Raw genomic sequence first — 144,179 nt, 5'->3', positions numbered from 1 at the left:
TATTATTCCCCACAAACTTTGCTTTTGTGACTAGGACAGTGATATTTTGAAATTTACCTATTTTGCAGAACATTCCAGATAGATTCAGTGCTGAGTAAACTTGGAGTAACTTTCTAGAACTTTCCAGTAATATAAATAGTAGTATAAATACAGGGACTTTAAGCCCACCAGTTCAGTTTAGTTCCAGCTGCCTAAGTGGATACATATCTGTATTTTTCTGAGATGGCATCAAGAGGCTGCAATGGTGGCATTCCTGATGGGTCTCCAAGGTGGTTTTACCAAGTTTCCCTGCTATCTTTGCCTTTGGGACAGCAGGGACACCAAGGCGCACTACCACAGGCAGGACTGGCCACAGCGGACCGAGTTTTCTGTGGGATGGAACAACGTCAAGTGGGAGCCACTGGTGGACCCCCGGAAGGTGCTGATTCCACCACCGCACATCAAATTGGGCCTTATGAAACAATTTGTCAGAGCTCTAGATAAGGAGTCGGCAGCCTTCAAGTACCTTCAAGACTTCTTCCTTAAGCTGTCTGAGGCAAAGGTCAAAGCCGGTGTCTTCGTCGGACCACAGATGAAGAAGATCCTGGAGTGCAATGAATTCCCCAAGAAGCTCACTAGTAAGGAGAAAGCGGTTTGGAACAGCTTTGTCACAGTGGTTCTGGGCTTCCTGGGCAATCACAAGGCCGAAAACTATGTGGAGCTGGTTGAGACTCTGGTGAAGAACTACGGCACAATGGGCTGTAGGATGTCCCTCAAAGTCCATATCCTTGATGCTCATCTTGATAAATTCAAGGAGAACATGGGAGCGTACTCGGAGGAGCAAGGCGAGCGCTTCCACCAGGATATACTGGACTTTGAACGCCGCTACAAGGGCAGTATAACGAGAACATGATGGGAGACTACATTTAGGGGCTGATTCGTGAAAGTGATTTACAGTATAATCGTAAATCTCGAAAAACTACTCACTTCTAAATCTTTTGTAGTCATTTTTGTATTACTTTAGTATAAATACATGTTAATTTGGATTCATATGTTGTTTTTTTCTGACTTTATGTGAATGAAAAGACTGTTTTCTCATTGGAAATAGGTAAATTTCAAAATATCACTGTCCTGATCACAAAAGCAAAGTTTGTGGGGAATAATAGCCATTCTCTATACTTTTGAGGCATAAGCAATTAGGAAATAACACTTACTACCCAGGAACAAAAATTGTGTTACATAGTGTAATGTTATATAGAGGGATATTTGCATTTGCTATGTAATGATGGTTAATAAATTAATTAATTGCTGCAATGGCTGCAGTTCTGTATACCAGTTACTGACTATGGAACTTGACTATATGGGTAATACTTACTCATTTTAACAATATGTGTTTAAGTAGAAAGACCTCTCTTAAACTGATAGTAGTAACATTGTTCTGTTGCTTATGGATGGGTCTGGGTAGATGGAAAGAGAAGCTGAAACAGCAAGTAAGTTCAGAACTGGGTGACCCGTGTTTTGGGATTCCCAGTGAGGGGCCTCTGGATCTTGAAGCACCCTTTTCTGTGACCACCGTTCTGTTTCCTGGTAAAAGCTCTGCGCAGTGTTGATCAACAGCCTGTAGGAGCAGGACTTACTCACTACAAGACTAAGGAGGTTAATATAGACAGGGACTTAAAGCAGTGACTGTTGTCACCCATCCTATGTGTCTGCAGTAATCACCCCAAGTACCTGTGTGTTTTAATGAGCCATGTTTCGCTAAGTAGAGATGGAACTACAAAGCATATGTTCTTATGTTATATGGTAACAACTTAGTATTTTCATTGTCATGTATGGGCAAAATGTAATAGCACCCTTCCCTTCAGCAGTTATCTGTCACCTATATAATGTGATTTCTTGATTTTCAGATTAGACAAGATAAAGGCAGTATGTTTATGAAGCTGGCACTGTTGTACTGACATATTTTCAGGATAACATGCACACATGCTTATATGTTGGTGATACTGACCTCGGTCATCATTTGGCTGCTATATGAAGGTATTGAGTAGCAAAGCTTCTAGGGCATAGAGTCATAACACTTTGAATTATCTTAATATTTTTTACATATGATCACAAGGTCTTAGTCCCATTACAGGTAGTGTAATGTACAGTTTCACTGCTTTTTAAGTTAATTAAAAATATATATTAAAAATAAAAGAAAAACAATAATAGAACTTATTGTAGAAATCGATTTAATGTTTACAGAAAATGCAACAGAAACAAACTTCTGAAAACCGTAAAATTAAGTGTTTGAAATCGCAGCTGTCGCAAGCACATTTCTTAAAATGTATTATTTATTTATTAATTCTCGGACTCTGTAGTTAATGAGAAACAACAACATGGGAAAGTATGTATACTAAGAATCTTAGAAAATAAATGTAAGGACTGGTTGGTTCCATGAATATTTTTAGAAATAATTTTAAAAGGTGTCTTTTTTTTTTTTTTATAAAATGCAAAGTAAAAAATAGAAAACATGAACAAATAGAAAACAAAACACAGCTCATGGCTTACCTTTTCAGTATTCAAAGTAATACTACCAATTAATACTGCTGCTTATCGTCTTTTAATTTAGAAATTGCTTCACATTTTTCTCTTCTGTCTCACTTGGTATTATGGTATTGTAACAGCGGGTGCCACAGCTGCCGGGCAGGGACTTTCCTGGATCCCTGGGCTGGGGAGTTCCCCCACAGCTGCCGGGCAGGGACTTTCCCGGCTGCTGAAGTGTCCACTCTGGATTGGCTGAAACGGGCACTGTCTCCCTCCGGCTCCTCTGTAAAAGGGGCTGGGAGCTGGAGAAAAGGTTATTTTGGTCAGTGTTTTTTGTGTGAAATAAAGCCTATTGCCCCACACTGGGGAGGACCCCCATACTGCCCTGCCTTCAACTTGGGATTTCTATCCTCCTACTTTAAATGAAAATGAAAAGACTGCTGTCATAACCTCTGGCCATCTCAATGATAAAGATCTTTTTTCACAGAGCAACTCTATTCATGTTTACTTTCATGTAATGTCACTTACATTATGTTCCTGGAGCTGCTTTGTTTTTGTTCACAGAAAAATGCCTATGCGACATTGAGGGGGGTGGGGGGATATGAAGAATAAATATTGAATACATAATGCAAAATAATCAAATTAACCAATGCATGTTTAAATCTGGAACAGTTGTTCATTTAATGGTTAACTGCATGGTCTTCTGATTGTGAATTTTATGATTGCCACAGCATCATGAAAAATGCATACTGAATGTATGGACACCTGAAGTCTCCCACTGCACATAACCAGTTGAGAATGGACCTTGTTTAGATTACTGATTTGTTTGGAGTACTGAGCCAAATCTGTTTGTAATTTTGTTGTGTCAGTGCCTTAGTTTCTTGCATTTAAATGAGGATTTTTTTTACTTATCTACACACCATACTTCATACTGTTAAAGGGAAAAAAGTTTTTATTGAGAAAAATATATATTAAAAATACAAAACTGAAACATCATAATTGGATAAGTGTCCACCCCACTGAATTAATACTTGGTCTCTATCAACTTTGCACACCTAGATTTTGCAATATTTGACCATTCTTCTTTACAAAACTGTTCAAGCTCTGTCTAGTTCCTTGGGGAGCGTTGATGGACATCAATCTTCAAGTCATGCCACAAATTTTCGATTGGATTTAGGTCAGGACTCTGACTGGGCCACTCAAGGACATTTACCTTTTTGTTCCTTAGCCACTCCAGTGTAGCTTTGGCTGTGTGCTTTTGGTCGTTGTCATGCTGAAAGGTGAACTTCTGTCCCAGTTTCAGCTTTCTTGCAGAGGGCAGCAGGTTTTCCTCAAGGACCTCTGTACTTTACTCCATTCATTTTCCCTTCTATCCTGACAAGTTCCCCAGTCCCTGCCGATGAGAAACATCCCCATAACATGATTCTGCCACCACCTTGCTTCACAGTAGGGATGGTGTTCTGTGGGTGATGTGCTGCTATTGGGTTTGCGCCAAACAACGTTTTGCATTTAGGCCAAAAAGTTCCATTGTAGTTTTGTCAGGCCACAAAACTTTTTGCCACATGGCTACAGAATCTCCTGAGTGTTTTTTTGCATACTTCAAACGGGATTCAAGGTGGGCTTTCTTGAGTAATGGCTTCCTTCTTGCCACCCTACCATACAGGCCAGATTTGTGGAGTGCTTGGGATATTGTTGTCACATGCACACTTTGACCAGTCTTGGCCATAAAAGCCTGTAGCTCTGGCATAGTTGCTATTGACCTCTTGGTAGCCACTCTGATCAGTCTCCTTCTTGCTCGGTCATCCAGTTTGGAGGGATGGCTTGATCTAGGCAGGGTCTTGGTGGTACCATACACCTTCCACTTCTTAATAATCGTCTTGACCGTGCTCCAAGGCCTTTGATATTTTTTTAATACCCATCCCCTGATCTGTGCCTTTCAACAACTTTGTCCCGGAGTTCTTTTGAAAGTGCCTTGGTGCTCATGGTTTTGTTTGAGTCTTTGCTTTGAAATACACTACCCAGCAGAGGGAACCTACAGGAACTGCTAAATTTATCCTGAAATCATGTGAATCACTAAAATTTAACACAGGTGGAAGCCACTTGGTGTGTGAATTTGAAGATGATTGGTTACACCTGAGCTAATTTAGGATTGCTATTACAAGGGGGATGGACACTTATCCAACCAAGCTATTTCTGTTTTTATTTTTAATTAAATTTGCTTCAAATTTCTAGACTATTTTTTTCACTTGGAAGTTGTGGGGTAAGATGTGTAGATAAATGAAAGAAAAAATAAAATAATGCATTTTAATTCCAGGCTATAAGACAACAAAAGGTGAACATTTTGCAAGGGGGTGTGGACTTTCAATAGGCACTGTATATGTATGTTTTTTTTTTAAATTTAATTAAAATTTCTACTGCTGCTGTCGGCATGTATTTAGTTATGATAGGTCAATTTGGACTACCGGGGTCTGGTTAACAAGTCTACTCTAGCCATACTTATTTTGACAGTGGGGTTCAGAAAATAAAAATAAACTGCTGTTGGCACAGAATTAAGAGGGTGCATGTAGGAGTTTGACACTAACACCCACATCTTGCTTTGCGCTTATAAATGCTTTGTGATTATGGACCTAGGATAATTGATAGTTCCCTATCAAGTACGAAATGTAACCATTACCTCATGGGTATTTATCCTAAAGACCCTGAAACCTGAATAAGATATATTAAAGCTGCACGTCAGAGCCTGTGACGCAGTCGTGCCCGCCCACGAGGGCATAACTGGACTGTATACACAGATCTCATCTTCATTTTTCCTAAAGGGAGAGACTACGAACAAATAAGTATCAAGTTACTTATATCTGTTTATTTGCTTGAGTAATTAGACTAATTAAGGCGATTTAATTGTTACATTCTTTTAGTAATTGCTACTTATACATACTGTGCACTCAGCCGGTTGTTTCGTTAAGTCCCATCACTCCTTCCCTGGAATTGAACAACCATAAGTCTGCTGCTTGTCCTCTCTATCAGGCTGCTAGCTTTGATTTGAAGTAAAAAAAAAAAAAAAAAAAAAAAAAAGCTTTGGTTTGTTATGAATCCCTATAGATCGCTCCTATGGTAACTGTAGGTTAACTGTAGACCTGCTCCCGATCCTGCCGGTACACTGAACAATGAACAAAGTTACCTGTTCCGATTCACTGCGCAGTTGCTGGGCTCAGCACTGCTTCAGGTGTGACTGCTCGCAGGCCTGCAGTGTTTTGTTGCTACCTTGGTCCCTGCTTGCAATAGCATTGGGAGGGCTGTCAGAGCTCTGACAGTCAGCTTGCCAGAAGCGCTATAGGTGGACATCCCTATAGATTGCTTACATGGTAGCTGTAGGTCCAGACCTACTCCGTTCCTGTCTGTACAAGTACTCTACAACGAACGAGGTTACCCTTCCAATTCACTATGCAGTTGCTGGGCTAAGCTCTGCGTCTGGTCTGATTGCTTGCAGTCCTTTCCGCAGTGTTTCGTTGCAGCTTTGGTCCCTCCTTGCAGTACCATTGAGAAGGCTGTCAGGGTTCTTTCTGACAGCAGGTTTCCCCCAGCCTTAGGGCTGTGTTTGTTTGCCTGAAGCTATATAGGTGGGTACCCTGTATATTGCTTCTGTGGTAACTGTGGGTCGCTGAACTACCATGTTTGGTGACCCGGTACATGTACCGAACAGCAACTGTACATTCTTACTATACATTGCTTGCTATTTGCATAATGTCTGGGTTTTGTTCCTGTGACACATGCAAAGCCAGCCTGCTTGTCGGGTACCAAGCAGGCCTTGTTGACAGCCAAGTTAGTTTCTTTATCATACCCTTTTCTGCGTGTTTTGTGCTCATCTCTCCTGCAGCTTTACAGAGTGCTTTGCACACCAAGGAGCTGATGTTCCCATCCTGGGGATGTGGAGCCAGGTAGCACATCTCCTGCAGTTAAGCTCACCCTGTAACAGTAGAACTTATGCCATTGATCGAGAGGGCCATGCGGTCGTGCAGGTGTCCTGGTCTACAAAGCATCTGCCTTGTTGCATTACTGTACAGTGCCGTTGCTGCTTGAGCAGCCGCCCCCTTGAGGGCAGCAACAGTACTGTACACTACTGTACTGACCCGGTGCTACAGGTACCGGACCGGTACCAAACCGAGCTTGTACTGTCCGGTATAGTCCCAGTTCCAACCAGCTACCGTCAGGGGTTTTACCTTCCCCAATCTGGTACCAAGCAGGTCCTGTTGCTGTTTTTAGCAAGCTGAGGCTGCAACTGTACATTCTTACGGTACATTGCTTGCTATTTGCAAAATTCCTGGGTTTTTATGCCTGTGCCAGCAGCCTCAGGGACTGGCATAGCTAGTTGCGCCTGTGGCCAGACCGCCGCCTGGCGCAGAGGCAAGAGCCTCAGGCCAAACCACAAGGTAAGCAGCGATCCTAGGGGTTTGCCTCCACAGGCTCATGGCCCCTTCTCAGGGAGCCATCTGGAGTATTGGTGTCAGTGCAGCACAGACATCTGGGTGTTTACTACCATTCAGACCGGCTACTCACTGCATTTCAAGCATGCTCCCCCTCCCTTTCGGGATATGACTGCAGCATCAGTCACAGACATTCAGGATGCCGTTGTGGTGTTTTGGGAGGTAGCAGCTCTGCTGCAAAAACAGGCTATTCATATGGTACACCCCCTCCAGATGGAGGACGGGTTCTACTCCATGCTCAAGCGGGATGGTGGCCTCAGACCAATCACTGACTTTAGGCAGGTCAACCTGTTTCTGAGCAAAAGGAGGTTAAAAATGTTGACTATGCAACAGATGTTGCAGTGATTCAGGCCAGGCGACTGGTTCAGCACAGAGGACCTCAAAGATGCCTATTTCCATATCCCTATAAAAACCAGTGCACTTAAGCACCTACAGTTCGCCTTTCAGGGAACAGCGTACAAGCTCAGGGTCTTGCTGTTTAGCCTCTCTCTAGCTTCCTATGCCTTTTTGAAATGCATGGAAGCTATACTGGCTCTATTGAGACTCAAAGGTATCAGAATAGCCGCCTGTTTAGAACTATTTAGCTCAGCAGAGTGCTCATGGTAATGACGTTCCAGAACTTCTGGGCTTGAGTGCAGCAGCTTCTCATACCTTACCTTTGGGACACCTGTGCATGTGCCCTCTGCACTGGTTCACAGCATGGTTTTATCAGCCTGCATTGAACCGCGACTACCTTGGGCAGTGTCACCAAAAGGGAGGCCGTCATCACAAACACGTCCAGCCTGGGCTGGGGCGCTGTGTAGAATGGCACTCCACATAATGATTTGGAACTGCAGGCAGTTTAACTAGCCTTGCAGCACTTGCTGCAGAAGGTTTGAGAGAGGGTGCCTGTCTGGGCAGACAATGCAACAGTCTCCCAGTCTCCATTGCATGGCACATAAGCTTTCTCTGGACACACGAGAATCTACTCTTACTGCCCAGGGTAAAAAAAAAAAAAAAAAAGTGGCCAGCTGACCTCCTCTCAAGGAGGGTCCCAGCGCCTCAGAGTAGAGGGAAAGCCTCATTTGGGAGAGATTCTGGAGAGGAATCAACCCATTGTCCCTCTGGCTTTCCATAATAGGAGACAGGGACCTGCTGGTGGTAGATGCCTTGGCACACCAGTGTGTTATGCTTTCCCACTGCTTGCCTTGCTCTCGCTGTGTGCGGAGAGCATCGCGCACCGAGCCAAGGTGCTTCTGGTAGCCCCTTATTTTCCCAGGAGACTCTGGTTTAAACCCTGATTCAGCTGCTGAGCAGCCAGTCATGGAGACTGCCCAAGAGCTGTGCTGTGACCTGCTTAGTCAGTCACGGGGGACTTTATGGCATTCTGACCCATCAAGCCTGTAGCTCTGGGTCTTGCCCCTGAATGGCCGCATTGAGCCGTCTGGGTCTATCCAATAGCGTTTTTGACATCTTGCAAAATGCCACAGCAGCATCCACACATCCCCATTACGGGTACAAATGGAGCGTCTTACAGACGTGGTGTCTGCCTCGTGGGTTCGACCCCACAACTTGACCCGTGGCAGTAATACAGCAGTTTTGCAGGACCTGTTGCTGAGAGGAATTTTCTTCTACAGTAAAGATCTATCTGGTAGCTATTCCGGTGAGGAAGAACATTTTGAAAGTGGTTCGGTGGCTTCAGCCACCTATGAAGGACACTATTTCTCACTGGAGATTAAACATGGTGCTCAATGCACTCTTGAAGCCTCCTTTTGAGCCCATGCATTCAGCTGAGCTCAAATGTTATCACTGAAGTGACTGTTTGCTTGCTGTCAACTTCGCAAGGCGGGTGAGAAAGATGCAGGGTTTCTCCTTAGTGAGAACCTGCTTAATTTTTACAGAGGCCAGGATAAGGTTTACTCTCCGTACCGATCCTGCCTTTTGCCGTACGCTATCTCGGCATTCCATGTCAACCAGTCTTTGAATTTGGAGACTTCTTTCCACCTGGCCAACTTGCCCCCTTCAGAAAGCTCACTGCCCCTTCCTTCGAGGTGCTTTGTGGGCTTTATTCCAGGGTACACCTGTCAATGACATTTGCAATGCAGTGGTGTGGTCTACTACCCATACCTTTGCTAGGTTCTGCAGACTTAGGTCATGGAGCCACAAAAACCCTGGCTTTGGAACTAGAGTATTAAGGGCGGCTTCCGGGTCAACCCTTACAAATAGACATAGAGGTGAGTTTCTCCCTTAATTGTTAGCCCTAGTTACTTGTACTCGGGTTCCTCAGTTTAATGCACAAGGCGGCCTTGACCGAGCCTTGTGGCATTCCAGTTGGTCTGCAATATTGCCTTGTGACAGCTTTGGTTTTTCTACCCATGAGGTAATGGTTACATTTCATACTTGATAGCGAACGTTAGGTTATTATTATAACCTTGGCTCACTGAAATAGAAATGTAACCATTAACCTTCAAGGTTGCCGAGTCCATGATTGCAGCATGTTTAAAGGAAAAATGAAGATGAGATCTGTGTCTGCAGTCCAGTTATGCCCTCTTGGGCGGGCACGACTGCATCACAGGCTCCGACATGCATCTTTGATATATCTTATTCAGGTTATCGGGGTCTTTAGGATAAATACCCATGAGGTAATGGTTACATTTCTATTTCAGGGAACCAGGGTTATGATAATTAGCTAACGTTTAACTAATATTTTGTGTCTTACACTGAACAAATAAAATATTTGATTAATATTGGTAATGCAGTATGTACATCTTAGTATACAGTGTTAGATTACATCTGTGATAATAATTAACTTTAAATTATACATTTGTAAAAAGTTATTATATCTAATTTTCATATTGTAGTCGTTAGCTTAAAAGTTCCACTAAATTATTATTGTGTTTACAGGAAACTGCTCAATTCTTGAAGAGGAAGGAGATATAAGCTGCTGCTTCCACCCTGAAAGAACTGCTTCAGTATCAGAGGTATGTCTTGAATTAAAAAAAAATATATATATTAGTGCTGGGACGAAGGTGGGATTTTCATGTTCGGATATTCGCTCATAATTTAAATATTTGTTAGTTTTCAAAAAGTAATAAAAGCTAATATTGCTCTGAACGAAGGCAGAGACAGCATAGCGACAGGGGGCGTGGCCGTGGCCACTATGCATGTGCCTTTATTTTACAGCAAGACCTTAGAATATAACACGTTAAAATTGAAAAATATCCCAGGAATAAAGAATAAATTGTGCAGAACTAACTTTACCCCAGTGAATTAACTACAGAACAAGGGATGCCAAATAGCCGTTCAAGTTAAACATTGTTTTGTTTATTCCTGAAATACAGTACATAACGTTCCTTATTCCTTGCCATTGCTGTTTCCTCACAGTAAACCGTGCCCATAGACATGTTTTCATAAAGTAATAACATGAGGATTATTTTGAAGCTGAATAAGCAAACAAACTGAAATTTAACTTTAAACACTTCAAATAAAACAAACGTGGAAATGATGTTGTAAAGTGAAGGGGGAAAATTTTCATAACCATTATCAGAACCCTGGTTCCCTGAAATAGGAATATTAACCATTGCAAAACTGTTGTTCCCCCTTTAAGACACCCGAACCTGAAAATTTTATACTAAAGACACTCGTCACGTAGTACAGCACCGCCTCCGCGATCATAAAACCACTACTCACCCTGTGCACTAGATTGAAGTTTTTTTTTAATACAGTACAGACACAAAATAGATAATTGCGCGTGTACGGTGCCCTCAAAGTTGAGGGCCCTAACCCCCCCACCCGAGGCAAGAGATTCAAGTGGTGATTTATTTTTTATATATTGCAATGGGCCCTGTATTATCAGACAACAAAATCATTGAGCGCTGGTGTAAGGTTCTGGTAAAACAACCTGTCACATGACTGCACTGCCTTGTACTTCTACTAGTTTGAAAAAAAAACAGCAACCATAGCATCTAATTCAGTCTGTGCTTTATTATTTCTTCTTTGTTTATGAACTGGTTATATGTGATAAAGTAAATGGCTAGGAGTAACTTACGTTAAACAGACATCATAAATAACCAAGGAAGTAAACATCAAGACTGTTTGTCAATGGGCTACTTGAATCGTATTTGTGGTACTGTACGATTAAACCCACATTACCGTGCAATGTATTACAACTATTAATTCAAAAATATGATTGACATTCTTTGTTTGTTTTCTATATTGACATGCAGCACACCATAGGTTTTGAAATATGCAACAAAAAAACAAAAAAAAGTATTTTATATTAAATCATACACATACAGTATATTTGTTTTGTGATTTAAACTTATAGGGCTGGTTTCACAGAATGTGACTAGCATTAGTTCTAGCTATCTAAATTAACATTAAGTAGTCCAATATTACTGCTTATCAGAGTGTCTAAAACATTTAATTTTGTATTTAAGTTATTAAGTGTGTTCATGCAACCTGCTGAATAATACACTTTGAGTTTTTTGTGTGCTTTATGAATTGTTTGCATTAATCAGGTGTGTGTGTCTCTGGGTGCTTATATGTGCACAGTATTAGCATGATTTTCAAAATGGGCGAAGTAAGAACTATTTTTTTTTAAAATTATTTTTAAAGCCTTACCAATGAAACCTAATCACTTTATTTCAATATTCTAAAAGTTATAAAAGTGGATACACAATGTGATTTATCTAAATTATTTGAAAGCTAATTCTTCAGTGACCAAATCCAAGTTTTAAATAATTTTTAGATCTAGGTCTCCCTCTTGCCACTTTCCAAAAATCAATCCATAATATATTACCACATTGTTAGAAACATCAGCAGGTTTTCCATTTGTATTACGTTTTCTACTGATAAGATAAACTACAACTTACAAAGAAACATGATTTATGTTTTTTTTTTTACTTGTCTTGTAGTCAATCATGGAGCGTCACAGAAGCATCAGGTGCCTCCAAAAGAAAGAAAAAGCTTAGAGAAAGAGGAAGCTGGGAAACAGCAGAGAGAAATGTATTTTCTCTAAAGATTTACAGTGTAGTGGAAGAGTGAAGTTGAAGGGAGTGTGTGTGAAGGAGAATGCATTGAAGGCCAGTCAGCACCACACAATCTAATAGACACATTAAACAAAGATCCTGGAATGTGGCCAGCAAAAATTGATGACAAGACACGAGTAGACCTGGTTAGGCAGGGCCCACATCAAGTAGAAAACTTCAGTTTTCCAGTTGATTCCTCCCAGTACAATTGTCGTTTTACACCCGAGAACTGTTACAGAAAAATGCCTAATGGAGAAAGATTGTGTGGCACCTGGCTGTTGTATTCTATCAGAGAAGATGCTTTATTTTGTTTTTGTTGCAGGTTGTTTAGTAGCTCAGAGCATCATTTGACTTCAGCAGGGTTTAGAGCACGACAAAACATCTTTGGAGCACATGAAATGCATGCAGAAGTGGAAGGAGTTTGAAATTAGAGTTAAATACAACAAGACCATTGATCAAGAAGAGCAAGCCCAATTACAGAATAAACAACAGTACTGGTGAAAAATTTTAGAACGCCTGCTTGCTATTGTTCAATTCTTGGCACAGCGTTGCATGGCATTTCGTGGTACACACGAAAAATGTTATGAACATGATAATGGCAACTTTAGTCTTGCAGTAAATGGTGACTACGTATAACGCCTTTCTTTACAGTTTCTGGAATTGCTCCATGCCAGGCTCAGCACACGATGCAAGGGTTCTTCGTAGCTCGTCCTTTGAAAAGGCTGATAAAATCACAAAGGTAAATAGCTTAAATCTGATTGGATTAACGTCAAAACTGAAGTGTCAAAACTACCAAAGGGAGTGTTTAGCATTGATATTTCAATTTTCATGGGATTCCGATCAGCAGCCTTTTAAATAAATTGTAGATAATACATACTTTTACACATAATTATTTATTGCTAATACAAAAATGTATAAGGAATAGTTAGGTTTGGTAGCCTACTCTTGGTATTTTGACAAGATAAATCTAAAGACATCTAATGAAATTAGTATCATCCAATATTGCTTGCTTCTTTGTTTTACCTTAATAGTATACTATCTGAATTTTACCTTGTTTTAGTATCTCAGCTCAGCTCTCCTATACAATATAAATATGAGTGAGCTTCATTACAAGTTAGTATCCTGATTATTACTGATTAGCTAAGCGTTAGTACATTTCTAGGTATTGTAAAGTTTATTTAGTCAAAATGCATGATATGTTATGGGTAACAGTAGATTTACTTTCATTCAGTGCACAAGACAGATACATGGTCAAGAAGTGAACCTACAGATTCTGGGGGATCCAGCCTATCCACTCCTCAAATGGCTGATGAAGCCATATCCTTCCACACCAAGAACCACACCCCAACAGGAATCATTCCATGTGTATTTGAGTTCGGCTACAATGTATGTTGAAATAGCATTTGTAAGACAGAAAGCCAGACGGATAATTCTAATGAAAAGAAGTGACTTTCACTTCACCTTTAGTCCATACATGTTTGCAACATGCTGTGGGCTTCATCATTTCTGTGAATTAGAAAAAGAAGTGGTACCCCGTGAACTATGGTTGTGCACTAAATTGTCTTGTGTCTTAATGGCGTCGGTCAATATACCGCATATATATTATATATATATATATATATATATATATATATATATATATATATATATATGTGTATATATATATATATATATATATATATATATATATATATATATATATATATATATATATATATATATATATATATATATATATATATATATATGCTGTATATTTCATTCCATAAACAACATTGCTATTTTTACAGTAGGTATTAGTTTTTAGTGGATATGTGGTGTTCTTATGTTTAATTATATTTCTACTTTTGTCCATGTATTTAAAAACTTTACATGTACTAGTGCAAGTATTTGTAGAACCTATTCTGTCAATTATTCTTTTATGTTTACTGTGAACTAGAATATCACCTAAATTAGCTTCTCTTTTGAAAGCTACAACTGGGGCCTTAAGAAGCACTTTTTTCAATTTTTCTGAATTATGTTGAATCCACAAGTGTTTCCAAACTGTCTTAGAAATATTGGGCAAAAGTTTAGAGTACGTCATTACTAATGGGACTCTCTTGACCTTTTTATCTCTATTTTTATAATCTAGTAGATCATCTCTTTTTAGTTTATCCACTTTTCTGTCTCTATAATTGTCTCTATAATTCTTTCTGTTTATCCCCTTTTTTTAAGATTTGTTTTTAATACATGTCTTAGTTTTACATAGTAACTTTCTTTAGAGCATATTCTTCCTATTCTTAGCCCCTTTGGGATTGTCCTTTTAGTGTGTATTGGATGTGCAGAGGAAAAGTGTAAATACTGGTGCATGTCAGTAGATTTATAGAAGAGGTCAGTCTCAATTGAACCTTCTTCAAGTTTTACTACGGTATCTAAAAATTATATTTCTTTTCTTGTCCATCGAAGGTCCACCTTAATATTACTGTGTATTTCGTTTGCCGTTTTATGAAACTGGAAAAGAGATTCTTCTCCATGTGTCCAAACCCCAAAAATATAATCTACAAACCGAATGTATTCTAAAGGTTCTCTTTCTGATTTTCTAAGTAATTGTTCTTCCCATTTCCCCATGTATGTACTGGCAAAATACATTCCTAATTTAGATCCTATTGCTGTACCATCGTTTTGTTTGTAATTTTTATCAACAAATGTAAAATAACTGTTTTCTAAAACTACATTGATCATATTCAGCACCTCTGCTGTGGGTATTGATTTATCTAGTCTATTATCTAGTGCTTTTTGACAAGCTTCTAAAGTTTCTTTACGAGGGACACTTGCATACAAGGATTTTACATCCATGCAAAATAAAATTGTATTCTCTGGAAGGTTGTGCTTTAGTGATTCAAGTCTTTTTAAAAATGGTGTTGTATCCTTAACATAGCTTGGTAATTTCTCAACATGTGACCTAAGTTGTTTTTCTGCTATTTCAGCTATTATGTGTGTTGGATTATCAATCGTGCTGACTATCATTCGCATAGGGTGATTTTCTTTGTGCATTTTAGGGTTTCCTCTTGCTAGGCCTGTTCTTGCATTATGTGGCTGCATGTATTTTTTTAATTCTTTTGATATAATGCCGTTATTGTATAGTCTCTCTGCAATGTCCTTAACCTCTTTTACCTATTGCTTTTAACTTCTTCATATGTATCCGTATTCTGTAATTCACATTCTACAGATTTCATATAGTCACCTGTGTTCATTATCACTATTCCCGATCCTTTATCTTATAATTATATCATCATCATTTAACAACTCAGTCATAGCTTATTCTTCAATATTGGTTAAATGAAGTTTACATTTTTTCTTTAGTCCTACTATAATTTCTTGTTTAACTACTTCAATATACATGTCTAACCACTTGTCTCTTCCATCCGGAGGAGTCCACGTGCTTGTACTATTAACCTTAATCCCATGCTCATAATTACCCTCTGAATCGGAGATCTCTTCATTGAAAAAATATTCTGCTAATCTCATGCGTCTCTCCCACTCCTTTAATTCGGTGGCCAGTTTATCTTTATCAATGTATTTTTTAGTCAGTATAAACTTAAGTCCTTTACTCAATACTGCATGTTAGGATGTGGTTAAAGTTTTCCTTGATAAATTAAATACTGTGTCTTCTGTCTGATCTTTAGTATATTTGGTACCATTTCCGTTTCTGGGTCTCCTATCTTTCTGTTTTGAATTCTCTGTCCTAGTCCTGTTTAATTCTCTATTTTGCATTTTATTGTTTACTTTAAACTGGTTTATTTTTACTGTTTTAGATGTATTTTGATTGTCTTTCTTAATGATGGCACAGTTTTCAGACGTTCCTCTGGTTTCAGTGTTGTTAAATACAATAACTGAGAAATGGTTATTGTTGTATAAAATATTAATTGGATCGTTCTTATTTTTAATAGTTTCTATTGTGCCTTTGTTTTTAAAACAATCCTTATTCTTTAAGTCTGTGTATACATGTATGGGCCTATTTAGGAGGTCTGCAGCTGCCAGAACTTCTGCCTCTGTAGCCCAAGAATCTATACTGCCGTCACTTAATTTCATTTTTTCAATATGGGTCACTGAGTCGATGTACATTTCATATTGTTTTATGTTGTTTTCCATTAAGTCCTATTACATTATGTCTGATTGTTCGATGATCATTTTGTGAACCATATAAAACCACACCTAAACATCTAAAGAAACAGTTCCCATCCTTCTCTGTTTGAACTATGCTGTAACCGTCATAACTATTATACTCCCATTGCTCAAGCAATCTAATCGAAAGTGTTTCAGCAGTGTTTTCCTTATTCTCGTTTTTGTTTTGATTTTAAATTTTAATTTTTTTTGACCTATTCTATTTTGTAATCCCGGTTGATCTATTAATTTGTGTAATTTCATTAACTTTTTGTTGTTCAAATGTTCTAGTTTTTTGTTCTCAATGTTTTCTACTTTACAAAGTAACTGTCTAATTTCTAATGGAGGAACCATGCAATTTATGTCATTTATAACTAACTCTATTTCATTATTTATTTCTCTTATGCGTCTTGTCTGTCAATTGAGCTTCCTGCATTACCTTAAACGAAGTCTCTTTCAATATCTGATTTACATTTAATGTTTCTACTTCATTAGTCTTCATGTTTACGCTTAGTTTGATCTTAAAACCAGTTGGAACTATTGCATGCACTATACAATTATCTATAAAGTTTTGATGAGAGCTATACTTAGCTCTCTGTGCCGTCAGTCTCTTAAGTTTGTTATCCGCCTGTCTCACCCTCCTGGATTGGTGTGATACTCCAGTCCACCTCTCACTTCCTCCATTCATTTCCTTTGTAGGATAATATTATGTATAAAACACAATAATAAATTTTAGCTGCCCAACGTTTCGATATTTTGTACATATCTTTCTCAAGGGAGCCTGTGTTTGAATCAACATTGGAGGTATTTATATGTGTTTGATGGCATGACAACTACTTGTTATTGTTTATATTCAAATCTGTGATTTATTCTTACGTGATGTAATGGTGTTCTATATGTGACATCACTTTTACTTATATATTTAAATCTATATTAATTCTAATTAACATTATTTTATATAAACTTATATTTATATTATCATGCAATGCTGGCTCTGAGGATCAGCCTTGATATGGTCTCCCCAGCGCATCAGCATGCACAACTTTTGAATTAATTTTGTTTATTTAATTATTTTTAACTTTTATGTATTTATTGGAATTAATTAGTTCATTCTTTTCTGTTGAGTCCCGTTGGCATAATTGTGTTCAGTCTATTTATCCATTTACTTTCTTTTATTCTTCTATATGTCGCATTATCTAATTTTAGCTGTTCTAATACTACAAACTTTACATCATTTATGTCATGTCCTTGACTGGTGAAGTGCTGTACTATTGGTTCATTCATTTTTTTTTTTATTTCTAATTAATGAAAGGTGGTTCTGAATTATTTTATATAAAGTTGTTCCTGTCTCTCCAACATATTTTATTTCATCACATTTTTCACAGGCTATTCCATAAACAACATTGCTATTTTTACAGTAGGTATTAGTTTTTAGTGGATATGTGGTGTTCTTATGTTTAATTATATTTCTACTTTTGTCCATGTATTCACAGACTTTACATGTGCTAGTGTAAGTATTTGTAGAACCTATTCTGTCAATTATTCTTTTATGTTTACTGTGAACTAGAATATCACCTAAATTAGCTTCTCTTTTGAAAGCTACAACTGGGGCCTTAAGAAACACTTTTTTCTGAATCATGTAGAATATGCAAGTGTTTCCAAACTATCTTAGAAATATTGGGCAAAACATCATTACTAATGGGACTCTCTTGACCTTTTTATTTCTATTTTTATAATCTAGTTGAGCATCTCTTTTTAGTTTATCCACTTTTCTTAACTCTGTCTCTATAATTCTTTCTTTGCATCCTCTTTTTTTAAGATTTGTTTTTAATACATGTCTTTGTTTTACATAGTCACTTTCTTTAGAGCATATTCTTCGTATTCTTATTCCTAGCCCCTTTGGGATTGCCCTTTTAGTGTGTACTGGATGTGCAGAGGACATTTGTAGATACCGGTGCATGTCAGTAGGTTTATAGAAGAGGTCAGTCTCAATTGAACCTCCTTCAAGTTTTACTACGGTATCTAAAAATTCTATTTCTTTTCTTGTCCATGGAAGGTCCACCTTAATATTACAGTGTATTTCGTTTGCCATTTTATGAAAATGGAAAAGAGATTCTTCTCCATTTGGTATATATGTGTACCTAAATAAGTGTTGGCATTTAAAACATACTTTGTTGATTACAAAATGGGAAACATTTTTGCACAGGTTCAAAATTATTTGAAAGTCATCATGTGAATTATAGAACAACCTAAAATTCATTAACCCAGAGAATATGGGCATATCCTTCCCTAAGTGCAATACAGCATGTTTTATAATGTTCTGCAACAGGTTCAACTATTCACTTGTAGATGACATATTTACAGAATTGTGGGAAGGTTGCATGTTACGACTAGATGGTGATGGAGCTGTGTTAGCATTGTGTGTATGTTGATTATATTTTGAACAAAATGGTCTGGCAGCTGCTGGTATGTGTGTGTATATACAGGTGTGTTTGAGTAATTAAAAGGTCTTTGGAAAAAGGAGGCAGTATGAAGGGATTAGCTACGTTGGCCTGGGGAACACTGGGCTGTGGTATGACTCTAAAATGCTAAAAAAAAAAAACTGTCATGAGTCGCTCAGTAACATTGTTCGATGATTGTTGGAATTGTTGCAACAGACGTTCTTTTCAATCTGGCTGCTGTCTTCTCTATCTCTCCAGCAATCTTTGGTGCTCTCTGAATCAGGCACATAGAGTTGAGTTCATTTTTCCCAAATTCCGTTTTTGGTTCTTTCAGTTGTAAAGGCAGTTTAATATTATAATAGAGTTATGATAGGTTATCGTAACAGTTTTATTATTATTAATATGACATTTGGTAATTAAAATAGTTACCAAATGTATAATTAATAATAAATATTTTTTTGCACAGAATCAATTATTCATCATATTCCATCCAAAGCTCAGAAAATTTGGAAAAAAACCTCTTTAAAATGATTGTTTACGAAAATCAAATGAATGCAATACTGTGTCTGTTTTTGGCTTAACAGTACCTCTTTTTTCCCCCATTCAACTTCATCTGTAGCATCAAATATTTTATTTACAATACACTACCAGAAATAATTGCGCATAGAAAAATATGTTGACATCATAGGTACTTGCAGTACGACTGTAATAATGCTGGTTAATATCTTAGTATAACTATAACCATAGTCTTAACCCCAGATAAGTTCAGGTGAAAAACTGCATTTCATAATACTGTATGCTGTCTGTTTAGAACTATAATTCCATCGAGCCATATAAAAAAGCATATCGCTGCACAATTAACATAACGAAAAATAACAATTAAAAAAAAACATTAATAATTATTTAAATGTGTGTGATTTAAGTATAAAGCTTGTGTTTACCTTGAAAAGCCTCCGCATGGCCGCTGCTATCTGAAGAGAGTTCAGACATTTTTTCTGGAAATCCTGTTTCGATGCCTTGGTTTGGAAGGACAGCAAGTGGTCGGGAGCGGCTTAATTTGTGTATTTGCTCATAAAACGTGAAGTTAGAATGCTCAGCACCACTTGTTTTGATATTTTTCTTTGCTTTCAAAAGCTTCCATCTCATTTTCACTTGGTTAACAGTTCTGTTGTATTCACCACTCTTTTGAAGAGGTCATTGTTTTCAGAGTTTTCAGCCATCAAGGTGATTTAATAATTTAAAAAAAATGTTTCTTGTCACTCCAGTAATACGATGCTGCTTCCTTCTGACGAGACATTGTGCTAAACTGAAACACACACATCTGCTCATGCATAGGACCGATTTCTGTTTTTAGTACACATGCGCACTCCCAAAATAATATTGTAGCGTGATCACCGCGTTTACAAGGCAGTGAGATCGGATTTGAAAAGGAATTGAAATCGGTTAACCCACATCCGCAAATCTGATTCCCAAATCTGATTGCTGAGATTACATGGCACTATTTCCAAATCTAATTACTGTAATCGGATTTGAAGTGCCATGTAAACGCACTATGTCACTCTCTAGCCCACTAGCCACTGCCTGCAAGGGCGCAGGGGGAGTAGGTTCTGGAGGATCCGGTATTACTGGTGGGACTGAGCGTTCTTGTAGTAGCTAAGATAGAATTGCCTGCAGATGTGACACAACCTCCCAGATCTTATCCATCTGTCCCATTTGCCTAACGTGAGAGGCAGGCTTTTCTTCCTTCTCCATTTTGGAGGAGGGGAAGGTGAAGGGGATTTGGAAGAAGACGAGGAAGATATCTCTCCTCCCCCCTCGGCACAGAACCTCAGGGGTAGGGTCCAGCCTCACTGATCGGTGAAGCTGAATGCCGTGCAGGTGAGGAGGAACGTGCTACCCAGTTCTCTAGCGTACTCTTGGAGAATGGAGCACACAAATCACAAAAAGTGACGTCAGTCAAGGCGGTATGCACATGCTCGGAGCCCAGACAGACTGCAGGCAGTTAAGCTTTGCAAGAGACACATGGAACCCAGACATTTTAGTAATGTATTAACACTTTATGTACCAACCCTTGGTACCTACATGGGAACGGGGACAAACACTTGGTACTGACCAGTTTGTATTCAGTACTGACCCAGTTCACTGGGTACTGACACTGTGCCTCGGTACAGACAATTGGTAAGGACACGAGGCACTTGGTACCGACATGGGTCCTCGGTACTGACACTCGGAACCAACTCGATGCACTCGAATACTGAAGCAGTAACTTCAAACTCACAAGCGAGAACAGAGGTGATAAATGCAGTTACTGCTAGTGGCACGATAGCAGGGATGCCCACCTGCAAGTCAGACACTGGTTAAACCACAAGTCAGTACGAACACAAGACTAGCAGTAGCCTGCACTGAAAAAGTAACCTCGGTCCCGTAGGATCGGGGCAAAAAGTCACTAGTTACTCTTATGTAGCAAGTAGCAGGGATGACACCTGCACAAGCCACTGGCTAATTTCTTAGTCAGTACAAATACAAAACTAGAAATAGCCTGCTTGTGAACAAGTCTTTGTAATAGTGGGGCTTGGATAGCTGCACTAGTTGTTAAAGTAGGCACACCCACAGTAACTGCTTGGGTTTCAATACTTACCTTCCTGTAAGAAAGAAACACAGTGTGTGTGTGTGTATGTATGTATGTATGTACACACACACACACCAGTCAAAACTTGGAGTACACTTGCTGGAAACTAGTTTTTTTTTTTTTTTATAATTGACAATGTTTTACGTCGTATACATTTCTGTAAATACTTGAAAATGAAAACACATTTTACAGCATACAAAACAAAACAAGGAGTACAAAGCAATCTTCAAGAAAATTGAAAATTGTCTCTAAATCTTGGATTCCTCAAAATAGCCACCCTTTACCTTAATAACAGCCTCACAAACACAAGGCATTCGGTTAACAAGTTTCAGCAGGAAATCACCCGACAAGTCTTCCCAGCTCTTCTGCAGCAATTCCTAGAGATGTAGGGCACTTGTGGGTAGCTTTGCTTTGACTCTTCTGTCCAGTTAGTCCCATTCATGTTCTATGGGATTGAGGTCTGGAGACTGGGCAGGCCAGGTCATTCGATTGAGTTGTCCTTCACTTTCCTTCTTCGCCAGGTAGTTCTTGCACAAATTTGAGGTGTGTTTCGGGTCATTATCTTGCTGAAGAATGAAGGGCTACCCAACTAGCCGTAATCCTGATGGAATGGCATGCCTCTGAAGTATGCTATGATAGCCATGCTGGTTGAGCTTACCATGGACTTGGTAAAGATCACCAACTCTGTCACCAGCAAAGCAACCCCAGACCATGATACTGCCTCCTCCATGCTTGACAGTGGGAACCACACATGCAGAACTCATGCGCTCATCCTCTCTGCGTCTTACAAATACTCGGCGGTTGGACCCAAATATTTCAAATTTTGACTCATCGGTCCATAAGACCGACTTCCACTCCTCAAACGTCCAGTTTCTGTGTTTTTTGGCCCAGGCAAGTCGCTTCCTCTTATTCTGCACTCTTAACAATGGTTTCTTTGCAGCAATTCTTCCAGTTAGGCCAGCTTCACGCAATCTCCTCTAAACAGTTGATGTTGAAACATCTGTACTTCTAGTAGCATTTATCTAAGCTTGTATTTCAGGGGCAGTTAATCGCCAGTTTCGCGGACTTGTGAATCGAATGAACTTGATTCTGAGTTTCTTCAAATCGTTCGATGGTCTTGGCCACAGCAGTTACAGACACTTGCAAAGTTCTTGCAATTTGTCTTAAAGATTAACCTTCATTTCTTAAAGTAATTACAGACTTTTTCTTTGCTTAATTGAGCGTATTTTGCCATTTTCTGCTCCCTTACATTCAGGAATGACAAACTTGTGCCTATGCTACTTATATTTATAGTAATCATGGACCCTCACCTGTTAACAATAATTGGTGACAAAAGGTTAATTAGGTAACATGCTAGTTAACTCAGAGAACATCTAACAAAGACACTTTTATACTTACGCCAGTGTTTTAACACCGTGTTATACACATTTCAGACTTTTGACTGACTTGGGCTTCAGACTGAAATCCCCTTGCTCTGGGTGACCATTTCATTGAAATTGACAGGATGTACATTTTCATTTAAAAATTAAATTTTTGAAGGCAATTCACTTATGATTATCAGTTTATATAAGTACACGTATCATATAATGAAATATTAAGTGTTTATAGACAAGTTTATACAGTTAAAAGCATAGATAATCATGAAAAACCTGGTTTCAAGCAGGTGTATCCAATACGAACATGAGTTTGAAACCTTACCATGCCACAATGTACTACACACACAGTCTATATAATATATATATATATATATGGATATATATATTATATATATAGATATATATTAATAGTGATATATATATATATATATACAAATAAAAGTAAACGCTAAGTGAATTCACTTTTGTGTATCATTTATGGCAATTATTAAATAATATATTTTCAGAATATTCTAAAAAATACATTCTAGCTGAACAAGTTATCGCACACAAGGCCACGCTGTGATTAACCAACACTAGCTGGAAAACACAGAATATACAGAAAATACCCTAGAAATAATAATACAAAAATAATAATTATTGCAATTCCATAATAATCCACACTTTTTTTTAACCAATTGCGAAAATACACAGCAGGATTTACTTTATCATACTCTGATGTTAATCAGATTAAGCTGAAAAGGAAATTGGTGATACTGTCAGGGTGAGTAGTGGTTTTATGCTCACGGGGGAGGAGCAGCACTACGTCTCCCTCCTCTGTCTAGTTTCTTTGGTATAAGTTTTCAGGTTCGGGTGTCTTAAGGAGGAAACGGCCATGTTGTAATGGTTACTATTCCTTACTTGAAAGGGAACTTATCATTTTGGTTCTCGTTTATTACATATCAAAGTTGCAACAAAAAATATATAATATATAATTGAGATGAGATCCCATGAGATTCACTCCAAAAGCAGCACAACTGTGTTTGTTGTCACAGAGGCTTTCCATAGAGATCACTCTGTGTGTAGGCATAATCTGGTTTGTTAACTTTTTGGTGTCTAAAACTTTTAAATAGAGGCTCAAGAGCTGCTGTGTTGATCTATATATATATATATATATATATATATATATATATATATATATATATTATATATATATATTGTTGTATCTCGAGAAAAAGTAAAGCTCTTTTTCATTTGCCATGACACACAAATTCTGGTGAGACAGTAAATAAGTGCAAGGTATTAGTCTTTTCTAGCGAATACGAACATCTGATTTTTGTATCTGAATACATGTCAAAAAATATTTGTCCCAGCACTACTCATTATTGCACATATTATACCAATAGACACTGTCATTACATTTAAACTGCAGTACTTCACATGTATACATGTGGCAGAAGTGTAGCCAAATATCTTGAACTGAGAAATTGAAGCAAAGATACCCTGAATCCAGATTTAAGCTCTTCTATGGACAAGGTATTACAATACTTAATCAAAAATCAACAATAGAAATTTGAATACAAATTCAGACACCTGTAAATGTTTTACTGAGCATACTACGATATAGAATTGTGTAATATTCTTTTATTTTCATTAGGGGCAGGATTTCCTGAGAACTGGTTTCCAGTTTGAAAAAACAAAAGGGCTTACATTATCTATCGTTAGAATAAGTTGGCTAGCCCAAAGATTAGTAACAGTGACTCATTGCACATTCTGAGAACTGAATCAGCCTGTTTAAATCTCCATAATTATGTAGTAAACTTTATTAAATTAAGTGAAGTACACTAATCTCACTGTACCACCGCATACATATATTGTTTAAAACAGATTAATGGTATTATGTATAAAACAGTTTTCAGAAGAATGTGTGAAAATACAGAAGCTTTTTAGTTTCAAAGTAACAATAGAAATAAACTTACGACAATTTATATTATAAAAAAAATATATTCTAAACTTAAAATGTTGTCATGTCAGTTAGACAATGCAGCTCAAGTATATATCTTGTTATGATTTACCACAATATACAACATATTTTAACTATTCACTTACATATTGAAACACTATTTAATATTTTTTACAATATATAGATTAACATTATGTGCCTTATTTCTTTGAATTCTGCTTTGTTGATTTTATACTATCCTGTAAATTAATCTATTGATTAAATCATCTGAAATCACAATGTGTCTGTACCTCATTAAATGATTGCAGTAGCCGCAAATAATATTCTGAGTTTGAATCGCACGTAAAATTGGAATATTGAAAACTAAAATAATGAAGGACCCTTATGCGGCCAAGTGTAACACAATTTACTGTAAACCTGGCCTCAATTTGTGACAATTTTGAAATTAATGTAAATTAATGTATTAAATCTACTCACTCACTTATATTTCTATTTTTGTCTCAGCTATCACTGTGTTGATATGGGCAACCTTGCATGGTGAAGAATTCAGGATATCAAATAAAAAATAAAAAAAAAAAAAACAATATTATAGCATGTAAATCAGAGGTGAAAGAATCCAAGCTTAATATTTCATAATATGAAACTATTTTACAGAAATACTTTTACACAAGTCAAAGTATGCCAGATATCACAAGTTCCTTTTCAGCGTCATGAGGATAAACAGAACAATCAGTACCAATGTCTCAGAAACATTTCTGGTTGCTAAACTACAGTATAGGCACATGGCAGTAAGTTACAGAACAACCAGGCATAATCCTTTCAATAATATCAAGTCTACTAACAGGTCTAAACATCTGCATCTCTAGGAATGAAATTGTCAGGTCAAGGAGTGAGATGGTATTGGTATTTGCATCAACAAATCACTTGCTTTGAGTAGATCATTTTATTCTTTGCTTTTTTATGTTTTTATTAATTTGGTATACGCCGATTTAACCACCACACTATATAAACAGTGCCGAGAAAAAGTTTGTGAACCCCAATGATAATTATGGAAATTCCATAGTTTTACAATGATAGCCTTCTTGAATCAAAACCTTTTCTTAAATATCCAATAGGGTATATATGAACCAATTCCATGTCTTTTGAAACGAAATGATGTATGAATTAGACAAACAATGAGTAATTAAGATTCAGGGTATGTGAAAAAGTAAGTGAACCCCCCTGGTTTTATCAGCTCAATTAAGGGGATAATTAAAATCAGGTGTTTAAATAATTAGGTAGAGCTTCAGGGGTGAGTTTGGGAGGCCCCATCCTATATAAAGATCAGAAACTGAGTTTGGTCTTCACCATACAGGGGTGTGGAAACATGTCATGCCACGATCACAAGAAATCTGTGAGGACCTCAGAAAAACAGTTATTGATGCTCATCAGTCTAGAAAGGGTTACAAAACCATTTCTAAGGATTTGGGGCTCCACCAATTAATCCACTGTCAGACAGACAGTCTACAAACGGAAAAAGTTCAAGATCACAGTCACTACCCAGGAGCAGTCATCCTACCAAAATCTCTCCATGTACAAACCAGAAAATCATCAAGGAAGTGAAAAAGAACCCCAGAGTAACATCCACGGATCTGCAGGCCACTCTCACCTAATATGAGTGTTCTTGATTCAACTATCAGAAAAAGACTGAATAAGAATGGTGTTCATGTAAGGATAGCCAGGAGGAAACCACTGTTCTCTAAAAATAACATTGGTGCTCATCTGAAGTTTGCCAAACAGCACAAGGATGATCCACAAGACTTCTGGAAAAACGTTCTCTGGACAGACGAGTCAAAAGTAGAACTTTTTGGCCTCAATGAGAAAAGTTATGTTTGGTGAAAACCAAACACTGTGTTTGAACAGAAGAACCTCATTCCAGCTGTCAAGCATGGTGGTTAGAGTGTGATGGTTTGGTGCTGTTTTGCTGCCTCTGGAACTGGACGGCTTGCCATCATTGACACAACCATGAATTCTGCATTGTATCAGAAGATTCTAGAGGAGAATTTCAGGCATTCTGTCTGTGAGCTGAAGCTGAACCAAAAGTGGGTCATGCAGCAAGACAATGATCCTAAACATACAGGCAGATCTACAAAAGAATCGCTGCAGAAGAAATTCCACGTTTTATAATGGCCTAGTCATCGAAATATTGTGGCAGGACCTGAAGTGAGCTGTCCATGCAAGGAAGCCCTCAAATGTCACAGAGCTGAAGCAGTTCTGTAAGGAGGAATGGGCCAAAATTCCTCAAACCGATGTGAGAGACTGACCAACAGTTACAGGAAACGCTTAGTTGAAGTCAGTGCTGCTCAAGGGGGTGCCACCAGTTACTGAATCTAAAGGTTCACATACTTTTTCACACATGGATATTGAATGTTGAATCATATGTGTAAAAATAAATGTTGAAAAAGTATCGTGTTTTTGTGTCATTTGTTTAATCAAGTTACCTTTATCTATTATTAGGACACCTAATAATTGGAATGACTGATTGGATACCAGAGGGCTTATTGACAAAGCATTTATCACTGTGAGTTAACATGGACACATGCACTATACTTATTTCTTGCTAGTTCTGTAACATTACCATTTTGATTTTAGGTTTACAAACAAAACTTAGTATGGTGACAAATGCTTTTTGAATATGGCCACAGAAATCATAAACTGATTAAATAGACGTTTGTAAGCTTTGTCATCATCCCAAACATTGAAAGAGGGGATGAAAGAAATGTACCATCTCAAAAACAACACGAATACAATTTGACAAGAGAATCTGTTTAAAATATTCAGAGCATTTTAGATAACAGTAGATTTGTTAAAAAGATCACACTGCTTCTGTGTTTATTAAAACTTACATGAAATAATTACAGTGCAGTAGCAGCAACCTTCAATGCAAAGAGCAGTATACATTGTATTACACTTCACAAAGGTTCACAGAAGCCTAGTAAAATAAACATTTTTTATATAATTGTCAAAACAAACACACTTGGGCTCTTAATACATCTAGTATACAAGCATTACACTTAAAGCAAAGGTTCTCTGAACCAAAAACATATCTACTGACTGCACTTGTTTTACCATTGTGGAAAGTTCCTGTGTTGCAACACCCTGGAGTGACACAGCTGTCATGAAAGTATACTGCATGAAGATCGCACAAACTCTAAGCTGCCAAATTAGTAATAAAACAAAAATAAATGGTACTAGTCCATTTTTTTTTCCCCCCATGAAAAAAACAAAATTCAAAATCTATAAATCACTGACATACCTACATTCTGGACTGGTCCCAGTGTAATTCTCGACCTTTGTTGGCATGGTGGGATATACAAAAATTAAAAAAACAAAAGACATGACCTTGCTTTTTATTTCATTTTGAAAACATGCAAAGGTATCAATAAATACATCCTGTGATAATTGTTATTTAAATGTACTGATTGGTTGTTCAAACCAATTTGTAATGGAAGCTAGAAGGAATTCAAAATCATCAGTGGCAAATAGAAAATATTAACATTCTATGCACTTCCTAGACACTAGCAAGTAGCAGGGTTCTTTAAGGAAAACAGTTGGAAATATATGACTGCTTGGCAGGACATAGTAACCCGGTACATACAGTACCTATAGAAAGTACACCCCCTTACAAATTTTTCATATTTTATTGCCTTATAGCCTGGAGTTAAAATGCATTAAAATAGTTTATTTTCATTTATCTACACATCCTACCCCACAACTTCCAAGTGAAAAAAATATTCTAGAAATTTGCAGAAAATTTATTAAAAATAAAAACTGTAATAGCTTGGTTGGATAAGTGTTCAGCCCCCTTGTAATTGCAATCCTAAATTAGCTCTGGTGTAACTAATCGCCTTCAAAATCACACCCCAGACTAAGTGGCCTCCACCTGTGTTAAATTTTAGTGATTCACATGATTTCAGCAGTTCCTGTAGGTTCCATCTGCTGGGTAGTGCATTTCAAAGCAAAGACCCAACCATGAGGGGATGGGTATAAAAAAAAATCAAAAGCTGTGAATATCCCTTGGAGCACGGTCAAGACGACTATTAAGAAGTGGAAGGTGTATGGCACCACCAAGACCCTGCCTAGATCAAGCCGTCCCTCCAAACTGGATGACCGAGCAAGAAGGAGAATGATCAGAGTGGCTACCAAGAGGCCAATGGCAACTTTGCAAGAGCTACAGGCTTTTATGGCCAAGACTGGTCAAAGTGTGCATGTGACAACAACATCCCAAGCACTCCACAAATCTGGCCTGTATGGTAGGGTAGCAAGAAGGAAGCCATTACTCAAGAAAGTCCACCTCAAATCCTGTTTGAAGTATGCAAAAAAATACTCTGTAGCCATATGGCAAAAAGTTTTGTGGTCTGATGAAACTAAAATGGAACTTTTCGGCCTAAATGCAAAACGTTATGTTTGGTGCAAACCCAACACAGCGCATCACCCAAAGGACACCATCCCTACTGTAAAGCAAGGTGGTGGCAGCAACATGTTATGAGGATGTTTTTCATCGGCAGAGACTGGAACACTTGTCAGAATAGGAGGGGAAATGAATGGAGCAAAGTATAGAAGTCCTTGAGGAAAACATGCTGCCCTCTGCAAGAAAGCTGAAACTGGGACGGAAGTTCACCTTTCAGCATGACAATGACCCAAAGCACGCAGCCAAATCTATACTGGAGTGGCTAAGGAACAAAAAGGTAAATGTCCTTGATTGGCTCAGTCAGAGCCACGACCTAAATCCAATCAAAAATTTGAAGACTGCTGTCCATCAATGCTCCCCAAAAAACTTGACAGAGCTTGAACAGTTTTGTAAAGAAGAATGATCAAATATTGCCAAATCTAGGTGTGCAATGTTGGTAGAGACCTATCCCAACAGACAGCTGTAATTGCTGCCAAAGGTGCATCTACCAAGTATTAACTCAGGGGGGTGGAGACTTATCCAATTATTATCTTTCAGTTTTGCATTTATATATATATATATATATATATATATATATATATATATACACACACACACACACACACACACACACATATATACATATATATATTTTTTATTTCTCAATAAAAACTTTTTAACAGTGTGGAGTATGGTGTGTAGATAAGTGGAACAAAATCCTCATTTAAATGCACGAAACTCTGAGGCACTGACACAACAAAATGTGAAAAACGTTCAAGGGGGTGTAGACTTTCTATAGGCACTGTGTGTTTACCATAGTACCGTAGGCCGAACAGTTTTGCGAGTATAAGTTAGTAAATAAATGTTAGTTCTTTAAATGGCGACAAACTTCTGGTCCACAATTGTTGATGCTTGGAATCAGAAGGGAAACAAAAAATAACCCCTTTGACTAGACTGAAACAAGTATGTGTGGAGCAGCAGTCTTGCTCTAGGGATTCAGTAGGACTGCCGAGGTTACAGAACAAAAATGTCAAAATTAAACAAAACCTGCAGAATTGAGGGCAATGACCCAAAAATTGCCCTTAAGAATAACAGGGTAAATGTATCTTTATTAAAAACAAAACCTGTGTCCAAAAACATTACGGGGAATCCCTTGGTGATGTACTGTTGGCTCAGGACTTTTCAAGAACATCTGTGATTGCTCAACTGCATTCAAGTCAAGAGCAAGTGCCATTCCAGTAATCCGTGGAATTTAAAAATGATGTGTCCTTCACTTCAGCTGTACTCTATATGCAGAAATTAACAGCTTTACCTGGAAAAGCAAGGAAGATAGCAGTTAAGAAGCTTCTTCTAAAAAATGTGTCAGCTTAATCTAAAATTACATCCTTTTTTGTTTAAAACATAAGGCTGAAAAGTAGGGTCCTGATGATTGGTGAGACAGAAAACAAGAACCTCAAATTTACTGTGGCAGGATTCAGGCGATGTACTCGAGACAAAGTGAAAAAGTGAAATTATATCAACTGTCATTAGCTTAAGAACATTATTGCAAGTGCATTTTTTGTATTATTTCTAAAAATGTTATGGCATTGATTCTAAGTTACATCTCTGATATAATAAATAATACATCTATAAACATAATTACAAAACGTAAAGCGTAAACGTAATTCTGGACTCACCTTGGCTGTAGGCGCTTCAGTCAGTCTTATGAAGAGTTTATTTGCACCTGGTACTGGGCTGAATGAATAAATAAAATGAGTATCCTAAAAGACAAAAAAGACAACATTGTTATTTATAAACCATTACATTAAAAAAACATGTGTTGTTTGTGAAAAGCTTGCCTTGTAAGTCACAGTGTTACATACCCCCCTGCCCAGCTCTGCCTTTTGAGTGGCATTTCTTTAAAACACACAGCTGACACTATGTTCAGTATCCCAGCAAACAGACAAACCAATCTGAACTCAAACAAAAGGAGCCAACACAAACTTGTTTCTGTGCCATAAATGCATTACTCTTTACAATGAAATACTGTACATGTGAAAGCTCACAATTGCAAGAACTGCACTAGCAGTATAGCCTACTGTATAGTCTATTGCACAGTACATAGCCTACTGTATAGCATATCGCAGCTAGCCAAATAATAATGTCGTACCGAAAAGTGTAAAGGTACTATCGATTACCTTTTTTTTTTTCTTGGCTGCGTAGCCTACTGTAGCCAATACTGTACGTGCATTTTTATTTTTTTATGCATTAGTATAAACCCATTTTATTTTCAATTTCATGTTACCTATTTACAGAGTTTTGGTTGTAGTAGCCTAAAGAATGACTTCGGAAACATTTTGTGCAGAAGTAAAAGCTGCGCTGAAGGCATTTTAGACCCTTTGCCAGCCGACAAATGCAGTGGTATAGGTTACAATAACAGACAGTGTAGACAAAAAAGTTATGTGATTTAGGACAACACGTTTGTTTTTTTGATTACAAGTTGTGTTGTTGTGATTGTAAACACCACTTCTTTATGTATTAACAGTGAAGTCAAAATTGCTATTTTTGCTGTATACTCAAGCAATATGAAAATACGATTAAAAGATGAATGTGGGGCAAACGTACAGAATGTCACCTTTTATTTCTGGTGTTTTCAATACATACATGTTTTACCAACTAAGAATAACAGCACTTTTAGTGAGCATAAGTATTGGGACAATTCAACTTAAAGCAAATATAAGAAGTATAAAAGTTAGTATTTAAATCACAAATCCCTTGCATGCAATAACAGCAGCAACTCTGCGAACCATAAACTCTTGGTATCGTCCTTTGAGATGCTTTGCCAAGCCTTTACTGCAGCCATTTTCAGATGTTGCTTGTTTTGGGGAGTTTCTGACTTCAGTCTCCTCTTCAGCAAGTGGAATGCATGTTCAAATCGGATTTAAATCAGGAGATTGACTTGGCCAGTCTAAAACGTTTCACTTTTTTCACCTGATGAACACCTTGGTTGCGTTGGCAGTGTGTTTTGGGTCATTGTCCTGTTGCATTGTGAAGTGCTGTCCAATGAGTCTGGTGGCATTTCCTTGTACATTGGTAGCCAAGATGCTTCTGTACACTTCTGAAGTCATTTTGCTGCTGCCATCATTCGTCACATCATCAATAAAGATGAGTTGCCCGTTCCAGAGGCAGCCATGCATGCCCATGCCATGACACCACCTCCACCATGCTTCACAGGTGAGGTGGTATTCTTTGGATCATCTGCAGTTCCTTTTTTTATCCATACTTTTGCCTTCCCATCACTTTGATAAAGGTTAATCTTCGTCTCATCTGTCCATAAAACTCTGTTCCAGAACTGTAGTGGCTCATCTCTGTACCTTTTAGCAAATTCTAATCTTGCCTTTGCTGATCAGAGGTTTGCATCTTGCAGTGTAGCCTTTGTAATTTTGCTGCCGAAGTCTTCTGCAAACAGTAGATTGTGACACTTTCACCCCAACATTCTGCAGGTTGTTGGTGATTTCACTGACACTTGTTTGAGGGTTTTTTTTTCACAGCATTGTTCTGTCATCAACTGCTGTTGTTTTCCTTGGCCGACCTGTTCATTGCCAATTTCTGAAGACACCAGTGGTTTCTTTCTTTTTCAGGACATTCCAAACTGTTGATTTAGCTCTGTCCAACTTTTGTGCTATGGTTCTAATTGAGTTCCTCTTTTCTTTTAGCATCCAAATCGCTTGCTTTTCTTTCATAGACTGACACCAAACGCAGACTCCAAAAGCAAAAGCAAAGGATAGAACTCAGACTACACATTCACAGCTCTATGTGTGAACAATCAATGCAACAGGAAACACCTGATCAATTAGAAACACCTGTGAGCCAAATGTCCCAATATTTATGCTCACATAAACTGGGGGGATGGAACTCTGAAATTGCTGTTATTCTTAGTTGGTAAAACATGTGTGTTGAAACAGCCAGAAATGAAAGATGACATTCTGTACTTTTGTCTCATATTCATCTTTTAATCATATTTTCATATTGCTTGAGTGTACAGCAAAAACAGCAATTTTGACTTCACTGTCCCAATACTTATGGAGGGCACTGTATGTTAGCATGTTTCAATTATGTCAGTGACGCAGTTCTGTCCATTTCTTTATCCACATTGTACAGTTGCCTATGCTTCTGCATGCTTTGTATGTCTATAGGCTACATAAACAAATGTTTATTCCATGTTTTCATCAGTTTTTACAGTTGCGCTCTATGTAATATGCCTTCATATTAAGCAATTTCTGATCAAACACCCATTAATTTACATTATTTCAGCTGATTATGTGACATCTATGGATACTACAACTTAAATGGAATCGTTTGATCTTTCACTGCAATAATTATATTGTTTTTATAATTATATCGTCAAACTGACAGCTTTTGGCGGCTCTATGCCTACAACTCCAGCGGTTCTTGTGTTAAATTATACCCAATCTGTGGTGGCACGTCCAGGCTATGAATGTGATTTTACCTACAGAATACAATCATATTCAATACAAGTTTCTGGTGATACCCTTGGAATCGATGCAGCAGCATTTTCAAAATGTCCACAGGAACTGACAACGTATTAAAAAATGTAAAGTGTCTCCTAATAAACAAATATTAACACTATTACACAAAGCCTGAAGAAACTGTCTTTGCTTTTATGTTTTGTTATTTTTGTTCATTTCGCACAAATAGCTTGGTACAAGGACCAATGCAGCTTTCATCCCCCCCCACCCCCCAATTCTCAATTTGTTTAATGGCTTCATACAAAGGCCGATGCAGAATTTTTTGTCTTCTGCTTCTATATTTTCTTAGTCTGGGTTTTACGTTTCGCAATTTGAGCAGAATAATTTACTCAAATACAGAAAAGACTTGTTCTTGTAAAGACCGAAAAGACTTGGTCTTGTTCAAAATCGCACAATGGTTATTTTGTTCGGTCAATGTCAGAAACATCAGACAGAGTAAAATATGTAAGGTATAAACCACGATGGGCCGTGCGGTTCCAATGATATATACCATACCTGGGATGGTGATAAGGCTCGAGGCGTCAAGCCGTGTTTTAAGTGTGTGTGTGTCTATTTACAGTGGCTCTCAAAAGTATTCACCCCCGCCTTGGACTTTTCCACATTTTATTGTGTTACAACACAGAATCAAAATGGATTTAATTATGAATTTTTACCACTGTTCAACACAAAAAAGTCCATAATGTCAAAGTGAAAAATAAAATCTACAAATTGTTCTAAATTAATTACAAATATAAAACAGAAAATAATTGATTGCATAAGTATTCATCCCTTTCAGTCAGTATTTGGTAGAGGCACCTATGGCAGCAATTACAGCCATGAGTTTGAATAAGTCTCTACCAGCTTTGCACATCTGGACACTGCACTTTTTCCCATTCTTTGCAAAATTGCTCAAGCTCCATCAAGTTGGATGGGGACCTTTGGTGAACAGCAATTTTCAACTCTTTTCACATATTCGAAATTGGATCGAGGTCCAGGCTTTGACTGGGCCACTCCAGGACATTGACAAGCCACTCCAGTGTGGCTATGGCTATATGTTTGGGGTCAATGTCTTTGCTGCATCCATTTGGGCTGCACAGCCTGTTCTAGACAGATTCACAGTTGTGCCATATTCACTCCATTTCTTAATAATGGACTTTACTGTGCTCCGGGGGATATTCAATGCCTTGGAAATGTTCTTATATCCTACCCGATTGGTGCTTTTGTAGAACCTTATTCTGGATTTGCTTTGAATGTTCCTTCATCTTCATGATGTAGTTTTTGTTAGGAAATGTACTAACCAACTGTGGGACCTCCCAGAGACAGGTGTATTTAACCTGAAATCATGTGAAACACCTTAATTGCACACAGGTGGACCCCATTCAACTAATTATGTGACTTCTAAAGACAATTGGTTGCACCAGAGCTTATTTAGGTGTGTCATAGCAAAGGGGGCAAATACTTATGCAATCAATTATTTTCGGTTTTATATCTGTAATTAATTTAGAACAATTTGTAGATTTTATTTTTCACTTTGACATTATGAACTTTTTTTTTGTTGATCAGTAGCAAAAACTCCTAATTAAATCCATTTTGATTCCATGTTGTAACACAATAAAATGTGGAACAGTCCAAGGGGGGTGCATACTTTTGAGAGCCACTGTATATATATCATCAACATTCTGGAATTTTGTTTAAAAAACGACTTGTTTTTTTTTTTTTATCAACTTCTTAAAAGTACTGTTTTTTTTTTTTTTTTTTTTTTTTTTTTAATTCAGCCAATGAAGGACTTATAGTCCAAAACATCCTGATAATTGATTTGTAATCAATTATTCTACCTTTTTAAGTACCTAAAATATCCTTTTCTTTTTTTTGTTCATCTTATTGATCATTTTGGTAAACAGAAGTCTTCCTTTTTCTCAAACTTTACAATAATGGATTTCATACATTTTATTGACCAGCCTCATCCAGCTCTAAAGTATACAAGGAACATTGCTAAACCAATTTCTTTCTTAGACATTAGCATCACGGTTTCTAATTGTACCATCAATACTACAATTTACTACAAAGAAAGACTCTCATTCATATTTAAGATACGACTCCTCACATCCCAAAGCTTGTCACAACACCATTCCATACTCTCAATTACTAAGACTGAGACACATTTGCAGTGATGACAGCGATTTTTTGAATAAAACAAACGTGTGCATTTTTTCAAAAACTGTGGGTTTCCAGACACTATACATAGAGGATTAAATGCATGTACTATATAGCGTTAATATTGAATAGCCAGACTAGAGATAGACAATGTTGTCTCGGAGTCTAATATATTGAAGCAATAGAACCCAAAGAGGGCCTTACTGCCTGGTAAGGCCTGCTTTGTGCCGATAATGAGAAGTGGCTAACTAGCTGCCAAATCCCTCTTATGAGGGTTCTATTGCTATCAGAAAAATGATACGTTAAAAAAAAAAAAATAATAATAATTAACAAATAATTCAATCCACAATATTCAACAAGTAATGCAGAAAATTATCCGTAATATCACGGTAATTGATTTGACAAATGATAACAATTTCTGTATCGTGATATAATGGTATAACAGGTGTATCGCTGCAACCCTAATTTAAATGTCTCACAGTTCTTCAAACGACTATAAAATCACTTTTTCAAAACTGAGATACAACGGCTCTGGGATGACAAATAGGACTTAAATATTGTGATGTATAAAGAAAATTCTACCTAAGCAAAGCAAGAGGGGATTGAGTCAATATAGGAATCTGTCAGAACCTACAGTAAAATGTAAGAAATATCACTTTCTAGCATGTGGGCAGATTAATGAAATACAGTAGATGGCAGGGGTAAGAAAGCGTTCAGATTTTATTTTTTTTTTTTAAAGTAGATATGAGGATGCTAAATAAATGTACACTCACCAAAAATACAGGCAGCTGGAACTTGTCATTGAGAACTACAGCCTGTACACTGCAGGGTCCACAGAGTCGAGCGGTGATCTCATTGCCTCCAAAAAAGTTGGCATGGAAGATAAAAAGCAGATATCCTGATCCTGCAGAAAGTGGGACAAACATCTGTTACAAACTATTATTATTTGTTTATTTAGCAGACACCTTTATCCAAGTGTGTGAACTATGGATCAGCTGCAGAGTCACTTAAAACAACGTCTCGCCCGAAAGATGGAGCACAAGGAGGTTAAGTGACTTGCTCAGGGTCACACAGTGAACCAGGGACCTCCTGGTTACAAGCCCTTTTCTTTAATCACTGGACCACATAGCCTCCTTGACTGATTTGTAATTGCTGTCAATGTGCTTTTACTGGTAATTACTTTGGTACATCTAGGGAATGCTGGAACACCATTACATATACTGAGGAAGAGAGCAGTGCCTTTGTGCAATCGGCATGTTGGAGGCTGGACTAGGGCAGTGTGCTGTGGCTCGCTGTCTTGGGTGCTTACAGCCAGCAATTTTAAACCTGGTGAGACAGTATAACCAGACACACACTGTCAATGACAGGCCACGAACTGGGAGACCAAGAGTCACAATACCTGCCCAAGATCGACAGATCATTTTGATGTCAGTTGTTAATCAACACAATAAAAAAGTCACTGCAACTGCTCTAAAACAGTTTGTCACTTTTTGATCACATCTAGTGAATTTTATCCAAATATAAGTGATAAGTATGTTTTAATGCTCAGTATATACCCGCTTCTAAACAGACCAAACCACTAACAATCACTCGCACAAACAGTATTATATCATCTGCGACTGAGAAATCAACATTCAATAGGAGTTAAATACAGCAAATGAAAAGATGAAGCCACTTATTTGTAGATAATCATATTAACAAAACAGTCATTTGTAACTGGTATCACAGATGTATTCTTATAGTTTACAATATGTAACTGCATTAAACTAATTACCCATTAAAGCAGGCATCTTAAGACTAAAAACACTGTAGACGCTGTCCATGAGTGAATAAAAAAGTATGTCAAGATACAATATTTCAGATAGTGGAAGTGGACTAAGTCATTTAAAGCTAATATGCCATCTTTACATGACACAGAGTTTAATGTACAATAGATAAAAACACAAGGGGACATTTGATTATTGATTAAATAATGTATTAAAAGCCAATTTTTTAAAATGTATCAATTACAGAAAAGAGTCTGTTTCATGGTTTAAATCACAGTCCTGCTACCATCAGTAATTTTGCACAAAAAAGGGTAACTGGTTTAATTATATTTTATTTTCAAAACAAAATAGAAAAACATGTGCTCCTAGTAGAATAGTAGCTGGATTAATTATATTAATCTGAGCAAGTGGACTTTCACCGTTTAGCTGACACAGCATCTGTTTCATTTTGCTGGGTGTAGAGGGCACTATAAGGACAGCAAACGATGCAACAACAAAAATACCAAAAAAAAAAAAAACTCAGATAAATGTAAGCCTAGCCCACTTCTACAGTGGAGACTATAAAATATAAGAAAAAAGAAAAAAAAACGACAGATAGTAAAATCCAAAATATCACTCAGAACACCACGTCACCCGGTTTATTAATGCTGGACTTTAAGATTGTAGTTCAGTCATAATGGATATTTTATCTGATCAGAAAAGTAACACTGTGCAGCTGAAGGATAGCCAACATCAAATAATACATTAACATTAGGTATTCATATAAAGTGAAATTTTCAGTAGGACAGCATATTGTTGACAGCTACATTTTGTACTCTTACCTTCCGTTGTTTTGTTTGGTGGTTTGTAGTTGAATTCTAATGCAAAATCTGGTCCCTCGCAGAGTATATGGCAAGCTAATGGAAACACAGGTTCCAGCAAATCTAAACGATTCTCAAAGTAATCCTTAATTGTGTACTTTGCCACGCTGGACAGCCTAGTTAAAGGAAAGAAAGTTTAGCCGGCAGTTTTGTTTTTTTTTGTTTTGTTTTGTTTTTTTTAAATGGGAGAACAATGATCTGTAGTATAAAGACAGATTGGCTTCTTAGACTGAATGGTTGATAACCATGAAGTAAAAAGGGTAAAAAATGATCTGTATCCACTATGAAGGCGCTATATAAAAATAAAGATTATTATTATTATTATTATTATTAAGTCGCTTTAGATAAAAGCATCTGCTAGATAATAATATTAATAAAAAAGCAGCATGTATCCACCTATCTACAGAGAAAGGCTCGGCCGCAAGCCTCAAGCTCTGTTCACAGCAGGACAGAGAGAATGCCTTGCACAAGCAGCAGAATTACTGGTAAATCACAATGAACCACTATAGCTTGCTCCACCAAATGCATTCCACAACGGAGCAAATAACGAATGGTTAAAATGATCACTAAAGATATATTAACTATCAGCACTGTTAAAAGGACAAGGTTGAACAAACAGAAATAACGAACACGTTTTGTAGTTTTAACTTGACTTTTAGTTCATGGCATTCAATGATTTAACATCTACTCTGTACTACATTACTTACAAGACTTCACGTAGCAGAACGTATACCAGGACCGGGAGGCCTGTACCATATTTAACATATGCTACTTACTGTAAATACTTATTTATATTTTATAGTTGTCCAATGAAGACATAATTTATTGACGCATTATAATCTGTACGTTATTATGTTGTCTTTAATTGCTGTTTGGAAATAATTCATAAGTTCGGCTTACTGTTAATAAAAATAACTATTGAAGCATTGTCAAACAGTACCGTAATTGTTATTTTTTGTACATATTACTTCAATCCTGGTATAATGTAAGCTTTATTTTTAGCCAGTGGCACGTTGATGTAAAGTATAGTGGTTTAACTGTTTAGTAAAACTATGTGTATTTGATTATTTAAAATATATGGAAATACCCATCCCTACTTAAAGCATGTGGTAAATATCATGATTAATATAGAGCTTTGTAAATTACTGTAACAATATCTACAAGGTATTCCTGTAAAACCTACTATACTCCTATGAGTAATACCAGCTCATTTATACTGACACATCAGGCTGGCCTGTATTATTACGTTTTTTGCCTGTAGAAGAAAAGGAACTTACGTTTCCATGTGGGATGTGATCAAATCATCCAACACGACTTTGTTACTCTGCTTTGCAAAATGCAATGCGCTGTTCTGGTGTTTGGAAAGGATGTTGCAGTCGGCTCCATACTCCAACAGGAGTCTCACAATGTCAGCATTCCCTCTTTTACATGCCTGTAACGGTAGATCAGGAGGATTAAAATACAATCAAATCAGTTTGAACTATATTTTTCGAACTTCACATTCTCAACCGAGCAGGTCCAGAGTTGAACTGTCATTATCAAGCCAATAAAGCACTTTTAGGTTTAAAAACATTAGATTATTATCATAACCCTGGTTCCCTGAAATAGAAATGTAACCATTACCTCATGGGTATTAATCCTTTGATTACCGTCTAACCTGAATAGATTCCAAAGCTGCACATAGTGCCCGTGACGCAATGGATGAACTCACCTCCAGTTTTATGCTGTAAGGGTTGAGCTTGAGGCCGCCCTTAACACTCTTGTTCCAAACCCTGGGTTTTGTGGATCCACGACATTCAGTCAACAGAACCATGTAAAAGTGTGGGGCGTAGCCCACAACGCTGCATCACAAATGTCTCTGACAGTTGGGCCCTGGAATAAAGCCCACAAAGTTGCTATGCCCCTGGTAGAATGGGCAGTGAGCTTCTATGGAGGGTGCAAGTTGGCTCGTTTATATGCAGTCTGAACCCTATCTGTCTTCCATCTTGATAGCCTCTTACACAGAGCTTTCCCGTGAGACTTAACAGATAAAAACCTGCTCAGGCTGCCTCCAACTTTTGGTTTTGTCCACATAATATGCTACTGCCCACACCGGGCAAAGTGCATGGAGCTGCCGCTCCAGGAGCTGTTGAAACGTCACTACTGTGAGCCTTTGTTGGGCTGAAAAAGCTTCAGAGAAGCAGCTATTCTCTGCATTCTGTCCTCCGACAGAGTGGACAACATGGTCTAGGAATCCAGACGCACTCCTAAATAAGAGGCTGTCTGCGAAGGTGTAATCTGGCTCTTTGCATAGCTCACTGACAGACTTAACCAAAGCAGGTGGTTTGTGACAAGTTTCGTGCGAGAACCAGCGCTGGAGATTGAGCACAAATGAGCCAATCGTCCAGGTAATTGAGCACTCTGATGCCCCGGAGTCTCAATGGAGCCAGAATAGCTTCCATGCACTTTCAAAAAAGCACGGGGGGCTAAAAGAGGCCGAACGGTAAAACCCGGAACTTGTACGCTCTCCCTTGGAAAGCGAACCTGAGGTACTTCCTTGTGCCCTGATTTAATCGGGATGTGAAAGTAAGTGTCTTTTAAGTCCACTGTAGTGAAACAGTCGTCTGGCCTTATTGACTGCAACAACTGCTGCACGGTTAATATTTTAAACCTCCGTCGATTCAGATATGGGTTGGCCTGTCTGAGATCGAGGATTGGTCTGAGGCCACCATCCCATTTGGGCACCAGGAAGTACCTGGAGTAAAACCCTTCTTCCAAGTGAACAGGATGAACTGTGCAAATAGCCCACTTCTGCAGCAGGGCTGTCACCTCCTGAGAAAACACCAATGAGTCTCGCAGATCCGTGACTTACGTTGTAGTCACTCCCCGAAATGGAGGAGGACCGTGTTTGAATTGCAGAGAATAGCCGGTCTGTACAGTATTGAGCACCCAGGTGTCCGAGATGCATGGACGCCAGTACTCCACATAACTCCCTGAAAAACGGCCCTGGGTCTGTGGCAGCAAATTGCTAAGGCTGCTGCTTTGCCTGAGGCTTTTGCCTTTGTGCTTGACGGTGGAACTTATTTAAGTTTCCTCTTTGCACAGCCGGTGGGCAGTTGTGAAAACCCACTCTGACTTTAGCAGGAGCCAGAGGAGACACCTGAGAGGGAACGAGATCATCCTCAAAAACTGAGTGTTTCTGCTTGTCATCTATAGGCCGTGGAACATTCAAAACGTCCATGGCCCTCTTAAATCAGTGGGAAAAGCTCTGCTGATAATGACACATGTGCTACTGATGTTGCACCATCTGAGTCACCCTCCTCAGAGGGGAACTCTTGATCAACTGCCTCCTCAGAAGCAGCGACAGACAGCAGATCCTCTTGCTGCTATTCTGCGTGTACTACTCCCTGTGATTGTAACGGTGCAGATGGAGCAGGTGCAGCTGTGCAGACAAGCAACAGCTCCGCTAACAGGTTTCCCTGCTGGGAGACCGCCTCCCAGAGCTTATCCAGCTGCTCAAAACTTTCCGATCTATGAGGCCAGTGGCTCTTTCTCCTCCTCCTCTTAGGAGGGGAAACCAGAGAAGGGGAGGGGAAAGGAGAAAATGAGGAGGATCGTGAAGCCAGTGTCCTACGTGATGTTCTCCTACTTTCCCTAGTTGGCTTAACACAACACAGCCGAAAGACAGGAGAAAGACTGCTGTCAAGCTGTGACAGCCTTCGCAATGGCACTGCAAGCAGATACCAGAATGGCATGAAACACTGCAGGAAGGACTGCAAGCAATCAGACCAGTAGTGAATCAGAAAGATTAATTGGTGGGAACGGAAGCAGGCCTGGGACCTACAGTTACCACAGGAGCTATACAGGGATGCCCACCTATAACACTTTTTGGCTAACCACAGATCGAAACCCAAGGAAAGCCTACTGCTAGAGACGTAATAGTTTTCAAACTAACTGCTAGAGACTGTGGGAAAAGCTGCAAGCAGATTGACCCAGCACGCGTGTCTCTGTTAATGCAGGACAGCTGAGCCCAGCAGCAGCGCCTGTATTTCCGCGCTAAAAAACTGAAAATACAACAAACTATTTCTTCTCACACAAAATGAACAACCGCGGCCGAGTGCATAACACGTTAAGTAATTTGTACTAATCGCAATAAGTGATAAACACAAGCGAACAATCAGATATAACACTATACATCACTTATCTGTTAGTAGATCTCTCCCTCCTCTCTCTCTCTGATGACATTCTGTGTCAGCAGTCTCTTTTATGCCCTTGAGGGTGGGGCACGACTGTCACTGGCACAACGTGCAGCTTTGGAATATCTATTCAGGTTAGATGGTATCAAAGGATTAATACCCATGAGGTACATACATACAAGGTTACATTTCATACTTGAAAGGGAACGTTCAACATTACCCGTCATTTTTAACGAACCAATAGCAAAGAGAATTACCAGTGATTGCTGATTATAACCCCACAAACCACAGTTCCTATATAATTAATGTACAGGGATCATTTATTAAACAGAGCATTCAAATGAACATCACTATCCCTCTGTTTTCTGAGACAATCAGTATTGATTGAAATCAATGCACACATTTACAGGGCCCTCGTAATCTCAAACTACATTAAATCTGATGCATTTGTATGAAATCAGTTTATCAAATTTTTGTAAAATTCAATGCAAAAAGGTCTACATAAAAAAAGACAAAAAGACAAGACATGCATGCAAATGGAGACATTTTCGAAAGACGGGAAAGTTCATTACCTTCATTAAAGCTGTTTCTCCATTGATCTGTTGTACGTTTACATGCGCACCAGCTTCAAGAAGAATAACCACAGTAGTCAAAAAATTCTAAAAAAAAAAAAAAAAAAAAAAGACAAAAACAAATTACTAATTTACACAACTGTTAATAATGATTACTTAGTAAAACAGCTTTCCATGTAGAAACAGTACCAAGCTAGTGTAAGCAAACCTCAAGCAGGAGTTTCTTAAATTACCATTCTGATTGTTTTTTTTATTTTTTTTCTATTCCATTTTATAGAAACTGGTGCAAAAGTTTACAAAAATCTTCATGTTGTATATAAATGACAAGAAAAAAAATCATGATACCTTTTCAGCAGCATGCATGAGTGCGGTGGTTCCAGCCTTTTGTCGAGCATTAACCTTTACCCCTTTCTTTATCAGCAGTCTCAGTATATCATCCTGTCCTCCTGCAGCTGCCAGCATTGCTAAAGACATTCCACTGGAGTCCTGCAAAACATAACTATATGCTACTAACACAGAACATCAAGGTTTGCCTTTGATACAGTGCACTCCGTTTATAAGAATTACCGATATAAGAACCAGCCAATATAGTGATCAAAACCACTGTGACAAAATCATTCCTATACTAACCAATGTAAAATAATCTGCTTGTAAGAAAATGTGTTTCAATAAAGTGAACACATTCATTGAATACATACCGAGTATAGCACTGCTACTGTGTGATATGCATGTAGAGGGAGTGGGATTGCAGCGCGGTGAGGAGGAGGAGGGGGGGCATTGCAGAGCTTTGCATCTCCGCTTAATGAATGAGATTTGCATCACAACAGAAAATAAGTAAGCCACAGATGCTTAAATGCAGTGGGGTAGTCTTGACAGTACAATACTGTACTGTAATGTCATTTTAATTCAAAGGCCATTACACATAACACCACACAGCAGTTAAACTAGGCACCCTCACGAGACGATCACTTCTCAAGGCTAGAGTGCGGTGGGGAAACAACAGCTAACAAAATAAACAAACAAAATAAAACCAGGCTCTTATTTGGAGCACTAACTAAACAATATTTTGTGTGGTCCCTGCGCATACATTTGGGAAGTCATGACATCAGTGGTTAATCCATTACAATGCAGGGAAAAAGCTTTCATTCTCAGACTAACATACTGATTCTGCAGCACTTCACCACAGTAATCATTTTGGTCCACTTTTAAGAATCAACTGCTTATAAGAATCCAATCACCCGGGACAGATGTGATTCTTATAAACAGAGTGCACTTGCATAGTCCATCTCCAGCAGGGGCGGACTGGGTCCAAAAATCGGCAGTTTTCACCAGGAAGTTCAGGTCCACCTGCCCCCATTTATGTCAAAATCAACATACCGAAATAATAATGCAGTCAGAGCATGCAGCGCGCCGTCATGATGAAGTATCGGTAAAAAAATTGAGTTTTAAATTGTTAGGGTAAAACTTTTCTAAATTGTAGGCTATAGCTACTACCAGGTTTTCAAACATATTAGAGGCGATTTAGATATGGCAAAGTATAGGCTATGGCAGTTGCCATACCATGGCTTCATGACCTAGAAGTCACAAATAATATGCTATCCTATTGAAAATATCATAGATTTTTCCATCTACGAAATATTTTTCTACTCATTATTCTTCATCTCCGCACATCTCTCTGTCTGCCACCGCTTTGCGGTCAGTGAATGCAACATTGCATCAGAGCTAAATTCTTTTGCCAATTTGTCCAGTTTACGCACCATGGATTATTTCATTGATGGCTCTGCTCTATGCAATTACAATTTTCTGTTTACAGTAATCGGTGGTCTAAGATCTAATTGCATATCAGATTATTTTAAACACAAGATTGCAACATAGTTGGTAGGCTATTATTTAGTACTGGTATTTACTGTAATCAAATAATAAACATGGGTAGCTCAAAGTGGCAGCTGGTGACGTCTGTGGCAAAGGAGGAGGGAGCGCGAGTGGAGAATCAGCGCTCTAACTCAAAGTTAAAAAAGCAGACAATTTGAATAAAAAAAAAAAAAAAAAAGAAGGAGCTACTCTCCTACCTCCCTAATTACTAAGGCTTCCTCCAAATATATTAATATTTCCTAATTGGCGTAACTGCGATAATTAAAATTTCAAGTTCAAAATTCCAATTGCATCTAGCTCACTCTGTATCTCTCACTTTCTCTCACTGTTCTCAATCCTCGCTCTCTCGCACATGTGCAATACAGGGTCTGTGGTGCTGTCTCCCTGTACTAAAAAAATTACTGCGCTTAATCCAATAAGAGAATGCTTTCAAGTACGACGGTGTCTTATGCAATTTCAATGGGAAGAAACCGAGATAGGCAAAGCCACCATTAGAATTGCACCTGCTAATAATAAACTGTAAAGTATAAACATACATCTTATTTATCAATTCTAGAAACCATCACCGACCTCACACAGACTGCTGTCTCTCAACAGGCCTAATAAAAAAAAAGTAAATTCTAAACACATCGGCTCATATAGCAATTCTAGAAACCACTAGCAGCACTCAGCGCCAATACCAACCCAAAATTACAATAGGGTTTCAGAACCCCTAATTATATCTCAAAATAAAGTCAACTACTTCACCCAAATCCAAAGTAAACGAGACTGTACTACCTTACGTCGCCAGTTGACGTCGCAGCAGTGCCCTCTTCTCCTGCCCTGTCAATAACTCCATCACTGTCTAGGACCATCAGTATCTCTTTCTCTGTAGACATTAGCATGAACCCTTCCAAGTGGTCTTGGGACATAGTAGCCCAGGAATAGGAATAGGAATTTGTAGCTCAAACCAATTACATGATAGGCATCAGTCAATAAATTGTATTGGGATAGAATCAACTAGCAACACATTGCACAGTTTTAGCATGAAGTGCAAGTTTTATTCTCTAGCTCCAGCTCTTCTTCACATGGTCCACTGTTTCCATCCTCCTCAGGCATCTCATTTCTTGTTCTGACCCTGTATCCATCCAAAGCTGACATCTTCAGTCTGTCCCACTGTGTACAAGGCTTGTCAACTCAACCTGTAGAGTCTCAACAGTGGTTCTGTCGTCGAATTTACGCAAGCATTTGCTAAGCTCTTCTAATGCCGCTGTTTGAAGCCCTTTATCCCTTATTTGAGGGAAGTTTCTTGGATCAAGACATGCAAAATCTGAACAAAGTGCTCCATTTGCTTCAAAACAACGATGAATGCTTTCTGTGACAGTGTCCAGAACCACACTGTGTGACTATCTTGAACCCAGAGTCTGGATCTCAGCCTCACAGTCATCCTGCTCCTGCAGCTTCTCATTGGCCCACTCCACAAAGCTGCTCTCTTAACACCATCAAAGTCCCTTACACACTTTTTCATGCTTTCCTGGGTTCCCATAACCAACCGTTGAGCAGTTAGGATGTCCATGCCACTTGTTTGAAGGTACTTAGAGGGGTGATGTCTGCTCAAATATACACAAGAAAATTTTATCAGTGAGTATGGTCTCATTTTTGAGCAGAGCCTCTGTGTATCCTTTTGCTTTTACTCACACACTGGGCTTCATACTGGTATCTTCTTCAATCTTAGTTAATGCGAGAACCAGGTCGATGAACAACGCATGCTGTCGATTGCAAAGATCCAAATACCTTCCTCAGAGCCTGATCCTTGGCCCAACACCATGTTTACCCTATTTGAGACAGGCGTCTGTGGCGTGTGTCTTCACTCATATCATCCCAGGTATTCATGCGTTTGTATGATTCATGAATGAATACTGCAACGTCATTTAATAGAGAAAAAAGTGTTGCACTTGGTATCATTAGTATGTGTGCATAACACCAGACATGCACATGGTTGGGAGACTGCTGATAGTAATGCAAAGAACCCATGGTATTGCCCCTGCATGTTTGCAGCTCCATCAGTTGCATTACAAACACATTTACTTATATCAATGTTAACTTTTTCCAGAACCTGTTTCAGTAGCTTTACAAATGACTCTCCAGTTGATGACTCACACTCAACCACAGCTATCAGCCTCTCATGGACAGCATCTGTGACATACATGAGGACTGGTCCTTGGAGGTTATGTCTTGTGTTGTTTCTATCTGGACAGAAAACATCCCTGCTTCCCTGACTTGACTTGCAATGGTTTCCTGGATTTTGAGGCTGATAGTATCAATAACTGCATTGACAGTCTGTTTTGAGAGCAAAGTAACAAGGGATCCTCTTCCTCCACTCCCCCCAGATTCATGCAGCTTCTGGCTTTTTGTTATGCAGTCATTCACGTGTTCTTGCAGGCACACATCATATTTGCTGAGCAGAAGAATGAACTCCAAAAAGTTAACAACCTAATCAGCATCGACCTAAGTATCAAACCCAATCAAATTCATGTGAAACGACTGCTTTAAAATTGGGGATTTTGTTAGTGTCATACAATATATGCAATGTGAAATCTACGCTGTGAGTGTCCAGTAGGGGGCAATACTATAGCCACATGGCATGTCATGCTATGGTTTTACAAATAAAAATAATACCACCATCAGCTCAGCTTGCCATGACTTTGTTTCAGTTTATATCAGGGGTAACCAACTAAATGGTGAAGAGAGAGACGTGACCTGGTAAATGTTTGAGCTAATGTTTTTTTAGTAACCCAGCTAGCTAGCATAGGACGGCTAGTCGATTAGCTAGTCGATGGCTAGTCGCATAGCTATACACAGTTGATTAGATCTCAAAAAGTGACTAACGTTACAAATATTGCTGCGGCCGTTTTATAAAAGCAAAAGACACGAGAGGTCATATGCATATAGTCACAGCTGGCATTAATAGGTATGAGGCGCAACCGATAAACAAGGCGTTAATAGGTATGAGGCGCAACCGATTCTTTAATCTATTTTAATGCAACCATAAACTCTACTGCTTGTACATGCTGTGCTCGACCCTGCCACAGCAACAGCTTCTTCAGTGGGGTCCCTAGGTTGTGTCGGCTGATTAACACTGGCATCCCTCGCTCTCCCTACTACCTGAAGTCCTACGGAACATGTCTGTTATTTTTGTGCACTTTACGGTACCTGCCTCGAGAGACTGTTGCTGTTTGCCTCTAATCTTTTCTGCCCCAGCTTTTCTTTTTCTCTCCATTTTTTAAATTCACACTCATCCACTATCAATACAAGCGGTTCAAATGAAAGACGAAATCTGGCTGACCAATCCCGTTCTAAGGAAATACGGGCAAGTCCAATCAGGGAGTGGCCACTCCCCGCACCCCCCCTTAGATACTGCGATATTGGATCTACCCATGAGATGACTGGTGTGGTGATGTGTGCGTGCGAGAGAGCGAGCCTGCCAAGTTAATAACAGCAGAATTCTCAGCATGTAACAATAATTAGAATTAGAAATCAAAATGTAGAACAACGGCCCAAGCTGGTCCAAACAGACCGGCCCACCGGGGATTCTCTCGCACTTCCCGATGGCCAGTCCATGCCTGATCTCCAGTCAAAATCTGACTCACGGATAAGGTCAAGGGTGGTGAAAATGTAACTTATTAAGCAGTTGAAATAATCGTTGCTATACTAAAATAATTTTGATACAATTCTTTGGCAAATAAGTGTCAACTTAAGTATTCAAAACTAGTACCAGTACATTCAGACAACAATTGATGGGGAATCTGAATGCTTACATTTCTATATATCATCAACAGATGGCATATGAAAGAAACTTCCACTCTACATGGTTTAACCCAGATCACAAATTACTATACATAAAAAGTAGCAACCTGAATTCTTACCTATCAACAGGCAGTAACAAAATTCTATGGAAATATCGGAGAAAAAAATAAGAATACCTCTTGATCTAAATTATAATCCTCCTTGGAGTTTAGTGCAAGTTTCACAGTCAAGTAGTCTCCATTTTTCACAGAGTCTCGAAGTAGACCTTGGAATAAAAAAACAATAATACATAAGCTAAATACATTTAAAAAATGCAAACAGAGATTAATTACACAACTATGTCCTCCTGCCATTAGAAACTGCTATGTCACCATCAATATTTCACAAAGTCCACCTGTTGATAACAGGCTAGCTTTGTAGCTTGCTATTAAGGGCAATCAGTGCTTATATGGGTTTTATAAGGTTACTGTTATGTTACACCAAAATAGTTTCTTACTCACTGGTAGATACAGTTGTGGTAGAAAGAATTTCATCTTCTCCGTTAAGATGTTTCTGAAAGTCCTCCAAGGTCATCCAATCCAGCTTAAGATCAACGCCCAGGCTTAGAACTTGCTTTTTGCTATCTACAACAGATATAGCAAAAATAAATAAATAAAATTATATATATATTATATATATAAAATAACTGGCTCTTTGAGACACATACACACACGTAGTACCTATAGAAAGTCTACACCCTTGAACTTTTCACATTTTGTTGTGTCAGTGCCTGTGGCAGAGCAAAGCTCTGCCCTTTTAAATTGGCAGGGATGGGGTTAACTTCCCCTGCCTGCCTGGGTTTATTATGTTCAGGTGGCTGGGGTTGATTAGTTGATTAGGTTGATTAACGATCAATCAGCGCCCAGCCACCTGATATAAAAGGAGGCCTCAGCTTCTCATTGGGGAGGAGGGAGCTGAGGAAGCAGGTTGGTGTTTGTTTTGTGGTTTTTGAATTTTCTAAATCCAGTGAAGGCATTGCCCAGCCTGGAAACTTTATTTTTGTGAGTTTTGTTTTTGCTTTATTTGTGTTTGAGTATCTGTTATTTTGCCCTTGTGCACTTTATTTTTGTTTATTTATAATAAAATAGTTATTTTTTTGAACTGCAGTCTGTCTCTGGGCCTCTATCCACTCGCCAGCCTGCCACAGTGCCTCAGAGTTTCATGCATTTAAATGAGGATTTTTTTCCCCACTTATCTACACACAATAGTCCACACAGTTAAGGGCAAAAAAAGTTTTTATTGAGAAAAAAAATTATATATTAAAAATACAAAACTGAAAGATCATAGCTGGATAAGTCTCCACCCCCCTGAGTTAATACTTGATGGAAGCACCTTTGGCAGCAATTACAGCTGTGAGTATGTTGCGATAGGTCTCAACCAACTTTGCACACCTAGATTTGACAATATTTGACCATTCTTCTTTACAAAACTATTCAAGCTCTGTCAAGTTACTTGGGGAGCGTTGATGGACAGCAATCTTCAAGTCATGCCACACATTTTCGTTTGGATTTAGGTCGGAGCACTGACGGGGTCATACATATATATATATATATATATATATATATATATATATATATATATATATATATATATCCCCATTTTTACGCTGTAATCAGGCCACTATGCTAAAATTTTCAGTTTGCGTAACATCCAAAAAAAAAAAAAAAAAAAAAATCCTGTGAAACATTGTTAATTATTCCTTTGTGAGAAATTCGGTGAACCTCTTTTAGAGCAACGAGTCAGTCAACACGCCTTTATCAGTGTTTCATATTTTATCCTGGTTATTATTATAATGCCAGTAAAACGCTAAACTTAATGTGTGGAATACTGTACATAGGATTACTCTCACATGACATTGCTGGACTGTTCAACATATATAATATCCGATTCCCGATTGTAATTTAAGTAGCACCCCTTTTAATGTAAATGCATAATTAATCCTCTCAATTGTTTCTTTTCTAATTCTGTAGTGTTATTTGCAAGTTTTAAAAAGAGTCGTGTCTCCAGACAGAATGTCTTTATGAAACCAACAGTGTGTAGAGTAGTGACTAAATCCTTTACATAATAAAGTGATCAATTTCCTTTAAGGACTGTATCGCTAGAAAAATAGGTTTTGAGCTCATTTCTTCATCATCACAAAACATAATTCAATTAAGAAATGGCCAGGGTTTAAAATTGATAATTATAACTTCATTAAAGGCAGGTAGTGTGGAAAAAAATAAACTAAACAATAATGAAATACGCAATTAATTTTGCTTACTTACTCTCGGAAAGCTCCACCTTGATCGCAGTACCTTGGGTCTTAGTTTTTCAGCATAGAAGAATGCAGTGCTTTGCCATTGTTGCCATCTTATTTGCTTTCTTATTCTCTACGTGTTTACGACTGGCATTATGATATTTAATGGTACTGACTCGTATGTGATCACGCAAATTACAGCAAAACTTTAAGAACACTATCGCACCATCCTCATAAAGACAATCAGATTTCTTTTAGCTCTGTCTTACTGAAACATTGTTTTTTTTTTCTTCGTTGGTGCAGCCGCAATGATGAGTTTCAGCAGGGACAGAGTTAAGTCACGTGATGAATAAACCCGCAAAATAAATTAACAATGGGAATGGTATGTCTTCTTCAATTATTATACACTTAAATGCGTGTCTTCGACTAATGTGCGGATTACATTTTTACCAGTTTCAAAACGTTTGAGATGATTTCTAAAATGGTCGTTTTTTTAAAGGGAAATAAAAGAAAAACCGTCAAAGGGTGAGTATTGTGATTTTTATTTATGGTTACCGTAGTATTTACTTCTAAATAATACAGGAAGATTGTGCTTCACTGATTTTAGTATTCAATTATTCAACGAGTTAAAAACTGTAAAGTTCATGAGCAGCACTCTCTAGAGGCAGAATCTCCAGATGCCTGCTTCGCCCCCCTGTACCAGTAGATTCGCTGGTGCACGAGCAAACTCTACACTAATGTGACGTGCATTTTTACAGAGGCAAATCAGAGAATCAGCTGCATGACAGACACAAATATGCTTATATTAATGCTTTGTAAAGAATTGTCTCAAAATAACACGTTTACCTCAGTTGTGTTTGTATTATTATTATTATTATTCACGTAATAATTGCTGCACGCTGCAAGCTAGTAGTATGAGCGCCATGGTATGTCATAAAACAGGATCTGCGATGGAAATTGCTACCAGACAGCAGTCGCAAGTAGTCGCAGGTTTCTAGTGAAAATCTGCGTCGCAACCCTGAGAAAGTTTTATGAAACACAAATTGCAACCTGCGAGGGGTCTGCTACAGCGATTCCTAGCAACTTGCTTTTCGTTATAGTTGAAGGCTGTTATAGCAAGGGTGTACTGTGTGTGTGTGTATATATATATATATATATATATATATATATATATATATATATATATATATATATATATATATATATATATATATATATATACATATATATATATATATATATATATATATCATTATATATATATATATATATATATATATATATATATATATATATATAGATATATATATATATATATATATGATATATATATATATATATATATATATATATATATATATATATATATATATATATATATATATATATATATATATATAATATATATATATATATATATATATATAGATTATATATATATATTAATTATTACTGGGAGCGCCTATTGTTAATCATTAAAAAATATACCAGATATTGTTAATCACTAGAAAAAACATACCATCATTTCAATAATACAAGTACTACTGTTCAATAGATTCATGACAAGTGAGGATTTAATTTTGTTAATGTCACAATGGCTTGTCCTTGGGTATACTGTTACTCAAGAGTATTCAAGGAGGAGAAAGAGAATTCGTCTTAACCCTCGTACTGTATCTTTATCACCTCCTGAAACGCTGCTCACCCTTTCCTGTTCCCACAATACCACTCATTTCAATCACAGCGCCAGCACTGTTGCTGAAGGGAGCATGAACTGGATACACTATGATGTTCATCAGATAAATCATATTTCTCCTGGCAAACACTCCCTAGTAAAAGTTGGGAAAAGTATATCAATCTTATTTAAAACATGGGAATACAAATATCAAAACAACCAGGATTATGTTTAAAAATATAAGCTGTGATACAGATAGCATAAGAAACCTCAAATATAAAGTGTGTTAACATTGCTGGTTGTTTTATAACACTGAAGGTTACTATACCTGAAGTCTTTTCAGGCTGACAGACAGTATCCTGGGCATCAGGATCATCTTCATATGCAATGTAGAGCCGAGGTTCGCTATCTTCTCTCTTCCTCCTCCTCTCTCTCTGGGCACTTCCACTCCACTTGAACAGGGCCTCCTCGGGGGGTTCGGAGCCTGGAGACATCACAGCAGCCTTCTCGCACCTTTCTCTGACATCATCCCCCTCCTGAGGAGGACTCACAACATCAAAACACCCTTTTGTAGGCTTGGCATCTGAAAAAATAATTGTCATAGAAAGATTTCCATTAGAAACCTGTCAGGTCTGTAGACATACCTCTACAGATTCCTGTAACCGAATAAGCTCTAGCTAGGTCAAATACAGCTTTGGCCAAAAGTTTTGCATCACCCTAGAATGATCCAATTTTGCTTCACAGTCAAAAGAAACCTGCTGAATAATATTACATTAATATATTAAATTACATACAGCTTTGTAGTTTTCAATATAAGAATGTCAAAATCTAACAATTTCCGAAAAGACGTCAGATATCTTGACACGTGTTACTCAATTAGAAGTAATAAAAAAAGTGACAATTAGAAGCGGCAACAAGTAGACTTAAGCTTGATCAGCATGACTTTTACATAGATTTTATAACTTCAGAGCAAGCCACGGGGAATGCTTCACAATTTGAAATGAAAACATTCAGAATTATTGTGGCAATAAAGCAAACATCCATAATAACATTTGCTATAGATTTGGCTGAACAGGGCGTGATCATGTTATCCCCTCTGAGGACAGTGTGTGTGAATCGTGAATGCTGCAGTTTTGAAATCGATGCAAGATTATCCCAGTACTGTGCTGACCCATAAAACAATAACAGCGAGGCTGGAAAAACTTTTAAAGTCGTGCTGCCGCTGTTCATACAACACTTTCAAAGGGAGAAAAAGCTGCAATTACCACAGACTCGTGGACCCCATTCCCCAATCTTCCCATAGATGGAAGGCTTTTCACTTGAAATTGTTCTTTAAGCTTTTGGACCGAACGGCCGTTTATGTATAGTACAATTTTTATTTATACGTTGGAACTACTGCACTAAAGTAAAGGACCCCTGAGACACACTTCAAACAGGTAGGCCAGGTATCTCTTTTTACAATTTCATGTAAAAATGTGTGGATACGTGAATTTGAATACTTTACGTTATCTAGTATTACTTGACCATATACAATTAACTGCACAGAAACATTATATTAATTACTTAATATATTACTTGATTGCGTGTTAGTTTGGCATTTAAAATAGGACTTGTGGCAATGTTTGGGAGGTACACTAGTACAGTATGTAGATGAGAGTGGTGTTTGATTCGAGCACTCGGAAGTTGTAATGCTCAAGTACTCATCTCGCAACAATAGATCTCAAAAATCCCACCACTAATATGAAAGACCGGAAAACATAAATCTGAGGCAGACATTTTAACATCAGTCACAGTGCTCTTTAAAATTCCAAAATACTGTGCTATTTTATCACTGGTAATTACCTTTTCCAGAAGTGAAAGTATTTCCAACTTTTTTTTTTCCCAGTTGTAAGCACAACTCTCTTTCGCATTCCTATAATTAAATATAGGACCCAGTTTTGCCAGCCATATGTCAACTTGCTGAAGAGATTCATCATAAACGGTAAGAGTAGATAAGTGACGGGCGCAGAGGCGATGGATTACTGTATGTACTTTCCTGAACTCATGACGGAACAAGCCGCTACACACCTGTGGGCTACAAAACCCATCAGAGAATAAATGGGACATGTCTGTGGATTTATCGAGTTGTACAGCAAAATCATTGCCATAAAAGCGATCCGTCGTTTGACAGTGTCATTTCACATTGGTATTTTTAACAGTTCCTTGGCCTTCTGCTCTCCAAACATTTTCTTTACAATTTCAGTGGCACATGGCATTATCAACTCCTCAGCAATCGCATGCCATTTTTTTGCTTTACAATTTAGCAATTTTCTGCGCCACTATGTACAATGACACATAAGCTTTTTATCTGCGGTAGTTGTGGATTTCATTCAGCTTTAGTACCAAGCAGTTCCTTATCCTTTCGCTCAAAAAATGAATGTTGCTTGTTTTTATATATTTCATACATGGTAATTAAATGTCTCTGTAATTTGGAGGGTTTCAAACATTAATTGGACAATGCTTGTGCACAACTTACACACCTCACTGTTCTTCAGCCCTTACTGTTGAACTTGTTGAAGGAAGTTCTGTATCATCATTCAGTGGTTTTTGTTGTTTTGATGCTGATGGTCAAATAAAAAATGTACACGTCTGGTATTTATTATGTGTTTCCAGTGATTTTTCCTCTGCTTTGTAATCTGTCGTGCTTCCACTGAAATAGCTCTATTACACCATAACCCAAGACTGTGTTACGTAATCTGAGAATGCGTTCATTTCTGAGCATGCTTATGACATGCTGAAGCGAACAGATTTCAGCGTGTAATAAGCATGCAGGGAAAATAACACATTCTGTGGTTTATTTGTAGAGGACTCCTTAAAACGTCTGTGGCCCCCCAGGGGGCCTTGAGGAGCACCAATTGAGAACCCCTGATTTAGAGGACAGATCTCAAATCCCATTGCACTAGAGCGGCCATTTCGAAAAGAGCTTTGAAACAGACTTGAAAGTTATAAGTTTAAAAAGCTGTCAGGATGTTAATGAAAAAAAATATACAGGTACATTATTTAAACAGTTGTAGAAGCATGTAGGAACGCGTAATGCTATATTTTTTGGAACCCCGCTACTTACTCTTTAACAAGTTGTGTATCTTACAATTGATCTATTTTCATTATTACTTAGATGGATAACAAAAGACATGTTTACTTACGTTGGGTCAAAGGTAGCAGGAAGAGCTTCGCTATCTGCTTTTCTTTTTTGGTTTATAATTTTCTTCTGATTTTCTGTGTGTTACCCCGACTTTTACATTCTTACAATTGATCTATTCTTTGTGTGTCATATATTACTGGCATTGGTGGCAACATGTTGGTCATGCTACACTCGTCTTCCAATGCTAATGCCAAAAATTACAGCACCTGGTAAATGTACCCCTACTGCTTTAAATCACACACATAATACAGAGTAGTGTGCAAAACTTGGGACCACCCCGCTAAAAATTACATTTGGAAGATAGACAATATTTGATACACGGTAATATTTGTAATGTTGGATTTACTGTATAGAACTGTGGTAAAATGCCTGCTCCTGTGTGTATTTTATGTTGTGTGTTAATCTTGGTGTATAGTCATTGGTACACAGGATATAAACAGGTCTGTGTAACATGAGTGTTTAAAATGTATATTTGTATTTAGACACGAGGATTGAACAGTGTAAGTTGCAGTGCAACTTCACATGCAAGTAAAAAGTAATAATATGTGAGCACGGGGAATTGCACTTTATTAATTCACGTGCAGTTGTACCGCGACTCCAACTGAATGACTGATTAGCAATCGAGTATCGGTACAGCTGCATAAAAGCTGCATGTTTTCACCCACTCGGGGTTGTGTGTTCGGTGAATGGAGAACGGGTGTGGAGAGGAGAGAATTAAGAATGAGAAAACTAAACAAAGTAATATATATATAACCGTTGTTTTGTTTGTCTGTTAGTCCACTGTTTGTTTAAGTGTTAGTCCGTTTTGTTTGTCTGTTTATTTTGGCCTCACGTGCCGTGTGCTGTTTTTATTACAACCTTTTTATTTACTGTTCTGTTCACTCATTAAATGCTGAGTGAAACCATTTCTGGTCTGACTTCCCCCACTCTGGCCATCTTTGTGACAAGAACAAATGGGGATTAAAGCTTATGCTATTTAAAATGAATGGTATGATAAAAACAAAAAACAGTATAGAGAGCAAGTAGCTGAAGTTGCTCCTGAACAAAATAAATATAATATACTGTAGGTACAAATGTATCGTGTCTTTCGAATAATAAATCAAAAGCAATATTTATAACAATCTGTTCATTTAATGAAGACAATAGACTTAAATAATATTCACTTTCTCCATCATTTTTGTGGACCTGGCTAATGTAACAATGTTGGACACCAATGTGGAATATCCAGAGTTAAACAGATTCCCGCATCAAGCCAGTATTACGAAGACGCAACGAATAAAAAAATAATAATAATTGGATTGCCGTAAAATACTCGATTGCAGTATTAATTAAAAGTACAGACATTTTTAACACAAACTGCAGTACGGATGTATCATATTCTGATATAAACAGAGAAGTTATTTAAAATGCTGTTATTTTGGATATAAATGTAACTTAATGAGAGCTCAACAATGCACATTTTATAAAATAATTTAAATATGCATTCTGAGTAAATTAAGATTTTTATATTATATATAGTATGTGTGTGTGTATTATTATTTATGTAAGGTAAAAACCACGACCGACCGCGCGGTTCCCATGATATACGATGCCAGGGGTGATGATAAGGCCTGAAAAACAGAAGCCCTAATTATGTTATATGTTCTTGCTATAGCTGGCAGCCCAACTTCACTGATAAAACTTGTTCCAGGCTTTGGCTGGTATCAATTCCACACCCCTGAATATAATCCAAGTATTCTAGCAACGATTTGATTGATTGTCAATTACAGAAAATACTGTGTATTTCAAAGCTTCACTCCTGCTCCCATCACTAGTATTACAATATTTTAAATGGTCATATAAATGTACGGAAAGGCAGTTTGATTTAAAAGTATTTTCTGCTGGTACAGTTTTTTGTTAAAATATAAAAATGTACTACTACTTTCTACTAAGATCTGTGTTTCAAAAAGAAAAAAAAAAAAAAAAGATTTATTACAGAAAAAAGCTTAGGTAATCCAAGCCCACTACTGCAATTTGGACTACAAAAAATAAAAAGAATTGAAAATCACTGCACTTTCACTTTCATGGTACGCTAGAAATCCTGTCCAATAGTCATTTTATATATGATTTTTTGATATATATGAAGTTATTCAGCAATCTTAGCGCTTTAAAGTTGCAGCTGCCAGGAGGTTGTACAACACTTACTGTCTGGTGTTCTAGGCTCTCTTCTGCTTTTATCCACCCTCTCGGGTTCTGGTCTCTGAACAGGTACTACTTCCTTTGTGGTTTTAGTCTTCTTCTCAGGCTTGACTTGAGTCTATACAAAAAAAACAAAGCCTATTGTTCCAGCAATATGCATAATTTTAATAACGAAGGACCTGCCTCACGCTATTGGAACCTTATTGTAAAGAATTGTTGTAAATTTTGAATAACACTCTTGTTTTTAAGACAAACACCAAAGATTCACTGCTTTTTAAACAGCTTACAGGTTGTTTCCTCTGCCCGTTTAGTTACTCAGCACGACATTACCGTCTTGTGTAACGTACATACGCTTGCAAAAACATTTTCAACATATATAATTTGTTTAGCCGTCAGATCTAGTAGCATTTAATATCAATATTTTCGAGAACATAAGAGTGTGACTGATGAGCCCTGAGTCACCACACACATGCTGTTACAAGGACACTACATTGCTAAAATTAAATAAAAACATACAAATAAATTTAAAAAAATACCTTTGGTGTTGCTTTAGATTGTTCCACTTTCTCCTCCACAGTCACTAATGGTGGACAAACGCTTTGTCTCTTTGGGGCTCTATCCTTTTCTTCACAGTTCAATAAAAATTTCTCAAATAGACTTGCCGTGAATGTTTCTTCCTTTTCAGGGTCCTCATGCCTGGTTAGCAGTAAAGAGACTTTGTCTGCCGCAGGGTTATCCTCCTTGCCCTTTGATGCACTGACCTTTGGGGTAGATTCAAGCGGTTTGGTTTTTATTTTTCTCTTGACCACACTACCGCCCTCGTTTGAGTCAGAGGACAGAAAGCCTGGCTCATCGTCTGTACCGCTTTTGGAAACCTGATGCGTCTTTGCAGCTGTGTCGGCTGATTTAGTTTCCATTAGGAAACCGAGTTTCTCCTGCACGCTCTCTCTCTTGCTCTGGCTGCTTTGTGCCCGTACTCCTTTCTTTTCCTGAATGAGATTCTTTATACCTTGCAGTTTGAGTCTGTGCTCACCACCCTGCTGGGTTTTACTTTTCTTTTGTTTTGCCTTCAGCTTTGCAGGGCTCTCTCCTGAGCAAGAAAAAGTATCCCCACACTTGAGTGATGCTGTTGCTGCTTTCTCAGGAGAACCAAGCTCCAGTACATCAGTGACTGGTTCATCTGCCAACACGTCAGTCAGTTCAGTAGAAACCTCTCCTTGCTCATCCTGAGAGGACTCTGCAGAATACAGATCTGTGACCAGCTGCGACTTTGTTGCTTGGCTGGTTTCATGCTCTTTCAAGGCCCTCTGCTTTTTTTTCCCCTCATTTGGGTGCTTTTTAAGCTTTCCACTTTCTTTTGGATCATCCTTCTTCTGCCTCTTTGTGACCTTTGGTTCTTCCTCTGATTCCAACACTCTTTTTTTGGCTTTAGAATTATTCTCACTGACAGGAACAGGAGTCGAGGGCTCACTGTCTACATCCTCTGATTGGGTCCTCTCTGGATCATTTACTTTCTCAGGCTTAGACTTCTTGTTTTTCTTCTTCTTCAGGCTCTCTAGTAAAGGATCAGGCCCCTTGATTTTGTTCTTCTTTTTCTTCTTTCGTCGTTCTTCTTTTTCCTCTATTGGGCTGTCGCTGTCTGAATCGGTAAACATGTCGTTTTTTCCTGGCAGCTTCTGGAAAAAAGTTTTAATGAAAAACTAAATATATATAACAATAATAATAGTAGCAATAAAAAAAAAGAAAAAAAAGATTTGTTTGTGTGTGTGTGTGTGTGTGTGTATATATATATATATATATATTAGTGGTTTGCAGAAGTATTCACCCCCCTGCAGAGTTTTCACATTTTGTTGGCATCTGAGCATACTCCACAACGCTTTCAAATTAGACTACATGTAGAATCTACATAAACTACTCCACATTGATAAAGTTAAAAAATGCATATAGAACATAAGTAAGATTTACAGAGAAAAACAGATTGATCTCAGTTGCTTTGCTACTGCAGCCCTAAATCAGCCCAGGTGCAACTGATTTGTTTGAAAGGTCACAAAATTAGTGAAATGGTTTCAGCCTGTGTGTACTCAAGGTGGTTTAACTTGTAGATAATTTCCCTCAGGTATATAAAGACTTTCAAGCTGCAACTCACATAGTGATCCAACAAAGCAACCATGAAGACCAAGGAGCATTTGAAACAATCAGGGATAAAGTGGTAGAGAGGCACAGAGCAGGAGAAGGGGACAAGAATATTTCAAAAGGTGCTGATTATCCCTCTCTGCACAGTGAAGTCCATCATTAAGAAGTGGAACATGCATCATACCATCCAGATCCTGCCCAGATCAGGTCGCCCTCCCAAACTGAGCAGCCGGGCAAGCAGGAAACTGGTTCAGGATGTCACTCTGAAGCCAACAATGACCTTGAGAGATCTGCAAAGTTCTGTGTCCGAGATGGGAGTCACTGTTTATACATAAACAATAAACAGGTCCCTACACAAAGCTGGCCTGTGTGGACGGGTGCCAAGAAAGAAGCCATTACTCAAAAAGCCTCAAATTAAAGCACATATGGAGTTTGCAAAAAATGCATGCAGATGATACTGCAGACATGTGAAAAAGGGTTTTGTGGTCAGACGAGACAAAAATTGAGCTTTTCGGTTTAAACTCCAAGTGTTACGTCTGGCGCAAGCCCAACACTGCACATCACCCAGTCAGCACCATCCCAGCTGTCAAGCATGGTGGTGGCAGCATCATGTTATGGGGATGCTTTTCTTCAGCAGGGACTGAAGTTTGTCAGGATAGTGTTGAAAATGGACGGTGCAAAGTACAGGCGAAGTACTTGTCAGCCAGTACTCTGAAACTGGGAAGGAAATTCACATTTCAGCAGGACAATGACCCGAAGCACAAAGCCAAAGCCACACTGTGGTTGAACAAGAAGAGAATTAATGTTCTTGAGTGGCCCAGTCAAAGTCCTGACTTGAATCCAATCGAAAATTTATGACAAGATCATTTCATTTCTTTATTTTTGTTGCGGGACTGTTTGTTTTTTGTTTTTGTTTTGTTTTTCTACTTTGTTTTAGCAGTGAAGGTTTTGCCATTTTATTTACTTTTGGTTTTCTCTATACTCTGGACTTTTCTATTTTTATTTGCAGTAATAGTTATTTTAACCAATAAATGTTTGCAGTCATCCTTTTTTTTTCTATAGTGTATTTCTTGTGATCCCGCGTCCTTGATGCACTGTTGTTTCGTCCTTCCCCCTTTATCGGTAAATTGTTTATATTTAATTCAGGGAGGTAATCTCTTCGTAGTGATTAGCTATGTGCTAAGGGCAACTCATTACAGTCCATTGACGATCCCCAACAAACTTATCAAAACTGGAGCAATTTTCCTGTGAAGAATGGGCAAAAACGTCACCATACTACTGTACAAAGCTAGTAGAGACCTATCCAAAAAGACTCATAGCAGTAATTCCTGCAAAAGGTGCTTCTACAAAGTACTGACTTAAGGGGCTGAATACTTATGCAACCAGTAAATTTAATTTTGTTTGCAAGTTTCACTAGCATTTAACTTCCTCCTCATATAACAATGTTCAGTTTAACTACTACAGCTTTGAATAAAAAAAAGTTTGTTTGAAAAACTGTGCATACATTATTTGTAATTCAACAAAATGTGACATTATTGGTAGGGGGTGAATACTTCTGCAAACCACTGAGTTACAGGAAAATAATTCCATCTAGTGTTTCTGTGACGTCATAAACTACGAGACCGTTCGATTAAGTGCCTAAATGGTTGAATTGTTGAAGTCAACGGGGTAAATAGTACAACTGGAAGTGCTTGTGTGTGGCCTTTAAAAGAAACCTCTAACTGGAGCCTGGGGGACTTCCAGGAAGGGAGAGAGAGTGAGAGGAGAGTTTGGCCACGGTCCTGAGTTCCAGCTTTAGTTTTTTGCTGACCTAAATCTACATGACCTTTTATTACAAATATTCTCAGCAGAAACCATTTCAAAATGCTGACAAAATTGCAGTCACTTTCAAGACGTGTTGATTACACTATTTCCATTTAGAAAACCATGAGTTGCAGTTCTACTAATTTTAATTAAACGATAATGCATCGATGGCGCTATGGTTTGGTAGTTGACCGTGACTGGAGTTCTGCGTCCTGAGCTGAAGGCGAGGGTTTTAACGAAGACAAGGTCAACTACCACACAGTAGTACCTTTTATCGACAGGCACTTTAAGTTTTCAATGTCTATTAATACATTATTTTTAGAGCCCTGTGTTTTTCGCAAATACGAAATAACACAAAATGTAACATATAAAAACTAATAACACAAAAAATCATTATAAAACAGTGGCATTTTTATTATACCTGTAATCGTAGTTATCAAGGCTCAGCCATTACCATGGACACGGTCTGAAGGCAAACTGAAGCTCTGACTGGCACTTGCGTACATGTATCATTTGAAGCAAGTCGTTTGTGAATTCAAATTGTGATGGAAGAGAAGAGACGTTTGTTTCTAAAATGTTTGCATTAGTATGCTAATTCTTTGTTTTACTTCAAGTGGTGCAAACTTTGCACTGGAGCAAATGTTGTTTTGGTTTTGAATGATTTTGAATGAATGAATCTGTTTTGTTTAGTGTTTAAATACTGAGAAACCCAGAGTTTGTTGTATACTGCTTCAGTGCAATGGGATTGAAATACAAATACTATATATATATATATATATATATATATATATATATACACACACACACACACACACACACACACACACACACACACACACTTTGGCAGTTGATTAAAAATACAGGGGGGGCTGAATGTTACCGTTACTGCCGCTAATGAGAAATTATTTGAACTAATTTTTTTTCTGTGCGAGGTGTTTGTCAAAAAGTTTTAAAAAAATCAGATAATGTTTCATAAAATGCATGTATGTAGTAAAAACATGATGTATACTACACTATTATTGATATAAGTCCCACATCTATTTGAGTTGTTTTATTAATGTGTATCTGTAATATGTGAAAAATAAAATGAAAATTTAAAAAATAATTTCACGGGGCTCTAATTATTTTATTCCTTCTACATTGTGTCCAGTTGTATGTAATAACACTATTCAGCATATTTTTTCGCAGCTTAAGCAAATGGCATGTGTGTAATATGTCCTTTTCTCTTGGCTGCACAAGTCTGGTCCGATTTTTCACTTTCATCCGCAGTGCGAGAAATGAGAGATTGGCATGAGCACGTTTCAAAAGATGCGTGTTGAAGCTGGAAGGGGGGTTGCAAGGGGTGAGCTGAGGAAACACATAATGATTGAGCAAACAAAACTGGGGAGAAAAACCGGGGTAAAAAATTGTCGACGACTAAATAAAAAAAATCTTAAAAAACACATTTTGTTTTTGGTTTATTTTCATTTTTCGGCTAGACACCAGGACGTCTCCCAGCTTCCACAGCTACAGTTCCACACTCAGATGATTACAGTTCTTTTAACTTGTTTTATGATTATTCAGTTAAGCATCATTCAGTATGTTCACATGACAAAGCGTTTCAGAAAACTGATTTTCTTAAAATGTCACTTTTCTGTGTTTGCATGATTAATAATAGAAAATAGAGTTCAACTGTATACGTGGATTGAAGTTTTCAGAAAACGCAGGATATTTTCGCATGCAAAGTACTGTAGCCTAAGTAGGATTTGAAGACAGGAAGTTTCTGCAATACAACGGAGACCAACCCAATATAGTGCTTTATAGAAGTGTCATGTCTTAAATTCAAAGATTACTTTCCTATACCTCTATTCAGATTCCCCACAATGTGCAATCAGCCTTTCCAACAGCACATCCTGTTCTATATTACCAGTTTCTTTTTCAGACATTATTTTAAATTATCACATCATATTAAAGCTGGAAAACATTTGCTGCTTCACTATGGGCTATTAACAAATACATACAAACTTTAACAAATGTATTAATTTATCTTTAACTAGACAAATGGATGCATGCAGACTGACTGCAGAGTATTATTTTTTTCTCTGTTTTCTAAAACCACGTGCAGGAATGAAGGTCAAAGTTTGCACATGTGCGGTATGCCATCGGAATCAGTTTTCTGAAAAGTGTGTTTACATGACATACACTTTGTTAGTTGTCGGAATTTAACTGGAGCTTTCTAGGTGCTGTTTTCCGAAAACTGACTTTCGGAATATTCTGATACATTTTCTGAAAACTGTGTTTACATGACTTTTGATTTCAGAATTAGTTTTCCGAAAAATATTGGAATTCTTATGCTCATTTAAACGCACCGATTGTCAGCAAGTATGCAATTTTATAGATAATTTTTATAGATAAACATTTACAAAGAGTTTTTACAGTCTTTATGTGGGTTTTCATAGGGGAATTTTATGGGTGATGTGCTCCTTCATCACACACTGGAAATGTCAATAACTGAAGCCCTCATTGCAAAGTCTCACTTTTTTTATGAAACCAAGAAAAATGTGTTGAAGTCTGACAAGCTCTGACTGAAAGAGATGTTAACAGATTCCTAGCCACAAACACAGATCAGATGGGTTTTATTCTTCGATATATGACACTTCAGTTATACTCCTAAGGGGATTGGCTGGATTAGGCAGGCAGTGTACTGGGGAGAAAACAGTTTTGTTACAAGAAAAGTCATTGCTTACTTGATTGTCCCTCTTTGCAACCTTCGCTTTGTTTTCTGCTAGTTTCCGCTGGTATGCAAGCAGCACCTCCTTACAGCTCTCCAGGTGAGCCTCTGGTTCCCAGGTATCATCTTCCGATGTGTATCCCTTCCACCGGACTCTGTATGTGATTTCCCCCTGCAACCAAACAATAATGTTGTGTCACACATGCATTAGGATTCCTGTTCATATTGTAAGCAAGGCCACCACAGATCACCAACATTAACAGCTGCCTGTACAATTGCCAACTCATTACCAACTCTAAAGCTTGTGGTGGGAATATAAAACCAGTAGAGATCAATCTCAGCATCATTTCACAAATCAATACAGTTAGCATTAAATTCTACAAACAATTTGAAATTTAGCTTTACCATTTTTTTTTATTTAAATGTATAAAAAAGTTATGTTTAGATCCTTTTGTTAAAACAGCTTCAGACCACACCACATATTGACATACAATATTGACGTTGTTTTCTATTTTATATCCTGTATGGTCAATATAATAATTATATGAAATGTAAATAAGTTACAATGATCTATGCATACCAATTGCACTTATAGTACAACAGTGTTTGATCCTTTAAATAAAAAAAAAAAAAAAAAAAACAGATTACCCTATTCTGTATAGAATAATATTTAATATTTAACTGGTCTGGAATTGGGGAGTATCCTTATGAACTAATGAACTAATGAATCCTCTAATGAACCTTTCAGCTAATATTGGCACAAGAAGCCAATAAGCAAATCCTGTGATTTACAGTTTATCAGACCTACTTGATTTTTTATACTATATTTTAATTTATAAAGAATTAGAATTTTTTTTAAATATTAGTTTTAAAAAGACAAGTTTGAAACGGTGCAGTTATGGTCAAACACTATGTTCAAGCGCCAGCTCTTAAAGCAATCATATTCAGTTTCACCCTTAAAAAAATGTAAACAGCCCACATCCAGTGGTTTTACTGGTCTGCACCAATTGGATTCTCCGACACTATTTTTCTAGATCAGTGTTCTTCAATTGGCAGCCCACAGGCCGGATTGGGAGAGCCTTCCTTCTGGCCCTTCGAGCGTCAGCGGTCCTTCATTATAAAAGCTTAAATTGCTGATAAGCAAGATTGTAAGTTTGCCGTATCTACAGGGCATTTGTGCCCCCTAACAAGTATTTTTTTTTGGCAACCTAATACAGGAACAAATCCACGGGTTGGCTGAGCTATCGTTATGATTTCATTTCGGCATGCATCACAAATCTCCGCTCATTTAGCTTGGTGTCCGTGCCTCATTGGTTTAGCAACGAGAGAAGGCTTTAGTAGTGCGATATGAAAACTGTGGTATGGAGCAGTATTTTCCTTAGTGCGGAGATACTATCTGAATATTTTTACAAACACTGTTGCACATTAATTCAAAGGCAAAAATTCACGTATGTGTAAAATGGCAAGTGATGTGTGGGATTAACATAAAAAACAAGATCAACAAAGTGATGCTTCAGATTTGGCAAGTGAATCAGAACCAGGGATACAGATGCAGGTACTGTACATCACTCAAAAATGCTTCAAACTTTCCAGACACCGGCTAAACTTGCAAAGTAAATATTACATAGAGGGCTGATTGCAGCGTACCAGTGACTTAGTCCGCATCAAGTGGACTAAAATGCGGTCTAGCAAATCCTCCAGATCGCTACTAAGTTAGTCCTGACTGCAGCGAACTAAACAGCTAATCCTGAAAATTGGTTTAGCTTAACTGAACAAGTGGATCAAGTTATACCGATAATGAGGACTAACCCATAATAAGCCATTACAAATACAGATGGAAATGCACAATTTAAAGTGTAAAGACAAACTCGGACATTTACGTATACATTGTCAGCATTTAATTTAAAAAAAAAAAAAAAAAAAAAAGGATACTGAATATATTGAACTGACAAAAAAAGTCACAATTATGAAAAGGTATGAAAAAAGTGAATTTTTGAAAAGTTTAATTTAAATTTGACAGTTTTCACTTGCGTGCACAGCTTAAAAAAAACAAACAAAAAAAAAACACAAGTAAACCCCAGTAATGCTACTACTTTATGAAAATGTGTCATTTGTCACTGTGTTTATTGCAAAGAAACTACAATGGCAGGGATAAAGAAAAAAGCGATGTCTACTTTTGTACTGTTTCTGCCTGAAATACCCACGTGAAAGTGTATAATTTTAAGTTTGACATCCCCTGCTTTATAGTTAATTCAGTGGAGCAAAGTAAAGCCTTCACAATCTATTCTGGAATACTACAGTTGTACATATCATTTTAGGATAAATAGTATTTGGAAATCTCTTTAATTTTGCTAGATTTAGATGGGAATTGTGCAGGGAATGGGAATTAGATGGGAATTGGAACAGGAAAATGAAAGTAGTTTTTGTATTCATTTAAATTTAAATACGTTAGCAATGTACTTTAGCTTAGGTGTTGTATTAAGTTTATTAAATCTGTTTGATTCACCATTATGTTTGACTTGTTGGTTGTTTTTTTTGTTTGTTTGTTTTTTAAATCTTGCAACACCAGATTTTTGTCTCCAGTTTAATATAGAAAGGCTTCGGAAGTTGAGAGGGGCTGCTGTATGTTTTTAAATGAGAAACAGTTTGGTTATAGAAATACATGAAAAACTTAAGTGCACGTCTATAATTTCTGTATTTTTCATATGATAAACCAAGTATTTTTAGGAAAAATTAGCAATGCGGCCACCAGTAAGTGTTCAGGCACACGAAATTGGTCGAAGAAACTGAGCCAGTCAAATATCTTTTATTTTGGCTTTAAAAAAAACCTGTTTGATAAGAGCAAGAAAAGCACCTACGGCCCGCCTCTCAAAGATGGCACGGTGGATATGCACGGAAGTTTATTTTCTCTCTGTTCACTGTCATGTTAGGTATTTAATATAGAAACTTTTCATTTACACTAACACATTGGAGTAGAAAATGAATATTTAGACACAGTGCTACACTTCTAATCAGGTGCTTAAAAAGATGCAACATAAATAAAGCGATCAATAATTGACGTGCTTTCGTTAACCAATGCTTGCTGCGCAGTAATCTTCAGAAAATGTTCTAGTTTTAATAAAATGAAAATTAATAAAATGTTGTTTTTTGTTTGCAAGGTGTTGTTTGAACAGTCAGTAAGATATCTGGAACATATACTTTCTTTCTATTTTTTATTATTAAATGGTGATCAGACATGGTATCATTGTTAGTACGTTACTTCTGAGACATATGAGTTGACTGGTGCAGGTGTAATGTTGCAACGTTCTGTTACTGTATGTAAAGTGTGATTGGACAGCCAGATTTTCATGACATTTTAAAAAACCCTCCGCTGGTACGCACATCGTGAGCGTCCTGAAGGTGTGGACATTGCCTTACCTGACCCGCCAGAGAATGGAATTTGCTACCACTGTTCTAGGCAGTGTCCCAATCCACTTGGCACACATCTACAGTTACAAAAGTGCTGTATGCTCCTTACTGTCTGTATGCGGGCCAACCAAATGATTACTGTAAACTAACTGGTCAAATCGATAAACGCAGTCACTTGACTACACCTTTGTTTACGTTTTTGGCTGTTTGTCTCGTTTTAAAAACAGGTGCAAGTTATTGTGTGGTTTTAAAGGAAGTAACAGTACCGTATAGAATTTAAAATGTTTGTTTTCCTAATCAATATTCAATGTTGTTTGAATTTGTTGGGTGTTTACGTACTTGACGCAAATAAGATAATAAAAACCCTAGTCGCAATGCAGTCTCCCTCCCTCCCTTCAGTCAGTCAAAGGAAAAGTGTGCTGGACAGCCTCTGCAGGTTTACATTATACAAAAACATAGCCGGCAGTACCCCGGGCCTTCACCATTGACGCGTGTTGTATTCGGGGCACACTAAACAGCATCCATTTGAAAGCACTCCGCCTCGCCAGTACGTCTCTCTCACCTTTTCTATTTTCATGTCGATGATCTGTTCCACCTCGAACACATTCTCTGCTTCGTCCAGCTCGCTGTCCCCGGGCTCCATCTCTGCTTCAGCGAAACCCCCCGCTAGTGCAATCGACTCCGCCATCTTTGTTGATGTTTTTTTACAAGAAGTGTGCTTTCCTGTGCACGGGACCAGCTGAGCAAGCGCGGAACACAAGTCTCAGGGGCGTGCGGGCGAGTCTGTCTGTGGGAGTGGGAGTGGGAGTGGGGTTGGTCGGGTGCATAAGACAAGCTATACAAAAGTAAATATTTCATACAAGTCTATCTGCGGACACGTTTCTCTTGAAGCTGCGTGTGATGTCAAACAGAAAACAGCGAGCAGCCGGCGCTGAAGCAAGCTCTTGCGTTCTTGTACCTGAGATTGCTGCGCCGGCTGCTTGTGGCTGCTGTCTGTCTGACGTCACACGCAGCTTCTAAAGAAACGCCGTCTCCAAACCTTACAGCGTATCACAGTGAAGCGCGTTCCCTAGTAACACTTATTACATTTCAGTGATGACATTTAAGTTATGACTTTATGTCTATGACATTGTTATTTATTGATTTGATTTGATTTCTTTAAAAACGATTGCCATGACAACACACTCATTTACTTATTTATGTAGTACTTATTTTAAGGTAATAAATAAAATTGTCCTGCGATTATTTTAAAAATCATTATTATTATACACCTCTTTACATAATGTGCGTGTGTCTGCGTGTGTATGTGTGGACCAGGCTTATTCAGTTCCTATATATTACCTTTTAAATCTGTATATTTATAATTGTGATGCCCTTTGTCATAAGCTTTTTTTTTCTTCGTCATTCTGGATACTGCTTCACCCTGTTGGACCACGTGCATTGAAGCTGTTCTTTGATACTGTTCTCTCAATGCCCTAGTCGACGCGCGTCAAACCGCAAAAAATAGGATTCAATCCTATTTATTTTGCGCCGCTCCGTGCTGCCGGGGTGCTGCTCCTGCGTCGTCTGTCGAGTCGGATGTGGTGTGAAAGATACTTATCAAAACTATAGGTTCTATTCATTTTGACGCATCACGTCTGGTGGGTATCATCCTTTAGTGTGATCATTAACCCGGGTTGTGAAATCTGCTAAGTAACTCGCTGTTGGCTATTATTGTTTAATTAAAGTACCTTGCAACAACTGGGACTACATTCAAGTACTCATTAAATATTCTTATATTTTGAACAGGTGTTGTAAACTGGAATGATCTTAACGTTACAGAGTAGATGTTAAAATTTCATGCTGATTTGAACTGGGCTCTCGCCAAGATACGCACCAACTAAGACGTAGCTTTACTATAAACTAATGTGATCCATCTGCATCTCCATCCATTTGCGTTGCTTTCCATCTGATGATGTAGATATCCTTTAGTCTGGTGTTGATTGCTGAAGTGTAATGCTGGCTCCAGGGATCAGCTTATTTTGCCTCCCCAGCGCATCAGCACACACAACAGCTGCGATGCTGGCTCCGGGGATCAACCCAGTACAGTCTCCCCAGCGCATCAGCATGACAACCATCTGGATAGAGCTAAGTAGTGTATATATCTGGGGTCTTCAAGGGGGCACCTTACATCCTCGGTGTTTCGTCGACTAGCCCACAACACCTCAAGAGGGCTCGACAGTGATTATAGCATCCCAGCATTACCCCCCTCTGTCCCCCATTCAACTCAGCCCAGCTTACTTACCCATGCATCAGCGTTGCTTTCTTTCTATTGTGCTTGATATCCCCAGCCAAACTCTAAACCATCAGAATTGCTTCTGCAAATATTTTAATGATGGGGCAGAAGCTCTATAACAGGGCAAGACATGTCTTCAGAATACAATCCTTTTGTGAAACACATTGCGGGCCGGCACATATATATATATATATATATATATATATATATATATATATATATATATATATATATATATATATATATATATATATACGGCACTACTATATGCACTACTATATACGTGATGATTGTTATGTAATTTCAAGATAGGGAATTATCATGTAATTACGGCACTATGTAAGATTTGCCAAATTGATAATTTCTAATCACGTGATCATTCTTAACACATGGTACTGCAACGCTGGGTCGCATGGAAGCTTTCTCTATATTCAGAAGGACTGTGCGGTCTTTCATTTCCATGTACTAGTGACACCGTCTTAAAATTCAATTTCTGCAAGTGTGTCATACGAATGATACTTGTTTCTTGTTGTTTTGATACTCTTAGCAAATTAATGGTACAATTAATGGTATATATATATATATATATATATATATATATATATATATATATATATATATATATATATATATATATATATATATACACACACACACAACACAAACAGCATTTATTTAATTTAACAACAGGTTTATAGATTAGCATAAACATTATCCATGGACAAATGTGATCGTAAAGTTCAGTTTTTCCAAAGCTGGTAAAGGATTTACCCATGAGTAAGGGCACTACATGTGCTTATTAGAGTTACTATATCGTACTTACAGCTTATCTACTCAGACAACATGTTTGTAAAAATTCCTCATAAATGATCCCTATCATGTAATTATGTAAGGCAGCAATGCGCTTCTGTCGAATACCATTTCAGTGCAGTATATTTTTTTTACGTCTTCGCATCTGGTTCTCTTTCCACCTCTTCACTCTCGTCACCAGAGCAACATACTTTTTCTCCCCTATTCTACATCACGCACTCCTTCAAGATTGGTGCAGCCTCTTCAGCAGCCAGAGCCCGCATCAGCCATCACCTGATCAAGACCATGGGGCTCTGGTCTTCTTCCGCAGTCAACTCCTGCATCCGATTGTTGCCATCCGATATTACTGCAGCACACTAGTCTATAGCTAGTACATAGCTATATATACTTCCTTCTTTATCCTCCTGGGTTGTGGCCCTCTTACTCTTAGTGCTTGAGTCTCATAACTAACAATTATTTGTGTTCTTTCAGTTTCTCTTTTCTTCCTTACGTAAAAGCTTCGTGTGATCCGTTCTGTCCTCTGAGGGTCGAACCCATTCGCTAACTGGGACCCAGTCGTGAGGACAAGCCTATAAAGACTGTCCGAGAAGTCAGAGGACTCTGTCTTTTCAAGGGCCCGGAGGCCATTAGGGCTAGCTTCGACTCCATAGGGAAGGCTCTATCGGTTGGAGTCTGGCCCATCCTTTTCTCTCTCCCTTGTCTAGAGACCGTCTCCAATCCTAAATTGCAAAAACCACTCCCTTCCTCTTGCAGCCCTGGCTCTCGCCCCGTGAACTCTGATATACTCCAGGTATACATTAAATTTAAAGAGCGCAAAAGTGGTCAAAATAAAAAGGTGCAATACCAATGGGTAGTTGTGGCAGAAATACAATGAATCTTGGTTGTAAATCTCACTTCCCACCTGTGAGGGCACTAAACAGCATGGACAGAGTTCTTTGGACACGCTGGTCTGACGGTTCTTTTCCTGGGTCGGGAATTCGGTCAGTCTGGAAGAAGGCGAGACTCCGTTGCAAGAACATACTGACCCAGAAGGGAAACAATGTAGCAGCCGCAGATTGTAAAGGCAGCTGCATTCGTTTACCAAGGGGTCATGCATGACAGCATATAAGGGGGATGGAGAATCGTAATCTGTTCCTTCACTTTGGTTTGTAGTAAGAACCGAGAAGGACAGTAAAAGCAAATAAACTGCTGAAATCGTGAGTGTTGTGTTTTTGTTTGTTTGTAATTGTCTTGTCTTGTCTTGTATGTTACCAGACAGCTAGGGGCCAGCACGAAACCGAACAAAACTGCACCTTTGTCACAAATATAAACCTGAATCACCCACCACGAGCACTATTATTGTGGGACGGGTATATTTGTTTATTATTTGGGTCTGTTCTTGTTATATACCCTGTGCTGTTCACATTGGTGTGTACTGCCGGGGAACTATTGTTTGGTCTCCAGACCTAGAAATACAATAAAAACATTTCTAAAACTGGATTACAATGATCTTTGTCTGCTTCTTTCATGCACTGAATCACCCCTGCACCATATACAAGTATAGTATAATTCTAATTTAGTTAAAATCTATCTCTATAAAATAGGAGGCAGCTCTATTCCATATTTCAGTGAATTCTGAATCCTTATCTAAAAAAGCATAGGTTATTCTTTCCAAGTTAATAACATCTAGTACAGAATTCCTCCAAAGTGCCTCAATGGGGGGGTTCACTATCCTTCCAAGAAGTTAATATATTTTCTTTCGCTATGAGGAGTAAGTAGTAGTAAAGATTGCAGCAGAAGGGTTGTAGAGGATATGCAATTGTAAACTGATAGTAATATGTCTAAAAATTGCAGTCCAATAATCATTAAGTTTACAACAACTCCATAACATATGTAAATGAATTCCTTTTCAAGAGTCACATCTCCAGCACATGTCATCCTGTTTCAAACCGCATTTTAATAATCTGACAGGAGTATAATGAATTCTATTTGCAATGTTGTATTGAACTGATCTCAATTTGGCATTGGGTGAAGAAAACGTTCTATTCTTATTGATCCTATAGGATAACAATTCCATTTTGTGTTGAGTTAAACCGGTCTCCACTTCAATGTCCTGAAGAAACGTAGATCTAGTTTACTCTTATTCCTATCTCCCATTTGGACTTTAAGTAAACCTATCGCCCATTTGCATTATTATATGACAAATGATCTTTAATTATTTTGTAAAACTTGGATACAAAGTCTTGTGAATTCAATGGATTTAATAAAAGCACCTCTAGTATATATATATATATATATATATATACTATATTATATATATATTTATATATATATATATATCTAAATATATGGTACTACCATTTAAAAGTAAATTCCCCACTTGGGATATGGTATCTATACTTTAGCAATCTCAAATAAATCACCAACCTTATTAATTTGTGCATTACTGGTGCATTAAGTGGAAGCATGCCAACCTGTATGCACCATCGGCATAACTGATATTTCGACGGTTTCTATTCTGCCCCTTAAGGACAATGGCAATTTACTTCAGGACTGTAATTTAACTAAAATCTTATCAATTAGTGGAGTCATATTAAATTTAACAGTTTTTTGATATTTTTGGAAATTTCAACCCCCAAATACCTTGCGCAGGCCATCTAAAGGGATAGTTTTGATATTCAGTACTAAAACAATTTTTCGACAGTGTAATAGCTTCTGATTTTAATCAATTTGCTTTAAATCCTGGAACATCACTGTACTGATTTATTATATCCATAAGGCATGGAAGAGAGGAACTGGGGTTCTTGAAAGTAATTAAAATGTCACCTGCATATAACGTTACTTTACTCGTCACATCTTTACAACCAATTCCCTGGATACCTTCTGTCTGACAAATTAATTCTGCTAAAGGTTCGATTGCTATATTAAATAAAAGAGGTGAAATGGGACAGCCCTGTGTAGTTCCTCTGTGTAGATTAAATGAGCTGGAGAAACATTGCCAGCATTGCCAGGTGGAGATTAATATAGCGTCTTTATCCAATGCACAAAATTATCTCCAAAATCCATCCTTACTAAAGTATTGTACAAAAACTTCCATTCTATTCTGTCAAAAGCTTTCTATGCATCAAGAGATACAGCCATTGCATGATCATGATTGTCCCAGTTCAGTAATGTGAAGGTCATTAGTTGTCTAACATTATCTGATGAAAATCTATGTATGATAAAGCCTTTTTGGTCGTGGTGGATAATTTTACCAGTAACTTTTTGAAATCTAGTAGCTAAAATTTTTGATAGAATTTTTTTATCTGTTTGGAGGAGCGAAATAGTTGTTACATTGTGAAGGGTCTTTATCTTGTTTTAAGAAGATACTTACATAGCCGAGATGTGTGCTGTTCAACTTGCAGACTGTGCTGGCAGGTTAGTAAAGGGAACTACTGTGTACCCCTATCTTACAGCTGAAGTTGGTTTCAAGTGTTTGTAGAATTCGTTGTATCACAGATACAAAACCAATCTAATTTTCTGCTTCATTTATCATATTCTGAACATATCATCTTCTCTCTAAGTTCAGCTGGTACACCAGAGAGTAACCATTAACCTGTGCCAAGTGGATGAAAGAAATACCACATGGGTTGTGTGATATTTCTTACTAATGTATCTTTTTATGCATGTGCTGAAGTTGGAGAGAAAATGTTTAAGAGTTGCATTGAGGCTACAGAGTGTAATGACTGAAACATAAAATGATGGTACAAAGTGAAAGGTTCATTCACTGTTCCTTGAGAGTCCGAGACTGATGACTAATATGCTTATTGGCAGTAACAGTTAGGTTTGTGGCATTGCAGTGCAAGTTTGTTTTAATAAAACTTGGAATAAGTCAAGCAGAAAAAAAAATTGTCTAGTGCCTTGTGGCAAAGTGCCTGCCCCTGTGTCTATTATATGTTGTGTGTTAATGTTGGTGTATAGTCATTGGTACACGGGATATAAACGGATCTGTGTAACACAAGTGTTTAAAACGTATATTTGTATTTAGGCACGAGGATTGAACAGCAGCAAGTAAAATGTAATATGCGAGCACATGGAATTGCACTTTATTAATTCACCTGCAGTTGTACCGCGACTCCAACTGAATGATTGATTAGCAATTGAGTCTCGGTACAGCTGCATAAAAGCTACATGTTTTCACCCACTCGGAGTTGGGTGTTCGGTAAGTGGAGAACGGGATTGGAGACGGAGGTAATAAATAATAAAATAATAACGTAAAGTTAAAATATCTGCTCACCGTGTTTTGTGTATTTCCTGTTTCTGGTCTGACGTCACCCACTGCAGCCGTCTTTGTGACACATGGTTGTCAGAACCGGGATTACCAGCGCCTCCTAGACGCAGACCAGAGCAGGAACTGCAATCTGTTGTTTAAAAAAAAATTAAAAAATGTCAGAAGACGCTGTCAGGCTGAGGGGCTGGATCCAGGACAATGCTGGGCTGGAGGCCCAGTCCATGCTCATAGCCATCCGGGTCCTGGGAGGGGTATGAGAGGGAACACACCCCAAACTCCCTGGAGGAAGGTGTGGAGTTGGTCCTCTGCTACCTGGAGGCTGCTATAAACAGAACAGCAGCCCAGGTAGCAGAGTCTCCAGCACCCAGGCAGGGGACCGTGAGAGTCCAGAGCCCAGACGGGGGGACCGCGGGGATCCAAAGCCCGAGAGGGAGCTGTTCCCATCTCCACCAGCAAAGGGTGAGTGCCTGCTGGTATCACTTCCCCTACTGTCACCACCTGGAGGAGAGGAGCAGGTGCTTCCTCTGCCTCCATCACCTTCCTCTGAAAGTGAGGGAGAGCCGCACCAGTCCCCTGTAATAAGAGTAGACTACACGCCTCTCCCACCTCCGCCGCCAGGAGAGTACACGCCGCTCCCACCTCCGCCGCCAGGAGACTACATGCCTCCGCCACTTCCATCAGCAGGAGCAGAGCAGAAGGAGCTGTCTCTGCCTCATCCACCGGCAGGAGCAGAGCAGCAGGAGCTGCCTCTGCCTCCTCCACCAGCAGAGGGTGAACGCCTGCTGGGTCCCTGTCCACCAGCATAGGGTGAATGCCTGCTGGGTCCCTGTCCACCAACAGAGGGTGAATGCCTGCTGGGTCCCTGTCTACCAGCAGAGGGTAAATGCCTGCTGGGTCCAAGTCTACCAGCAGAGGGTAAGTGCCTGCTGGGTTCCTGTCCACCAGCAGATGAAGAATACCCACTGGTATCACTTCCCCCACCAGCAGAGGATGAATGCCTGCTGGTATCACTTCCCCCCACCAGCAGAGGATGAATGCCTGCTGGTATCACTTCCCCCACCATCACGAGGAGAGGAGCTGGAGCTGCCTCTGCCTCCATCACCATCAGGGGGAGAGGAGAAGGAGCTGCCTCTCCTTTCACCAGAAGACAGACCAGGACTAGATGTTGGCGGTCCTCAGCAGACCTTGCATTTTACCTTTTCTAAGGTTTGGAGAAATGATTTCTAATCATTGGTTCAGAAGAGAATTTAGGGCTGTCATGATGCATAGGTTTTCTGGTGAAATTCGCCTTAATTGAAAATTCTGACAGTATCAGAATGTGTTTGAGGTTTAGCACTGTAAGCCACCAGCTTCAACAAATCAATTCTATTTTGAAAGGAAAATACTGATATTTTAACAAAAGTCTTTATCTTTCCCTTTTCCAGGACCAGGCTGCAATCCACAAACCACACAGCTGAGGGAAAGATTGGTGGAGATGGAAACGGAAATCGAGAGATTTAGAACACAGAATGCAGCTCTAGCAAATCTATGCCAAGAAAAAGACTTGGAAAGCCTGAGGTACACAATGTAGTGCCAAATTCACAAAGCTTGTACCCTATTATTTGAATATTTAGGTTTGTTTAATGGATTACTGTTTTATATAAATGAAACATGTCTAGGCTATCAGATTTTAGTTATTCCTTTTAAAATAGTTAAAGCTTTGTGATTTAGGGTCCTATAATGGATAATTAGACGTGACTTGAAGGAAGAAATATGCTATTAGATTTTTTTAACTCTAAGCTGTTTGCTGTTTTTACATCAATACGCTGTGGTGTTAGAATAAAACAATTTATATGTCAAAGTATATTTGATGGTTTGGAGGAGATTTTATTTTTTGCATGCATTTTTTTTCTCATATCTAATAAAAAAAAACAAATATTGTCATTACAGGAAGGAGATAGCTGACTTTGAAAAGAAAAAGGCAGAAGAGTTGGTACGACTGGAAGAATACAAAAAAGAGGAAATGAGAAAACTGCAAAAGGAACGCAACATTTTTGAGAAGCATTCTACTGCAGCTCGAGCAATCCCTGACAAAAAGGAACGACAGGAAATGCGGGTAAGGTTCCTTATTTATGTTTTTAGCCATTTGCCCGTGTAAAGGTGCTCCAGCAAATAGATTATACTTACTTGCAGTGGCAGTAGTTGCTAGAAGCTCTTTTACATTGGGTTGCTTTGTAGAGATACTATTAAACCAGTAAAATAATGGAAACCCTATACATTTGTCCAGTAGGCCTGTCCTCATCATCTTCATCTTTAGTTCTTGTGGTCTTTAATTTCTGGGTCTGACTATTATTCACACCATAAAGAGTTACTTGATATTTGTACTCCGTGTGTAAGTGTACATCATGCCGATTTAGCTTTATCTTGATAACCTCTCCAATTGTGATGTCACTTACGTTGAAAGTGATTTATTTTATTTTTTTTCTGATTGTTTGGTTAACATTTTATGAACTTGCATTGATTATAGACAAGAAGTGATTGCATGTCAAAGTGACTTCAGGAATCATGACCTGCATAGACTTAAGATTCTATTCTACATCCTGTGGCTGTGGAGAAACCCACCTCCAGAATCCTAAAGAGAGCACAAACCTAGCCGATCCCCTTTATCCTTTTGTAGGTTTTGACACAGAAAGCAGCAGAGCTGCAGGAGGAGCTTAAGCAGAAGGAAACCAGGTGGTCAAATACACATAACTGTCTCAAAAAGCAGGTGGAATCTCTGACCATGGGAAACAAATTGAAACAAGATCTGAAAACATGAAGCAAGCAGAAAACACAGTAGTCAATGTCAGGAGACTGAAGCCCATTGTAAGTTTCCCTGTAACAAACAAACATAGTTATAGGGCACAATACAAATGAGATACATGATTGAATTGCAGCTGCAGTTAATATAACTTGAAATGCTGTTCTTTCAGTGTCCTCCTAACTTAGTAAAAAGCAGCAATAGCCTGTCGGTTTCCTCGTTGACAACAGAAAGCCATAAAGAAAACAGCTCTTCAGTAAAAGGTACTGTGCTGTGATCCTGTTTATATGAGGTAGAAAGCAATATGTAACTGCAATAATGTCCACTATTATCGTGAATACTTTCACTCCTCTTGTGTGCCATTCATTTTTACTTACATTTGTAATTTCTATTTAAACTCAGTAGTTTGCTCCGAATTATATAGCTTACTGTATAATATTCAGAGTTAGGCACATTACTTATTACTTGTTTAGTTTCTTCAGAAAACGGTAACATAATGTCCTTACTTATTACTTAATAAAAAAAGTACCGCATTATATTGCTCGTCAAATTACAGTAATCCGTCGTATATCTGCCCTAATTGTTTATCCTCTATGATCAGCCTCTTCAGCAACATAAGCTGAACAGTGAAGTGAACAGTGAAGATTAGATCCTACCAAAGTTTTCGTACACTGTGTTTTCTGTGTGCTCCATTCTTTACCATTGCTGGTAGTGTCACATGAGCTGTTCAGTGCTACAATATGTAAGTAAACCCTGTTCACCTATGGGGCGTATCAACTTCAACCTCCATCTCGATCTCCTGCCTGTCAATCAGCAGCGAATGCACGCACCCACACGGCAGACGGCTACTCTGCCACAAGCCTACCCTGTATCTTTCTAAACAAGGGATTTAGCTCCCTAATAAGCTGAATCTCAAAACAGTAATTGTGTGACTATAGTCATTGTCATTGTTACAACTGTGTGTAATGGTATTTAAAATATGATTAATTTATCTGACTTTTTACATATCTGCCCTTACTCAAAAAAAGAAAAGATCACTAATTTAAGTGTACAACAGAGAAAAGGATTAGAAAAGACTAATCCATTTATTTTTTGCGGAAAGTAACTGGAATGTTATTACTCCCCTGTAACAGGGAGAGATCTGTACTGACTCTGCTGGCGTGTTCACGGGCTGCAGGAAGAGGGCGGCAGTCGCCCAACAACCGCCTGTGAGTCATGGCAGTGACACGGGGAGGTGGGAAAGTGGGTGTGTGGACTTTCCCCCTCTCTGAATGGCTGAGAGGCGGGTCTTGGGTGATTGTTGGTCCTATAAAATAACGCTCTGCTGTTTCCTCAGGTCTGCCCACTTAGACGCGCTAAGAGTGCGAAAGCTTTGATTCGGGACCGGGAATCAGCCGGGAGAGAAATAAAGATTCACAGAGAGAGAGAGAGAGCGGGGAATCCTTGGGCAGACCCCGGCGTATTGTGAAAGAGCAGGCTAGATAGCCGATAGAGTAGGACGGTGATCCGGGTCGTGCGGGTAGCGGCGACCGGGATAACACTGCCGAGTGCAGCACCTTTTATTTGTAGTTTTGTTACTGTTTTGTTTTCCCTTGTTCTTTTCACCTTCTGTTTTCATTATTATTTCTTTGAGCACCTGCGAGTGCACTTGCTGTTTGTGTGCCAGCTGTGGTATTTCCGTGGTGCTGTCTATCATCGTTGATAGGCAGCCCACGGTCAACAGTGCCCTCTGCCGGAGAAAAATAAGAACCGGTCTAAAATAAAACTGGGCACCTATGTGGTGTTTCCAAGTACACCTGTCTGTCTCCTGGTCAGTGAATTACCCACACCCCTTCCACATCCCCTTAAAAACCTAACTCGTTATATTACCTGTCATTGACAAAAGAAATATTAATACAATAATGCGTTACTTACCCCAACTCTGGTAATATTGTCCATTCTAATATGCAGAATAAGTCATTACCTGTGTAAAACTCTACTCTGTTTTTATAAAACCAAAGTTTATTGCAATTACTGTATTTCTTTCAATCTAAGATTCCCTCAAATTTAAAATACAGCACAAATTTCTAACCCTCAATTTGAGGAAAAAAATAAAACATTAAATGAAGATGCATTTACAAAGATACAACCATGATTATACATATAAGAAAATGATGGAGGCAGTTTGTGGCCGACTGCTGTCACGCTGATTAGTCATGCACTGCTTCTCTTTTCCAGTTGTGATTATTCATACCTGTTTTTCTCCCTTTTTGTGAACTGTGGTGTTGCTTGATATGTTGAAAAATCAGGATTCTGATCAGCATTTCCGATCTGTCCAAGCTGTTACTGTTGGAAAATGACTCTCCACTGACCGGGATAACCGCCAACTCATTCGAATGTCACTCAGCAACCGTAGGATGACATCAAGTGACCTACAAAAAGAATGGCAAACGGCAGCTGGGGTGAAGTGCACAGTGAGGACAGTTCGAAACAGGCTCCTAGGGGCAGGGCTGAAGTCGTGCAAAGCTAGAAAAAAGCACTTCATCAATGAGAAGCAAAGAAGAGCCAGGCTGAGGTTTGCAAAAGACCATAAGGATTGGACCGTAGAGGACTGGAATAAGGTCATCTTCTCGTCCAATTTTCAGCTTTGCCCAACACCTGGTCATCTAATGGTTAGACGGAGACCTGGAGAGGCCTACAAGCCACAGTGTCTCGCACCCACTGTGAAATGTGGTGATGATCTGGGGGTGCTTCAGCAAGGCTGGAATCGGGCAGATTTGTCTTTGTGAAGGACGCATGACTCAAGCCAAGCACAAGGTTGTCCTGGAAGAAAACTTGCTTCCTTCTGCTGTGACAATGTTCCCCAACTCTGAGGATTGGTTTTTCCGGCAGGACAATGCTCCATGCCACATAGCCAGGTCAATCAAAGTGTGGATAGAGGACCACCAGATCAAGACCCTGTCATGGCCAGCCCAATAGTCACCCAAATAAAGTAAAGACACATAAAGTCACTCAACATCAATACGAAAGACTGGTGGAGAACATGCCAAGACGCATGAAAGCTGTGCTTGAAAATCAGGGTTATTCCAGCAAATATTGATTTCTGAACTCTTCCTAAGTTAAAACATTAGTATTGTGTTGTTTACAAATGAATATGAACTTATTTTCTTTGCATTATTCGAGGTCTGACAACACTGCATCTTTTTTGTTATGTTGATCAGTTGTCATTTTCTGCAAATAAATGCTCTAAATGACAATATTTTTATTTGGAATTTGGGAGAAATGTTGTCAGTAGTTTATAGAATAAAACAAAAATGTTCATTTTACCCAAACACATACCTAGAAATAATAAAACCAGAGAAACTGATAATTTTGCAGTGGTCTCTTAATTTTTTTCCAGAGCTATATATATATATATATATATATAGATATATTAATATATATATATATATATAATATATATATATATTGCTGCCATCTACCAACAACACCAAGCTTGAACAAATTCATTAAGCAAGATTTTTTAAAAGTACAAAAACATGAAAGAAAAAAAGACAAATAGGGGTCTTAACATCAGCTTGCTGCATGACTTACTACATGACAAAGTTCCAGAGAGTCACAGCAGTATCTTCTCAGAAATGTGTTGAACTTGTATGGACTAATACACTGGATGCTAACAAGAAGAATAAAAAAATATATATATAACCACATTTTACTGGTGAGAGCCTGCACTGTCACTGGAATTTGGATTTATGTATTATTATTATGAAGAAGAAGAAGAAGAAGAAGAAGAAGAAGAAGAAGAAAAATATGTAGTGGGGAAATAAGGTCGAGTGTGGTATCCTATTGTAGATTTACTACCAATAAGCTGTACTGCTGTAGAAGCTGTACCAAACACAGTGCTCGTCTTTTATTCTGCGGAACAGGTTATAAGTAGGCGTCTACCTAAACCGCGATTTCGCTACGGAGCTACGGAGAGGAAAAAAAGAAACCTTGTTAAATGAACTACTGCACAACGCAAAATATGCAAACTACGTATCTTCCCTTCTGTAGGTAGCCCTTTTTGTTAAGTCATTCGCCGTCCTGTGCATTGCACTTAAGCAAAAAAACAAGCAAACAAAAAACATCCACAAATAACATTTACAAAAAAAAAAAAATTCTCCGAAGCGGTTAACGTTCTTGTTTACTATTCAAATGACAGCAAAGTTTTGATCAGCCTTTTCTGTGACCTGTACTGTGCAGTACGGGGGTGAGACGAAGTCAGTGCTGCATTGTTTTGATTTAGGTTGGTAAAATCTAGTTTTCAGCATTGGTGGTAAAATAGTAGAAATGGACGACAAAGTATATTTCGGTGATTTATCGTGTCAAGATATTTCCCAAAGAAACTACATGCAGATGGAGGTAATTGTTTTCCATATCTTAGTGTGTCTTTGGAGAAAATACGATCAACCACTATTTAACTTCAGAATCACACATTAAACAAAAGGCTACTGCAAATGCTGCTGGACAGAACGTAAAATAAACGATTTCAGAAACCAAACTGGAAAGTCAGCCCAGACAAAAAGTATTCCTGTATGCAAGTTAAATCACTACTAAAACGATGTAGCACAGCCACCTCGCTTCAACCTGCTGCTTAATTTTTCACAGTTGGAATTTTAGACCAGAATAGTCACGTTTTCTTTGTTTTGACTCAGTACTAATAAAATAAATTATTGAATGGTACAAATAACATGACAACAAACGTGCTGCATATATTGCCTTTATTAAGGTATTCCAGATGCCCTTAGGTAAACAAGTTTTTGGGCTGTTTCTAATCGATTTCCACATCTGTATAACTTGGCAAAGCTTTGCCTTACACTTCCAACCGATTCAGTGGATGCAGAACATGCAGTCTCAATGTATGGGCAAGTCAACGGCAGGGGGATGATGCATGCTTTCCTTTAACAAATGACAGCACTCTGTTTTAGTAAGGAAGCACGTACCACTGTTTTTAGGCTGTAAAGAATGTCTACTTAGGTTTATTTAATGTTTAAACAGGTCTGCGAAATGTCAATTTTCCTAATTTTATTCCGCAACCTACCCGTAAAAAATACGTAAATTTACCGCGATTTAAGTAGACCCCCTAGTTATAAGGCGGTACGGTCATGGCTCCCATGTGCCCCATAATGCCATTACAGTAGTACTAGTGTTCTCTTTACAATGCAGAACACAAACAACACCGTCTCTTACCTATGGCTCCCGACTACAGTGTTATAAAGAGAGAGAGAGAGCACTGTATTGACTGGATCATTTTTATATCATTTAACCTAGTGCTAGAACTTTAGTTCCCTTTGTCCACTATGAGCACCAGATTTGCTGAAGCTACAGTTCTGTAGAAAAATGTGTATATATTATATATCCACAAGTGTATATGTACTTCAGATGAGATGTTAAAAATTTCAAGTGACTCTGCAACAACTGCAGTGTGATGTATAGCTCACCCTGTAGTCTCTGGGTAAGTCGCTTTGGATAAAAGCATTGGCTAAATGACTAATTAATGTTAGCAGGTATAATAGGTTTATAATAAATATATATGCAGTCAAAAATGTTTAGCAAATAATACAAGGATAGTGCACAGAACTTTCTTATGGAATATATGTATATATTTTTTATTATTATTTGTGTAACGCTATGTCTGTTTTGTTTTTTATTTTTTATTTTTCCCCATGCTTTTTAAATTTCATTTATTTTTTTTGGGGGGGGGGGGGGGGGCAAATGGGGCAGGCTGCACTTTCAGGGTTTTAACACAACCTAAGAAGTTAATGGAAACCCTTTAAGGACTAAGAAGTTAAAGTTTAACCCTTTAAGGACCAAGGGTTTTTCGGTGGGATACTCCCCCGGACCAGGATTTTGTGGCTGTCGTTATATCGTATATAAATTCACAAAGTCTCTTTTCCCATTTTTTATTTTAGCCGTGAGAAAGTTCTCGTCTCATGTTTTGTTTCTGGGTGCTTGCTGAAAATGTCTCCGCTCTTTAAAAATTAAATGCTTGTCTCTGTGGGGGAAAAAAAATAAAAAAAATAATTCAAGTAATTCGTAAACAAGTAACAATAGCAGTACAACTGAACATTGCTTCAATAAGTAGCTCATTTTATTAATATGAAGCAATGGTATAATACAGGCACAGTATGCAGAAAGCCTAATTTATGCATAATTTCCAAACGTCATTAAAGGCAACATAATATACAAGATTAAAGTGAATCAATAAATGATGTCTTCGTTAGACTATCAAATATAAATCAATGTTTACATTACCTAACATATTGTTGGGTTATTATCATAACCCTGGTTCCCTGAAATAGAAGTGTAACCATTACCAAATCGGATATGAAGGGTATGGTATATAGTAAGCAAACTTGTTAAATTTGCAGACGACACAAAAGTAGGAGGAGTGGCAAACACTGTTGCAGCAGCAAAGGTCATTCAAAATGATCTAGACAAGATTCAGAACTGGGCAGACACATGGCAAATTACATTTAATAGAGAAAAGTGTAAGGTACTGCACGCAGGAAATAAAAATGTACATTATAAAGATCATATGGGAGATATTGAAATTGGAGAAGGAATCTATGAAAAAGACCTAGGAGTTTTTGTTGAAAAACTATGTCTTCATCTAGACAATGTGGGGAAGCTATAAAAAAGGCTAACAAGATGCTTGGATACATTGTGAAAAGTGTTTAATTTAAATCAAGGGAAGTAATGTTAAAACTGTACAATGTACTAGTAAGACCTCATCTTGAATATTGTGTTCAGTTCTGGTCACCTCGCTATAAAAAAGATATTGCTGCTCTAGAAAGAGTGCAAAGAAGAGCGACCAGAATTATTCCGGGCTTAAAAGGCATGTCATATGCAGACAGGCTAAAAGAATTGAATCTGTTCAGTCTTGAACAAAGAAGACTACGTGGCGACCTAATTCAAGCATTCAAAATTCTAAAAGGTATTGACAGTGTCGACCCAAGGGACTTTTTCAGCCTGAAAAAAGAAACAAGGACCAGGGGTCACAAATGGAGTTTAGAAAAAGGGGCATTCAGAACAGAAAATAGGAGACACCTTTTTACACAGAATTGTGAGGGTCTGGAATCAACTCCCCAGTAATGTTATTGAAGCTGACACCCTGGGATCCTTCAAGAAGCTGCTTGATGAGATTTTGGGATCAATAAGCTACTAACAACCAAACGAGCAAGATGGGCCGAATGGCCTCCTCTCGTTTGTAAACTTTCTTATGTTCTTATGTTCTTATATTTTATTTTAATACGGTCAATGTTTTCGCTGTCGCTCATCGCTCTCACCAATTACGAATGTTTTTTTTTACAATGACAAAGAAAAAAGCAGGCCAGTAGTCACTAGTGAGAGCTGCTTCTGTTTTGTGTAATTAGTTTAATTTTTTAATACTCGTTTAGTATGATTAGTTTAGTAGTTAAAACACAACCGGGCAATATGATAGAAAGACAGATAAAGCAAAAGATCGTACTACTGTAATCGCTATGGAACTATAAAACATGTTGCTCGTACTACCCGCATTCCACTGAGCTCCGTGATTACAAACATCTTGTTCTCTTGCGCTGAAAATGCATGTGCCAGTTATACTAGCTCTGCAGCAAACAAAAGCATCGCCTCGCTTTACAAAAGCTGCTACTTCCTGAATGATAACTTGACAAAACACAGCCGTACAAAGGATCACGTTGCTGTGAAGCCATACCAATACAGCCGAGCCACACATCACTGCAAAGAAAAAGGGTGCCATGTTTGAGCAATGCTGACTGCCTATATCTTGCAAAGAACAGACCGAATTCAGGTAACAAACGGAGTATATGTAAAGGCTCAAACCAAGACAACCTGTTTATTACTACAGGTACTCTAACTAGTACCACCAGCCTACAGTATAAAGTCCCAGCTGTCATTTTAAACTAAACTTGGCAAGTAACAAACGAGACTACCCATTTCCAAACATGTAATCGTAACACAGTCAAAAACATTGTTCTTTATTTAACAGATAAAATAGCAAATATATTGTATGATAGGAACTCCCCAAATAATTTGCCACAAATTATTAACAAATTTCATTAAAAATAAGTTAAAGTGTTCCTGTGCACCCCTATGGTGCACAGCAAATCCTCTTGTTTAAAAAAAACAAACAAAAAAAACTGGTAAAACATTGAATGAAAACTGCATGGCAAGTTTGTTTTGTTTTGGGTTTTTTTTTTTTCCTATACCTTAACTCTGTTTTAGATTTAAATATAGCAATCTTTTATGATTTAGACATGACATAAAAAAGGTACCTGTAGCCTACATTGCTTTTACTAGTAACCAATTAATAAATACATAGGCTTGGTCATTTTCATCATTTATTCTTAACTACTTCCCTAAATGTAAACAAACATAACATTGACAGCAGGAATTTTGACCAATGAGCTGTCGCTCTGTATCACTTGGTTTATGCAGCACCTTTTTAATTCAGACATGGAATTACCCCTCCATTGTTTTTTCTTGATAATTCTGCGTTTTTGTCATTTGCTAATCTTATAAAGAGTGCGTCTCCAGGCAGAATGTATCTATTTTCTGAAATGAGTTGTGTGTACAGTATTGTAATGACTACATCTTCCTTACAGGGAGAGGAAAGCAAACCATTGTGTTCAAGGAATATATAGCTAGAAATAAAGGTGTTTTAAACGTTAAGGTGCCCCTATCAAAACCTTCAGTTGTTTTAAATGATACGCAGTATGCAATATAATTAGTGTTCCATGTTTTCAGTTTTTATCTTTAAAATAAAATAATTAATTAATTAAATAAATAAAATCTGGACATTTTTTTGAGTTTATTTTACATATATTAAAATTGGTTAAAAAAAAAAATAAAAAAAATAAAAAAAGTTTCTAAATTAAACCTTGGCAAAAATCAGGGGGGGGCGGGGGGGGGTGAGAGAATCTCAGTACACACTTTACATGTGGAATATTATGCGTAGCAGTTCTGGTTTCTAATTAATAATGTCCTTGTCATGTATGATGAAGCAGAATCATGTATGATGAAGTCGAAGCCACGTTTTCCCAAGTTAGCTGGTACTTTGCAAACATTTGGCCAACCGCTGTGCTGACAGAAATGGTATTTAAAGAAGGTATGAACATGACATTGGCACAAAACAAGCTAGGTTTACTCGCCTTGAAATCATAAAAAAAAAAGAACAATTGACAGAACTTTGTGGTGCAAGCCATTGGGAGACATGTCAAAAATAATGCTGGACATTTCCATCAATGCATTCCATAAGTTTACCAACTAAAGCATCATCATTTTCTGTCAAATATTTACGATTAAGATTGTCTTCGTTAGGCACTGTTTTAGCTGTTGGACAGACAATATTGTCACACTAAGTTACCAATACATACCTCTGCAATAAACAGTGGCCGCCCAGCAAAGCAGTGCTCTGACAAACTCATTAACAGTCATTATTAAAGCACGTTTAAAAGCATTATAAATGGATTAAACATGTACCTCAACGCAGCTGTATTTATAATTTCACACTGTGTGAATGGGTATTTAAAAAAAATAAGTTTTACTTTTCTCTGAGACAGCTCAGTAGCGACTTGTGTGTGAAAGGGGTATTGGACACGGCAGGATTTCCTGGTTTCCTGGTTTCTCTGGACTAGTCGGCTGATTGTTGAAGAAAAACATCTCATTCTCCGGGCAACTTCTCTCACAGACAGGCCGCGTTCAATCATGCCAATAGCAACCAGGTGATCTTCATTACTCAAGCGGGGCATGGGCGTGCCTTTCGCGGTTCTTGTGTTTAATTAAAATCTTCTTTTTTCAAATGGCTATTTATACAGATTCTTAATCAACTGATTTTGGCAATTTTAATTCAGCTCAAATACCAAACACTGAGCACCTGGTGGTTTTATATGAAATCCCATGACCTGAGCTCAGTATTTTGTTATCCCAAGGAACAATACTACTCAAACAATCAACAAACCTATCTGCTCACTGTTTAAAATGTAAATAGCATTATGTACATGCCCAATGAGCAATTGATGTACAACTATTACTATACTAAGACTGTTGCATTTCCATTGTGTGTGTCTATATATATATATATATATATATATATATATATATATATATATATATATAAAAAATCTCCACTGGAGTCGAGGATGAAGAAACACAGGGAAACAGTGTTTTTTTATTTTTTGTTTTTTGTATTTGGAACCTCTTGGAAGATCTTAAGCCCCTTTCACACTGGCAGTCCTACCCAGGTTCTGGCTACCCAGGTCACAGTCCCGTGTAGTATGAAACCACGTACCTGGGTTGTACCCGGGTTGACTTGGGTCGCAACAACACACCTCAGTATGTTGGGTGACATGCTTTGACCCAGGTTGAGCGAGATAAAATGCATGATGTCCATTCATAAGCTGACGAAATAACAAGCAGCCATGCCTGCGTGAAGGTTTCACTTCTGCAAGGAACGTTTCTGTTTATTCTGTAGCCATAATTTTGTTGCTTGAGATACATCATGAGCTAGATTGCAGCATGGGTGATAAAACATTTGCCATAAGTTGATCTGACTGTTCAATCCAGAGAAGCTTGGATGGAAGCGTCTGTAACAAGCTGCTTCCTGGGCATTGTTACGCGTATTGTGTACTCGCGTCTGTCACCCAGGTCAACCCTGCTTTATCAAAACCGACTCGCATGACACCGAGTCCTGACCCGGTTAGAGCATGCTTTAATTGTTCTCAGTTTCTACAAAGTTGCAGATTAAGTTTGTAACATTTTAGCATTAAGTTGAAATCTCTAACTGTTTAAGAGCTGAAAACAAGTAAAAAGACCTAAATAAGTGAATTAGTTCAATTAAGGGTGTGTTAAGTGATTGAGAGCTCAGTTGGATTGAAAACCAGAAAACACAGGTGATCCCCAGGACCGGAGTTGAAAACTACTGTTCTAATCGATTACTCAAATAACTTTTACATGCAATGTGTGTTTATTTTATTTTACCTTCAATGTGCAGTGACAATTCATTCAGAAGTTTGGGACAAGAGTGTTCAGCAGAGACTTATTTACAAGTTGTCACATCGTTTCCACCAAAGTAAACCGAATGAGCCAGATGAAGAGATTACGTCACTCCTTTATTTAGATCTCACAACTTAGATGAAACAGCAGATGCCAAAGTTGCTGTAACTAATGCAATTGACCACAATGTTGATGGTGAAAGTGGAGGTAGTAAATGCAGTATACCTGCTAAAAGAAAGTCAAAAACAGAAACAGAGCTAGCCTTTGATCTGCTGTGTCCACGTAAACAAACACCAGGTGAATCTGGCAGCTATAGGGGCTGGTTGTACTAAAGAATCTCAGCTCTGCTCTTGATCCTGAGACATGTTGCATTGTACTAAAGGATCAGCGATGATCCTCAACTCAGTTTCGGCTCAGGATCTTATCCTGTTCTGATCTTGCTTCAGAGGTGGATCAGAATCTGATCACAGCTTGGTCTATTGGAAATTCAACTACAAAGGCTTTGTAGACTTCCAGATGAGAGCGTGTGTTTTTTTGATCTGCAAAAGCCTTTTCAGGTTTATTGTGTTATAGTGTGCTGCAATACTTTCTTTTTCTTCAAATAAATAAATAAATACACTGGGTAATATACAATGTAGTAAACTGAAGCAGGATATCTCTTTTGATGCATAGTATGTTTATCACATATTGTTGCAGATTATTATTTTTCTATGAATAGGCCTATACTAATAAAATGTTTGGTACAATTTAACACACGTCCCTAAAATGAGCCAAATATGTAAGAGTCAAAATATGAAACCAATTATAAAAAAAGAGACACCATTTTTTAGCTTTGTTTTAATTTGTTTTTTTTGGCTAGCACAAAAAAAAAAAAAGAACACATGTGATAATTTTTTCATTCAGTTGAACCTAGAGATTTGTATAACACAATTACTACCAGTACATATGTTGACAAATTATACTTGTTTTTTTTAAATTGATTCTAGAGTAGCAAATAGTTCATTTAAATCTAAAAATCATTAAGAAGAGCTACAACAATTTTATGCCAAACTTACCAACAGAGGTTTGAAACCTTCCAATTTTCATTTTAAAATGTGCTGATTTATCTCACTAGAGCAAGTGTGGCATTATGTAGATTTAATGGGAGGTTTGAGAATTGTCTTTAAAATACATTTCTAGAAATGCTGAGGTTTACCTGCAATTTAAATACTTGATACATAGTTCTGCTGTTAAAATGATACTAGTACTGTATTGGTATAAGAAAAGTAGTTTCAGCTTCCATGCACTTAGTGTTGCAAAATATGAAGATGTAGTTTTAATATTAGTATATTTTGTTTTAGGCAACATGTTAATGTTTGTTATGGTAATTGTTTATTTTATGTATAGTAAAACATGGCGCTTCTCATAAACCTTATTTGGAACATAAGTATTTTTTTAAAAAGTTTATCAAATACGATGCAATAGACGCGTGAGGCATTAAATTTGTGTTTTGAATATGCAATACGTTATATATATAATATATATATATATATATATATATATATATATATATATATATATAATATATATGTGATTAATTACACTAATTTTTGGTATTATAATTGTTTAAAGTAGTATTTTGTTTTTATTGATCTCTCTTTGCACAAGGTAACACTTTATCTATCAATCTATCTATAAAAAGCACAACAGCAATTTTGCTGTACCATTTTAAATGTACTATTTCAATGTAAAATTAAAGGTTAAACTAAGTAGACAGTTAGAAACCTGTGCGATGACATTAGTAAACAACACCGCGCTACTGAGAGTTCCAAACTTAGTTTACATAAAATAGTGTTTTGGATAGAGTAACCTGGGTTTACATTGTTTAATGATTGCAACCATGCAGTACAAGTGTACCCTCCTATCTCTAGCCAGTATTGGATCAAGATTACAGGTCAGTGGAGCCTGATCTTTATCCGCAATGTAAAAGACATTCTCTTGATCTAGGTCCTGTGATCCCAGATCCAATCTCATTTTTAGATCTCTTGTGATCCCAGATCCAATCTCATTTTTAGATCTCTTAAGTATAACCAGCCCCAGAGGATCAGACGTCGCTCGGGAGATTGAATTTATTAATCTGAAATACCACTACACAAACGAAAACTCCCTTTCCAAAAGTAGCCTACTAAATGTCACATCTCAGTAATGTCAGTCCCCATCGAGTGGGTTTCAGCAAGGCTGGGCAGATTGTAAGCAAGCTGTGTTCCTTTAAAACAAAGAATTAGGATGCTGTCTTTTTTCTTAACAAAAACAAAAGTATAAAGAAATGGTCAGTAAGATACTGGACTGTTTTTTGTAACTAAGTTGTGGAAAATGACCATCTGGTACTTGAATTTACTGGTTTAATTATTCAATGGATTATTTTATGAAAAGTTATTACTGGAGTTAATCTGATGTCATTTAATTAAGTATGTTTTCATTTCATTAAGAGTATTGGTTAAAAAAAAAGAAAAAAAAAAGCACTGTCCCAACCTGTTTACCAATTTAAAATGAGCCTTTTCTTACTCCCTCTTTTTATGTACACATTAAGACGACTTTCAATGACACACGTAGACTCAAAGGGTTTGAGTTAGTTGTCAAAAAATAACGTCTTTTTTAAAAGGTTCTACCGTCCTTTCTTTCTTTAGTGAAAAGAATTTGTACTGTGACACAGAAGTTCAACAGAACAAAGGGGGGGGGGGGGGCATTGATAACATTGAGAGTGCCTGAACAGGTAAGCATTTATTTTGATGCCTTTTGTTTTTAGGCCCAGCTAAAAATACAGCCCTAGTATATAAATTGTATATTACATTGAGTTTAGAAGTTACATATGAAATAATTATATTTGTATTTTAATGCAGAGATGGGAGCAAAATTATTGAATTCAACAACGGGCAAAGAGAACTGCATACCCCAGAGTACAAGGGAAGAGAGTACCCAGATGGAACTGTGAAGACTGTATTCCAATGGCCAACAAGAAACTAAATACCTTACTGGCAGAGTAAGGAGCAAAGACAAAGATGGAAATATCATAATGGACACAAACATAGCAACATGGCCTTCTGAAGTTTGTTCAAAGCTTACATGAATTTCAAGGTGCTCGCCCGTTTCTATTAAAAATATTTAACAAAAGCAGAGGCTGATTGATGCCTTAGGTTGCAAGTGGAAATGTTAAGTCTGCATATATGTATATAGATATGTGTGTGTTTAAAAACAAAATTATATATATTAAACACTAAATTAATTCTATATTAAAATGTATTAATTTTTATTAACTTGATTTTCAGTGTACAGATGGTATTCTATCAGCCAAGACTTGGGCTGTATCCGTACATGTTGCTTCTAGTGTCTATTCTTTTTGGAAAATGAACGTCTCGGAAAAAAAAAAAAAAAAAAAGACAAATAAATTAAAACAAGAGACCAATATATGTCCCGTTCCTAACCATTAGTTGTTTCTAGAATCACATAGAGATGGCTCATCAAGGATCCTAATGTGTCTGCAAAATTGCAATGTCCCTTCTGTGTTGTGGAGACCAAAAACTGAAGTGAGCAGTGTGGTCTCACCATGGCATTTTACAGCTCTGTCATACCCCCCTGATTCATACTGCAGAACTCTATTACAAAACAAAGCATTCCACTAACCACTGCTGCCCGGATGCTGCATCCGTCTGGTGTAGTGGACCAACTATTTTACTCCCACATATTGTATTTGTACCCTACATTTCTGTTGCTGGTGTGAGAAAATGTATTGGACATATCTGCTCAGTTCTATAGACCAAACATCTTGGCAAACAAACAGCATGTTGTAATAAGCACGTTTTGTTGCACTTCCTGTTGCAGTTCAGATAATTTGTTTTATATTGTTACAGTACTTTGGTTAAAAGCAGTTATTTAAACAACCATCATAGCAGGGAGTTCAGCTAACTCAGTCCTGCAAATACTGTACAGCAGACTCACAAATCCAACCCTATTCAGACAGGTTATTTGCTTTAAAAGTACTCTGTAATCTGTACAGAACTAAGCATACTTTGTCTAGTCATACATATTTCTCACAAATCAGTAAACCCTGTAAATGCTTTGCAAACTTGATGTATGCAATTGAAATTTGATTTACAGGTAGTTTGGATTAGCAAGTCAACTGTACAGTGTAAAAACACAAATACCAAGCCAAGGAATTAACAGGCGACCCACTTTATTTCTGTGGCCAGAAGTAAATTGACTTCTAAGAAATTAAACAACATAGATTCAAAGCGTAATGCAAAAAACTTTAATGTCACTCTGCAGAAAAATAAACACTGAAATGGTCACTGAACAGAAGATTCTTTCAAGCAGAGTTTCTAGATTAAACTTAAACAAGGCTTTCTTGCTGTAAAAATCTGCAACAAATGTATGTTTTGGTTACTAATTACCATTAACAATAACAAAGTTAATTAACAATGATCATTTAACAGAACATTTTTCTTCTGGTGCCTGGCTTAATAAGAACTTGGCGTTTCTTTTTATAAACAATTTTCTGAACACAGGCTTACGTACATATACACCAAAAACCGTAATAAAGCAAAAAAACATTAACATTTTAATCTATACTGGACAGCACAGGAACATCCTGCTTTTTTGCTCTGCTCATTTCTGAAAAATAAAAACATCATTTCAAAACATTAATGAACGTGTGTTTCACCCGCATAAATCAAATTAATTAGGTTTGGCAAGAAAAAAAAAAGTGTTACTGTACCTGTTTTCCTAATCGTACTCTGCAAAACCACTTTCCACAAATAACACATGAACAAGTGTTTTCCCATCATATAAGTATACAGTGGGCTCTGGCTCCTTTGACTGAAAAGAAAAACATCAAGACTGTCGCATTCTTTGGAACTTAATTAGCTTAATGAAGAGGTAACCTTTAAAATGGGTTGTGTCATTTTGAAAATGGGACCAATAGTGACAAGCTGCAATTTCTGTTTTGCTTATGGAGCTTACTGTACACGAGGCACTGGAATTTCACACAATTTTTCAAGCACTGATGATAAGGGTTCCAGATACTCACCAATCTCAGTTTTGTAGTGCAGCATAACAAGCCATACTTTGCCATTTTTATACCTACCACTGTATAACATAACTTGCTGGTTATTATAACCGAAGTTCTATTTTCAGTTATTTTTTTAACTTGGTTATGTATTTATACCCACAGAACATGACACTGCTTTCCAAGTGAAAAATCTTTTTGTAAATGTTACACACCTACGATTCCTGTTAAAAATTACGTGCATCATAATATGCGACAGTAAACAAGTTATATACTTCAATTTGTGACCTTGGCATATGATCAGAGGCATTTTCTTTACAGCCACAAACATAACGTTCTGGATTAAAAAACGAAAATATAAACCTGTGGTGAAAAGTATGTTGATGGACCATAACAAAAGACCACAAAGATAAATAAATGAGTTTACATGCAATACTACAGCAAAACAAACAATGACAGATATAAGCACCAAACAGTAGTGAACGTAATCAGATCTGCGTAAGAGATCTACCATGTAAGATTTGAATTAACATATACATGTATTATGACTATAGCATGCCATAACACTTAAACCAAAACATTTTTAACAAGATAACTGATTATTATATAAAGCTTACCACTCTAAAAGCAAGCAGCTTTTTCCCCTGCAATAGGCTTAGCATGGTCCACAGTGCTTCCAGACTCCACTCAGGTTTGTATGGAACTCTCTCGGTTTCATCATCTATAGCAGGAGGTCGAAACCCTGCCAGATTCACCTTGATTGCCTGGCAAGGAAAGTTCAGCAGCTCAGCTGGGATCTGACGAAGTCTGAAATACAAACACAATTATACATGGCATGTGTGGATAGGGAACTCAGAATAACTTTAGTTTTTCAAAGAGCCCTGTGAAATTCACTTTCTAATTTTTAGTTGTACTTTTAAAATTTTGTTTTATTAGACATATTACTAAAACAACTCAAATACAGACGTGCTCAAATTTGTTGGTACTCTTACAGCTCATTGAAATAATGCTTCATTCCTCCTGAAAAGTGATGGAATTAAAAGCTATTTTATCATGTATACTTGCATGCTTGGTATGTCATAGAATAAAGCAAAGCAGCTGTGAAAAGAGATTAATTATTGCTTATTCTACAAAGATATTCTAAAATGACCTGGACACATTTGTTGGTACCCCTTAGAAAAGATAACAAATAACTGGAGTATAGTGATATTTCAAACTAATTCGTTTCTTTAATTAGTATCACACATGTCTCCAATCTTGTAATCAGTCATTCAGCCTATTTAAATGGAGAAAATTAGTCACTGTGTTTAAGTTCCATGGAACCGTAGGCAACCTCCCTGGGCGCGGCCGCAAGAGGAAAAGCGACCCCAGATTGAACAGAAGGATAGTGCGAATGGTAGAAAAAGTACCAAGGATAACTGCCAAAGAGATACAAGCAAAACTCCAAGGTGAAGGTATGTCAGTTTCTGATCGCACCATCCGTCGCTTTTTGAGCGAAAGTGGGCTCCATGGAAGGAGACCCAGGAGGACTCCACTTTTGAAAGAAAAACATAAAAGGCAGACTGGAATTTGCTAAAATGCATATTGACAAGCTACAATCCTTCTGGGACCAAACTACCTGTTAACAGGTGCAGAAGTCTCATTGAGAGCTACTGAAAACGTTCAATTGCAACGATTGCCTCTAAAGGTTGTGCAACAAAATATTAGGTTAGCGGTCACATCATTTTCGTCCATGCCATTTTCATTTGTTTAATTATTTACAATATTATGTTAAATAAAAAATCAAAAGCAAAGTCTGATTTCTATTAAATATGGAATAAACAATGGTGGATGCCAATTACTTTTGTCAGTTTTAAGTTATTTCAGAGAAAATTGTGCACTCTTCGTTTTTTAGTGGAGGGGTACCAACAAATTTGAGCACGTCTGTATATGCTTACCAATAATATTATAGTATACATCATGTTTTAACTACATACATATACATTTTTTTTTTTTTTTTTTTTTTTTTTTTTTTTTACAAACAGACCACAGAAAAATAATTATAATTTCTCATTAGCGGCATTAACAGTAACGGACAGCCCCTACTTTAATCAATTACATGTATATACATATACACACACAGTGCCTATAGAAAGTCTACACCCCCTTTTCAGTTTTCACCTTATCTTGCATTATAGCCTGGAATTGATATATATATATATATATATATATATATATATTATATATATATATATATATATATATATATATATCTATATACACACACACACACACACACACACACACACACACACACATGTTTTTTTCCATATATATTTTCCATTTATCTACACAGCCTACCCCACAACTTCCAAATAAAAAAAAAATATTATAAAAATGTTCAGAATATTAAATTAAAAATAAAAACTGAAATAGCAATCATAAATTGGCTCAGGTGTAACCAAGTCGCCTTCAAAATCACATGTTAAATGGCCTCCACCTGTGTTAAATTGTAGCGATTCACATGACCTCAGGATAAATTCAGCAGTTCCTGTAGGTTCCCTCTGCTGGGTAGTGCATTTCAAAGCAAAGACTCAACCATGAGCACCAAGGCGCTTTCAAAAGAACTCTGGGGCAAAGTTATTGAAAGGCACAGATCAGGGGATGGGTATAAAAAAAAAATATCAAAAGGCCTTGAATATCCCTTGGAGCACGGTCAAGATGATTATTAAGAAGTACACTGACATAACATGTGAAAGAAGTTCAATAGGGTGTAGACTTTCTATAGACATTGTGTGTATGTGTGTGTATATTTCCCTTTCAATGGAATGACAACCATTACCGAACAGGAAGAGCCCTCTCTGACCACCAATCACTGAGCAGATATAAAAAAGCTGCCCTATCAAGGCCCTGCTGTGAAGGGGAAGTCCCTCCCATCTCCTGCTGAAGAGGGACGTCCTCACAGTAGCATATCGCCATTTTCTCTCTCACTTCACTAAGACAGGTCACAGATTGCTTTGTGCATTCTTTTCCCGAATTTGGCTGGTTTGTCGGTTTTTTAACAGTCAAATTAGATTTTTCCACAGTAGAATCACGCTTTCGAGCATTTTTTGAGAGTGTCACTACCTAATTCTCACATCAGTTTACTGACTAGAGCTGGCTAGGGGGCGCTCACCAGGGGACAGGCAGTCGCCGCGCAGGCACCGCTCCCCTTCCCCACGCAGGCGCAGACGATCCCCGTTGGTGTCGCCTCGAAGTCGCCCAAGCTCGGCTGAGCGGTGCTTTGTGGAACTAGCAGACACTGTAAGGGCTCAGCAGACCATGCTAGAGACCCTACTAAAATTGCAGGGCAGACTGCCCTTTATCACCGGGCAGCCCCAACTTCCTCATCCCCACTACCTAGACCTATAAAGACCCAACCTGTCCGTCTAAGCCTTGCAGAACAACGGATGCCATGCTAAGGAAAGCGTACACATCGGCAAAGCTGTCAGAGCAGCAAATGCCATGGCTATACTGGTGCTCTACCAGACCCAGTTAGCAGAGAGAGGCTGCAGGAAAGATCCACAGAGGCAGACATAGGGGAGATCATGGTTATGACTGAACTAATGGGGGAGTTAGGCCAGGCATCAGGGAGGTCGTTGGTGACCAATGGTGGCTGCTCGCTGGCATTTGTGGCTAACGCAAGCAAAAGTCGTGGAGACCGAGAGGGTGGCGTTACTGGATGCCCCCATTACACCGGGGCAGACATTTGGGGTAACCACTGATGTGAGCCTTGAGAGGTCCCACAAGGCCACCGAGATCGCCTCCAAATTCTCGCGCCTTCTGGCTTACCGTCAGAGCCCAAAGTGGCATTCACAGCCTGCTAGGGAAAAAATGGCCTGAATACTGGCCTCCACCCCTGAGCAGACAAGCAGGCAGGCAGAGGCAGAACTTGCGGCAAGGGACCACCGCCAGCCAGGGAAAACCGGTTCTCTGGTTGGAGACCGAGGCCGGGGCCTAAAGAAATATCCGCCCCCTCCCAAGCCCTAGGGAGACTGGCCCTGAGGGGCCCCGGCTGCTACCAACCCCCTCACAACTGGACTCGCCAACGGCAACGACCCATGGCAAGGCTGCACCCAGGACTCCTGGGTGCTAATCGACAATGAAACATGGATACGCTCTACAATTCCGCAACCCTTCCTCACCACCGTCGAACCAGCGAGAGCGATACTCCTTAAACAGAAGAACGCTGTAGGCTTGGTAAGTCCAAGCGAGGCCCTCAGCGGCTTTACTCCAGGTACTTCCTGGTGCCCAAAAGGGACGAAGGTTTCAGACCTATTCTGGACTTCAGGGTCCTCAACTTGTTCCTCAAACAAAGGAAGTTCAACATGTTGACAGCACAGCGAATCCTCCAGTCTGTCCAGCCAGATGACTGGTTCACATTGATCGACCTGCAAGACGCCTACTTCCATGTCCTGATCCATCCCGTGCACAGAAAGTACCTGCGCTTCGGCTTTGAAGGCAACGCGTACAACTTCTGCGTGCTGCCATTTGGCCTCTCGCTGGCGCCCCGCACATTTTAAAACAGAAGAGCAATACCACCACGGTAGCCTACATAAACAACCAAGGCGGCCTGCGCTTGCTGGGCCTTCAACATGCAGCGCACAGAGTCCTGTTTTGGATGCACAGAAACTTGCGTTCCATCAGGGCAGTTCACCTCCCCCATGTGGACAACAAGGCAGCAGACCTCTTGTCCAGAAGAGCTCCAGACAGCTCGGAACAGAGACTGCATCCTCAAGTTGCGAAACACATTTGGGAGAGGTTTCGTACCACTCAAGTCGACCTCTTTGCCACAGCAGAGTCCACTCATTGCCCCCTATGGTTCTCCATGGAGAGAGACGGGTGCCCCCTGGGAGTAGACTAGCTCACCCCTGGCCACAGGGGCTCTTGTATGCATTCCCTCCGCTACCTTTATTACCCCTGACACTAGAGCGGATCAGGGTGGAGAGAGCACAGGTTATGCTGGTTGCACCCAGATGGCCGAGATGCGCCTGGTTTGCTCTCCTCTCCGACATGTTGTCAGATCAGCTGTGTCAGCTGCGCAAGGACCTCCTGAGCCAAGCGGAGGGGCTATTAAATACGTGGTTTGCCAGATGCGGTAGTAGAAACACTAAAGTCTGCTAGGGTGCCGAGCATTAGAGTCCAGTACTCATAAATGGAAAGTTTTCCAAGACTGGTGCCTTGCATAAGGTCAAGATCCTGTAACCTGCCCTACTGAGATGATATTAACCTTCTTACAACACCTGTTTGATGCATCAAAATCAGCTTCTACTTTGAAGGTATACCTGGCAGCAATATCAGTATGCCACGACAAAATTGCCTCTCTATTCCCTGGGGCACATTTCCTGGCAGTGCAATTTCTTAAAGGGGCTCAGAGGCTTCGTCCGCCTATGAAAAGTATGGTCCCAAATGGGATCTAGAACTGGTACTGCCGGTCCTTATGGGTCCTCCATTTGAGGCCCCAGCTTTTTATATATATGCTCAGTGATTGGCGGTCAGAGAGGGCTCTTCCCATTCGATAATGGTTGTCATTCTCTTTCAGGGAACCAGGGTTACACACACACACACACACACACACACACACAAGCCCTACTATTGTGGGGCTGTTAATTGAACATACAGCAATCCACACATTTAAAACAAAACAAAAAAAACAAAAAAAAAAAAAACATTAAAAACACACACACACACACACGCACAGTATTTCAATCCCATTGTACTGACACAGGGTTCCAGGTTCTCAGTATTTAAACACTAAGCAAAGCAGATTCATTCATTCAAAATCATTCAAAACCAAAACTGCATTTGCTCCAGAACAAAGTTTGCACAACTTGAAATAAAGAATTAGCATACTAATACAAAATATAACCAGACAAGCCATATTTTCCCCCAAAAGGAATAAACAGCTAATGCTTAATGACGGTCTCTTTCGACTCCTGTTCCAGCCGACAGCTGCAAAATCTGTACATCATTATTTTGTCACTGCCAGCCTCATGCTCAAATTATTTGCAGTGCTGTTTAACTGGTTTGCTTGATTAAGGCATTTTAGAAACAAACGTCTCTTTTCTTCCTTCATAGTTTGAATTCCCAAACGACTCGCTACAAATTACGCAAGTGCTAGTCAGAGCTTCCTTTTCCCTTCAGACCGTATCTATGGTAATGGCTGAGCCTTGACAACTACATTTGCAAGTATTTATTAAAAAGTATTTTTTTGCATAAACCTCCCAATTTAAAAATGTCACTATTTGCTTTCTGATGATTTTTAGTTATATGTGTTGCATTTAGTTTTATTTTGGGCTATTTCGTATTTGTGAAAAAACTAAAGTTATTCATATATGGTTCACTTGCTATGGATTTAAAATTGTATTTAACAGTGTAGAAACTGCTTTAATCCACAAGATAGACATTTAAAATACAACCAACTTTCCGATACAGTATGTTAACTAAGACATGCATCAATTCGTCTGAACAAAACTAGGTTTTACAGATGGACTTATTTTTGCATCAGAATTCTTTTCGCTTTTAAACATTCCTCCTAATTACACTTGCCTCTCGCAATAAAATGTCGATTTGACAAAAGGAAAACTTCATTCTTTTACATCTTTTGTAATTCTTTCTTGTGTAATTATACTTTACTGTCTTAACATGACTTGACAGTTAATTCTATTTACTGTTGGGGAGAATTGCTGATAACACACAGACAGATGTACATTTAGGGTTAACAGCACAACTAATAGTCAGATATGCAAAGAAAGAGAAATATTTAAATGTACCTGTCAGTGGTCAAAGTATCCATAGAACCAAAGTCAACATGTATTATAAGGAGCTTAACTGGGTTAAGATTTTCAAATCCAGCCAGCTTTGCTCTGTAATACTGTCCATCACTGTACTTGGCGAGACAAGGTGCTCCTGTAAAAGATTAAGTGCTCAGTCAGCAATAGTGAAAACAGTTAGTGTGTATCAGAATCTTTCTGTGTCTACTTGAAATACTTGGCAGTTCAATTTTGAGAAATAATCAGCTGGGATATTCATTCTTCATTTTAGCTCCAAAAACATGTTCCTGAAAAGCCTGCCATTAGAAATGATTCTTATCTATTATGGGTACCAAAATATTCAGTAAGCAGGCATTCCAAGTAGGATAAAAAGCATCATAAACCAGTAGGGTGTCCCATTATTTTCTGAGCCAGTGCATGTTGCTTGAGTGGCAATAAATTCTGACCCTTATTATTTTATATGTTCTATGTTTCTTAAACCTGGTTGTCTTTACCTTCTTTCTTAAGCTGTTTTTGTTTGGCTGAGATTGTTTCTTTTGTTTGTGTAAACTGCTACAGGCTGCTCTGGAAAATGCTGCATTCAGTTATGACTGTGCAGGTAACGCTCAATGCTGCTAAGAATGCTTCAGAAAGTCTCCTCCATTTCCTTTATTTTTACCGACGAGATGACATTCAGAAGGCGTTTGTCCAGTTCTTTTTCAGGTATCTAGTGATTTCTCTCGTTTCTCCCACTGAACACAAATACAGCTTAGTAAGGTTTATGACAATGCTTTTCATCTTTCAAAAACATTTAATTTCTTCTGCTATTGGTGTGACCCTCTTTTTTCAAATTGTCCATATATGTTTTGAATGTAGCATATTCTCCACTTTCCAGCGTTTGTTGTAACTGGTGACAAATATGGTGGCTGTTGACATTAAGAGGCATTGCACACTGGAGAAGGTGAGGACATAGGAAGGAATTAATATGGAAAAAATGTGTCATGTTTTGACGCATGAACGGAATATCAGGATTTATTTACAGATGGCAGGATTGCTAAACATGCTTTCACTTCTTAAAATACACGTTCTAGTAGTTTTTCTGCTAGACAACAAAACAACAACAAATGAAACCCGACAGTTTCGACAGAGTACTTTTAGTAATTCAGGATCGATGCAAACCTATCAAATCAAGTGACGTACGATAATATATCTAACCTATCCAACAGAAATATTTTGAACCACACAAAAAAGGAGAGCTGCAGCCAGCAGCTTCAATTGACTGAATGATGCAAACAAGGCATTCCAGCAATGCAGAATCAACTGCTTTGGAATTTTTTTCAGTGAAGATTGACCAGATTCTGAAAGATCTGCCTTCTCTCTCTACAAATTTTCACGTTCATGATTCCAGACTACTCATGCTTCGGTACAAGTTGGGTTTTCCTGAAACTCAATCAGTTGCATTTCAAGGTAATCGAGCTCCAGCCACTCAAATTTCTCCAAATGCATACACGGATGTCAAGTCAAGGTTTACCCATGAAACTCGTGGTTTCGCAATTTTGAGAGTCTCACAGCCGTGCAATGGATTCACACGTTTGTGCCCACAACACGTCATTACTCGAACAGTCGAAGGAGAGGCTGTCAGACTGTCACTGTCTCGTTCATGCAGAAATTACCACAAAAATCAGAGAAATGGACATCAATCAGAATTTAATTATTAAAGTAAAAAAATATAATGTTTTTATGATGCCAGTGGTTATAAAGACAATAAAATGAAAGATGTCATATGGTAAGAAATAACAATTTGAAATTGATGATCACAATTTTCATCAATCTTTATTTCACCTTAATTTTAGTCAAAGTGATGGGGAGCACCACACACTGGTTTCATATTTCTGAAAAAACGACTTTTGTTTTTAATAGTGTTGACCAGTAATAATAAATAAATAAATAATTCACATTCATGTGTGATTTATTACGTTTAATTATTTATTTTCTGTGCTCTGTGAGCAAGTGTTTATTTTTGTTTAAACATTTTATTTATTTTTGTATTTAAAATAAAAACGGCGCACGCCAACTCTTTTTCTTGGAACTGCTGCTACCTGACCTGTGTGTGATTTCTTCTGGTCTGAGTGACCACAACACCATTTCCTACCACAACTTATTTTTCAAATCATGCCGTATTCATGAGTCCAGTTGTTTTGAAAGTTTTGGCTAGAACTTGAGCCAGAAGGGGTCCAATCCAGCTTTAACTTTTTTGCTTTTGAAAGAGCCATAAAGAACACAAAACAACAATAAGAATATAAACAAGAACAAGTTCAAATTTGAAACTGCAAGAGGTCTACAGACAACGTGTTCCATGTTCTGAAAATCAGAGACACTTGCACAAGCATAACTCTGGCTCCCTGAACTAGAAATCTAACCATTACCTCATGGATATTTATCCCTGAAGACCGTGAACCTGAACAGATATAACAAAGTCTGCTCGTCAGAGCTTGTGATGCAATCATGCCCACCCCGAGGGCACACACAGATCTCAATATCATTTTTCCTTCAAGACTGCTGCAATCATAGACCCAGCGACCTTGAAGGTTAATGGTTAAGGGTTATGATAATAACCTAACATTCCCTATCAAGCATGAAATATAACCATTACATGATGGTTAGACCTACCAAAGCTGTCGCACGGCAATTATTGCAGACAAGTGGAGTGTCACAAGGCTCAGCCAAGGCCACCTTGCGTGTTACCACGAGGAGCTCCAGTATTAATAGCTAGGGCTAAAAAATTGAGGGAGATTGGATCTACGACCTCCAGCCAATAGAACCGTGTAAAGATATGGAGTGTGGCCCACACTGCTGCATTCCAAATTACTTTGACAGATGCACCCTGGAACAAAGCCCCCGAAGTTGCCATGCCCCTGGTGGAGTGGGCAGTGAGCTTTTCTGGAGGGGGGGCAAGTTGGCTTGCTCATAGGCAGTCTTGACTGTCTGTGATCCATTTGGACAGCCCCATAAACTAAAAATTGTTCAGACTGCCTCCAACTTTGTGTTCGGCCCACATCATACGCTAATGCCCACACTGGACAAAGTGTCAGACTGGAAAGGAGACTGACTAAAATCCTCAGATTCCAGAGTCTGGTTAATGTGGAATGCCGTGATTGTTTTGGCCAAAAAGCAGGATTCGTACGAAGCACAACCTTTGTCCTGGCTTCTGCAAAAATTATGCAGGCTTTCGCAATTGAAAATGCTTGCATCTCACTCACACACTTAGCGGATGTGATTGCAAGTAAGAAAGCCGCTTTCAAAATATAAATATTTCAGCTCAACTGAATGCAAGGGCTCAAAGTGAGGCTTCATAAGTGCTTCAAGCACCACGTTAAGCCTCCAATGAGGGATAATTTAATTAATTAAACCTTTAATGCTGTGGGGGATTTTCCCTCATCGAATAGGTTCAGTAAAAATTGCACTATAAACTGCTATGGGACAGGTCGTGGAGTCAAAGCCCTTAGGCAAGCATTACATCTGAAAACGCCCCACTTGTACCAATACAGGGAACACAGTGGACTCTGGCATTCTGCAGAGTGTCAATAACCCTATCGGAAAGCGCCAAACGGCTCAAATGCTCGATTCAGGGGCCAGACCCAGAGCTGTAGGCTTGATGGGTTGGGATGCCAGAATGCCCCCCGCGCCTGACTGAGCAGGTTGTGACATTCGGGCAGGATCCATGGCAGTCTCCTGGGCCTGTAAGGAGCTACTGATGGCACTCTGGCCCGGTCCTGTCTGATTTTCTCCAGACACAGTGGGAGCATGGCGAGCGGTGGCAAGACAAACAGCAGCTGCCTCGGCCACTGGTGTGCCAAGGCATCTAAATTGCCAGCAGGTCCCCGGCTTCTGTTATGGAGAACCAGCGGGGACAATGGGTCGATTCCTGGGAGGCAAGAGGTCTCTGCTCTCCTGAACCGTTGCCAAATAAGGCACTGGGAACTCCCCTTGAGAGATCTGCTGCCTAGCTTATCACCCCGGGCTGCTCACAGGGAGAGGAGGTGATCGTACACCCAAAGCAACAGCTTGCAGGCGTCCATGGTGATGAGCTCCAGATGGCTCCCTGAGAAGGGGCCCTGGACATGTGGCAGCAAACCCCTAGAGCCGCTGCTCACCTTGTGGTTTGGTCCAAGATGCTTGCCTCTATGCCGGGAGGTGGTCTGGTCACAGGCGCAGCTGCCTGTGCTGGTCCCTGAAGCTGCTGGCACAGGGATAAAAACCCAGGCATATTCAATAGCAAGCAATGTACATTAAGAATCTACCGTTGCTGCCTCAGCTGCTAAAGACAATAACAGGACTGTCAACAAGGGGAACGGAGCAGACGTTGCCCCAATCAGACACACGTGCCTGTGGGAAACTGCTGCCCAGAGCTTTGATATTCCCGGATGTATGTCTCTTCCCTTGGCACAGAGCCATAGGGTAAGGACGCAGCCAGCTCTCTGTACAGGTGAGGGATGCACAGCGCTCTGTAGAGCTGCAGGAGAATCGTTTCTCCAGTGTATGCTTGGAGAACGCACACAAAACTTGCACAAAACGTCGTTTACCAGTGCCTCCTTATGCCGTTGCCTTAGGCAGAGCATCTGCTTGTCCACAGGCAGGCTGGCCTTGCATATATTTTAATGACAAAACCCAGTCATTATGCAAACAGCAAGCAATGAACCGTAAGAATGTACAGTTGCTGCCTCAGGCTGCTAAAGACAGTAACTGGACTGTCAACAAGGCCTGCTTGGTACTAGACAGGCAGGCTGGCTTTGTATGTGCCACTAGTACTGTGCTGTACAGTGTCTTGCAAGGCAGGGTTCGGTGAGTGTTATACTCAGGGGTGGTACACTCTGTACGGCACCGTTTGGTGGTGGTTCACCACTTGGTCAGATACCTTCGGTACGGTCCGGTTCAGTGGTACCCCTGGGCAGTGACCTCATACACTGTTCTGTACGTATACCTGGTCAGCAATGGAGCAGGTCTGTGTCCCAGTTACTGAAGAAGTAATATATAGGGGTGCCCACATGCATAGCTTTAGACAAACCAACACAGCCCTAAGACTGGGGAAAACCTGCTGTCAGAGCCGTGACAGCCTTTGCAATGGCACTGCACACAGAGACCAGGGCAGCAACGAAACACTGCGGGAGGGGCTGCGAGCAGTCAGACCCGAAGCAGAGCTGAGCCCAGCAACTAATTATTTTAAACAGTGTGTGTAAAATAAACAGCACATGTGAAAATAAATTGGACCCGACATGCCTGACAAGCACTGAATAAAACGGACAGATAAAGGTTAACAGTGTAATTACAAAAGTGAATAAGCAGATAAAAGTATATTCAACACTTATATGTTCATAGTCTTTCGTCTCAGGTCAGATGAAAGAAAAAATGATACTGAGATCTGTGCGTGCAGTCTATTTATGTCCTCGGGGTGGCAAGCATTACTGCGTCACAGGCTCCGACTGGCAATCTGTTATATCTATTCAGGTTACGGGGTCTTTAAGGACAAATACCCATGAGGTAATGGTTATGGTAATGATACCTGATAAGGAACCACACATGCGTGATTTACTTAATTTTTTTAAATTTCTGTGCGACTCTGTAGAAACGCTCACAAGTGTATTCTTGCACAAAGTATACACGTGCAATTTTTAAATTGTGCTAGCTTGTTTTACTTTGATTCAATTGTCATAAATAGCAAAGAATTTAAAGCAGTAATAGACGGCTAAGATTTTTAAGAATTTGAAAAGCGGTTGTTGTTTGCCTTTTGGTTCTGTAATAAATCGCCCCTGATCACTCAACCTTGTCTTTAACATACTCTATGAATCAATCTGCAGCCCAATTATCCTTGAAAACATATGCAGTAACTTATGTTATCACTGTACACAGGCTACAGTTATCAGGGTCTGACCAAAGGAGAGGAGGGAGTTTTTCATTTAAGTTTTCAGTCACTTTCCCTTCTAGTGCTTTGCTTTGTATTTCCATTCTACTTATAATTTTAATAAAATGGCATATTAAATTGTTACAGTTCACTCGTTTTGTTTTTAACCCCCCCCCCCCCCCCCCTTTGCTTGTTACTTTGTCTTTGTCAATGACAGTGGTAACAAAGTTAAGTGTGATCCAAACAATATTCAATAATGTTTATATATAAAAAAATAAATAAAATAAAAAAAAAGATCAGTGATGTTAAACACAATTTTGGAGTAATGATCAGCTTGACCTATAGTAGGTCTGCATGTTGTGGTACGTAAATCAATTTCTTTGAATTACTATTAGTATGTTTTAGGCAGGGATTTCCACATTGTGTGTTTCACAGATCTGAAGGTTAGGTGGCACAGTATTAACGAGATGCATGATGCTGCATCTGTTACTGAATAAAAAAAAAAAAAACTTTTCATAAAATGGTGTCTTGTTTATATAGATTACATTCCAAAGTACTGTAATCTGTTTGGAATAAATATTTTAGTAACACTCCTGTAGCATGTTAAACTCTTTTTTTCTCTCTGTCCTGACGTTACCAAGGCGTGACAGGGCTAATAGTCCTGGGTGCCACAGGTTCGCAACCCCTGTACTAGACCCTCTTTCCTCTCTTATTAAAACACTTTCAAAGAGCTACTGTGGATAGAATACCACCACAGCAATTGAAAACTATATAAAACAACCAATGATCATTTCAAAAGAAACTCATATATAAAATGTGATTAAATGAAAGAAGAAAATGTCCAAAAAATAAAAATGTAGAGATTAAAAATACAAAATACAGCAGAAAAAAATACAGTAAAATCAACAGCAAATAGCCCACCGAATAGTCTAGAAAACTTAGAATTACTTCAAGCCAGCTGATACTAGTCTACAATTTGCTGAAAAAATCTTCAAAGACATTATTACACGGTTCCACAAGATGTTGAAAAAAGCAAAAACATACTGGGGTCTCGCTCACAACAACTGATGATTGGAAAGCTACATTTTGTTGGCTTGTTACCGATTCCAATACAGAAGATGACGAAGTCTTTGGCACTGAGGAATGACAAACAGACAATATTGTGCCTGCTAAAGGTTGTTGTTTAAATATATAGTAAATGTGTAGTTTACAGTAGCTTCAGTTTGTCATTTTCATATAGGATGAGCTGTTATCTGAAATATAAATACATCATAATGTATTAATTTTACATGTTTATGCGATCATATAGAATTACTGCAATTGCTGCATTCGTTTTATATGGGCCATTTAATCTTGTTTACGAACTGTGAACATATTTGCAGTTCTATTTTACCACTGATCCAAATACTGTTTGTGTATGTTTCTAAATCATTATTATTACTATTTTTTTTTTTAAAGTAGTTATTTGCAATAAACATTTAATTCCCAAAAAACAACTACAATACATTTTTGGTAGCGTTGCCATCATACTATATGATTTTAATTGTATGCCTCTCCTTTTTCAGTAAACACACAGCTGCCAACACTGACGAAACAATGCAAAGAACATGCTGGAGCCGAAAACATCTTCACAGAAAAGCTCAGCCCAACTATCTGAAAACACTGATCTTTACAACCATTAAAACACTTACCTTTACACCTTTTTGAAATTAATCCTGTGCAAAATCTGACGTTTGTGACGACATTTTAATTAATCACATAAATGTACTACTGCAGTTCGTAAGCAATTTAAAATTAATTCTGCTGACAAAAAAAAAAAAACATGCTGAGCACTGTGTGTGTGTGTATATATATACAGTGCCTTGCAAAAGTATTCAGACCCCTGACCAATTCTCTCATATTACCGAATTACAAATGGTACATTGAAATTTCGATATTTTATTTTTAAACACTGAAACTCATAATCAATTATTGTAAAAACATTGGTTTTATATTGGGAAATATTTTTAAGAAAAATAAAAAACTGAAATATCTTGCTTGCATAAGTATTCAACCCCTGTGTTGTGGAAGCTCCCAGCTTGCACCGATGAAAGAAATTGCCCTAACGAGGACACAATTACATACTATTGGCCTCCACCTGTGAACCATTAAAGTCGCGGTCACATTTTCTGGATAAAAACCCCACTGTTGAAGGATCATTGGTAAGGCTGTGAATCTGAAGGAAAATGAAGACCAAAGAGCATTCTACAGAAGTTAGAGATAAAGTAATACAAATGCATAAATTAGGGAAAGGGTACAAAATAATATCCAAGTGTTTGGATATCCCAGTGAGCACAGTTGGATCAATAATCAGGAAGTGGAAGCTGCATCACACCACCCAGGCACTGCCCAGAAAAGGCCGTCCCCCAAAACTCAACGCTCAAACAAGAAGGAGGCTTGTAAGAGAAGCCACAGAGAGGCTAACAATCACTTTGAAGGAGCTACAGAGTTCAGTGGCTGGAAGTGGAGTAATGGTGCACCAGTCAACCATATCAAGAGCTCTGCATAACACTGGCCTGTATGGGAGGGTGGCAAGAAAGAAGCTGTTACTCAAAAAGTACCATCTGAAAGCACATCTGGAGTTTGTCAGAAAGCATGAGAGTGACCCAGCTGCGATGTGGGAAAATGTTTTGTGGTCAGATGAGACCAAGATAGAGCTTTTTGGCCAAAATTCAAAGCGCTATTTGTGGCGTAAACCTAACAATGCCCATGCTTCAAGACACACCATCCCTACAGTGAAGTATGGTGGAGGAAGCATCATGCAGTGGGGATGCTTCTCATCAGCAGGGACTGGGCATCTTGTTACAATTGAAGGAAGAATGGATGGAGCAAAATACAGGAAAATACTGCAAGAGAATCTATTTCAGTCTGCTAAAAAACTGAAGCTTGGGAGGAAATTCACCTTTCAGCAGGACAATGATCCCAAGCACAAGGCCAAAGCAACATTGGAGTGGCTCAAGAACAAAAAGGTGAATGTCCTACAGTGGCCCAGTCAACGTCCTGATCTCAATCCCATTGAGAATCTGTGGCACTATTTGAAAATTGCGGTCCACAAGCGTCGTCCAACCAACCTAAACAACCTGGAGCAAATCTGCCAAGAAGAATGGGACAAAAATCACTCCGACACTGTGTGCAAAGCTGGTACATACTTACCCCAAAAGACTTCAAGCTGTTATTGCAGCGAAAGGTGGCTCTACCAAATATTAATGTGTGGGGGTTGAATACTTATGCAAGCAAAATATTTCAGTTTTTTTTTTTTTTTTTTAAATATTTCCCAACATAAAACCAATGTTACCTTACAATAATTGAGTTTGAGTTTAAGTGTTTTAAAATAAAATATCAAACAAAATGAAATTTGAACGTACCATTTGTAATTCAGTAATATGAGAGAATTGGTCAGGGGTCTGAATACTTTTGCAAGGCACTGTGTGTGTGTGTGTGTGTGTGTGTGTGTGTGTATATATATATATATATATATATATATATATATATTACACACACACACACACACACACACACACACACACACACACAATTCTGCAGAGTCAACATCTTGGTTTGAACGATCACCCTCACCTTTTAGCTTAAAGTTGAATTTTCACCATTCATTTACAGTTTTTAATAACCATGCACCAATAATGCCTGAGGGGAAATATCTCAGCTCATGCTCATTTATTTTAGTGGACCAAAAAAGTTGCATGTTTTTATATATTTTTTAAATGTAGCGACTTCTATTTGACTGTTTCTCACCTAAGAAAGTGGTTTTTCATGATGTGCTTCTATACTGAACATAGTAGCTTTAAAAGTTTAATGTTTGTTTTGTGAAAATATTTGAAATAACAAAACAGTGGACATAGTGCAGCAATTTTGATTTGCATTTCATTAGTAAATAAATCTGTTAACTGCACATCTTGATTATTTAGTGTGAATATGTGCTGGGCTCTAACTTTCAATTTTAACCATGCCTAATTGTAAACATAATCTATCTGATGTTAATAATGCCTGTAAATTTCATCCCTGTGAGTCATCGCCTGTAACTCTAACTTGTAATAGGTTATCTGGACAACTCTAACTCTGAAAATGACCAGCGTGACACCACTGAGCAATTTACTCTTGTGTACTGCCTTTTAAACAGCTACCTCAACAGTTTTATCCAAGGTTTCCAAATTTCCACTCTCTGGGAATAGCATACATTTACAGAATTATGGTCCTGAAATGTTTTGCAAAAGATTTTCAAATTAACCAGTTCAGTTTCTACATGTGTTTTAGTCATTATTTGGATTGGCTATTTACTGATTGTTGTAATGGTTTACTCTAGAATGACTGCGCTGTATTAGATTATTGCATTTAATATTTATGGTGCAGTTTTATTTGTAATTTAAGTATTGCATATATGCAATATGCCGTTATAACACTGATTGTATGCTGTTGTCTTTGCTGCAGCTCGAGCCTTCTTGTCAAGGCAACCACAGTAAATTGTTACCTGGGTAAATTAAGGAATTGACTGACAGGGAAACAGAAATTTGTCACTGAATAGGAGACAATGCATCTGCACTGTAAATCTACCTCCCGACCAGGAAGGGCGCTAAGTAAGGCTGGTGATAAGCTTTCACAGGGATGGGCCAACTCGATGGTAGGACGGAACTGGAAATCAGCCATCTTGGTTAAAGGGTGTAGCTGCAAGACTGCTAAACAACTCCACTGGGATCAGCTGTGGTGTGCCCGGCGATTGGATAAACTCCATTGGGATCAGCTGTGGTGTGCGCGGCGATTGGATAAACTCTATTGGGATCAGCTGTGGTGTGCGCGGCGATTGGATAAACAACTCTGTTGGGATCAGCTGTGGTATGTGTGGCAATTGGATAAACAATTCCACTGGGATAAGCTGTGGTATGCGCAGCGATTGGATAAAGCATGCCACCATGCTGATTGCGAGGAGGAGCTTGGCAGTACAAAGGGAATGCAGCTACGCAAGTACAGCCCCTTGTGCTGAAAATATAAAAATCGAGCCTGATGTGTTGTTTGTTTTTAGACAGCTAACAATTGGAAGCTGAAGCCAACAAAGCCAGCAAAAACCCTGGATATCACCCAAATCAGCAAAACACCATTGGAGACTTCATGGGACACTTTCACTGGAAGCACTTGCCGTATTTCTTGGCACTGTGGATTACTCTGTGTGTGTATGTATGTGTTGTCGTCACGGAAATATAGTACATAGTCCTATTTGGAGCAAAACAGTTCAACAGCTTGTTATAATTACATCATGCTTATGCTACAAATACCTGCACTGAAGTCTGAGAGTGGTGGAAGACTGTCTGCATGCTGATTAACACGTTCTAAAGCTTCCTTCAAGTCCTCAGAATCTAGCTTGGCCTGCATGTCGTCGAGAGTTATATATACCTGAATACCAGAAAACATTTAATGTTATAATAAAACTAAAAGAAAAATCACTGAACAAGTTCAGTTTTAGTTCACTGTTAACTTCCAGCCTTAATTACATAACATTACTAAAGGTATTTAATTAGTATGTGCTTTACAGTGGCTTGCGAAAGTATTGACCCCCCTTGGCATTTTTCCTACTTTGTTGCCTTACAACCTGGAATTAAAATGGACTTTTTGGGGGTTTGTATCATTTGATTTACACAACATGCCTCCCACTTTGAAGATGCAAAATATTTTTTATTGTGAAACATACAAGAAATAAGACAAAAAAAAGAAAACTTGAGCGTGCATAAGTATTCACCCCCCCCCAAAGTCAATACTTTGTAGAGCCACCTTTTGCAGCAATTACAGCTGCAAGCCTCTTGGGGTATGTATCTATAAGCTTGGCACATCTAGCCACTGGGATTTTTGCCCATTCTTCAAGACAAAACTGCTCCAGCTCCTTCAAATTGGATGGGTTCCACTAGTATACAGCAATCTTTAAGTCATACCACAGATACTTAATTGGATTGAGGTCTGGGCTTTGACTAGGCCATTCCAAGACATTTAAATGTTTCCCCTTAAACCACTCGAGTGTTGCTTTAGCAGTATGCTTAGGTCATTGTCCTGCTGGAAGGTGAACCTCCCTCCCAGTCTCAAATCTCTGGAAGACTGAAACAGGTTTCCCTCAAGAATTTCCCTGTATTTAGCACCATCCATCATTCCTTCAATTCTGACCAGTTTCCCAGTCCCTGCCGATGAAAAACATCCCCACAGCATGATGCTTGCCACCACCATGCTTCACTGTGGGGATGGTGTTCTCGGGGTGATGAGAGGTGTTGGGTTTGCGCCAGACAGAGCTTTCCTTGATGGCCAAAAAGCTCAATTTTAGTCTCATCTGACCAGAGTACCTTCTTCCATATGTTTGGGGAGTCTCCCACATGCCTTTTGGCGAACACCAAACGTGTTTGCTTATTTTTTTCTTTAAGCAATGGCTTTTTTCTGGCCACTCTTCTGTAAAGCCCAGCTCTGTGGAGTGTACGGCTTAAAGTGGTCCTATGGACAGATACTCCAATCTCCGCTGTGGAGCTTTGCAGCTCCTTCAGGGTTATCTTTGGTCTGTTTGTTGCCTCTCTGATTAATGCCCTCCTTGCCTGGTCCGTGAGTTTTGGTGGGCGGCCCTCTCTTGCCAGGTTTGTTGTGGTGCCATATTCTTTCCATTTTTTAATAATGGCTTTAATGGTGCTCCGTGGGATGTTCAAAGTTTTGGATATTGTTTTATAACCCAACCCTGATCTGTACTTCTCCACAACTTTGTCCCTGACCTGTTTGGAGAGCTCCTTGGTCTTCATGGTGCTGCTTGCTTGGTGGCGCCCCTTGCTTAGTGGTGTTGCAGACTCTGAGGCCTTTCAGAACAGGTGTATATATATATATATATATATATATATATATATATATATATATATATATATATATATATATATATATACTGAGATCATGTGACACTTAGATTGCACACAGGTGGACTTTATTTAACTAATTATGTGACTTCTGAATGTAATTGGTTGCACCAGATCTTATTTAGAGGCTTAATAGCAAAGGGGGTGAATACATATGCACACACCACTTTTCTGTTATTTATTTTTTAGAATTTTTTTAAACAAGTTATTTTTTTCATTTCACTTCACCAATTTGGACTATTTTGTGTATGTCCATTACATGAAATCCAAATAAAAATCCATTTTAATTCCAGGTTGTAAGGCAACAAAATAGGAAAAATGCCAAGGGGGGGTCAATACTTTCGCAAGCCACTGTAAATCAGGATGGCAATATGTTTTGGGTGCCCTCTAAAATCTCAACAGGTACATTTTTTTAAAACATGGAAATTATGAGCAAAGAAAACAAAAACAACAAAGCCTTCCATTTAATATTTTCTAACCTGACAAATCAGATGGGACTTGCACTACCTACCACATTTGGGGTCTCAAGGTGTTTCACTATCACAGGAAAGAGTTTTCCCTTGTCGGGCACCACAGGGTAGGTATAAAAACCAATAGCAGGTTCATCCACTTCCAAGCCCTGGAAGAAGAGTTCCATTTATAATCAATAGACAACAAGAGCTTAAATCCTTTCAAATCACTGCATTTATTGCAACAAAAACAGTGTAAAACGTAACTATTCACAGAATCCCAAAATGTGACTCTTTGGCAGAATTATTGTCCACTTGTTTTCAGCGGCTCTATGTATTGCAATGTAGTTCAAACCAGAACAAGGCAGCATTGAAAAAGATTATGTATGTCGCTGGGACAGTGGCTGTTGTCGATTCTGCCCCCTCACAGCAAATGGGTACTTTGAATATTAACTGCTTTAAGCAAAGCGATAAAGTAAATAAATTAGTCAGTTTCCTTGGGTTTAACCTCATCACTTCAAATGTTTCTTTCAATCTTGAAAGCCACAGCATACAAGTTAAACTTCATGTTATTAAACTGTCAGAAAAAAAAAGTAAACAGCCAAGAAATAGTTTAAACACTGGCCAAGTAGTAAATATTTAACCAGAAAGATCCAAGTCAAATATGATTTTAAAACAGTAGAATGTGCAGTTTCATGGCTAAACCTTAAACCATTTTTACAGTATTTCTGGAAAAATCAAGAGACATCCCTTCCCTAAATAAATTAACTTACCTTGTAACTGAAGTCAAAATCCTCCAATTCATCATCAGCCAATTTCAAAATATGTTGCTAGCAAAAGCAATAACAAACATTTGTATTAAACAAATATTAAACAAACATAAAAAATGGGTCAGTTGGGCTGTGTATGTTGTGCTGTAATAGTAGTATGTTCTGTATTCTCCAGTGTTTTAGGACTAGGACAGTGTTTTCACCTGTGGCAAAGTGGTTGATTGTATACAGGTGCAGGAGTGATACAGTGCATGAAGGAAGCAGAAAGAATTATAATCCAGTTTGGAATGTTTTTATTTTGTAATTCCAGGACTGGCAACCATTTAACATGTAATGGACATAAGATCAAAAGTACCGTGATAGTATCAAATATCATGATACTGTGCATGGTATGGTAATGAGGCTCCCTAAATGAGTTATCGCAGGACACTAAATCACACACATACTTGTATACATGAACAAGTTTTCCTACAGAACAGCAGCTTCAGGGAGTGGTTAACATGTAGAAAACAGGAATTACTGATTAGAGGAAAAACCTCAAAATGGAGTGTAGTAACCAGTGGAGTACCACAGGGATCAGTATAAGGTCCTCTGCTCTTCCTAATCTACATTCACTGTTTGCTTCAGGACTTACAGATTGAGGGGGTCAATGTGTTTGATTGAGAGAGAACTAACCACTGTTTATTTTTGCCAACAGCGTTTACTGAGCTTTTGTTTCTTAAAAAATAAAAAGTATACCATATAGACACCTTGTATCTACAATAGTCATCACTTTTTAGGAGATTTTGGCCTAACTGTCACTGTGACGCTGGTGTATGAGTAGAAAAAGAAAGAAAGAAAGAGAGAACTGTCGTTGAAATAAATGCTATACACCTTTTCCTTTTGCTACTTAATAGTTTTGTGAATCTCCATACAACTTTCTGGATAAAGGTTACAGCTTTTGTAAAAGCAAATTAGTTTAAATGTTAGTGTCCCTGGGTGGCAAGGCCATTGATTTAATATAAACATTAATAAAAACCAAAGCATTGCAGCAAACTGTACACATCAATCCCCACACACTGCTAGGCCATCATTACTAAAACCAGGAACCAGGTCTGGATTCAATAGAATAACCCTATCCACTATTTCCATTACATGAGTAGATATTGAACTTCATGCTGATTTGAACTCTGCTCTCGCCAAGATAAGCACCAACTAAGACGTAGCTTTGCAGTAAACTAATGTGATCCATCTGCATCTCCATCCATTTGTGTTGTTTTCCATATGATAATGTAGATATCCTTCTGTCTGGTGTTGATTGCTGAAGTGTAATGCTGGCTCCAGGGATCAGCTTATCATCCCCCCCCCCCTACCCCCATCCTGCATCCTGTCTAAAATGTTGAAGGTGATGAACACAAAGGACATGAGGGATCCTCACCCACCCAGAGATTTAGGTTCTGTGGTGATGGGAGAACATCATATGCTGATCTGATGAGGAAACTGATCCTGCTCTGTTCCATTGTCCACAAGTCTTGCCAGCTGATCTTGCGTTGTTCCACACTCTCCCATCTCATCCATTCTCCCTGCTTGGCCTGGGAAATGGCTTTTACACACCTGATACTCTCCTCCTGCTTTTGCACCTAATTGACTACCAGCTTCCTCCGTTGAGCTGGGGTTGCCTTGTGCCATGTAGGAGGAGCTGAACTGAGACCAAGACCTCCTTTTCCATGCTGAACTTGCCCCATAATATCTCCGATTCAAAGGGCAGCCTTGGCATCTCCCACAGCTATTTTTGCTGTCCATTTTCTTCCAGTTTTCAACAGAGGTGCTGCCTCCCTTACGCATATGTCGCGTAAATCTACTAACGTCATTTCCAGTCTGACTTTGATGTACTTAAACTCCTCAGTTAGAGCAGAGATTGGCAGCTGCAGTACTCCTTTACCATAAAGTGCCACTCTGCTGAGGCAGCGTGGAACTCCCAACCATTTCCTGATGAATGAACTGACTGAAGCTTCCAGCTTCTCAACTGTTGTCAAGGAAACCTCATACACAGTCAGTGACCACAGCAGTCTTGGAAATAGACCAAACTGAAAGCACCAGAGTTTGAGTTTGCCTGGTAAAGCGCTGCTGTCTATGCTCTTCAACCCTTCCACTGCTTGTTGTCTAACTTCTCCCACACAAACTGTGTCCTTCAGATCCCCATCGTACCATCTCCCTAGACTTTTCAATGGCTTCTCAGACACTGTTGGTATTGCCTCACCATTAATGTAGAACCTTTTATCTACTACTTTGCCTTTAATTATAGAGATGCTCCTTGATTTAGTGGGCTTGAATTGCATTCGTGCCCATTCAATATTATTGGTTAATTTGCCCAATAACCGATTAGTGCAGGTTACTGTTGTTGTCATTGTTGTCATGTCATCCATGTATGCTCGAATTGGTGGTAGTCGCATTCCAGAAGCCAAGCGCTCCCCTCCCACTACCCATTTTGATGCCCTAATAATTACTTCCATTGCCATGGTAAAAGCCAGTTGAGAAATGGTAGATCCTGCTATTATTCCAACTTCTAGGCATTGCCATGTAGTGATGAATTCTGAAATTGCAAAACTAAATTGCAAATCTCCAAAGTAGGCTTTCACTAAATTTGTTATTGTCATTAGTACACTGAAAAAATCAAATGCTGCCCAAAGAAGTTCATGAGGCATTGAACCATATGCATTAGCTAAATCCAGGAATGTCACATGGAGCTCCTTCCTCTCTTTTTTGCTGATTGAATTTGTCGCTAGATTACGCTGATGTGTTCCAAGCATCCTGGGAAATCTGGAATGCCTGCTTTTTGTACTGAATTGTCAATGAAGCAGTTCTTTAATAGGTAGGTTGACAATCTAAGTTTAACAGGGAAACAGGACGAAACTGACTGATGCTTGCAGAATCCTTTTCTTTTGGTATAAAGACTCCACCTGCTCGGCGCCATACTCTTGGTACAACCTGTTTTTCCCATGCCACTTTCATCCATTTCCACAGGATTCATAGAACTCAGAAGCACACTTCATTAGGCCCTGGAGATGATGATGCCCTTGCTTTTTTTACAGCTTGCTCTACTTCTTTCCACTGAGGTGCACCGTCCTCCATTTGGTATTCGGGTGGATTGATAGGTGGGATGTCTGAAGGAATTGACATTTGAATCTGTATGTGTTTCCTCCAAATCTCTCTCCAGCTCAAACTTAGATGATTTTAGTGTGCCATTTCTCTCACTGGTGGATATCTTCTTTACAAATTTGAATGGATCTTTATAAAAGTTATAAAACCACCCTATGAAGTCATACAATGTTTTAGAAGCGCACTTCCTATAACGTGTGGAATGCGAGTGGTATGTGCTGCGTTGTCACATAAAGAATGACTGTGGCGAGAGAGTGACGATCTTCTAAACTGCATGGAAACCCAGCGAATGACAGAGACTTCTAGTCGAAACATTTGACATTGATTGATTTTAGTTCATTTTAGTATTTCTAAATTCAGCATTATTGAGTGTTACATAGTTATGGATGAAAACTTTGACTATAGCTTCTGTCTGTTCAAATACAACCTACCTTTGTCAACATAACAGATTTATCCTGGACAGCATGCTGGTGATGCTCCATTATCGTGGCAAGTGACATGCCATCAAAGTGAATCTGAACCAACATCTTCTCTTTCGGGTCTTTTGGCAGCTCCTAAGTCAACAGAACAACAAGTAATATCTTGAAGTAATAACAAGATAATAAATCTGAGACCAGACCAGCATAGAATAAGATGATTGAGTACGTCAGACATAGAAACATTTACAACACACCTCAAAGAAAAATCTAACTTGAATGCAGTGCTCTAAATTACATTATAGAAGTTAATCAATTTTTACTTGATCAATTGGGAAAAGATTATTGATTATCTTTAACAACTATAAAACCACAACTACAATAGGAACAGGCAAAATCATACGTTACCATAATATCCACATTAATGTATCTATGCTGAAGTAATTCTTTAAGAAGGTGAACTGCATCTGGCTGCCAGACGTTGCCAACCTGAGACAAATGATCCAAGAAAAGGATTGTCATAAATTAACAAGTGCAAACGAATATGCAAAAAAATAAAAAAATGTAATGGTTACTTACAGGTAGAAGCCCATAAAGCTGACAGGGGATGCAAAGCTGTGGGACCTCTTCAAACAGAACTGTTGGGAAAATGTGGCACACCGGAATCTTCTCGATAAACCCTTGATCTATATACCGTACCTAGTCATTACATAAAACGAGGGAAATAAAAAATTAAAAAAGGAGCCATTACTACATTCTACAGGTAATACATTTTTATTATGCCGCTCCTGGTTGAAATGTTATATTTGGAAAGAAAATGAGTTTGACAGGGTTAGAAACTAACAATATTGTACTACTAGTCCAAAAGACTAGTACCTTTCGAAACTTGCTAGCTCTGATGTAACCTAGTTAGACCATACGTTTTACTGTAGCCCTGAAGATGAAATTGTTAGCTAGGTGGCTGCATTATTTTTTTCATTATTATAATTTTTTTAATTAGCAGTGGGAGAAACTTCTTCAGTATGTACAGTAGAATCTGCCAGAACTGACAAGACGCTGAATCTACCAGGTTGGACACTAATGCAAGCATAACAAATAGAGAAGAAAACAAGGGAAATGCAGGTATTTTCAAGAAAGCTGGGAGACTTTGTATAAATGGATTTTAATGTGTGAAGGATGCCTTCCTTTTTGTCAGAGCCACCAGTGAATATTTTACTTTTTAAACACTGCAATAACTAATATAATCTGACAGATCCGGGGATTTATTTGCACTATGCGGGGACCTTATTTTCCCCCACTGGTGCTTAAGCCCCGGAGCACTCACTGCACCCATTATCAGAGATTAAAGCCTGGTTTTCAAATGAACCGATTATTGCTCACCAGTACTGAATTGGTATAAGAAAAGTGTGTTTTAAAGTAAATTTCAGCTTCCAATCACAAAGTATGCTGACGATAATGTAAACGCCACAAACCTACAGATAGCGAATCCCAAACGTTAAAACGGGTTACTGTTGTACACGTAAGAACTCAACTTTATTAAGAATAAACTGTGTTAAGTTTTAAGCAACATATTACAGTAAATGTGCATTATTGCAATTGCTTAATTATTAGTTTTAAAAATGTTTAGTAAAACATGGCCTATTTTTTGACCTTGTTAGTACAACTAGCCCCCTTTGCTAATTACTTTTTTTTTCATTTGTGGGGGGGGGGGGGTGTTTGTGTGTGTGTGTGGTGGAGTTGGGTCGCAACACAGTATACATCTCCACATTTATGTAAAATGACTTTACATGCAACTTGTTTCAGTAAATTAAAAACGGCCAATAAACTTTACATCCTACGCAGAGGGAGAACTCAAACATATAAAGTCACAAAATGAAGTTGGCATTGCAGGGGAGATGAAGGGAGGTTTCAGTTCCAAGGGACTGTTTTGTAAGCATTATGAATGCTTATTCACACGTTAGAAAACTGACTTTTCCTGAATTTAACGCAACACTGTGAACACAAGCATATATGTGTACAAAAGGGTATAGAGCTGCTGCTCTCTTTAATCTTCATTTTTCTATAGCGCCTTTCATAGTGGACCACCATCACAAAGCGCTTTACAAGATACAAGACCAGGTTGTGTGAACTATGCCAGTGATTTTTTTGCGATGTAAAATCTTGGGAGGACCGCCTAAGCGTTATTTCGAGCCGCCCAAGGAAAAATCCTGAAACTTGTATTTAAATTGTCTCAATACAAGCCTATTTTTAGAAGGGCGAAATGAGTAGTGCATTTTCATGTGACAGGGGTCGCGCGTCATTCCATTAAGTCTGCGGTCAGCAGCAGTGACAGTAGAGTGAGGCAAGTCGAGTGAACTCCCGCCTCTGCTGTCACTGAGTGGTCGAGTGGATTTGAAGGAGAAACATAAACTATAGTCGCAATGGACAAGACAGGGAAAAATGACTCAGTTCTTCAGACCGGGAAAGAGAGCATGAGTGGTAGATGATGACGGTGAAGCGGCAAGGTAATCACAAAAGTTAAGAAAGTAAAGGACGTGACAGCTCTGATAATTGATGGTTAAATCCGTTGTATCAACAAAATAAAATATCTAGACAGCAGTCAAGAGTGACTGACTCAGGAAAGAGGAAACGCTACTTTTAAATAGCAAAGAATATCTGCAAGCTATGCTAGGGTTGCCACCTGAGATACGAAAATACCAGACCCCCCTCCCGCACAAAATAAAGCTGTTTCACTAATGAATCAATAAGCAATCACAATCTAGCAAACTTTGTACAAACTTTAAACATTTACCTTAATTCATAGATTTGTGACTACAGTGTATACATGTTTAAAATTGAAGAAAATATTTTCAACATTTTTTTCCACAATAATCTAGCTGCTTTATACAATTTCATTTTCACTGTGTGGTAAAAAATTCTTTAGCTCCAGTCAGGCGGTGAGGACTCAGCATCAGCAGGGAGCTAAGGGACAGCTGCCTAGAGGAGATGGGCCAGAGAGGGAGGCAACAGAGAGACCTGCTGGTCAAAATTTTTTATCAGGCCAACAAAAACTGTAGGGTGAAGTGTTCAGACAAAGGGTGTGTTATTTGCCCATAGGGATACAAGTACACTAGAGAAATGTTCACTGTTCATCTCTTTTTTGTTTTTATTTGGTGACACACTAGGTGGAATTGTGGAATATATCAACATCATTAAACCTTTTGAAAAAGAAAACACCTTGCCCATGTCTTGTGATTCATCATAATAACATCTGCTGATGCCGATAGGGTAAACTGAACTGCTTCTACATGAAGGGATGTGCCAAATACCACATATGACATGATATCTTTGTCAGAGGTAGGTCTAAAAAAATCTGATCTTTATTTCCCAGTCAATTATTCTTTTTCAGTTCACCTAGTCATTAGCTCATGCAAAAATTTAAAAAACCCCAAATTTCTCAACTGTGCCCTACCAAAGGTTTTATAATGTTACTCCAGGCCAAAACCTGGCATTTCTGGACCTATATAAGCCAAATCTGAATGTTAGGAAGGGGCATGAGTGTTAAGTTGACCGCGACAACGAAGCCGGACTGACCGCACTTAGTCACCACCTAAGCCTCTTTGAGTCAGTAAAACCCCCTGTATGCATCAGTTGCAGAGTCACTTACAACAAAGTCTCACCCAAAAGACAGAGCACAAGGAGGTTAAGTGACTTGCTCAAGGTGAAAGGAGGGGATGGTGCGCCCAAAGCAACAGTTTGCTGGGGGACCAGAGGCCGTCCTGGTGGTTTATATATGCCACCTCAGTAGTGTTGTCTGTCCGGACAAGTACATGTACGCCCTGAACCTCCTGTAAAAAAAAAAAACTCACTGCCTGCAATTAAGAGAATATTTATATGGAGACTTTGCGCTCCCCTGTTTCACACAGCGCACCTGGATGCATCTGTGGTGACAACTTCTCTCCTGGTAATGCTGCCCAGCGCTACGCATAAGACAGTGCCGAAACACTGTTAGCAGACAGCCATAGTTCAATGTTGAACCAGCCTTGGAGAGGGTGCATTTGCAGAAAACCCAGAGGGTCTGGGAACCTGCTGCCATCAAGCCCAAGAGCCGTTGAAACGTCACTACTGTGAGCCTTATGTTGGGCTGAAAAGCTTCATTCAAAACGGCTATTCTCTGCACTCTGTCCTCAAACAGAGTGGATAACAGTAGGTTATTACCATAACCCTGGTTCCCTGTAAAAGAATGACAACCATTGCCGAATAGGAAGAGCCCTCTGACCATCAATCACTGAAAATCTATAAAAAAGCTGCCCTATTAGGGCCCTGCTGTGAGGAAGAAGTCCCAGCCACCTCCTTCTGAAGAGGGTCGTCCTCACAGTAGCATATCGCTATTTTCTTTCGAAATTGGAGGTCAGCTGGGGACACGACCTCGAAGGGTAATGGTTGTCATTCTTTTTCAGGGAACCAGGATTATGGTAATAACCCAACGATCCCTTTCAATGGAATGACAACCTTTACTGAATGGGAAGCTGTATCAAAGCTGTCGTGGCTCCAGATCACCGACAGTACAGCCTCGCGGCGATAGCCTCAGAGCCCACATCACGCCTAAGGGCATGCCGCCTGCAACACTCTAGAGCCCAGAGAGGGTCTCACTCTGTTTGCAACATAAAGGCGGTAGAAACAAGCAAATGTCTGACTACCTGTCAATGTAGCAGCATTGCATAACTCATCTAAGGAGGCGCCATGAAGGAAAGCCCACAAGGTTGCCTGGCCTCTGGTAGAATGGGCCGTAATGTCCCCGGGTAAGGGGGAGTCCACCTGTTCATATGCCAAGAATATAGCATCTGCCACCCAGTGCGCTAGACGTTGCTTCGACAGGGCCTGACCTCTAGAGTGGGACCTATAGCAGATAAACAGCTGGTTGGACTGTCTTCAGGATGGCGTCCTATCCAGGTAACATGGCAGAGCCCGAACTGGGCATAGCGTGTGCTGTCTACGGTCCTCCTCTGACTCGTGCAGAGGAGGTCTGAAAGTTTCCAAAACCACTGGTTGGTTAATATGGAGTGATGAGACCGCCTTTGGCAAAAAGGCTGGATTTGTTTGTCATGTTACCCGTGAGTCATTTCCAGTGAAAGTCATACATGTGTCATCGATGGACAGCGCATGAAGCTCACTTACTCGTCTGGCAGACATAATGGCTATTAAAAATGCCATTTTCAAGGAAACAGGGTGCAGTTCTGCTGACCCCATGGGCTCGAATGGGGGACCCATAAGGACCCATAAGTTGGAAAACTTTCCATTTGTATGAGAACTGGGCTCTAGTGCTCGGCGCCCTTGCAGACTGTAGTGTTTCTACTACTGCCTCTGGCAAACCTCGTCTGAATAGATGGCTCTGTTCAATGGCCAGACCCAGAATTGGAGCTGGGCTGGGTTCAGGTGCCATAATAGCCCCTCCGCTTGGCTCAGGAGGTCCTTGCGTAGCGAGAGCTGCCACGGTTGACCCGACAACAAACCAGGGGAGCCTCAGCCATCTGGGTGCAACCAACAAAACCTGTGCTCTCTCCACCCTGATCCTCTCTAAATGTCAGGGGCAGTAATGGTAGCGGAGGGAACGCATACAAGAGCCCGTGGCCAGGGGTGGGCTAGCGCGTCTACTCCCAGGGGGCCCCCATCTCTCTCCATGGAGAACCATAGGGGGAAACGAGTGGACTCGGCTGTGGCAAACAGGTCGACTTGTGCAGTAGGAAACTTCTCCCAAATCTGTTTCACCACTTGAGGATGCAGTCTCCACTCCAAGCTCTTCTGCACAGGAGGTCTGCTGCCTTCTTGTTCACACCAGGGAGGTGAACTGCCCTGATGGAACGCAAGTTTCTGTGCAGAACAGGAGTCTGTGTGCTATGTGATGAAGGCCCGGAATGCACAGGCCACCTTGGTGGTTTATGTAGGCTACCACTGTGGTGTTGTCCGTCCGGACCAGCACATGTTTGTGCACTAACTGCTGGCAAAATGAGATAACGCCAGGTTCACTGCTTTTTTTCGCATTTATGTGCGCTTGATGCCAATGTCCCTTCCACTGACCTCTTATTCCACTCCCATTCCAGACCACTCCCCAGCCCAGGCTGGAGGCATCTGTAGTGACCACTTTCCTTTTGTGAGGGGAGATCCAAGGAGCAGATTGCCGGGATGGAGCTGTGACCACCTGTCCCCTGGTGAACACCCCCTCAAGTGGTACCGCCGAGGCGGTGACCATCCCGCTTCCCCTGAGAGGCGCCTACGCCTCTGCACCGGCGGTGGAGAAGGGGAGGGTGACCTCAGGTGTGTGGAGGAGCTCCTTGGTCACTGTAGAATGGGGAGGTCCTAGAGGACCTTTGCGAAGAACCCTGGACCTCATTCTCCCTTGGCTCGGGGAGAGACACTCCGCTGGGGATAGGGATGCTGTCCTGCACTTAGTGTCCTGCACTTCCTGCATGTGCTTTGGCCGCGTGGTCTGGCCCCAACCATCTGGCACAGGACAAGTGCTCGCCCTGTCTGGGCAGCTTTGCTGCGTACTGGTCGCACTGGTGGATACCAGCCGAGGACCCAGTGGAGCGCACTGACATGGCACGTGCGTAGGCGGGGCTGCAATCGGTGCAGAGTGTTAATGGCGTTGGCGCCGAGGAAGCGTGGTTTGTGCAGAGGGGAACTGCGGTCTGTTCCGAGCAATCAGTACCGCATCTATCGGCGCCGAGGGAGAGCGTGGGTCTGTGCCGAGCAGACTATGCCGAGCAGACGATGCCGAGGCACTCTGCGTCGAGGTCGGTGCCGAGGAGAGCGCTGTTGAAGCCGAGTCAATCAGCACAGAGGTCAGTGCCGGGCTGTAGACGGTGCCGAAGATATTCACACCGGTGAAGAGTCAAATCGGGGCCGGGGTCGGCGTCAAAGAGAGCGCTGTTAAATAGTGGACGGGGTAGGCTCTTGAGGATGTTGCAAGCCTGATGCCGGGCTGATGTAGCCGATTCAGTCTGCGTAGGTGCCAAGGGCAAGTGCAGCCGCGCTAGGAAAGCCCGAGGCTTGAGAGGGGCGCTAGGCCTGAGCTGTTTTTTTTTTTTTGGTTGCTGTGGCCAATTAAATTGGCGTAGAGGACGACGCCGCGAGCCCACGGGGTCACCCTACAGCACCACAACAGCTCCAAACACGGTAGAAAAACTACAGTAGTGGAAAAGAGAGTAATGGCCGCTTGCCAATCTCAAAGAGGGGTTGAAACCAGCTCTAGTCAGTAAACTGACAGGAGAATAAGGCAGGAGCACTCTCGATAAAACGCTCGAAAGCGTAAATTACTATGAATATTTTAAAATTTGAAGAAACCGACAAATCAGCCAAATTCAGATAAAGAAAGCACGAGGCAATCTGTGACCTGTCTCAGTGAAGTGAGAGAGAAAATGCCGATATGCTACTGTGAGGATGACCCTCATCAGCAGGAGGTGTGAGGGACTTCTTCCTCACAGCAGGGCCCCGATAGGGCAGCTTTTTTATATATGCTCAGTGACTGACGGTCAGAGAGGGCTCTTCCTATTCGGTACTGGTTGTCATTCCACTGAAAGGGAACATGGTCTTGGAATCCAGATACACTCCTAAATAGGAGGCTGCCTGCAAAAGGTGCAAGCTGATTCTTTGCATAGTTCACCAACAGACCTAATGGAAGCAGGTGGTCTGTGACGAGTTTTGTGTGAACCCCTGCAGGGTTCATACTCTTTTTCAATGTTAAAATGACATACTTTTTCCAGATTGTGTTTTAGTTAGTTTCTACTAGTCCCCCCTTTTTTTCGGTTTCATTCGGCTCCTATTGGTCTTCTCTGCTTTTTCCGGAGAAGAAACAACTAGAGACCTGTGCATAACATCTTTCCGATAATGTCGGACAGGCCTTATTGCTGCAACAACTGCTGTATGGTTAACATTTTGAACCTCCGTTGAATCATATGGAATGACCTGTCTGAGATAGAAGATTGGTCTGAGGCCACCATCCCATTTGGGCACCAGGAAGTACCTGGAATAAAAACCTTCTTCCAAGTGAAAAGGATGAACTGTGCAAATAGCTCGCTTCTGCAGAAGGGATGTCACCTCCTAGGAGGAGACCATCTTGTGGATCCGTGACTAACGTTGTAGTCATGCTCCGAAATAGAAGATGACTGAGTTTGAATTCCAGAGAATAACCAGTTTGTACAGTATTGACCACCCAGGGCCCTGGGAATCTAGGGATGCTGATTTTGTCGGAGGCTTAGCCTGAAGCTTTTGCCTTTGTACTCTGTGGCGGAACTTTCCCCTTTGTGTAGCCGTGGGTCGGTTGTGAAAACCCACTCTGGCTTTAGCAAGATCTGGCAGTGCCGGTCTAAGGCAGCTGGAACCTTGGTTTCCAGTTTGGTGCCTACAGAAGGCGGCCTCTTTCGTAGACTCCCGCGCCTGACGAGAGCGCTGCAGCATGTCATCTACCACAGTACCAAAAATGTACCCTGGGGTAACGGAAGCATCCAGTAATGGGCCTTGTCACCATCCACTATGCGTACCTCAGACAGCCAGAAATTCAGCCAAGCCAAGTTTTTCTGCCTCATGCAGGCTGTACAGCGTTCCCAAAGAATATGAAGCAGCAGGTGCCATAGCCGGGTGACCCCAGGATGAATGCACCTAAAGAGAGGAAATCCAGGTGTACCGGAGGAGACACCTGAGAGGGAACGGGATCATCCTCAAAAAATGAGTGTTTTCGCTTGTCATCTACAGGCCATAGAACATTCAAAACATCTGTGGCCCTATTAATCAGCGGCAAAAGCTCTGCTGATAATGACACGTGCTACTGATGTTGCACCATCTGAGTCACTCTCCTCAGAGGGGAACTCTTGATCGGCTGTCTCCTCAGAAGCAGCAATACAGCAGATCGTCTGTGTGTACTACTCCCTGCGATTGTAATGGTGCAGAGGGAGCAGGTGTAGCTGTGCGGTCAAGCAACAGCTCCGCTAACAGATTTCCCTGTTGGGAGACCGCCTCAGAGCTTATCCAGTTCCTCAGACCTCTCCGATCTATGAGACCTGTGGCTCTTTCTCCTCCTCCTCTTAGGAGGGGAAACCGGAAAAGGGGATGAGGAGGACCGTGAATCCTACGTGACATTCTCCTACTTTCCCTAGGCACAAAACTCTCATGAGCTGAAGGAGGGGAGCCTTGTCCAGGTGGAACAGACAGTGCTTTACAGAGCTGCGTGATACTTGTTTCTCGAATGTACGCTTAGAGAAGGAAGCAAAAAACTCACAATAGTTGCGGTCAGTGAGTGCCTCCCTAATGTGCTCCGGACCCAGACAGGCAGCGCATCTGCCATGCCTGTCCTCCGTGGGGAGACCTGCCTTGCACACACTACCGGTCAAAAGTTTTAGAACACCTCTATTTTTCCAGTTTTTATTGAAATGTACGCAGTTTAATGTCTCAATGTACTCTGAAATTAAAGCATAAAACAAATTAACAATTGGAGATAAAAAAAGAAATCATGGAATCGTTTTCTTTAACAAAATTTAATCTAAATTTTTTACTCAAAGTAGCCACCTTTTGCAGATATAACAGCCGAACACACTCGTGGCATTCTTTTACAATGGAACTCAAATATTGTTTGGAAAGTTCCCACAAATGTGTTGCACTTGTAGGTTGCTTTGCTTTCACCCTTCTGTCCAGTTCATCCCAAACCAGCTCGATGGGGTTTAAGTCTGCAGACTGTGCTGGCCATTCCATGATTTGAAGCCTACCATCTTGTTCTTTTCTTCTAAGGTAGTCCTGACATAGCCTGGAGGTATGTTTTGGGTCATTATCTTGCTGTAGGATGAACCCCTGACCAACTAGGCATATACCAGAGGGTATTGCATGGCGCTGCAAAATGCTGTGGTAGCCGTTTTGGTTCAGGGTGCCACTCACTCTGTGCAAGTCGCCAACTCTGGATCCAGGAAAAGAGCCCCAGACTATCACGCTTCCTCCTCCATGTTTGACAGTTGGTGTCACACACTGAGGAACCATCCTTTCGCCTACTCGACGGCATACAAAAACCCTGCGTGCTGAACCGAAGATTTCAAATTTTGATTCATCGGTCCATAAGACCTTCTTCCAGTCTTCAGTAGTCCACTGTCGGTGCTTCGTGGCCCAGGCAAGCCTCTTTTTCTTATTTTGCCATCTTAGCAATGGCTTTCTTACTGCCACTTGACCTGCAGCTCGAAGTCTTCTCTTCACAGTTAAAACTGAGACTTGCTTACTTCGACCAGTGTTAAGCTGTGCTTGAAGCTGTTGTCCTGTGAGCCGCCTATCACGCAAGCTGTTGACGGTCAGAAACTTCTTCTGATTCTGTTGTGGCTTTGGGTCTGCCAGACCTCTTCCTGTCAGTTTCCAAGTGCCTTTTGATGGTGTAGGAAACTGTACTCACTGACACCTTGGCTTTCTTTACAATTTCTCTAAAGGAAAGACCTACACTTTTAAGGGTTATAATGGTCTGTCTGTCTTCCTTTGTTAATTGCCTTTTTCTCGCCATTATGATAGCAATATACTACTTCCTGCAGTACAATACTGTCCAAATAATGCTTAAAGAGGGTGTAGTAACACAGTATGTTCCAACACTGCTTTTATACAGACAGAGTTTGTAAGTAATCAATATAAGTTGGGACACTTGTAGGAATTGTTAGCATCAACTTTCAAGGCTCAATTTACTTCCATTGCTGCAGAACAGCTGTAAGTTGTTAACCCATTACTTGTTCCCTGAAAAAGGCCTTTTTGTGTAACTCTGAAATGTACATTATTTTTCAGTTTTTGGTAACATAAACTTTGTTTTTTAACCTCTGGCAGTTTACCGCTTACCTTTGTACCATTTCAGGTTATTCACTGGACTTGAACTGCTTAAATTTCAATAAAAACTGGAAAAATGGGGGTGTTCTAAAACTTTTGACCAGTAGTGTATGTCACAAGAATGAAATTCTGTGAGGCAGCACAGTGATTTCGAATACATGACAAGGTTCCTATTGTCTGTATCCATCCAATATACAGAACACTGGAATCTTGCTCGACCAAATCACATTGTATATAGTAAGGTGGCAGGGGAGGGTTAGATTCCTCCCTGCATAAAAACATGTCCAAATGCAAGTTTTGTTTAATTTAGTTCTATTGTTTAATTTGATTGTTAATTATCCCCTGCACTTGGAGGTAATTGTAAATTCGAACCAGGTGCAGGGTATTTAAAGAGTGCTGCCAGTTTGTTCTGGGCTGCTGCTGTGGAGTGTAGAGCCTGACTGGAAGTCATAAGGTCTGTTTAAAACCTACGTTTTGGTTTTATAGAAGTTAGTGTTTTGTTTTTATGTTATATGTCACAGCTTAGTTGTCCTGCGCGTTAGTCAGGGACCTGCATATGTTTAGCTAGTGCTCCTAGGGAGCTAGGGTTTTGTTTTTTTGTTTTTGTGTTTATGTTTGGTTGTGAATATAAGTGCGCATAAACTCTGAAAATTCAAAGTTTTATCTCCGGGTCACGTTTTTAAAGGGGCACGAACCCAAACAATGGGCCAGCCTTTTCACACTAATAACAACACTAACATATATATATATAAAATCTCACACACATACAGGCACAGAGTAAAATGTCACAAATTCGAACATCAATAATCCAGACTGATCAAAAATCTGAACAGCATTGAGATTTTTTAGTACTGTAGCCCTATATACAGCTTCAAGATTAGTTACAGCAGTTACTAACAAGGTTTAAATTATAATGACTGCTTCGAAACAAAAAGACCTGGTTTGTGCAAGAATGATCCCGTGTTACTCCACTGTCTGGTGTAATTTGTGAACAAGCAAGCATTTTTCATGAAAAGCTGCATGGAAATGAACCAAATTCTGATGCTAAGAATTTTACTGGAAGCACAGGCTGGCTAAACCGTTTTAAAAGAACATCATGGTATTAGAAATCTAGACATCAAAGGTGAGCAACTGTCTGCTGACATGTCAGGAATTGATTATTTCTGTGAAAAACTTACTATGTGCTGCAGTGTTGTTTTTCTAGAGTACTGTTCAGTATATTAGGACTTTTTTGCAGTCTTTCTTTTGAGAGTGATTTAGTCTCCTACTATAAATTTTGTTCTGCACTATGTACTCAATCACACTGTTGTTTTAAACTTATATAAGTGTTTAAAATGTTAAATACTGTACTTTCGTTTCTTTCTTCAAGCACGGTGTGCTGTATATAAAAATACCAACATACATTGCTTAGTGGAAAAATGGCCCCTCAGCACTTCTTAAGACTATTCTGCCAGTAAGCATGAGCTGTGCGATTCTAGTAATGTAAACATATACATGTAAACAAGAAATCGGAATGGGTTGCAACTATCGCCAAAATGTACAAAATGTTAACTCTGATGAAGGATTACTCCTGTTTCACAAGACAACATACTGGGGTGCAAATGACAAAATTAATTACATTTGTAGACCAGGAAATCTTTTTTCAACCATTATGAGAGGGTTTCTTGGTTTATTTTCATTTTTCATAGCACGTTTGTTCCCCTACTGCTATAGCGGTATAGTAATATTCTATACAGTGTAAGGGGAGAAACAAGCTTTTTAAGACCACTGCCCTCTGAAGGTGCAGAGTCATATCAATAATAAAAAACAACAAACTCTCACCTTCACACACCCACCAAAAACCTCCAAGACTTTTCCTCGATGCCAGAGCATGTCAGAGCCCCTCACAGCACAGCCCTCTCCTAGCTTCCAGGTGTACGGTTGCTGGTGTCCTAGACTTTTAACGTGCTGCTGAATGTTCTCTACAAGCTGCTCAAATTCTTTCTCTGTATTTACAAATCATGAAAAAAATGTAGCTACGGGTTAAAAGATACACCCACTATTAACTTTAGTTGAAGAGCCATAAAAAACTAATAAATAAATTAATAAATAAAATACACAACAACACAAAATCAAACTGTTCTCTCCTGGCATCTATTCCTGATTGCAGGACAAAATTTCCAACCAGGAATCATCACCGGGAAACTTACTTTTGTGAAATATTTTAGTATTCCAAACAAGTATAAAATAAAAGCAAATAAATGTAACTTTGAACAGACCAAAGGTGTATGAAAAAATGTGGGATATCCTTGCAAAATATTTTAAAACCTTCTGGAACACTGAATCAATATTTAACATACCAGCATTTCTGGTCATCCCATAGATAATTCCATCATCCCCAACAGAGGCTACCACCATCTGACACACTTTCCCAGCAGGAAGAACAGGGGGCCTGTACGGCTCCAACGTCACACTCTGTGGAGCTGTGCTCTGGGGTGCCAGCATATCACACTCAGGTTCGCATCCTGCTTTAGCAGTTAGCCTCTTGGTTACTATACATGGCTCTTTCTGGGGATCTTCAACACTCTCTTCATTGTTTTCCAATGATTTGTGAACTCTAGAAAATGTAAAGATAAAAGATCTATGACTAATCATTAGAAACATAGTGAATATTTACAGCTCGGGAGAGCGAAGCAAACTGGATTCTTCTCATGATTCGTTGGTGTCGTTATACAACAGAAATACCATTGTAATATTTAAAATTATGGCAAGACTTCAGAATTTTTAGGAAATACGTATGATGGCAATGCAAACTAGATAAAGAGAAATAATGAAAAAGATAAAAGAATGTACTTACTTTCTTTCCTTTAAAGCCAAGCCTTCACTTATAAGGTATTCGGCAATGCTGACATCTTGTCCATCCTTATTTGGACAATAAAGAGTAACTGGCAGTGGCCATTCAGAAGACTCTTCCTGCTGTACAGTAAGATAGTTTACATATTCTTATTTTAGTCATTTAGCAGACTTTATATATACACTGTAGTGTTCATAAGTTTGGAAACAACAAATAATTTACAGCAAAACTAGGGATGGGGATTGTGTTGCCCATTTTCCTCACTCAGACCCCTTGCTAAATACCCTGGTACTCTGAATAGATAACCATCTCCACTTTAAAATATGGTCAAAATTTTAATGAGCAAGACATCAAGTAGAATGGTACCCCGAAATGTTCTCCTTTTTTTAAGACAGTAGTACAACTGGGGACGGTGAGTTTGTTGCCAGATAACTTTGCAACTACTTTCTCACTAAATATGCTGGTATCCCTGAATAGAAAATAATCTCTTCAAAAATATGCATGAGATTTTAACAAACAGTACCCCAAATAAGATCCACTACTTACTATCAATGTAGAATGACTGGGTATGACATTTTACCCTGATAAATAAGTTTCTGGCTCAGGACTGCCAAGGACAACACTACACTGAATACTAGTATCAGACCAGGCAGTCACCACTCAAAATATGTATTTGTTTGTTGGTAAATTAGAGAATAAATGCCCCACCCAGTCATTTAGCACTGTTAGTAAATTAATCACATTTAGGGTACTATTGAACTTCAGATGGATTGCATATTAAAGCCGTTAACATGTTTTTCAGGAGAAGACAGTTATCTATTCAGGAATACTACAATATTTAGTGAGCAAGTAGTCAGAGTGAAGTTATCTGGCAACAAACTCCCCAAGCCCAGTTAAACTCCCTAGAAAAGAGAGAACATTTTGGGGTACCATTCTACTTGTGAAATGTCTTGCTCATTACAGTATTTTACATATCTTTAAAAAAGGAGACAATTATCTTTTTCAGGTGTACTAAGATCTTTAGTAAGAAAAAAGGGGTCTGAGGAGAGGTAAAATAGGCAATACAAATCCCCACAGAAACTTGCATCGTACATAATGGCAAAGTACCTGACCCTCACCATTCATGAGCCCTAAATTCCCTTGGAACTAAACAAAATCAGTTCTTCAGCTCCAAATACCTACCTTCACAGACATCAAAGCCAAAGCTCCTGTTAAATAGTATGAAATGAAGTCACATGCTGTTGCTGTCCAGACCTCACTCCCTCCAGCTGGTCTACATTTGGAAAATAGGACAGCAGTCAAACTCTACTGTTATAGTGCAAAAGAGAGTAACTTAAAATCCAGAAACATATGGAAACTGACAAACTAAGCACATTTTTTAAGACACTTATGAATTGTAAAAATAAATCTATTTCCTTGTTATATTCCAGGAAAATAAATACCCCCTTACGGTTAATCTTTGGACATTTACTTATTTAAGCAAAACAACTACATGACAGTTGTTTTTATGAACAATATTACATATCACCTTATATCTCTCAAACAACACTCTAATGCCAGACCTCCATAGATCAATTCCTGTTTGAGATTTCTCAATTTGGAGATATCCACCACAACTTTGTTGCCAAAATCATAGCACAGTACCTGTAAAGGAAAGCAAGGATAAAAGAACATTTGCAATTGTTTCACAGAATGTTTTATGGAACAGTTCTTAGATTTCTTTATTATAATTTAAACATGCTCCATAACGGCTAACTTGATTACATTATGTTCCAAAAAAAAAAAAAAAAAGAAAGCCCCCAACAAAAAAGTCGTTAAATCCGCAGCATGACTACATAAAAGTGGTGGTGCAGCAGACTAATTTTATGTCTTTCAGATCGAAAAGCTGGGCTGAATTTCTTTTGCTTGCTTTTTTTTATTTATTTATTTTTTTAAAAGCTGTTTTACTAGAATTTCCTCTTTATAAAAAACAGGATTATCATTTCATAACAATCATGTGTTCAAGTTATGTAAGAAAGCATCCCAAACATGAAAAAAAAAAAAAAAAAAACTGATTTTACACTACATGCACAGGTGTTCAACCATATTTATTATATTTCAATGGTTAGCTTGTAGCAGTGATGTCACAATAGCTGTTTTGCCAGGCAATGTTTAAACAATCAAAAAATGACCTAATGAACTGATCAAGAGTAAATTATGAGTGGTATCAAATAGAAAAAGACAGCCTGGTGGGTAGCACTGCTGCCTCAAAGCTCCTGGAGTTTGCATGTTCTCCTTGTGTTCGCGTGGGTTTCCTCTGGGTACTCCGACTTCCTTCCACTGTCCAAAGACATGCTGGCTAGGTGGATTGACCTCTCTAAATTATCCCATAGTTGCCCTGTGATGGGCTGGTGTCCCCCATCCAGGGTGTAGTCCTGCCTTGCGCCCTATATCTGCCGGGTTAGGCTTTGGCTCACCGCGACACTATAGGATTAAGCGGTTACAGATAATGGATGGAAAAACAGAAAACAGTGGTTCTTCGTGGGTAGCTGTGACAAAGTGCCCGCCCCTGTGTATATTATCTGTTATGTTGCATGTGGTTTGTTAAATATTGGTGTATAGTCATTGGTACACGGGATATAACTGGGTCTGTGTAACATGAGTGTTTAAAATGTATATTTGTATTTAGGCACGGGATTGTACATCACTTCACGTACATTTAAAGTAGTTAATATGTGAGCACGAGGTTGCACATAATTAATTCAGGTGCTGGGATTCAAGTGAATAATTAAAATATCCCAGCACAACAGTATATATAGATGCACGTTTTACTCACTCGCGGTTGGATGTTCAGTGAGTGGAGAACGGGAGAGAGAGTAGGAGCGTTATAATTTCAATTGCTATTGCGTGCTGGTGGGACCAGCACGATACTTGTATTTATCTGCTCACCGTGTTTGTTAGTGTGTCTGTCCGTGCACCGTGTTTTGTTAAGTATAGTCCGTTTTTGTTTGTTTATTTATTTTGGCGTAAAGTGCCGTGTCCTGTTTCTGTTTGTTTGTTAAACCCTTTTATTTTGCAATAAACCGGCGCAAGCAAGCGCCATCATCATTTCAATTCATCCGCCCTGTCTGTGTATTTCATTCCTTTTCCTGTTTCTGACGCCGCCCACTTCGGCCGTCTCTGTGAAAGTAGCTCAGTAATTTATTTGTGAATATCAACAAACAAGATTCTCATTCCTCTGTGTTTGTCTTCCTTCACTCATTGATTATTTGTACATTTCACACTTGGAGCCATTGCATATCATCAATAAAAAACTTGATCTGCAGGAGATTCTCTGCTTAACTTGTAGAGAACATAATGACAAAAATTTATGGGTATTACCAAACATTTTTAAAAACTTAAAAAAAAAAAAAAAAAAAAAAAAAACACAGAGTGCATTTTAACTTGAATTGTTTAACACATAAAAATCTAAATTAAAAAATCTCTGATGCAGAGAACAGATTTGAATTTTTTATAATGTCTCAAGACATCATTCCATCCTCTCAGAACATTTGTAAGAGTACACTTGTGACTCAGGAATTGATTCTTGTATTTGTGTTGTTCATGCAGCAGTTTGCAGTATATCTTCTGTTCCTTCAACAGGTATGTGGATTGATTAAAACGGTATTAAAAAAAAAAAAAAAAAAAAAAAAAAAGTATACCTGATAAATTTAGTTCAAGAAACATGCTTATATCCACTAGTTTCTTGATATTCATAAATGCTGTAAAAACATATACAGTGAACTCCAAAAAGTATTTGGACAGTGACACATTTTCAGCAGAAATCAGCATGGCTCGCTGTTTTAGATCCTTGAACAATGAGAAGCTGCATAGTATAAGAGCAGGGTGTAAAGTACAGTTCTGTATTTGTTCGTTGCCTTACTGAATGATAATATTATGTCTAGCGCTTCTACCAATACATCTAATAATACACAATAATAAACAATGTTGTTTTAAGCATTAATGTGTTATACGCAATTGCATTAATGTCTGACGATTGTTTCATAATAAATCACGGCCATAAAACTGTCTGAAATTGTGTGTGTGTATATATATATATATATATATACACCACACACACACACACACACACACACACACACACACACACACACACACACACACACACACACACACACACACACACACACACACACACACACACACACACACACACACACACACACACACACACACACACACACACACACACACACACACACACAATGTATAAACCAAGACGGGTCGTGCAATTCCCATGATATATACCACACCTGGGGTGGTGATAAGGCCCGTGGCATAAGCCGAGGAACTTTAACCACACCACAGCTACCTGTCATTTGGGGGAAGAAAAATAATTAAAATAATCAACACACATTTTAAATATGACAAAAACAGAAGATGTGTATACATCCGCAGTGTGATATAGTTCAAACTGTAACTTAATTTAAGTATTGTTCTAATAAATTGCACATTTCCATTTATTGTGAATTTCTGCATCGAAAGTGTCATCTCACTAGAGAGGACTGAGCACAAGCTGATGATGGGCAGCGTTTCGAATGATAATGAGCAGCTGCAACGAGTTTGTGTCCCGTTATATGTGATGCACACATATGCAAGTCTGTTTTCATCCTCATGTCCAAGTCGTGCCAAAGTAAGTTGAAGATCGAACCAAATCTTACGCACCAACCGGACCTGCGGTGTCAGGGGACCGTGCCTCAGTTTCCCAGAACAGTAATTCAGGGGGCGGTGTCTGGCCTTGCCTACCTGCTTTCCTAAAATTTTTCAGGACTGACAGGAATACATTATTGCTGGTTTTAAACTTGCTATCGGCAAAGATGTTAAAACTTCTACTGTTAAAATATGTATTTAGTCCAGCTCAGCGTTATAAAACTGGAGACTGAATGCTGGTCCCCAGCTGAACTTCTTACACTGGCATAAAATTCCCTTAGTGTTGAGATTTTTTGGACTTATTTCCATAAAATGAATGCCCATACTTTTTTCTTTAAACCAGTCTAAGTACATTAACGGCCGATGCTGTTGTTTTGTTTAGTGTTTTTTTTCCAATCTTTGTTTTCTTCCATTTCATTGAGCTATTCCTCATTGTGTCTACTCGTGAGTTACTGGGCACTATTTATTTATTTTTTCAGGTGGACTACTGTCTTCAGAAAGTTGGTGTTGTACTAGTTATCTGTTCGTCCCGAAACATATTAAAAGGAAGCGGCTCCTTAGTATGCATCAATGGTATTCATTCTCTCTCTCTCTCTTTCACACACACGCTCATGTGATGCTGTTTAACCAATCAGAGGTTGTTACTTTTCCAAGCCATGTTATAAAAACTAAAAATAGACACACACACCCATACATTTTAGTGTTTCATTACTGTGAATTTATCTCTTGGAATATTTTTCATCTAAATTTCACTTGTCTCTTCATGCATGGGAAATGAATGAAAATAGAAATATTAACCATCACTAATAGATTATTCCCCTTTAAGAAGCCAAGAACTGAAGCATGTACAGTAACAGTCAAAAATTTGAGTACACTTGCTAGAAACTAGGTTTTTTTCATAATTGACAATGTTTTACGTCTTATACGTTTCTGTAAATAATTGAAAATGAAAACACATGTTACAATATACAAAACATAAGGAGTATCAAAGCAATGTTCAAGAAAATTGAAAATTGTTTTTAAATCTTGGATTCCTCAGAATAGCCACCCTTTGCCTTAATAACAGCCTCACAAACGCAAGGCATTCGATTAACAAGTTTCAGCAGGAAATCACCCGACATGTCTTCCCAGCGCTTCTGCAGCAATTCCTAGAGATGTAGGGCACTTGTGGGTAGCTTTGCTTTGATTCTTCTGTCCAGTTCGTCCCATACAAGTTATATGGGATTGAGGTCTGGAGACTGGGCAGGCCAGGTCATTAGATTGAGTTGTCCTTCACTTTCCGCCAGATAGTTCTTGCACAAATTTGAGGTGTGTTTCGGGTCATTATCTTGCTGAAGAATGAAGGACTGCCCAACTAGCCGTAATCCTGATGGAATGGCATGCCTCTGAAGTATGCTATGATAGCTATGCTGGTTGAGCTTGCCATGGACTTGGTAAAGATCACCAACTCTGTCACCAGCAAAGCAACCCCAGACCATGACACTGCCTCCTCCATGCCTGACAGTGGGAACCACACATGCAGAACTCATGCGCTCACCCTCTCTGTGTCATACAAATACTCGGCGGTTGGACCCAAATATTTCAGATGTTGACTCATCGGTCCATAAGACTGACTTCCACTCCTCAAACGCCCAGTTTCTGTGTTTTTTGGCCCAGGCAATTCTCTTCCTCTTATTCTGCACGCTTAACAATGGTTTCTTTGCAGCAATTCTTCCAGTTAGGCCAGCTTCACGCAATCTCCTCTGAACAGCTGATGTTGAAACATCTGTACTTTTAGTAGCATTTAGCTGAGCTTGTATTTCAGGGGCAGTTAAATTGCCGGTTTAGCAGACTTGTGACTCGAGTGAACTTGTTCTGATTCTGAGGTCACCCTTGGCCTGCCTGACCTTGTTCGGTCCTCATGAGTGCCAGTTTCTTCAAATCGTTTGATGGTCTTGGCCACAGCAGTTACAGACACTTGCAAAGTTCTTGCGATTTGTCTTAAAGATTGACCTTCATTTCTTAAAGTAAAATTGCAAACTGTCTTTTGTCTTTGCTTAATTTTCTGCTCCCTTACATTCAGGAATGACAAACTTGTGCCTATGCTACCTATATTTATAGTAATCATGGACCCTCACCTGCTAACAATAATTGGTGACAAAAGGTTAATTAGGTAACATGCTAGTTAACTCATAGAACATCTAACAAAGACACTTTTATACTTAGGCCAGTGTTCTAACACCTTGTTATACACATTTCAGACTTTTAACTGACTTGGGCTTCAGACTGAAATCCCCTTGCTTTGGATGACCATTTCATTGAAATTGACAAGATTTACATTTTCATTTAAAAATTAAATTTCTGAATGCAATTCACTTATGATTATCAGCTTATATAGGTACACATAACATGACATATTAAGTGTTTACAGACAAGTTTATACAGTTAAAAGCATAGATAATCATGAAAAACCTGGTTTCAAGCAGGTGTACTCAAACTTTTGACTAGTACTGTATGCCAACAAACTTAGGCAGTGGTACAGGCTTAGGGGTAAGGTCAAACACCTTTGTTCCTTCCCTTGCCGCCTTGGACCTAAGTAATATATCATCCACTGCAGGGCCGAAAGTGTGCCCTGGTGTAATGGATGCCTCATGCAGAACAGCCTTATCACCTTCCGTCAGCCTGACCTGAGAAAACCACAACTGACGGTGTGCTGCTACCAGTGCTGCCACACTGCGCCCTGTTGCTTGGCTCAGGAGCTTTGCCAGCCGTAGCAACATGCAAGAGATTAACTGCAGCTCATCCGTCTGATCAGGGGAGAGTCCCACCACAGCAGCGGAGCTCCAAATATGGCTCTGGTAAGCTACCAGGCCCGTATTGTAGTTAACCAAACGCACAACGAAGGCATCATCGGAGTAGGCTTTCTTTAGAAGGACCTCCGTGACCCTACATTGCTTGTTCGGGTAAGCGGTGTCCTTGGACAGCAATGCCAGGTTCGCTGGCTGCGCCAAGGCTGGTATGGTCGATCCCACTGGGGGAGGAAGGAACTGGACAGTCCCACCTTATCCCCATCATGCACCTTACAGGTCGTGCCTGACCTAGGAGTTGCAGGGACTGTGGCCGGGTGTTGCCATGACGAGGTAAGCTTCTGCCAAAAATCCGGATGGATGGGTGGGGCTTCAGATGGAATCGTCAAAAACTGAGCACCTCTCGGCCTTTCCGCTTGGTAATGGCACCTTACGTGTTTCATTGGCTCGACGCATCAAGGGTATAAGCTCCCCAAGTAACGGAGGTAAGGGCAGCGACTCAGATGTTGCTTGTTCATCCAATACAAACCCCTCTTTCCCTCAAATCACTTTCTGGAGATAGAAGCATTCCCAGCTGTTCCTTCCACTTTCTTGGTATACACCTGATATTAGTTTGTGTATACATTGTGAGGATTGTCCCTCAACTACACTGTGATAGCACTGCACTGCACCTTCTTCTGCATGAACAGTCAACACGGTGCTTGTATCAGAAGGTTGGTTTCACTGATGGGGACCACCTTATTTGATCAACATTGCAAACAGGGCCCACATGAAATCTTGTGTTGCAATGGAAATACTTGCAACAGCTGTTCATATCATTCCTACTGCATAATTGTCCTTGTTAGAAATTCCATACAAGTACATGTATGCATCAGAGCAGATGAGCAATAAATACCTCAATTTCCACAGAAGTGACAGGAGGCCATCTGGCCCTGCTGGCACTATACAGTGGCTTACGAAAGTATTGACCCCCTTTGGCATTTTTCCTATGTTGTTGCCTTACAACCTGGAATTAAAATGGATTTTTTGGGGGTTTGTATCATTTGATTTACACAACATACCTACCACTTTGAAGATGCAAAATATTTTTTATTGTGAAACAAACAAGAAATAAGACAAAAAAAACAGAAAACTTGAGCGTGCATAAGTATTCACCCCCCCCCAAAGTCAATACTTTGTAGAGCCACCTTTTGCAGCAATTACAGCTGCAAGTCTCTTGGGGTATGTATCTATAAGCTTGGCACATCTAGCCACTGGGATTTTTGCCCATTCTTCAAGGCAAAACTGCTCCAGCTCCTTCAAGTTGGATGGGTTCCGCTGGTGTACAGCAATCATTAAGTCATACCACAGATTCTCAATTGGATTGAGGTCTGGGCTTTGACTAGGCCATTCCAAGATATTTAAATATTTCCCCTTAAACCACTCGAGTGTTGCTTTAGCAGTATGCTTAGGGTCATTGTCCTGCTGGAAGGTGAACCTCCGTCCCAGTCTCAAATCTCTGGAAGACTGAAACAGGTTTCCCCTCAAGAATTTCCCTGTATTTAGCACCATCCATCATTCCTTCAATTCTGACCAGTTTCCCAGTCCCTGCCAATGAAAAACATCCCCACAGCATGATGCTGCCACCTGTGGGGACGGTGTTCTCGGCGTGATGAGAGGTGTTGGGTTTGCGCCAGACAGAGTTTTCCTTGATGGCCAAAAAGCTCAATTTTAGTCTCATCTGACTAGAGTATCTTCTTCCATATGTTTGGGGAGTCTCCCACATGCCTTTTGGCAAACACCAAACGTGTTTGCTTATTTTTTTCTTTAAGCAATGGCTTTTTTTCTGGCCACTCTTCCGTAAAGCCCAGCTCTGTGGAGTGTACGGCTTAAAGTGGTCCTATGGACAGATACTCCAGTCTCCACTGTGAAGCTTTGCAGCTCCTTCAGGGTTATCTTTGGTCTCTTTGTTGCCTGTCTGATTAATGCCCTCCTTGCCTGGTCCGTGAGTTTTGGTGGGCGACCCTTTCTTGCCAGGTTTGTTGTGGTGCCATATTCTTTCCATTTTTTAATAATGGCTTTAATCGTGCTCCGTGGGATGTTCAAAGTTTGATATTTTTTTATAACCCAACCCTGATCTGTACTTCTCCACAACTTTGTCCCTGACCTGTCTGGAGAGCTCCTTGGTCTTCATGGTGCCCCTTGCTTGGTGGTGCCCCTTGCTTAGTGGTGTTGCAGACTCTGGGGCCTTTCAGAACAAGTGCATGTATACTGAGATCATGTGACACTTAGATTGCACACAGGTAGACTTTATTTAACTAATTATGTGACTTCTGAAGGTAATTGGTTGCACCAGATCTTATTTAGATGCTTAATAGGAAAGGGGGTGAATACATATGCACGCACCACTTTCCGTTATTTATTTTTTAGAATTTTTTTAAACAAGTTCTTTTTTTTCTATTGTGTGTATGTCCATTACATGAAATCCAAATAAAAATCAATTTTAATTCCAGGTTGTAAGGCAACAAAATAGGAAAAATGCCAAGGGGGGGGTCAATACTTTCGCAAGCCACTGTATGTTTGTATCCTATACAATGTGGCTGTACAGACTCAAGGATAAACAATAACTCCAGTTGCACCGTACCTAGTTCAAATGGAAGTGGCTGGTGCTGTTTCCTCCGTTAAGTCACCAATGGCCACAGATTTAATTCTTTCAACAGCTCTCCTGTTTTCCACTGCAACATTGTCAGTCCCTGTTGCTGTCCAATTCTGCACTACTGGGACAATATTAGGCTTCAAGATATGTCAACTTTCCACTGTAGCTTTCCACTACACAGAGTGTAGGGGTGAGTATTTGTTTTACTTCAACCTGTTTTTAGATCCGAAAGTCTAGTGAATAAGCCTGCTGCACCTCGTTTGATTAGCGTTTGTAAACTTAGTGTAATAAAGTTGCTGCCATTATGGAGCACGATCAAAATGACCGTCCTACACAAATGTACCTATTCAGTCTGTGCTTTCCAGTCACGTATAACATGGTATATAGAATATGCATGCATCTTTGAGCTACAGCCTGAACATTTACCTTCTGTTTACCACTAAACAGGAAGAAGTCCGAACTTGATATAGCAACATATTTTAAAAGTACCTTTTAAGGTTAGAATAATTGGTTTAGAAGGCCAAGGTATTTTACTCTTTACATGTCAAATATTTAAATGCAACATTCATTCATAACTGCTGTGAATATGTGGAATAGCATATTTAAACAACACCCAAGTTTGGTAATGCTGTGTTATCAGTGACTAATACAAACACTCACCATGTGGAAGTTTCTTACATTAAAGTACTGCATTTGTTACAGGAGTATTTCATTATTAAACTTACCTAAATCTGCCTTGTGTAACAAGATAATTCCAAAACTAAATCTAAATTTTAGATTTGTATAAAATATACATTTAGATTGCAACAACAATAGGTTACCAATAGGTGACAGTAAATACCGTCCATACGCATTCTACAGAGACAGTAGAAGGAATATATTAAAGTGTGTGTCATATTATATATATATATAAAAGGAACATTACCTCCACTGTGTTTTCTGGTAAAATGCTACAGATTTCTCCTCTTCGCCAAATTCCATTAGCCAGCACAGCACAATTAATCTTCTCCTTCCATACTACTTCTTCTGGTTTAGAAGTTAAATACTCTGCATCCAAACTACTCTGTAACCTGTAATATTTTGCAAGGATTAAAGACCAGTCTGGTACCCCAAAAGATTTGCAATGTGCATCAGAACAATCAACAATGCTTCTCTTATTCAAGCACAGTTGAACTGTTCATTTTGAATATTTTTCTTAACTGGAGAAGCCCTGTTCACACTTTCATTTTTATACCGGTATACTGGAGTTGTTGCCATTGTAACTGTATTGATACAAAACTCAGACAAGAGCAAGTTTCGTACCGGTACAGTTGTGTTATGACTCTGAACAGTTCAAATGTGGACAGGTGGATTGGTACAAAATGGAACAGAAGAGTCCGAGGCGTGCACACACTTACTGGCAATAATCTTTCAAAATAATGTGCTTTTTGGACAGTCATGGCTACTAACTGTTTTGGTTGTCTCATCCTCTCACGTTCTGCACATTGCTTGTTGATTAGGAACAACCAAAAACAGTGTACACACACAGACATCAAGGCAAAACATGCAATATTGCTTGTGTAGGCAGTCTTTTCTTACTACAGTGTTTAAAAAAAGTGTAATAAGCTTCAAACTACAGTATCAAAGTTTTGTTATGTTCATTGCAATTTTGATGCAGCATTTTCTAAAAGTACTTTGAGCGGAGTTTTGTTTGAAATTGCCACAGAGACATTTAACCCAGGACAGATTATTTCTTAACGGCTTAGTTTTATCAAGATGATGTCTATGGCAAGCAACTACAAGAGCTCCTGGACCACCACCACCCCACCCCCCCCAAAAATAGAAAAAGGTTACTTCAAATACTGTATATATAGCTCTGTTCACAAAGCATTAACTTGA

General features: G+C 39.0%; 3 protein-coding genes and 1 long non-coding RNA gene across 5 annotated transcripts in view; 2 read left to right on the top strand and 2 right to left on the bottom strand.

Annotated features, from left to right (window-relative positions):
• LOC121320464 (paraspeckle component 1-like) overlaps window positions 1–13,538 on the top strand; it is a 106,663-nt gene extending 93,125 nt beyond the window's left edge. Inside the window, exons 7-9 of the transcript XR_005950855.1 lie at window positions 9,870–9,946; window positions 12,647–12,734; window positions 13,227–13,538. The gene's annotated coding sequence lies outside the window, so the exon portion shown is untranslated. The remainder of the gene's footprint in view (window positions 1–9,869; window positions 9,947–12,646; window positions 12,735–13,226) is intronic.
• Window positions 13,539–29,693: 16,155 nt separating this feature from the next.
• Window positions 29,694–68,998, bottom strand: mphosph8 (M-phase phosphoprotein 8). Of its 2 annotated transcripts, XM_041258798.1 has the most exons (14): window positions 68,571–68,998; window positions 64,617–64,772; window positions 58,491–59,630; window positions 57,961–58,072; window positions 52,924–53,178; window positions 49,149–49,271; window positions 48,825–48,913; window positions 43,336–43,476; window positions 42,991–43,077; window positions 39,521–39,675; window positions 38,205–38,359; window positions 36,391–36,521; window positions 30,632–30,715; window positions 29,694–30,267 (listed from the first exon to the last, which is right to left on the bottom strand). In XM_041258798.1, exons 1-14 carry the CDS (start codon window positions 68,694–68,696, stop codon window positions 30,226–30,228), a joined length of 2,796 nt encoding a protein of 931 aa, XP_041114732.1. In that variant the 5' UTR covers window positions 68,697–68,998; the 3' UTR covers window positions 29,694–30,225. The 2 variants fall into 2 exon arrangements, with proteins under 2 accessions (XP_041114732.1, XP_041114733.1); XM_041258799.1 differs by lacking the exons at window positions 29,694–30,267; window positions 30,632–30,715; window positions 36,391–36,521; window positions 38,205–38,359; window positions 39,521–39,675 and adding an exon at window positions 39,684–42,544.
• A 7,460-nt stretch (window positions 68,999–76,458) lies between these two features.
• LOC121321312 lies at window positions 76,459–92,329 on the top strand. The gene is made up of 4 exons (XR_005950923.1): window positions 76,459–76,548; window positions 76,767–76,899; window positions 77,272–77,437; window positions 92,017–92,329. It is a non-coding gene; the product is annotated as an uncharacterized LOC121321312 (long non-coding RNA).
• Window positions 92,330–94,601: 2,272 nt separating this feature from the next.
• rnf17 (ring finger protein 17) lies at window positions 94,602–131,842 on the bottom strand. The gene is made up of 11 exons (XM_041259963.1): window positions 131,698–131,842; window positions 131,180–131,358; window positions 119,120–119,239; window positions 118,949–119,029; window positions 118,556–118,678; window positions 114,990–115,046; window positions 114,279–114,386; window positions 112,169–112,286; window positions 100,970–101,105; window positions 94,796–94,985; window positions 94,602–94,613 (listed from the first exon to the last, which is right to left on the bottom strand). The coding sequence occupies exons 1-11, from the start codon at window positions 131,840–131,842 to the stop codon at window positions 94,602–94,604; spliced, it is 1,269 nt and encodes a 422-aa protein (XP_041115897.1).
• Between the last annotated feature and the right edge of the window lie 12,337 nt (window positions 131,843–144,179).

The sequence above is a fragment of the Polyodon spathula genome, chromosome 9 (assembly GCF_017654505.1).
Source record: "Polyodon spathula isolate WHYD16114869_AA chromosome 9, ASM1765450v1, whole genome shotgun sequence".
Taxonomy (NCBI): domain Eukaryota; kingdom Metazoa; phylum Chordata; class Actinopteri; order Acipenseriformes; family Polyodontidae; genus Polyodon; species Polyodon spathula.
The sequence above is the reverse complement of the archived record's forward strand: the minus strand, read 5'-3'. Positions and strand labels throughout refer to the sequence as shown.

Excerpts from the sequence above, each read along its gene's own strand:
- mphosph8 (XM_041258798.1), bottom strand. The coding sequence starts at position 68,696 with ATGGCGGAGTCGATTGCACTAGCGGGGGGTTTCGCTGAAGCAGAGATG. Across the intron at positions 43,078-43,335 it reads TCATGCATGCTGCTGAAAAG|AATTTTTTGACTACTGTGGT; the intron begins GTATCATGATTT and ends TTTTTTTTTTAG. Across the intron at positions 30,268-30,631 it reads CTGAAGCGCCTACAGCCAAG|GTAAAGCTGTTAATTTCTGC; the intron begins GTGAGTCCAGAA and ends TTGCTTTTCCAG.
- rnf17 (XM_041259963.1), bottom strand. The coding sequence starts at position 131,842 with ATGCTGGCACCCCAGAGCACAGCTCCACAGAGTGTGACGTTGGAGCCG. Across the intron at positions 131,359-131,697 it reads TGGGATGACCAGAAATGCTG|GATTTGTAAATACAGAGAAA; the intron begins GTATGTTAAATA and ends CATTTTTTTCAT. Across the intron at positions 119,240-131,179 it reads TTTTTGGTGGGTGTGTGAAG|GTACGGTATATAGATCAAGG; the intron begins GTGAGAGTTTGT and ends TGTAATGACTAG.